The sequence below is a fragment of the Pholcus phalangioides genome, unplaced genomic scaffold, assembly GCF_987345545.1.
Source record: "Pholcus phalangioides strain wild (caught in Gottingen) unplaced genomic scaffold, Ppha-v1.0 ptg000015l_1, whole genome shotgun sequence".
Taxonomy (NCBI): domain Eukaryota; kingdom Metazoa; phylum Arthropoda; class Arachnida; order Araneae; family Pholcidae; genus Pholcus; species Pholcus phalangioides.
Window position 1 is genome coordinate 103,711,273 of NW_028301608.1, and position 144,179 is coordinate 103,855,451.

Here is a 144,179-nt window from a genome sequence, read left to right on the forward strand (position 1 = left end):
ATCACTGATTTCGATCATGAATGAATGAATAAATATGATTTAGAGCAGTGTTCCCCAACCCTTTCTCGCCCATTGGACCACATTTTCCCAATCTCGTGTCCTTCCTCTGTCTTTTACAGGACTATACTTATTCAGAAATACGAGACCATTCTATTTATTGAATTAATACTTTAAGTAAATTTATGGTGGGCACATAAATTTTATAAATAAGGCAGTTCTCCGGACACCTGGGCGAACAGTTCTATGACCTGTTCAGTAAGTTTCTCTTTTGCCCTATGCAGGGTTGTCTCGAGGCTCCCAGGCGCAGTGATATTTTGGAAGCTCCTGTACTAGGCGGACAGTGACAGGTTATTATTACGCTAACGCACACCAACCTCGGTCAGATCTCTATACAACAATTTACTACCGATCTAGTTGGGTTGGAAATGAAGGCACCATCTATCGATAGTCAACTCCGGTTCGGTAAGAAAAAACATGTTATCTATCAATATATGTTATTTACATCCTTGCTACCGGAAATCATAGTACCATATATCATCGCGTAGGTTTCCCAGCAGACACGAGGCCCCCAGGTCATGCCCAAATGGGGCATATGTTTAGAATGCTCCTGGTTCTATGGACAGTTCTGCAGGATTCTCAAACTGTTCCCACTTTTCCCCACCATATTTGCCTTAAATGCATTATTCTCAGATGTCTGTGTGGTCCCTCTTTTATTCCCGGCCATGACTCCTCTTAAGAATCATCCAGGGCTTCATATGAAACTCATCCCACTTGAGAACCACTTCTTTCCTCCATATTTGTATTTGTAAATTTTTTTCACAGCCTTTTTATAATTTGTGTAAATTGCATTTTTGATTGGGTTGCTGTATTTCTGAAATATATCACATCCATATTTTTATGGGCATCTTTTTATCAGCCACCTCGTTGGGCATTTTGCCTGTTGTGGCGTTGTATTTGTATTTGCATATTTGTATTTTTTGGCTCCTTATACAACTTAATATAGCTGCCCTTTAACTTGATTTTCACTTGTGGCCCCTCTGAACCATAGAGGGGTATTTACCACAATCTATTAGCATAATGGGGCTAACTCGATTGGCCCCAATCGACAAACACTGATTCGGAGCTCTCCAGGTTTCACACACACATTTGCTTCCATTATTTCCAGATTTAGACTCACGATTAAAAGAAATAAAACAGGAAATATCCAACTCCAAAAATGCCGTCCTAAGAATTTGAAATGTATTATTCAGTATAAAAATAATTCCAATTTTTTTTGAAAAATGAATTAAACATTTAAATTCGATAAAATGATAATTTTTTAAAACTTCAAGACGTTATTCTCATCATTCAAGAGATATATGACATCTTTCCTTAGAATTTCTTACTCGTTTTAATGAAGAAATATGACTAACCTTAATCCCTCGAAAGTAACCAATTTTAAGGTGCAGCGTTATATTTTCTCCCCGGTTAATACACTTACGGTCCAGCACCTTTTAATACTCCTGGATAAATTGTGTGTATTCCTTTCTCCTATTTTTTGAACCATAGGGATGCTAAACGCGAATGCACCTTCTTTTTTTAAAAAAAAACCTGTTACCAAATCCCGAAAATGAAACCGACGGGGTGGAAATCTCATTAAACGAAATCGCTTCGAGTTAACTACATTACTTTCTCGTGATTTGGTGACTTATATATTGTATAAGTGTGTATATATATTGTGTGTGTTTTTTTAAGCGAACCTTATTTTATTTATTTCGATAGCGATTTCATATATAAAGGGCAAAAATATTCGTAAAATGATTGATCAATTGCTCTGATAGAGTAAAGCATATTGGAAAAATAGCAATCAAGAGTTTGATAAGTATCAGACCGTAATCCCGATTAAAGTCATGTTGTTGTAGGTACACGCGGGTGATAAATATTTTTTTTATTCAGAAAGTATTGAAATCCCGTATGGAGTTCTGTATAATTGCCAGGCCGAAATATCACATTATTCAGAAAGCATCTGCTTAAGGGGGAGTCTCATATCTTTTAGCTGGTTTGCAAATACTGATAAATAATAATGTGATTGAGCCGTAAACAGCATTACTTAATATCAACTTGAATATTTTAAATTTTTGGTATACATATAACTTAAGTGTATTATCCTCTTATAATAATGGATTTTTTTAGAAAACCATTTTTCTAATGATTATTTCAATTTTGGTATTAAATTTCACGTTTTTCACACAAATAAAAAAAATTCTGGCGTTTTGATTGTCATTAGTCCATTAAATTTCATGTAAATATGTGAGATAGTTTCTGAGTTATTCTGTGCGAAGTACATACAACGCAATGAACGCCAGGGCTCTGCTACCGGACTTACCGGTTGCCGAGATCTCTTCCAGCCCAGCTTAGCAATATACACAATTGCGAAATTATGTACCAAAATTGAAATAAATATTAAAATTACTTTTTCTAAAAAAAACCATTATTATACAGAGTAATTCAGAAAAGATGGGAAAAACAAAAAAAAAAATGTTGCCTCTGTGGTACAAGTGCGCCATTATCCCGTACGTTACATCTGTTAGAACGCGGTTGCACGCTGGAATAACTTCACAGGGCTGGGGTCCGCACCTTTTATTCACTGTGACGCAGATTTACATACGATTTCTTCTTCCCCAAGCTACATTTACAGGCATGTGGTGTTCTTTTTCTCTCGATAAATTTCAACAGGAATGTCGTTTTAACGTTTACGTCGCGGCCGTTTCGAAACGCGCTGCCGCATTTGCGTTTCACGTTAGACCATGCATTCTTTGATGACAATTGCTTGTTTTGGTGTGTACTATCACCTCTTAAATTTTTTCTCATCTTTTCTGAATTACCCTGTATAATTAAGAAAGTGCAGGTAAAATACTGAATCACATACATGAAAAAGTTTTGAGTATATAGGGTGATATTACGTATAATTATCTTCAGCTCAATCTAATTATTGTTGATCAGCATTTACAGAACTGCTATTCTCCTAAATGAGACCCTTTCATCTGTCTGTCTGGGTGTGTGATCTAGAGTGATAAACTAGTCCTCTTCGTTTGAATTATTTCATGCTCTGCTCTATTCACTTGAGCTGTCAAATTGTGATTTGCTAGTCAGAGAGTCATGGTGGCTAAAAATTACATCACAGCTCAATTTGCCGTTGAATTCAAAAATATATTCGTCCGCATTATTTTTTTGCAGCCAAAATCACATTTCGTTTTCCCATGGACTAGTAATTGATATCAGCGAATGTTCCAAAAAGTTTATCCACTCGAAGAGATTTCAAATTCGTAGCAAATTAACGTGTTTATCTAAACTTTTTTCGCATAATAACAAAGGAATCAGACATCTCAAGAGAATTAATTAGTATTTGACAATAAGAAAATAATAATGGAAGAATGGGGAAAAAATAATATTAGTAACAAAACTATATACAGAATACAGAAGAAGTCATTAATATTTATTTATTTTTTTCAACATATTCATGGCATTATACAAGAAAATGAGCATCCAACAACTTATGTGGATGTAATTCAATAGTTTCCCCTCAATAAATCACTTTTTTTTTGCAAGCAAAAACTGGGGAAATATGCTATTATTATTCATAACGTGTTTTTCATGCTTCTCATTTAAATGAAGTCATTATATATGAATCGTCAGTAATAGAAGCATCACTAATAAATTATTGTACACATAATTTATTGCTCTTTGTTTTAATTTCTTTTTCCTGGTGTACCCATGGAAACAGCCGCATCTTATGAAATGACATGTGAATCCATTAATATATAATTTTGAATGCCGCATCACGTGTAACCAATGATAATTACTTTTCTTCACGAAAAGAAGTGCATTGTTTCTGGGTGAAGAAGAAACAGAAACTTGGATAAATATTTAGTAAATTGTGCTTGAAATATTGAAAAATAATTACCACCACTAATTGAGCAAATGTATCAGAAAGTGAGTTTATTCTACGTATTCCGTTGTCAAGAATATATGGTTTATTATTGTCGTTATTTTTTTTTTTATCAAATCAGGGAAGTTTCCATGCTTAGGAAATATTTAGGAAACAAATATTTTTGTCTGTAACTTCATAACGTCTTTGTCTAAAAACTGAAATTTCCCGTAAAATATAATTGCATCTCTTGGGTCAAAATTTACAACATATTTTTTGTAATTATTCACATCCCTCGCATTTTGTTTGCGTACGATAATGAGGTGATATTATTATTGAATGCATTTTTATGTGAAACTCGAAGGTTTATTTGAAATATTACGATGTTTGGTATGTCAGATACCAAATATTGATTGTTCGATTTAGCCTCTACCAAACTTGAGTTTATTGACACAAAAACGAAACTTTCAGCTAATCATCACCCAAGTGTTTTCACACTTGCACAATTATGGAGATCTAGAGTAATTAGACTCATATCCTTTTCCTAACCAGTCATGCTTTGTTTCCCTTGGAATGCATACGGGACTTTAATACCTCCTTTGTACAATGTTTTTAGTTTATTCGCATAGTACAATACATTCACCATCGTTTGCATTTTTTTTCTTCATTTCACTTTCTCTTTTGCCGTTTGAAATTATTTTTCGTAAAATATTAAACGGTTATCAGCAACGCCCGAATGTTGTCGACCTAAAAAACCCAGAAAATTCACTCGAAGAAACGCCCAAAAAATGCTACTACAATAACAGAACGTATTTCTTTAAGAACCGATTATGTTCGGAAGTCGAAGGGAAAAACGTTTTTATAAAACTGAAAATTACCTTCATTTTTTTTCAAGAATATGCTAACAGTCATTTAGCGATTTTCTAAATTAAAGCTTAAAACAATTTTATGTAACTGCAATAAAGAAAATAACTACTGTCAGATCACTACAGTTACAACTATCAAAGTAACACAGCTTTCTACACTCATGTCCATAAATTAAGGATAATGCCAGCTCCGGCAAATAAAGGTTCAGAAACAAAACAAACGTTACTTATTCATAAAGCCCATTTATTAAACAAAATATAAAGAACAAAAACGATGGTGTATGTATGATACCATTCATAAAAACTACGATTTTTGCTCCCTGGAGCAATTGTAAAAAATATCTCCTTTACAAAAACCACAAGGTGGATGTCAGTTGATCGCTGAATGCGTTCGTGTATCCGCTCACCATATCTAACGTAAGCAGCATCGCGAAACGCATGTGCTGCGGTAGGATCACGCGCTGTGAACGACGTAAATTAGCGCTATTACGGTAGTAAGCACGTGTAGCAGTTAGTTGTCTGTTTCAATGATTATCGTGATGGCTTACTACACGAACGAGTAATACGCTGATATACATCTAATTAAACGGTCGAGCAGATGGCAATGGGCGCTTAGGACAGCGGATGTACCAACAGCAATAGCCAACAGCCGATGAGGCGTTGTCCGTACCATACTACCTTCACCACGATCGATCGACTACTACGGGACAAGTTGCTTGGCCTCCACGTTCGCCGGATCATTTTTCTGTGTCACTTTTTTCCCATGGAGTCACCTTAAATCACTCGTTTATGCGACGCCTATGGACAGATCTCACTTTTTACGGTGAATATGCATAATACCCACACAAGCTACGTAGGTAAATTTCTTAAATACTAAAAAATATCACTTTTACCGGAGATTATGTATAATACCCAAGCGTCGCGTCGTTGGTAAATTTGATAAATACTGAAAACATTATCACTTTTATCGGCGATTATGCATAATTAATCCAGTGTTTTAGGGGAACTTGATAAATATGAAGAAAACGAATCCAAATGAGTTTTATATGCGTGATAAATATAATCAGACCCGTTTTGAAAATAAGGATACCAAATTTTAATCATGCCTCGATATAATGATACAATACATGCATCAATTACCATGTATAGTGTAAGTAGCCTATATCATATCCTACGAGATTTATCATGCTTACCAACAACGTGACGTTTGGGTATTATGCATAATCGCTGATAAAAATAATTTTTTAGTACTTATTAAATTTACCAACGACGCTTGGGTTCTTTGGATAAGCACTTGCAGTGGAAGTTTCAAGTGCACATATAAGTGATTAATTTATGGAGACTTATAAAATTTACCAACGACGCTTGGGCAGCACCATCTATAGCAGAAAGTCTTCGCGCGAAGCTCGTGGCGTCACCGAAGAAGTTATTTCGCCCGTGGCCATTGGATATAGCAGGCCGACGTACACACCCATGCGATATCTTTACTCTTTTTGAAGTATATCCAATATGACTGTGGGTGAAATAACTTCTTCAGTGACGTCACGAGCTTCGCGCGGAGACCTTCTGCTATAGATGGTGTTGGCTTGGGTATTATGCATGATTGCTGGTAAAAATGAAGCTGGTAATTAATTTTTTGTTAAATTTGCAAAACTTACCGAAATTCGATTATGAATAATAACTGGATTTAGCACATTTACCGTAACATATCGATTATAACAAATATCGGATATTGCGTATATTTTTGTCGTTCCCGCGCGACTTCGATATATCCGTGCTCAACTTTAATGCAAAAACACCCTTCTAACGGAGAAATCTGAGCGTTTAATTCAATAATATTATATGGTATTCTTTCCTTCTATTGAAAAGCCAAAGGCCGAAAGAAAAGAAATAGGAAAATATAATAATCTGTTTTTTCCCCTGTAAGTGAGTGGAAATTTTCTTTTACTTCGGACGCGGATTTCGCTTCGTATCTTACGAAACTGAAAATTGAAAAATTCAGAGCCTGAAATGAAACTGTTATTTGCGGATTATCTAAACCCCCGCGGGATCCTTGACGAAAAGCGTTTATATATATAAAGAAGAGACAAAATTCTCTATTGGAAATACACCATATCTACTAAAGTTGAATACAGACGCCCTATCGGTATACTTTTTGATAAATATATATATATTTTTGATACATCAGTAGCTGTGTGTGTGTGTAAGTATACGTATACATTCTCTGAGAATCCATTGAAAACACGTATTTTTGAAAAACTTGCACTAGAATAATCTACAAAAAAAAAATGAAAGAAGAAAAAGGGGTTGGGAAATACATCCAAGCAACTGAAATACCGTAAGTATTGACTAAATCGCTTGATATTTATTAGAAAATCTTCATTTTTTAAGAAGAATTGATTCGTTTTATACTCTGAAAATAAGAATATTATCATTGGATTATGGAGAAATTCCAATTTCTTCGCAAACTTTAAGCTTTTTCAGATTTAGATTTGAGTAGATATTTCGATGCATTAACGCAGTGTTTCTCAATCTATGGCCCACGGACCAGAGGTGGTTCGCAGGTCGACTTGATAACATTGTTACACGCTGTAATTGATATTAGTAATATCTCCATATGGGTTCAAATAATATTATACCTTCATATTTAGGTTCACCATACATCATAGAGGAGAATGCAGGAAATTGCTGTCCTATATACGGGATATAACAAAATTTTATATTTGGCGAGATATCTCGCCAAACTTGATCTACTTTATTTCGGTCACCCTGAAATATCTCGAGTTCTTAACACACTTTTATTTCCTATGTGGCAGTTATAATGCGGATCAAGAAAATTTTAAAAACCACCTAAAGAGTTAAATGTAACTTGTTAATTTTTGCTAAAATTGCTTGAAGGTGCGATAATAAAGGACTGCTGCAAATCTCGCAAAAGCAAAAAATGCATTTCACGAGAAAAATATATTTAGATGATCTGATAAGACCGTAATACGCTGAGAAACGTAAAATTCGGTTAACAATCCGTAAGATACAGGACATCGCCGATTGTCATCAGAAACATTGTACTTCTGACAATTTTATTTTTCTCAGCGTATTATGGTCCCAAAAAAAGAGAAGAAAAAACGTTTTACCTAACAAATATATGTGAGATGGAATACTTATGCTTTTTTGCCATAATTATCGTATTATAATTTATATTATGAGAACGCTGTGTGTATTCACGACTTTAATAAATGTTACAAATTCAAATATGTATCGTTGAAAAAAAAAACGGGACAAATGCATAAAGCAAATACAATAATGCGAAAATTACAGGAATGTCCCGTAACACGGGACACAATTTGGCCGTCAAATTGTTTTGGAGATTTTACTGGTCCTCGTCTAAGGTCGGTATTACACTATGAAAGTTTGATAAATGTTCTTTCATAAAAGGTGAAAAATTCAACCAATAAGAGCATTGGTAACATTCTAGCAAATGCAATCGATCACCTTATTGGTTGCATTTTTCAAATTTTATAGATGAACTTTTATGAAACTTTTATAGTGTAATCCCGGCCTTAAAAAGGTTGAGAAACACTGCATTAACAGAATTTGCGTCTTTAGTAATGCAGTAAACGCCACTTATTAGAATCACGGATAATGTTATCATCTGGGTATTGTTATCACTTTCACACGCAACTACGGAACCGACCAATATCATAACATGAGGGAAAAATTGGTTTGTAGTAATTGGGACTTCGGTTAATGTTATAAATTTTTCTCGTCCAAAATTTTTCCTTCTTGCATACTTTGAAACTAAAGTTGAATCAGACTCATGTTTTCCCTATATAAGTTATTGTTATCAATCTACAAAAGTACAAGACTATGTCAGAGGTCAGATGGATCCTCTTGTTAGTAAAAATTTGCATACCCAATTTACAATATTATAATCAGGCTGAAATAACCACTATGATCCATGTCGGAAGACTTTCACAAGGGAATTATAGAACGTACCGTACATTATAAATAAGAAACGCAATTTAAAACGCAATGCAAATTTTCGCGCGGCGTGATATACAATTAGTTTCATTGTAACTCCTCACAAATTTTGAATTAAGAAAACGATTTTTATTTAACTTAATCTATAATTACCTTAAAATTAAAAAATTCTGTTTTTTCACAAAATATGAAAATAATAACAATAATGAAAAACGGCATGATTTAACATTTTGAAACCAGTATTATGGGAAAGAAAAAACGGAATCGTCCCGTTTCCTTACATTTTTTTAGACTATTGGTACACAGCCCCCTTTTCAGTCCACGGGCCAGATATGATGCTTCTCGCGGGCCAGAAACTTGTGGGTGACATACGACATGTAGGGTGACCATATGACAATTGAATTTTTGAAATAAATAATTAAGATTATTTTCATGATTTTTACAAAATCTCAATTGTATCATGATAATTATGACTCCATCACAATTAATTGTACAGTCATATAAATACTGTATATTCATCTTACATACTTGTCAAAAATATGTTTTCTTTTTGTGAATTACATATTTACCTGTGGTAGTACCGCTGCTTACTTGTGGTAGCTTTCTAATTTTCATCATTGACAATTTCTCCGCAACTTTTGGCGATAATTGACTCCTTAAATATTTAGCAAAATATTTTTTTTTTGCTACAATTGGCAACATTTTTTTTTGACTGTGATTAGCGACTTGATTTGCATTTGAATTTTTTTTTTGGCTGTAATTGACACTTTACTGCTTTTGGCTATTTTTTCGGCTCTAATTAGTTACTTTACTTTCGTTTGATAATTTTTTGGTGATAATTGGAGATACCCAATATATGGATCACGGTATCTCGAATTTTTATGAAGGAAATTTTTTTTGAGACGAGGTATTTATCGTATTTTGTGTATTCACGGCTTCCCACCAGAACACCTTTCGGGAATGGAACCCCTTGGCTGGCAGCACAGCTGGCCGGACGTTGTACATCCCTGATTTAGTCTAAAAGGGACATATGACAGTCGTACTTACTAATGGGATTCTTTCTCGGATATAGTTATATATTAATCGGTTATTGTTATTAGAAACCCCGAGTCCTGATGTGATAACATTAAGCAGCGTACTTTTCATTTCTAACTCTAGTGGAAAGTATTTTTCTTCTCTAGGAGTCGGAAATTTATTTATTGCGCGCGGAAAATGTAGGAAAATCTACGTTGGAATCGTAAAGTGCCGAAGAAGAATCCCAACATCGTCATAATTTATATCTTTTGGAACGTTACTTGCTATACGAGCAACAGGAATGCATTTGATCTGCTCTAGGGAAATAAGCAATTTCCGTTGTTTCCAGGAAATGACGTAAACGCCCTTTTCGGTCCCGCAAATATAATTCACTTTTAGGGCGTTGTCCTCTCTCTCTCTCTGTTTTTTTTTGGTTCATTCGATACACTGTCGCGGAATCTTCGGTTTCGTAAAGTAAAACATGGCACCAACTACACATTTTATTCTTATTCTCATACTTGCCAACTACTACGGAATTTCTGTAGTTTCTACGGATTTCTATCATAAAATACGGCGAAACTACGGTGAATCGCGAAAAACTGCAAAACTACGGAATTCTGTTTTTTTTTCTTTTTCAGAAGCTCCATTTCTTCAAGGATTTCTTTGAATTCCATCAACCTATCGAGTACAAAATGACGTCACGAACAGACCGCATCTCCGAGGAATAACAAATCAACCATTTGACGTAAAAAGGTTTGCAATAAGACAACTTATCATGGCCTAGAGTTATTTTTGATAAATAAAATACAGTTTCATTCACAGATGACACTGTAAAACGAAAAACTCGACATCCGTGTGATTGTGTGTGTGTGCGCGTGCGCGTGCGAATTTCAGTGTATATATTCTCGACGCAAATCTACAACTTTTCAAATCAAATCAAATTTATTCATTTACACACATACACAAACATTTAACTTTAACTTTTGTAAAACATATATTCAACATTCAGAGGTTATGATGACTGTACGGATGATTGAAAACTTGCATGATAATTAAGGAATTAAAATATATATATATATATATACAACTTATATACAATGAAACCTCGTTAGTGCCTCACCCGGTTAACACGTCACTCCGCTTACCGAGTTTTTTTTTGGAAGTCCCAATCTTCCTCCGGCAGGAATTGGCACAGCTATGGCTTACTCCGTTTAACGAGTCTCACTCCGCTTACTAAATCATATTTTTGCTCTCCCAAGAGTGACTCATTAACGAGGTTTGACTGTATATAAATTACGGCATGAACATAAACAATAAATATACACATGCAAATAAACAATAAATATACACATGCAAAACATAAACGAGACTAAATTATCGTCAAATAAAAAACGTAATGATAAAAATAAACAACAGAAAAACATACACAACTCAAAAAAAGACCAAATTCTTAATTCATGACGAGAAAATACACAAAACAAAAAAATAAAAAATACACGGGGAAAAATGAAACTCGAACATACAATAGACAACACAAACAAGAGCAAAATGTTTATTAAATTAAAGAAATCTACATAATTAAAGTGGCAAAGCTAAAGCGCGTAATTATTAATGCTGTTCCCAAAGGTCAAAATAATGTCTCCATCGTCTATTGAAATTAATAATTTTAACAATTATTTTTTAAATGCCGCGTGCGTATGTATATTCTGCATTTGTAGTGGCAATGAGTATTCGGAGCTAAATAATAAAAATGTTTACGAAATTTCCATACCATTATTTGACAAATTTTGAATGTGTACCAAAACAGGCCTGGGCTTAAACGATAGGCTATTTTAGAAGTTCGTCAGAGTTAGGAAAATGCCCGACATGGTCAAAAAACTATCGGGCAACAATGACTTTTGGAATGTCTACTTTTGTTACCATAGTTCCCAAGCAAATGCTTGTCAATTTTTTATTGATGCTCCCGGCATATGGAGAAAACCCGAGCAGTGCTAGGTATTATTGCTAGTCCGATATAGAATATCAGATTCACAATTTTTTTCTAAATTGAATAAAATTGATTTTTGAATTAAAAAGAAATAGCCGTGAGAGAAACATTTTTAGAATGCATACGAAAACTAAAAGCTGTAAAAATATACCGGTTGATTACACAGCTTTTGTATATGTCACGCGGTAGGAAATGAAAATATTTAAAAGCATTAATTAATTGTGAATAACATTTTCGGAACATGTGGGCTCTATGATTATAAGAACTTATAACCAACTACTAATTGCCATGAATAGATGAAAACTAATTGACGATATTAATATTTAGGACTACTACACACTACTTAGCCGGATATGAACTTCGTTCGCATTCCTCTACGGAATTTCTAACTAATCGCACATGCTGGAATGTGTGTTCTGAGTGTATGTGTGACCTTAACCTATTCATGTTGTCGAGTTTCGTGTTCGTGCTGCCATCTGTCTTCCGTATTCCGAAGTAAAGATGGAAATGCTTGAATTTTAGGTTACGCCAGTATCGTGTTGTTAAGTGTGTTTGCCCTCTGCTAAGCGACCTTTTCAAATTGGATACCGGCTCGCATTCGCGCCTCGAAGCTGGAAAACCTAAAAAAAACCAACTTCAGCCGACTACCACTGTGCCGTCGACGGGGTCAGGACGAGAGTCAGCAAGACTGCACAGTGGCAACATTTAGGACTAGTGATTGATTAATAACAGATTTGTAAAAACTTGTGCTGGTTCAAGCAGTAGTACAAAGTGGCTTTACTAGCGATCGATTTAGTGAAAGCCGAGAATAAGAGTCTTCTTGAGAATATTTCGGACTTAGATTTCTTGAATGCAGCACTGTATCATCTAGGAATCTACTGAGAATACATCAATAAATATAAATCGCAACTTCCATAATTGAGTTACTTTAATGTAAGTTTCTTTATAAAACTTAGTATTTATTCTAATACATCTTGTATTTTGAATTATTAGAATTTAAAAAAAAAAATTTACATACATTTGTTTGAATGCATTCTTTATTTGTATCTATGGGAAATAAAGGGACAGAAACATAAAATATTCAGTTCATATCGTGTTCCTAAACAGAACATGTTTTCTAACAAAACTTTTTGGCTATTTTATTTTCCCATCGAAACAAAAATTATCATGAAACTATCCAATGTTTATGCATGCGTAAAGAATTTGTTCCTTCGTTATGTATAAAAAAAAGCCGAAAAATTACATGGAAACGTGTAATCGAAGGAAAAAGGAAAGAGAAAATTTGATTCTATGTCCCTTGTTAACAAAGTTTTCTTTCTTGCATTAATATATACACGGAGGAAGTCTCCTGATTCTAACGACATATTCAGTAAGTTTCCGCTACAAAGACAGTGTTTGTACGTATTAATGTACCCGTCACGGACGAATAACAGAAAATTCTTTTCACATCGAATAAGCCTTTCAACTACTACGGTCGAGAATACTTGAGCTCTATGTATTGTTTAGTTTGTTATGATATAATTACCTATTATATTCAGAAGGAATAGCGATTTATTATAGAAGAGATGTCTCAATATAAAGAGACTCTTCACCAAAGAAAGTTTCTATACCAGTCTTACGATTGGACTAAAGCTGACATTGATGTTTCCCATCCGATAACAAAAAGGGAGGAAAAACGGGTAAAGATAATTATAATCGAGAATTCCTATCTGTACCACTTTTATTCCATCTTATTGATAGGGTAGAATATTATTTACTTTTCCACATGAAATAATATAGAACACATAAACCTAGAATTACATGTAACGCCGTGGTTTACTAAAGGTACTTCGCAAAAAGTGGCAAAAGCTCTACGGGATGTGTTTCAGAACAATGCCGAAATCAAACTATTCCCTTACAGGAGCGAGTCTAGGCCTAGACTAGATGGAAAAAATTACTTTCAAGCTCTCTTTCCCTTTTACGAGACGCTTCATTGGAACACTGTAAAAAAATAAATTTCATTCCCCTTATTCTCAGCATTATCATTTTTTCTATTCTCCCTCACTACGGTTTGAGAAATAATAATAACATTATTATTATACGTAATAGAGAATGAATGGGTAGCTTGGAATGAAAAATCTGCTCACTTTTATTTCTCCTTCATTTCTTTCCTCATACATCCGTTTTTGAGATTTTTCGCTGATACTTCAACTGTTCATCGTCCAAATTTTTTGCCAAGCGCCTGTGCATAAAGGGCTTGAAGGAAATTCTAGGAATCTGTTTATCTGATTATACACTGTTATCGAAAATGACATGACAAATATGTTTACCTCTATGGAATTTACCCTATAAGCGTATTTATATATGCTTATTAGAAATATCACAGTTTAGGTAACACATTTGGCTCTCTCTCTCTCATCAAAAATGGACTAATCTACATTTCTACCGATCCTTGAGGAAAACTTGCACTTTCCTTTTGTACAGAAAAATCTAATTTTTCAGTTAGGCGAATTTGTAAGTTATATAAGGATGAGTACAATACACTGTTTCCACAAAAGAAGTAGTCAATTCAAATATTTCATATGAAAATACACATCAGCATATATGCGCCAATTTCTGACATGAATATATTAATTATATGAGTCCCACCACACACACACACAGGCAGATATTAATGAAATAATGCAGTTCTTGACAGTCGCAATGGAACCTATTCTTATGAATTCTTGCCACTACTGCGATGTTGTGTTTCATCTCAGTTAAATTTCAACTACAAAAATGAGGTAAGTCTCAAAACTTGTTGAAACAGTCTCAATACGAAAAAGTTGCTGTACGACAGATATTCGGACTTCTTGGTAACCAACTTGTCATTTGAGTGACCTACCGACTGTTTAGACTGCTGGCACCCGAGCATTGTCGAATTCCCGTATGCCAGTCCCCCATAATACTCAGATAAAAATGAAGTAGGTGCTGCCTTTGTTTATAAGAGTCACTCTCAGCTGTACTCGCTCTCAAGATTAGTAGATACTGTTTCCTCCTAGAAATACTATTCTCATACTTCCCTTGACATGAAACAGCACAAAAAACGTAGACTTTTAGTGGAATGTTTTTATTAAACACTAAAATTCATGTATCTGTCATTTAAGCATCAAAATAGGAAGACAGACAGCAACACCCCTAGAACATGAAAAATGCACAACGCCGAAAACATAAATGCGTAAAGACCACACGTCCTGGCAGCTACCAATTTACCAGAAAATCCCTAGAGGAATATTTATGAGCTCCATGTTCGGTAAAATAGCAGTTCACACACGTTGGCTTTCTTGATTTACTCAAAAAACATGGGAATACATAAAAACTTACGTGATTATAATTTTGGCAATATAATATTCATTTTCTTATATGAAATGTTGTATGTTAATATTTTATTGCGGCTCACAAGAATCAAAGCAATTGGGGGAAAAAATTATAGAGGAGTTAATAATCCTTTGCCTGATATTAATCATAAAACACAAGCAAGGAAAAAGGTCAAATACACCGAAAAATACAAAATCCCTATTGCATTTCGACTTACTATGAGTGTCGTCTTCACTCAAGATCAAACCGATTCTCAAAAACTTTTACCAGAGAATAAACAATAGGGCATCTATCATATTCCATGTGGTGATTGCCCTCTAATTTATATAGGATAGAAAAGGCGGCCCATGACAACAAGATTAAATGAGCACGCTCGTTGTGTTAAGAATCCAGAATGTGAGAAATCGACCATCGTTTCGCACTGTTGGTCAGAGTTTTTCACAAAGTCAAGTCCGCGGCTGATTCAGACTTCTACGAAGGTACATATATTCGTGTCTTCAAAAATACATTAGTAAACGACAATGAATCAACACCACCGTCACCGTCAGCTGTTGTGTCGGAGCGCCGGGCCTTCAAGGGGACCGCATCTCCTTAATCATTGGGATCAGAATAATCTTCACAAGTAGGCGTTGTCTCGCCCCCTTCCTTTTTTTTATTATTAGAAGAACATGTCGATATCTATATTTTTATATTATTAAATAAATAGTTTTCTCTCAAATTTTTGTTTTTTTTCTCCCTTCGCATGGTGCTAATCCAATAGAGCTTCTATATAGAACATGTATCACTCGTTGGCGATGAAAAAATGGATTTGGCTAATACCGAACAGTTTTACATTGAACATTGAAGGACCGGCCACTTTACATGTCTCAGAGAGATATCGAAGTGTTCCCGGGGGATGCATGTGTCCGGATATTTTATTAACTAACAAGTAACATAGAGCTTCTCCGACAAAGGCAACAAAAGAAAATTGATAAGTTTCTTCCCCAATCATACATATAACAGTATCATGGACAGTCTTACGTCAGCTCATCGAACGTTGACCAGGGAAATCTCCGGCCAGTGCCATTGTGGTGGCCGCTGTGGTGGTCGAGTGGTTATAGTGACGGACTCGCGATGCGAAGATCCGGGTTCGAACCCCACAGTGGTGGTCGGTTGAAGTTGGTTTTCTGTGGTTCCCAACTTCAAGGCGCAATGCGAGCAACAGTCCTACAACGATAAATCATTCAATCATAACACTTCGCTCATAGTTAGAAAAACTGGTGGCAGATGGCAGCACTACACATAACAAGCATTACAGAGAAACAAAAATCTTCACGTCAGGTTTCACTACGCGTACACGCACATTCCCGCATGTACCGATTCGTTGGGAGGTTCCGCGGGGGGGTGTGTGGGTGGGGTGCATGAGTGGTGTAGCAGTAGTAGGTAGGGCCTCCAAAAAAAATGGCTCGGGGATCCATGATGTTCTTAAGTCAGCCACCTCGTTGGGCAATTTGCTTGTTGTGGCGTTGTATATGTATTTGTATATGTATGTATGTATTTCTGAAGATCGGACTCCGGAGAAACTCCTCGGTCACTTTGCAATTGGCGGTACTTCAGGCGCGCTTCAGCAGTAACGTATACACCACCGATCGCAGCGCTCATGGCTTAGGTTCATTACGAGCGGGAATTATAATCCCAAATTCAAATAGCTCCATTTTTATCAAGCAACCAATCGTAACGTTGCATTAGACTTCCACGCACACAGGCGCTCGGCTTCATTTCGACCAAACGTTTGACTTTTACAGACGTATATTTTTCCGATGAGGAACCGATTCAAGATTTGGCATCCAACCTAAGTGGGATCCCTCAAATTAGCGTGCACAGTGCTTATATTTATCCTTTGAAGATGTATCCAGAGTGTGCCGAAATGCATTAGAGATTTCGTATTTTTCTTTGTATTTGACTTTTTTCGTTCTTGTGTTCTGAGAAAAATAATTGGAAAGAGAATATCACTTGGCAAAAATCGATACAAAGAGTAAACTTTCTGCTTTTACACAAAAGCAAGTAATAAATAAGCCTTAAATTCAGCTTTAAAAAGGTTTTCCGAAACCAAAATATTCTGTACAAAATGCCTTTTTCTACACAGCCAACGAGACTCTATTGAAGAAATAAATCCTTTCTAATTTATTCTACTCAAACTTTAATGAAGATACTTGAAAAAACTGTCTTCTTTTTTTTGAATGTTTAAAATTTTCGTTTGGATATTCAAAAGTATAACATGACACACGGTAGTTCGAATCGATTCGTTTTGCTTTCTCAGGTTTTCCTAGAAAAAGATAAATGTGCCTCTGAGCTGTATTCTTCTTGCGCTTCGAGAAGCTCCTCTATTTCATTACCATAACAGAATATTTATTAAAGAAACGCCTAATGTACACACTGGGTCAGTTTTCTTACCGGTAAGTAACTATTACCATTGAGTAGTACTGCATAAAAGAATTCTGAATCTGAATCTCGATGCTATATTCAAAAAGTATGTGATTATATGAAAAGTTTTATTGAGATGTAAATAGATGGTGGTACGTGTATTCAACATTGTTGTTTATGGAAACAAATGCATGCTTGAAATATTTATTAGAGGTGAGGATATTTTTACGAGTTGGGAATATTTTTTTCTATTAGAGCCTCGATTACTTTTGTTAGAATCTAGAGTCTAGAACGTTTAGTTAAATATCTAGAATACTTTTATTAGAGTCTAGAACATTTATTAAGTGTTAAGAATATTTTTATTACAGTATAGAAAATTTTTTTAGATTAATATTTCTGGAACTAGAAAATTCTTTTTAGAAATAACGATTATTCTTATTAGAAAAAACAGAATATTCTTAATAAAAAATTCAAATATTTAAAATGGGATCAAGGATATTTTTATTATTAGTCTAGAATATTTTTTTTACAAGATAAATAGAATGATTTTATTATTACAATCTATGTAGCCGCTGTGGTGGTCGAGTGGTTATAGTGCCGGACTCGTGATGCGAGGATCCGGGTTCGAACCCCACAGTGGTGGTCGGCTGAAGTTGGTTTTCTGTGGTTCCCAACTTCAAGGCGCAAATGCGAGCCGATCTCCCCGTTAAAAAGTCTCGCCACAGAGAGCAACAGTCCTACAACGGTAAATCATTCAACCATAACACTTCACTCATAGTTAGTAAAACTGGGGGCAGATGGCAGCACTACACATAACAAGCATTACACAGAAACAAACTTTACGTCAGGTTGCACTACACGTACACGCACATTCCCGCATGTACCGATTCGTTGGGGGGGGGAGAGGGGGGTTCCGCGCGGGGGGGGTGCATGTGTGGTGTAGCAGTAGTAGGTAGGGGCTCGGGGATCCATGATGTTCTTAAGTCAGCCGCCTCGTTGGGCAATTTGCCTGTTGTGGCGTTGTATTTGTATTTGTATTTGTACTTATCAGTATCATTAGTGAGTCTAGAATATTTATTAAATGTCTAGTTTCCTTTAATACAGTCTAAAATATCCTCTTACAATATCAATGCTTTATCACAGTCTACATACTTACAGGGTGGTCAAAAAATCCATAGAAACTAAAAATTCATAAAAACCGAAAAAATAACCGAAATAAAAAAAGGTTTGCAGGGTTAGCATCGCTAGGTGAAGGGAATTTTTTTGACAGAAAAAAAAAACAGCCGATAGGTGGGGCTGACGTGTACAAGTCAAAGAAAAGATACACAAATAACGAACAGAATGCCTCCAAATCGTTTATTACAGCAGGATGTGTTCCACATGAACACCACTACCATATGGGATAACACAGGCGAGTCACAAATCCAGCAATGGCAGAGTGCAGCAGGTCCGGATGTATACATGACACCTCTCGGTGGATCGCATCTTTCAGTTCCGATAGATTGTGAAGGACACGGGGGATCCGGGTTCGAACCCCACCGTTGCCATACTGGTGGTCGGCAGAAGTTGCTTTTCTGTGGTTCCCAACTTCGAGGCGTAGATACGAGCCGATCTCTGCGTTAAAATGTCTCGCCACAGAGAGCACAACAGGCCTACAACAATACAATTATTCAATCATTACACTTCACTCATAGTTAGAAAAGATGATGGCAGATGGAAGCACTACACACAACAAGCAATACACAGAAACAAACTTCCCGTCAGGTTCACTACACACACACATATATTTGAAAACATGCACCAATTCTTTAGAAATTCCGCAGAGGAATATGGACGAGGTGAATGTGTAGTTTAGTAGTAGTAGCTCCGACAGATTAGATGAACCGGATCGATGCACTCGGTATCGATACCCAGTACTACCTATCGGCTGTTTTTGAGGTTTTTTACCTGTCTTAAAATTCCCGTGACCTTAGCGATGCTAACCCTGCAAACCGTTTTTTATTTCTGTTATTTTCCCGGTTTTTATGAATTTTTAAAGTTTCTACGGACTTTTTGCCCACCCTGTACATCTTTTATTAGAGTCTGGATTATTTTTTATGTGCTGGAATATCTCTATTAGAATCAGGAACATTTTTATTCAAGCTAACTACTGAACACTTACTAAAATTCTAGAATACTTTTATTACAATCTAGAAATTTATTAAATGTCTAGAATATTTTTATTCGTGTTAGCTGATTTATGTCAAAAACATTTATTTTATATTATATCAAAGCAATTATATTACGTCAAAACAATTATTTTAAATGTTAGTTACGTGTAATATGTCTTCTAAACTTCATGCAAATATTCCGTAAAATTTTTATTCATTCATCAGTGAAATTTTTAAGAATTTCTGCATCAGTGAAAAACAAAAGATTTGGTTTTTCTTTTCACTGAGATATCTATCGGCAATTAATCCAATAATATTCATATTCATGAAAAAATGAAACCAGCTTCATCTCAGAAAAAAAATAAATCTAATTAGTGATGACGAAAGAGATGATAAATAAAATGATCCGATAAATATATTTTTTATAGACTTGATAATCAAATAAATTTTTGTAATTAAGTCATTCCTAAAGTAAAAGACTAGAAAAAGAAAATATTTTTGGGAACAAAGAACATACTGATGAAATACGAACTACTGAAATAAAAACGGAAAAAGGAATCACATCGAAAAACAATATTTCCACTATAAAAATACCTATAAATTTCAAACATTATTAAATTTATGGGTAACATTTGATGTGAGGAAATGAAAGAAACGAAGATAAATAATAACTTAATTTTTGATAAGATTTTCAATTTTTTCCCTCTTCGAGACAGCGACTTTTTCCTCTTCTGTTAGAAAGAAATTACATAATAATTAAAATAATTAGCATTTAATTTTTCAAATTAAAAACTAGATGAAATTTCTAGTATAAGGTATAATTATTTTAAATTATTAAGGTATTATTTTGATTAGTTTTTCATTTTCTGCATAATAATTTTGTGTTCTTTATAGAATAATTACATAATGAGCTTCTTATATTGTCAAATCTCGATAAGTCAGCTGTGCAGCGGTGCCGACGAAGAACAGTTATCGTTAGTTCGAAAAGATTTATTAAAATAACACTGTTTACAATATCGTATTAGTAAAATATGTCAAACTTCTGGAGATGAAGAGATCCGAATGGATAACTTATCCTAATTCAATCATATTTACTTATTGGATGAGAATATTCAGAAATATACTAGAAGTTTCCATACTGTGCTAAGGAAAAGGACGTACACATGACACTCGTGGAAATGAATTATAAAGGAAACTAAATACACGATTATTTTCTTTTCAAAAATGCAGTGATTTTTTGCTGTGTGGGTATGACTCCTCTCTTTTTTTTATCCTAATTTCGTGAGAAAGTCATTCACTTTTTGCTAGCAGACAAATGTATCTGCTAACTTCTATTGCTAGATGTTAAATACTAATGCTAAATGCAAAAATATTTGGTTAAATGCCAAATTATGTTGCCAAATTTAGAGTACTGCAGAATTATAAATTTTATTGTCGCACACAAATGCTAAATTCTACATTTTCTTTTTTTTTCTTTCAAACCGAGCACGACTCAGGTCTATCACCATTTATGGGCGATTTACTACCTAGTGAGTTGTGCCGGTGTGTACCTAACAGTCCGAGTGCATATGTAGTATTGTGTTTGGTTTTTCAGTGCTGCCACCCATATTTCAGAAGTGAATGGTGAGTTAGGATTGAATTTGTGCTGTTTGTAGGTCTGTTGCTCTCTGTGGCAAGACTTTTTAACGGGGAGATCGGTTCGCATTCGTGCCTTGAAGTTGGGAACCACAGAAAACAAACTTCAGCCGACCATCACTATGACGACCACCACTCGCTCAATTGCTAAATTAATTTTTACTAAATTCAGTTGCTAAATTAATTTGCTGAATTCAGTTGCTAAATTAATTTACTGAATTCAGTTGCTAAATTAATTTACTAAATTCGAAACCGGGTCCTCGCGATGCGAGTCCGTCAGTATGACCACTCGACCAACATAGCGGCCACTAAATTCTACTCCTGAATGTTAAATTCAATTGCTAAATTCCATTGCCAAATTCTATTGCTAAACACTCAATTGAATAACTATAACCGATTGTTAAATCCATTTGTTAAATTCAATTGCCGTATTCAATTGCTAAATTAATTTACTAAATTCAATTGTTAAATTAATTTACTAAATTCAATTGTTAAATTAATTTACTAAATTCAATTGTTAAATTAATTTACTAAATTCAATTGTTAAATTAATTTACTAAATTCAATTGTTAAATTAATTTACTAAATTCAATTGTTAAATTAATTTACTAAATTCAATTGTTAAATTAATTTACTAAATTCAATTGCTAAATTCTATCGCTAAATGCTAAATTCAATTACTGTATTCAATTGCTGAATTCAGTTACTAAATTCAGTTTTTAAATTCTATTGCTAAACGCTCAATGCAATTATTAAACCAATTGCTAAATCCATATGTTAAATTCAATTGCTAAATTCTATCGTCATTTTAGTTCGAATTAATGACCAAAAAAATGATATAATTTTTAAAACAATTAGTTTAAAACAAATTCTCTAACCTGGTACTTTAAAGTACCGTCAGGATACAAAGGATTAAATTTGGGAAAAATAGAATAGAAGCTGCGTATTGATATTTATTCGTATGTTATTGACATGTAGGTCGGTCTGGACATTGAGTTAGTAATTTCAGTCTCTTTACTCACAGTGAGAGAGACAGAGACAAAGAGTGAGTGAATAGTATACGTGTGTGTGTGTGTGTGTCCCTCTTGTTTTATTTCTGTTTGACACGCAGTTTGCCGAAAGCGGTAACCAAGGTAACCAGATCGTTCACCCTCATCAGCGCCACGATGCGGCGAATCTCAATAGTTTTCTCTCACGCGGGTTGACAGCTCTAGGAAAATGATTCACTTGGCAGTTCTCTTCATAAGCACGCGGACGCACGTTTCTTGTGCCGGGACACGAACCAAGTCTGTGCTGTCTTTAGAGCTATTTTGTTTTTTTTTTTTGTTTCTCGCTCGGTCAAACAGTAATCCAATCGGATAAGAACGAATCACGGCAATAAAACTTCTCTTCAGCATATATTTTTGTTTTTTCTGATGATAATGGATACAACAAAAAAGTTTTACGTAGGATAAATTACCATCTTAATATTGATTGGAATCAGCACAAAATAAATCATTGTGTGAATTATTAATTGGGATATTTCTGGAGACATCAAAAAATACTGAATTTCAAAACTTTTACGAAAGTTATTCTTTTGGGTCTTCCTCATTGGCCGTATTAAAAATTAAATTTTTAGATAACACTATATATCGAATTTATCTCAGCAATGTACAGCATGAGATAGAAAACAGTGTCCATTTGATTCGTTTCAGCTGATTTGGAAAGTTTCAATTGTACAGTGGAAAAGATGGATATTCCGATTAGTGTGGTCTGCTCATATAAAACCGTGCTTTCTCAGTGTTACTACCAGTTGTAGTTGTGACTTCATTGTCAAAAAACAAATGCAGCAGTTTTCGAGAAACACTGCGAGAGGGATGTGCAATAACACTTTCTCCAGCGGTGCTAAAAAGAGCTCTTTCTACAAGTTTTTATTAACTCTGACTATCCTGGTATTAAATACCGGGAAAATTATGTGTTATTTTTTGCCATGCATAAATTGCAAGGAACTTAATGTTGAACTTCACTTTAACAGTAGTGTGGGAAAATCGGTAAGTATCAATGGTTTCTATTCTGCTTGTTGATGGGTTTTTTTTTTACATTTTGGAAATAAGTTGTGTGGGATGGACATACAATAGGAAATCCTATATCAAAAATAATAAAAATATTTTTTTTACACGCGCATATTCAAAGGTACGTTCGTGCTGTCAGCCCAGTGTCTTCCCGGTGTTTTATGACAGTGCTTGGATATCATGGGATATTTAGAGAATGTTTTTCAATCACACATTCGTTCCAGCAGTGGGACTATTTTAAAGTGTTTAATGTTTTCCCATCTTAATTATGCAGCCTATAAGCTGAATAGTTAAACTTAACTTGCGATTTTTTTTAAATTCGAAAAATTGTCAAGAAAAGCCATATTGATGATGACAACGATACTGCAAGACTGGAAGATAGTGACACATTTACGAAGTTTTCCCTACCTAATGTTATAAGTTTTGTGAACGCACTAGAACAAGCCATTTCATACTTTAAAAGCACCTTATTTCAGCGTTTCTACTGCTCTACGGAAATAGGTACTATGAACTTTTTCTGATTCGGAATAGGTTCACCCTCTTTATTTCAGATTTCTAATTTGAAACTAAAATTATACGCCTTTCTTGACCCACAAGAAGCAAAAGAACAATACCAGGGAAGACCAACGAAAGTTGACCCAAAATTGCGATGCAATTTGCAATTTTGGGTCGACATACGTTGGTCTTTCCTGGTATTATCTAACCCAAAAGGAAATTGCATTTCTACAAAAGAAGAATTCGCTTCTAATTATAACTTTTTGAGATTTTTCCACAAGTTTTTATCTCAATGCCTCTACTTTATTTTATTTCGAAACATTACTGTTCTCAGTGAAAATATGTACCATACATGTTATATTTTTAAGAAAGATACAGTCTCATTGAAGTTAAATATTTCTATGGTATTCTATACTAAAATTATGAGTCATTCTTGAACAACTGATTGTAATTTTTTAGCACTTTTTTCCATTTGAAACAATCTTTGGAATTCTCGTTAATTCATTTTCAATCAAATGAAATATTTTCATACTCATTTTATTAATGCATTTGAATATGAAATGCTATCAGAATTCACAGCAATTGGTTTCCTGGAACATCTTAGTATCCTATTCAGAATACGTTCTAAATTTGACCGAAATGCTACAGAACGGATAACGAGTATTGAATTTGCTGACCAAAAGGGAGATTTATTCCGAACTCAATCAACTTGTAGCTGCCTCGTTCATGGCAGTGACAGCCGTGATTGTTGGACAAATTTTAGATTAGTGATGTTGATTAATGAGAGAAGCTGTCTGAAACACTCGGAGCTCTCATATGAAGGATCAGGAAAGTTTGCGTGATGACTCCTGCATAGAAATGATTGATCAGAATGCCAAAGAAGTTTTTAAGGAAGACGATACAGTGAAATTCATAAACCATTACGCAAAGTCATATTTTAAAACGTCAGTAAACATTTACAAGTTGAGACTGACTGCCTGAAAAGCAAAAGAATGAAACATTTATCCAATATCTTACCTGAAATGAATTAAATGTATTTCATTCGGAAAACAATTTTATTCTAATCAATTCTCAGAAATTTTCAAGCTTTTGCCATTAGATACCGGATAAGAAGATAAACATTTTGATTGGATTATTCTTCAGTCTTGTTCCGTTTATATAAATAATCCTGAGAGAAATCGTATGAGGGGATAGCATTCCTGTTCTTTTGGATGAATGCTTATTTTAGTCCGAAATCTTTGTGCAAAACGTAATTATGCTTCCATAAGAGGATACTGAATTTTTCTATCCATTTTCTTGTCCATCTGCTTTTTTAAAAACAATAAATAAATGAATGTTTATAAAATTGTTGCATAAATTCGCAACTGAGAAAGAAGAAAAGGAAAAAAAAATCTGACACAAAAATCTTTACACATTTTTAAATGGGTGTTTAATAAGTTTATAACACATATTATATAATTATATTATGTAATTATATATACGCAAACAAAACAAATTATAATTATGAAGAGATTTCATGGTATTTTAAATAAATAAGTGAATAAACCACTTAAGTGGATGTTTTCTTTTTTGTTGTAATGGTATATATCTGTTTTAAGAGTTTCAGCTGCACCATAGTTTTAAGCTTTATGTATTTTAATGCTGTGAAAAACGTGAGAAAATTTTGAGATAAACAATTTTGAATTAGAATAATTTTCTTAAAGATATTCCATAACTTTCTCTGCACTGATATACACGGTGATTCTTATAGAACTAGCTCAATGATTTCGTTAATAATTCTGTTGTCGATTCATGTAACCATTAAACATTAGGACATACAGTCGAATCCCGTTATAACGAATGCCAAGAGACCGGAGAAATCACTTCGTTAAAACGGAATTTCGTTATAAAGGAATTACAGGTTACCTAGCATTGTTCCAATGTAAACTTATTTGGGGTATTAGGAAACTGTTCGTTAAAGCGAGATTTTTGCTATAACGGTATTCGTTAAAACGGGATTCGACTGTATTAATCTTTCGGCTTTTTAGAGTGGAATAGTTGAAAAATTTGTGAATAGCGCAAACAGGTGGAAGCAACAACGGTGCTAAATTAAGCCCCCAAGATCCTCGCATCTCAAATAGGCCTAAATTTGTTTTTGTGGAGGGTTTTCTGAAAAATAGAGTGTACACGTTGAACATTGAAGCACCGGACACACATTGCGCCACATCTGAGACAGGTAGCGAAGCGTTCCTGAAGGATGGCTATATATATATAGTCCAGAATGTATACACAAGCAAACACTTCATGCTCACACATTACGAAATTTGAAGAACAGCATTCCTGCAGCGATCCGGAAACTCGCCAAAGGAACACTGCAACACATCACTGAGAATATGAAATATCTAGTGGCAGCGTCCCTTCAAGAAAATGGCATTCGCTTTCAACACCTGCTCTCATCACAATGAACGACACTCGAATGCACGACACACAATCCAAGGTCAGTTGTACATCGCGCATATACTTATATGTATGGCATCTTTTGTGATGTACCTCATTTTGTGGGATCGATTCTATATGAATCACCCTGTATTACAGTAGCACTGCCCTCTCTAAATTACCATATTCATTTCAAAATATGGAGGCCAGGTGACAGCACTAGTATAACACGGAAAATAATGCATAATTTTAACAACACAAATACGTTGGGGGACACACATGCACTAAAAACACACATTCCGGTATGTACTGATTCGTTAGAAATCTCTTCTAATGAATTCTCTTAAAAAAATATTGAGCACACACACACACACACAAACAAACAAACTGGCATCTATGAGGCTCCGTGAGGCCTTAGTCCTCCCAGGAAGCATAGAAGGTTGTGATATCTTCTGTGTTTACACAAGAAACGTACTTTTGAAATATTATCATTCGTTCCAGCAGATATTTCTACTTGTCTTTAATGAATCAATAGAATCGAGCATTTTCTTTTCTTTGTTACCATTTGGCAATCCACGGGTTAGCTGACTTCTTAGCTTCGGTAAAAGATTATTAACCCGTACAGCGGCAATGACCAGATATCTTGCCTATATTGATGCATTTTATTTCAGCAATCACGAAATATCTGGCGTCCTCAAAACCTTCTTATTTCGGCAATAACGAGCCCAGCTACTGCATTTTAGCTTGTTTTAATTTTTAGTCAAACATTTTTTCCTATTCCCCCCCCCCCCCCCAGGGGAGTTTTTACGCGTTTTTTTCCTGCAAAATAATGTAAACTTGACTCAATAGGGATGGGGGAAGGACGTTAGCGCTTGCGTATGCCAATGGGCACGATAGTTATAACTGTAATAGGGAAAGAAGAGCACTAGGAAGTAAATTCAAATGGCAAGAAACTAAAGAGAAAAGCTACGTATGATTCACTAAAATTTCATCAAGGGCTTATCGCTATTCACTGGCCTGTGAAAGAATAGAGATGTGAGGATTTACTGTCCTTCGCGGCGGATCAGAAATGATCTCTCGATTCATATAATATCCGAGGAGTCGCGAGTTTAATGTTCGCTTTAGCACACATGTATGGCGATAGGTGTATCCGGGAATATTTGATGCATTAATTCATTTGCAACAACAGAAACACTGACAGAGTCCGTATCATTCGAACCACATCAATTCATCTGCCGTAACCCCAAGAACTCGGACGACGTAGATCCGCTCGAGTAACGCGTATATCCTCGTGACAGTCATCATTTACCAATGAATGGAGTAGTACAGTTACGGTTTTGTGATTAGACTAACGGCCTGTTACCGATAAGGAAATACCGATAACACCATCGGTATTGAATCGTTGCTCTCCCGCGGTTTGATATGGACACAAAAGACGAATCGGATTATTTCTCGAGATTCCTACATTCAATTGCAGGCTCATAACTCACAAAAGGACCCCGAGACACGTCCGCGTGAACGTATAATGCGCATAAACGATGAACCAAACACGCCAAAACAGACCTTAATGTCATCTGTATGGAAACGTACTGCTATGTTATGCGTCGTTATGGCTAATAACTTGCTCTCAATGTTATGATGGTCTAGGAATATGCATGCAATCGCATTGTCGAGCCATGGTGCAACGTCTCAAGCTAGAATTAGATTAGAATTGCATTGGCAATGCGCCAGTATCATTGTATCTGAACTAGCATGGTCCAATCTCTTCACGTAGTGAGCACTTATAATGTATGTGTATAAGAATCTGCTATATATGCAGTTGAATTATCCAATTAATCTTACCTGGATCTCTAAAATTATTACAAGTTGCAACTTAATCATCAACATGCACATAGGATAATAATTATCAATTATTAAACTTTCACCAGTTGTGAAACTGTTTCCCAAATTTTAATTTATAATTATAACAATTGATTTTAGATGTTACATTTTCCAACTGTTCTAGATTCAGCGTCATTGCAGAATTTCTGCACTATGTTCAAAGCCTGATTTACGAAAACAGTTCGTGATCACCCGTTACGAAACTGATTCCCAAATTTTGCTTATCATTCACGTGCTATTAATTTCGAAAATATACGAAAAAGTATCGAAATATACTTTTATTAGAGTATTACAATGAACTTTGCTCGATACTTTCCGTACTTTTAATGACGACAATGAGATTCAGATTTTGAATGTTACACCTTCGTTCTATAGGGTGAAACGCATAATATCGGTATTATGTTTTACGTAGGGCTGGGAATCAATTAAAAATTTTCCAATGGTTAAAAAATTTCAATCGATTAAATATTTCTTGTGACCATATAATATTAATAGAGATACTTTAAAAATATATTACATTCATTTCGCTCACCTCTTCGGTACATGTAAACAAATATAGGAATAGGTTAAGGAATTGAGTCTGCTCGCTTCAAGCAATTTAATATGTTGAACATAATAATTGCCAAAACCTGTAATTTCTTCTTTTGGATCTTGTCGGTTTTTTTTAATCAGTCATTTTTAATTGTTATTCACTGATTTCGAAACTACTTTCCATTATACTGTTGTTTGTTTTCCTAGAAAACATTGCTAAGCTGCATGGATATTTCAAAGTAAACAACAATGACGTTAGAGAGACATGAATATGTAACACATTTTACTAGTCAAGTGACTGGTATTTCATCAGTCCAGCTATTAAAGATTCCGTCTGTGCAAAGATCATCTCTCTCACGCACACACACACTTTCGTATTTCCCGAGTAGTGGCATTTGCAACAGCTCTTGGCAGGTGTTAATGAAGTTATTCAAAAACCAGTAAAACACCGACTGCCCACGAAAAGACCGATGGAACTAGTAACGAAAGCATTGCTTTTCCTACTTTTTTACTTAGAGCCACAACAAAAGAAAGTCGGGGTTTTTTTTATTGTAATTTTTTTTAATGTTGGCTAACATGTTATATTCTGGAAAAGATCAGTAAACCACAGAACAAGGGAAAGAATAAAATTTTGCCAGAAATTCTGAGAAAATAGACATTTTGCGAATGACGCATTAAACTTCGAATTTTCCAAAACACGAGGGAAAAAGATCGAATAAAAAATAGGCAATTTTATCATTAAATGGAATAGAAATCCCAAGGGAAATTCGTGAAATTCGAATTAGCCAAGTTTACCTATATTATCAACTTATCACGGTGATCAAAAAATAGAATTTAGAAATGTTTTAACTGAATGAGTAACAATTCAATGGTACAAGGTATATCAATATCCTTTTGAATAGTACTTGTGAGGAGACGAACTATTGCTTCCAAGAATACAAAAATTAATATTCCCAGTGGAGACAATGAATTTTGGCCGTGTTCTAAATCTCCCATCAAACTCAATTCGAAACTGAAATCATCAGCCCCCTTTGAATCTAATTTGATCAAAATATTGATTCAAATATTTTTAAATATGGTCACATCCAAAATGGTCAGTACAGAACATAATTTATAAGACATCTAATGGGTTTTTCCAAAAAAATCAAGTCAATTCATAAACTTCTAATAAAACTTGCAATCGAATTGATCGAATCAATTAATTCAACTAAAATTTTTAACTGCGATTAACAATTGATCGGTTTACCGACCCGATTAATCGATTAATCGGACCAGCCTTAGTTTTAAGTGGTGCAAAGAGCCTTCATGCTCTCCATCTGAACAATGTCAACCATTTAAGCGGTTTCTAAAATTTTCCTTATCCGCATTATAACTGCCACATATGAAATTGATTGCGAGCTGATAACTGCTTTCCCCCTCCCCCCAACAAGAAAATTTACTCCCCACATCGCTTTCACTGCGGTACAAAAACACCTGCTATGACGTGTGTGGCTTTCTATATATAGGAACAGAATTTTTTTTTTGGGTTAAAAATATCTTTTTACTATTATTTTTATACTAAGTGTATATTTCTTTACTGTGCTGAAAGAAACGGAGAAAAATACCACACACAATATCTTATTTGTTCAGTATTTTTCTCTTATTTAACTTTGGACAAATGGTGACTCCGCCCACCGGCAGTTGATTGGTTGGTGGGGGGGGGGGAAGGAGTTGGAAAACGTGTTTCACAGTAAAAGTAACTTCAACGCGTTTTTATGAAACTAAATATTTCGGTGTGGCTGAAATAAAGTAGATTCAGTTAAAACATTTCTAAATTCTATTTTTTGATCACCGTGATGAATTGATAATATAGGTAAACTTGGCTAATTCGAATTTCACGAATTTCCCTTGAGTTTTCTATTCCATTTAATGATAAAATTGCCTATTTTTAATTCGATCTTTTTCCCTCGTGTTTTGGGAAATTCGAAGTTTAATGTGTCATTCGCAAAATGTCTATTTTCTCAGAATTTCTGGCAAAATTTTATTCTTTCCTTTGATCTGTGGTTTACTGATCTTTTCCAGAATATAACATGTTAGCCAACATTAAAAAAAATTACAATAAAAAAAAACCCCGACTTTCTTTTGTTGTGGCTCTAAGTAAAAAAGTAGGAAAAGCAATGCTTTCGTTACTAGTTCCATCGGTCTTTTCGTGGGCAGTCGGTGTTTTACTGGTTTTTGAATAACTTCATTAACACCTGCCAAGAGCTGTTGCAAATGTCACTACTCGGGAAATACGAAAGTGTGTGTGTGTGCGTGAGAGAGATGATCTCTACACAGACGGACTGTTTAATAGTTGGACTGATGAAATACCAGTCACTTGTCTGGTAAAATGTGTTACATATTCATGTCTCTCTAACGTCATTGTTGTTTACTTTGAAATATCCATATAGATTAGCAACGTTTTCGCTTTCGTCATGCTTCAACCAAGGTTCATACGATTGTTCAACTCTAGCAAAACACTGTGGTTGCCTAACAACCTGTGGACATTTATGAAGTAGATAATAGCGTCATATTGAATCCTCTCATGAATAGGTCGAAGACGAATATAAGAAAGTGATAGGAGGTCCCTACTGCAAAACTTGCTGCACCTACTGGCATGCTAGAAAAATAACGCTGTTGAAAAATCCCATCTTTCATTCTTTAAAGCAACTTGAAAATTTTGTGCAACGTTGAAGAGTATCCAAAAAAAAAGGAAATAAAATTATGTTTACAAACGAAATAGTTTTCGTTGTCGATTACGTTTTAAACAGGAATAATAAATAATGATATTCAATACATTTTCATAATTATTGAGTTTTTTTCTTTTGTGAAAGTATAGTTATCCTATACTGATGAATTAAATGATTCGAATTTTGGATAATTCGAACTTTTTTGCCTTGAGCTTCGAATTGTAAGTTCGACTCTACTATTACTGTAGCACTAGAACGCCATGCTTCTCAGAAAACATTTCTGTGTGAAGAATTTCTAACGAATAGTTGCATGCCGAAAAGTGATGGATTCTGCCATCTAATTTCCATACTGCAAGTAAAAATGACAGATTCTTGAATATTTGTATTTTTGAGTATCGTGTTCGGGTCTGTCTGTTGTCTGTAGTCCTTCCTCAACTGTAGTTTGCATGAAAATTTACATTGGAGTATAAAAGGAAAGACTCATGACAGAGAGAGAGAGAGAGAGAGAGAGAGAATGCAGTACACATATAATATGATTATGCATCATCACAAGTTTTTTTCTAAGGGACAGAGTTAGAGCTAACGGGACTCAAATACCTAACGAGACGAAATATAAATGACACCTCTGCAAAATTCGTTACGTTTAGTAAAAGTACAGAATGTAGTCATTCTGGTACCGTAACTACGATTTTTGGTTTTGACTGGTTAACTTGGTTATGCATCGCTCCATCTCGCCGCCACTGTAATACTCCATTAGTTCCAAAACAATATTTTTTCCATTAGGTTTTGATGTAAAACTTTTTTTTTTCTTTTATTAAAACCTCATTTTGCAGTCTTTGACAGTTGCCCTGTCCTTAGTTTCTGCCTTTAGCTGAGTAGAGGACAACGTTTAAGCAACTGTGGGATATCATGGATGTGTACAAGACATCAATTAACCTAATTTCCACGAAATGATGATGGTTTGACCCTTTAACTACTGATTAGTGCTTTAAAATGCCGATTTCTTTTTAACCCCCGTAACATCCCTCACACACGTAGCTGGGTGTTTGTATTTTGATGTATAAAGGCTATACAACTTCTTTACGATTAGCAGATGACAGTGCAACAGTGGAATACCTGGTTTTTCTTAAATATGTTGAGTAATATATCAATGATATTTCGCCCCTGTTAAAAAGTACACTTCAACATACTTCCGTGAAATGCAGTAAAACACCGCAACCCGACAAAATGTTCTCAAACAAATGTATAAGACAAATTATATTTTTCTATCTTTGTGGCAAAATAAATATAAATGTTCATTATTATTTATTATTTTACATATTTGAATTGACATGTTTAATTTTTATTGTAAACTTTTAGTGCCGAGGAAACTTCAAGGTACCTGGTGAATTCATTCATTATATACAGATTTTTTTTATTTTTAAGCGTTAACCCTTACAACGGAAATCCCGAGATATCTCGGGTTCTTAAGGCCCCTCTTAAAAACGGCAACCTCCGAGTCCACATGCAGGTATAAGTTTTCTTCTCCTGATGGAATGTTTTACGTTCTCTCCCCCGCCCTGTCAATCATCCTGATGGATGTTTTCATTTCCCTTCGAATTTCTATACGATTATGCTTACAGCATAAATGACAGGAAACGATAGTTTATATTATTATTATTATTATTGTTTTTTGTGTTCGGGGGTGGGAGAGGGTGAATGAATTTGAATGGAGAACTAGTGTTACTCTTAACCCTTTAATTGGCATTGGTGAGATATCTTGCTATAGATTTTTAGAAATCATGTTTCAAACTCAAGTAAAATGTCAAAAGTAGCATTCTTCGAAAAACGCGTTTTAAGTTTTCATTCATAGATTACTTTTATGTAAAAACGCAGCACTAAAGTGGACGCAACTTTGGTTCTGTGCGTTATACAAAGAAAACAAAACCTGTTTTAGAATCACAACAAACAGCTCTTTCATAAAAAATACAAAAATGAAAATCAATATTTTCTTCCAAAATGGCATTTCCAACGTAGTCAGATATCTTAAATGCGCATTTTTTTTTCTTCTTCTCTTGATGTTTTTCTCCCCTTCTCCCATTCTTTCACCCATGCACAAATCATTCGCGATTGCAATGCCTCACCCACCTCTTTCCCATAGTAATTCCTAGGAGCACAACGTCTCTCTGATGTGCCGACAGCGATTCGATCCACACAAGTTGGAAATTCCTCTGGTGGGCGCTGCTTGACTCGCGCATGAAATGAAATATTTCATGATTACTCATCTATACCACCCATACACATTGTTGGAGAATTTGAGCAAGCCACTCAAGGATCACTCATAGAACGTGGATGTAAGACGAGTTTTTAGGACTAAAGGGCCCTCAAAGAGTTTGTAGGTTGAATACCCCTAGCGAAGAAGTAGTCATTCACCAAATACAAGAGTAATATTTGATTCGCTTGAAAAATACTCATTTTCATAAGACGCTAAGTACAAATTTTCCCTTGTAAACAGGTGTGACAGGCAAAATAAATTTAGGAACTCTGCTTAGAAATCGTGGTCCATAACGTGGTCTATCGATGGACATCTAGGTTTCAGTGTGACTGAGCAGCTCAAGCTTCAACTTGCCGCTCTTTTTGTAAACTGATTTGATCACAGAAATATCATGGTTAGCACGAGAAACTTATCCTGAATATATTGCTACCTCTAATCGAATAGTCCCGAATCTCCCACTGACATTCACTTCCATTTCGTTGCATTCATTCAATTTCGTTGTCATTCGGTTGCCAGACATTTTTACTAGACTCTAGCAAAAATGACTGTTTCACATTCTTTTACAAATTTAATGGATTGAAGTACATATGAGAACGCCATACTTCATACTGAAATTACTACACCATTAGTAGTAATAATTGCATCCTTTTAATTCAGTGACTACCGACACAAGTTAAGGCTAAAACTGAAAATAAAACAAGACTGATTCAGTGTACTTTTTCTTCCATTCTCTCGTTCATTCTTTAGATCTTGTTCCCAGACTAATCATTGGACAGATTCGTTCACTACGTCTTCTCCCTCTTCTTGAAACTCCATTTACTTCGTTTATGTGCTTGCATTTAGCATTCTTAGGTGGGTCCAGCTCTTCCCCGAGCCAATGTATCTTTATCAAGAGGACATGGTGGAAGATAGAGAGAACTGCTACATTTCGACGACTCGGGCACACAAACATGCTCTCCACTCTCCACTCCAGTAATCATTACGGGAGGAAATCTCGCCCCGAAATGTTTCTTACTAATTGGTACTTATAGCCTAGATGGATAACTCGGGTTATAGCAAGAATGGTTATGTCGTAGCTGCTCCAGTTCTGGAGTCATCGATGTCGTATTCCAATGTCTCTCCCCCCCCCCTCATTGTGGTATATATATATTGCTCCATCCTACTCCTGAAAGATGCTTTCTAATCTGTGATCATCATTTATACCGCAGTCTAAATTATTTTCGGTAGTCCTTCGCCTGTGATCTTTCTCTCGGAAAACCGTTCAACTTGCTAAGTTTGACTGAATGCTGAAATGAATTCGTAGAATTTATCAGAGCACTCTAGAGATTCCATTACATTTGTCTCTAACTGGATCTCATCATTCAATTGGTTTTACGCATGGAATTGACTTCGTTTTTCATGAACATGTGAGTTTTTATTCATCTATTCATGCATCAAGCATGGTGCAGTCGTATCACCGGGAACTTTCTACTGTAGAAGTTTTGAATTTAGAATAACTTTAGACTTATTATAATCATTAATAATATTTTTATAATTTTCATGAAATTGCGACGCTCATTAATCGAAGAGAAGCTTTAAAATGAGGAGCTTGTTTTGAAAATAGAATATATTTCCACTCTTTTTCGAAATTCACTTTTCAACGGGTTTTGAATCTTTGGGAAAAGTTGTGTCGGATTATGAAACAGGATTTTGTTTGAAACTGGAATATTTCTGATAGAAATTACAATGCAAAGAGTTAATGGTTTCTATCAAAAAGGAATATATCTACCTTATTCACTTACGTTCGGTTCTTTTCATTCAAAAGTGAACATAACAATGGAGCTTTTCTATTTTCGTTAAAGGATTTTTTTCAAAACGACGCATTTTCCATTAGTGCTTTCAAAGATATATTTTAAAGTAGAACCTCTCGATAACGGTCATACATGCGATCGAAAATTTTTTCCGCTGACGCGGCGTGTCCGTTAATGGATAGTAAAATACATTGGTTCAAACCCCACCGTCGCCACAGAGGTGGTCGGCTGAAGTTGGTTTTCTGTGGTTCCTAACTTCGAGCCGCAAATGCGAGTTGATCTCCCCTTCAGAAAGTCTCCCCACAGAGAGCAACATTCCTACAAACAGTACAAGTATTCAGACATTACACTTCACTTCTGAAATATAAATGGCAGCACTGAAAAATCATGCACTACACAAGATACGCAATCAGACTGTTGGGTACACACACTTACACTTCCGGCACAGCTCACTAGGTAGTAAATTGCCCATGGCGATATACCTGACTTGTGCGCGGTTTGAAAAAAAAAGTAAAATGCATTGAGTCCTGTCGACGTAATTCAAAAGAAATGTCCGTTAGTGGAGGGGGGGGGGGATGGTGCGCATTATGGAAGGTTATACCGTACCATAATCGCGTTTCTTATGTTACTGACGAGAGAATTGTAATGATACCTACCCCGGCTAGGTGAAATCTTCTGGAATCAACAGGCGGTGTATAAATTTTAAATTTTTCACATTTCAGCAGCTGCAATTAGTCACTACCATGAATTCAAACACACGCTGTTTTCAAACTCAACATTTAATTCTAATGAAAGGTGAATTATGCATTTTGCATATGCAGGGGGAATTACGAGACAAACTCCCACATTCAGTGTTATCAACATACACTAATTTTCTCCCGGGAGAAACATAATACTAGTAAAAATACACAAGAAAAGAAAAGCGAAAGTTGACATCATCTCCATCTTGTGTCAAGAGCAAGAGATAAAAAGGTTAGGCGTTTCCACCAATTTTGATCAAAAGGTAGCAAGGATTTCCACTAATTTTCTTTCAAAAACGGAACATTTCCAAACTTTAATTGTAGACCTTGAAGAGTGATCAAGAAACATAATATTTTAAATATTTTTATAACACTCTCATATATTAACTTATTCCCGTATTTTACGCTTTTGTAAAACAGCCCCATTCCCGAGAAAAAACGTTTTTTACTCTTACTGTAAATTTAGTAACAGTGGAAATGTTTCCTTTTGAAAATAAGCTCCTTAAAAATATTAAATTCGTAATTGCATTATGTGTATATGAAATAGAGTAGTTTCTATTGATATTGAAATTTATATGAAGTATTTTGAAACGAAACTTGGAAGAATTGAATGTATGGTGATAGTTTTATCTCTTCGATTCACCGACCTGATAACGATAATCCTACGAGATATGCACTGCTTTATGTTTCAACAGAGACTACTGATATAATCGGATAAATGTCCGCAATGTTTCAACCGATGTGAATAGCATTTCAGCAGAGTCGAATTGCTCTTTATTTAGAAGAAAAGGGAATCGAGGCTAAGATTAATCCGAAAAAAAAATGCATTTATTTGACAAAGTACTCATTGGTATTCAATGGTTATCGATCGAACGGTTCCTAACGACGATATTGAAAAGTTTTTGTTTCAGATACAATGAGACCAATTCAAAGCGGAATCAATCGAAGGGATTGGCATGGGCCTGAATTCTTCCTGACAGGAAGAAGAAAATTGTATAGGTATCTGATATTTGTATAGGATGTAGAAATGATATGTATATATATATATATATATATATATATATATATATATATATATATATATATATATATACAAAGCTGACAAGAACTAAAATATTGTGACCAAGAGGTGGCAGCAATGTAAGTTTTATTACTTGTAGCAACAGCGGAGAATATGATCAGCCAGAAACATGCGTCAGCTGAGTAGGAGAGATTGAGCAAAAATTGATAATGCATGGACGCATACCTTGGCGCAGAAGGTGCTTCAGAAATGGAAATAATTCTTCAAACGCAAGAAATATATGGTGATATTTTTAAAACCACGCACAGTGTTGTGTTCAAGTGGTGCACAGAGCACCGCTATACGGTCGTTTGAGCATCGTCGAGAAATCAGGTTCGAATCAACTGACGGCATAATGGTGGTCGGCCAAAGTTGGTTTTCTGTGGGAAAAACACAGAAAACCAACTTCGTATATCGCTGTTTGTTATTTTTACATAAATTAATAAATTTCCGGATGATAATAAAATGATAATAAAATGTCGGATGAGCTCTATCTGACGAATCAGTGATAAATATGGTGAGCATGTCCTAACTAAACCCCACGTCAGAAAAAGGAAAAAAAAATAGAAGAGAAAAGAAAGATAAAAAACAAATACAAGAACAAAACAGCATAATAGATAAGACTAGATAGGGAGTAGGTTACAAAATAGATTTCCACTTTCACCCTACCTGTTCTCTTTCACTCTTATATGTATATAGTAGAAAGATACATCATACGTGGGGAAAAAGTTACTATCAAGATATAGAAAAAACGGAGAGGAAAAAAATTAGGGTTACAACAAACAGCTATGTGATGATGAGGTGAGAGGAAAGAAAACAAATAGAACGTGTTTGAATTCGCTCCACTGGCGTTTGGACGCAATATCACGTCCTTGATTGTAAAGTGGTTAATGAGTAAACAGGTCGTACTCAAGCGTCGACTACTGTAGAAGGTTTTAATGTAAGCACTGTGACGGTCTCGAGAAATAGATTGAAGACATCGGGGAAAAGAAACCCTAAAACATAAGAAAATCTGTATGAATAGATTATGAAAGATTCCATAGAACTTGTTCCCAGATTGGAACCAACTGGCAGCAATTTTACATGATAAAGAAATAAGAAAGCTTCCATTCAGTTAATCATAGTCTATGACAGTGATTCCCAACGTGGGCGTTAACTTTTTAAACTTCCACGGGGTGGTAGAAGCTACAAGTATAACATAGGATCCTATGGGTTAGATTGCGTTGGGGGACGATGGGAGAAAAAATGTCTGAAGAAGGGGGAGATGGGACAAAAACTGTTTTGAAAATATGGTCTATGACATAGTTTCCCAAACATTTTGTTCCATCGCTCCTTTCTTCAGAGAAATTTTTCTCTCATCGCCCCCCAACTCAAGCAAACCCATAGGATCCTATGTTATATCCGCTGCTTCTATCACCCCCTTGGACCTTTCTATCGCCCACCAGGGCGATACTGCCCACTTTGGGAAACACTGGTCTATGATATAACTTCCACGTTCTGGCTACTCACGAATATGCCAACAACCGTGAAGATGAAATTCAAGTTTGGCACGTGCCATATTAAAAGTTTATATATATTTTTTGGAATTACTCATATCTAGCTTTTTTACCACGCAAACATCAAATAAGAATTTTAGTCGTTTAAATTGTGCGATATTGTGCAATGTGCCCCACAGAAAAAAAAGTATGTTGCCACGATTCTTTAGAGGGTCTACATTAATTAAAATTATCTGGTGTTCCTTTAGTTATTTATTTATCAATTCTGTTTTATTTCCCGGAAAGGAATTCGCTCTCATCACCTGCCATCACACGTTTTACTTCATCACTAAGGTACATGGATGTGCGTGCGGAGCGGAAATTAAAGAAGATAGGAATAAATCCATTAAACGAAATAGAACTATCACATCCATTATTTAGAAGAATACAGCTGTGAGTTTTGTGGATGGCGACGGCGGCGGCGGCGTTGGTTCCCATTTCGTAGATTAAGGCAGACTCTGAAAGTTTGTGCCCGTAGTGCGTAGTACGACTCTGTATGTTCTCTTCCAAAACTGAAATCGATTTAGACGCCAAAACCAATTGTTTCAGTCGTTTCTTTGCCGGAAGGAATCGGGGCTTTGCCATAAATTGAAACAATGCTCACTTCAGATCCATCTATAACCACTGCATGATACGTGAATTAAGCAAACACCATGTTGTTCGATACCAATTATAACATTTGGTTTGAGTTACATCTAATAACCAAAATGACAAATTGTCGGAAAAATCAATTTTACTGCATCGATGATTTTACCGAATTATTCAAATCGCAATCAATGCGAAATGCGTCGTTTTTAAACATAATTGAAACATTTTGAAGATACGCTGTCGGGGTTAAGAAATACCCAAACTTAATTCAGTGTATCTCAAATTATGAGCCCCCCCCCCCCTCCCCGTTGGGATGTTGCCAAACGTCGTCGAGACAATTATTTTTATGTGTGGATTTGCGGAACCACTGTATATCCGACTTATATGAATGTCTTTGCAATTAAGTTGTCATGTGTACAAGATAATTGGAGCAAGGAAGCATGACTTACAGTTTTCATCAATCTATCTGATTCATCATGGCTTTCTGCACTCAACTTTTTGAATGGCAGAGCAGTAATTTTCTGCTAAGCAACGGATCATTATGAGATAATATATGCATGGATAATTTTTGTTTTGGAGACAAATATTTATCTCCCCTATTTTAAATATTCATATATTTATGTCTTAAAATTATGTGAAAATACTCTTTAAAGGATAGTCACATCATTTGATTGTATATAATGATGGCTGGAGATGGAACCTCTCCACCGAAGACGCATTCCAGGGAAGGAGGACGTCGACAGCTCGTATTACCAAATGAGGCCAGGAACATCATTGACACCACTGAGGTTGTTCTACCAGTACTACACGACCGGCTCCTTAAGTCATAATAATAGTCTCCTACACAGACGAAACGAACACATGCTCAATACAACGACAATGAAATTAAAAATCTTTGACAACTCCTTGGCCTCATCAAAAAGCTCTAACACTAGAAAGACGGACGGACGGTGGTCCTGTGTGAGCCTGTGCGCTCTTTCTGCTCCAATATTTCAAGTACTAATGAACCGATTGTTGTAAATCACAGAGCTTTTTAAATTTCCTTTCTTAACAACGGAGATATGAACCAATATACCTGGAAAGACGGAACGGGGGGGGGGGGGAAGGGAAGGGTTTCACACTAACCCTCCCATGTATTTTAGAAACACATTCACCTTAAAATGCTACTAATATTGTCACAATTGAAGAGATGTCATTTTTTCGGCTTGAAATATACTGAGAAAATGAATTTTCTGGATGTTATGCCGAAACTGATATTTGGAAAGAAAAGTGATTTGCCTCCTCCGGGAATCAAACCCGGGTCCCCTTGCATACCGGGTAAGTGCGCTAACCAATACACCAAAGACACACTTTTCACTTCCTTATAACACGCATCAGTAGCGTGAAGCGCTGAGTGGAGTCATAACAGCCTCCCTTATTGCTGTAATTAACGGAGGCTACTACTACTACTACTACTACTAAACCACACATGAACCTCGTCCATATTCCTATGCGGAATTTCTAACGAATTGGTACATGCGGGAATGTACGTGTAGTGAAACCTGACGTGAAGTTTGTTTCTGTATAATGCTTGTTATGTGTAGTGCTGCCATCTGCCACCAGTTTTTCTAACTATGAGTGAAGTGTAATGATTGAATAATTAATCGTTGTAGGCCTGTTGCTGTGTGTGGCGAGACTTTTTAATGGGGAGATCGGCTCGCATTTGCTCCTCGAAGTTGGGAACCACCGGAAACCAACTTCAGCCGACCACCACTATGGCGACGGTGGGGTTCGAACCCGGATCCTCGAGTCCGTCATTATGACCACTCGACCACTACAGCGGCAGTTAAGGGAGGCTACTTCCACTCAGCGCTTCATGCTACTAATGCGTGTTATAAGGAAAAGTGTGTCTCTGGTGTATTGGTTAGCGCACTTGCCCGATATGAAAAGGGATCCGGGTGCGATTCCCGGAGGAGACAAATCACTTTTCTTTCTAAATATCAGTCTCGGCATTAACATCCAGAAAATTCAATTTCTCAGTATTGTCGCAATTGGTTTTTGTTTTAATTCAAAATTCTTCCTATTTAGTCTGTGTTCGTTCATCTAATACGATGTAATCCCCCATTCTGAGACTTTTTTTACATTCATTCTTATCTGTGGATGTCGGGCAGCAGGAGTCTCAGCTTTTGTTGCCAAGTACTTTTGTAATTTTTTCCGTTAAATTGTTTGTTGCAAAGTAGATATATCTAAGTACTTATGATTGCTGTAATTTGCAAGCAAGAAGACACAGATTCGCGAAAAAGGGAATTTTTCAGAAGTTGCCGATATTGTGTGAGAAAAACCCAGAAGCAGTGGTAAAGAGGAGAATGAGAACTACCCGAGGCATAGGATTTGAGACGCAACCAACAATATTGATGATGGAAGTGTGAATCACACAGAATGAAATTATGCCTTCAACAGTGCTTCAGCTTATGTAGAATAAAATGTCGTTGGAAATAATAAAAACAAACCACATAGAATCCACAAAAAGAGCCCAGGTCTACAACTACACCCTACCGTCAACTGATTTCCATAAATATTAGAAACGTCAATAATATCCTGTCTATCGGTTACAAAGAAACTGCTGCAGATGGAAGTGTCTGAAATATTCTTGGGGCCTTCCTCGTCAATAGCAGGTCAAAGTACTCCAAAATATTTTACGAGAAACACATTGATTGCAGATACTTATTCCACGTAATTTCTAACGAAGCGGTAAATGCTGGAATGTATTTTTTGAGTGCATGCATGGACCCCTAACGTTTTAATGTTGCCAGAGTTGTGCTTGTTTCGCTGGTGCTGCCATCTGCCTTCCAGAATTTTAAGATGCACATATTACACAACACCTATCTCAGCCTGTGAGGTCTGAACAGCATTTCGACAGTGATTATATTGAGAGAGTATAGCATATTTTTGTAAAGGAACCTCACGAGAGAAGAGATTCGCATTGCGCTATATAATACATTGGTTTGTAATCAAAATAAAAATAACTTTATAATTTTTCTGTAAAAGTTACCTAAAAATAATTATTACATGATGATGTTTACATTATGCAAAACGTTTTTAAATACTGTCTTTTGAGCTCGATAATTTTAATCTACAAAATGCGATTACCGTGATTTTCGTTTTGTCATAATTTTTGTTTTTTCAATTATGAAAGAAAATATTTTCACAAGAATTGTTACATTCACTACAACGATTAAAGGGAATATACCACTCTATCGCACTGTTGTGCCGAAATTAAAAAAAAATGTCTTTAGAATAATAGACAGCTCGATGCCTTTCATACTATCGGAATATCTTCATGATTCCTCAAATATTTCCACACCTTTCAAATCGATTTTGTTCGAAATATAACTCTTTCAAACACATTGAACTATTGAAATCCATATCCATATTACGCACTGTTAAATTCTATTCAGGCGAATACTTTTTTTGCAGTTATCTGCGAACTTATAATCGCGTGAGTAAAAATGCTACAAAATGTAAAAAATATAAGAAATAAATGAAACAACCTTTCTTCACATGAAAAGAAAAATCCCAAAGGGGGGAAAAAAAATCGATGATATAAAACAGGATCGGGGAAGAGAAAACTTAACACATTTTCCCAAAGATTGCGCAAGTTATTATTACTTTATTTTTACGGAATGGGAGAGAAAAATGCGATGGCATATTGAATTACATCGTGTTCGTTGAACCACACCCAGATTTACCACGTTATATGGACGCTTTCAGAGAAATAAAAAAAAGAATAATATATGTGGGGGGGGGGGGAATAGAACTTTTTCTCTCATGGGAAGAATAAAACGCATATTTTGAAATAAATTCGAAACATCGCACGCATCGCCGAATAATAGCGTTGTTCAAACGAAAGAATAACCAAGACAATATATTTTCTTACTAGAAAAAAAATATATATAAATCCCTTTTTTTTCCCCTACATTTATTCACAGATGAATAAACCACGATTGCAGTTTTCAAATCATAAAAATCTGCTTTCAATTTTTCTTTCTCTGTTTTCAAGAAATAGGAATTGAAATTATGAAGAGAAGAGGAAATAAATAGCTTTTTTGTCTTTTGAGATATCCCATGAAGGAATTCCTTGTAAAAATGATTTTTTAACACCGAAGGTATAGAATTCATGAAATATGGATATAGTTAAGAGTATATGAAAAAATATATAGATGTGGTGAGCTTGGAATCTTTTTGGTGAATTTACGACACTTTGGTGAAACTATGGGTCGCCGAAAGTTGATAAAGCGGTCTTACGAGTTTCTTAGTGACTATTTTGATTTGGTTTTCTAGATTAGTTACAGTAGTGATTGAGCTGATCGGTAGGTGGCTTAACTGTTTTCGAGATTAGAGTTCAGATATTCAAATTTGCTATCCGAAATAGCCAATTGGGGACAGTTCTCCCTGTTTTTTACCTCTTTTCTGATCACCGCAGAACTTCATTGTAACCCTATCAACGGAAGCAGTTTTTTTTCCTTTTTGTTCTTTCCATGTCCCTGTTTAGTGATTTTCCCCCGTATATAATGTATCTTTCTACAACATATTTATGACAGAGAGAGAGAAAAATAGAACAAATAGGGCAGAGTGAGAAAAAGAAGTTGAAGGCGAAAATGAAATCAACTGCAACAATATTTTGCTCCTTTATTTTTAACATGTGAACTAGGAAACCAGCTTTTTTAGTTTTATCGCCGGTATCTCAAATGCAGATCATCCAAAGTTGTTGCCAAAAGCCTGTACGTGAAGGGATTAATAGTATTTATATACCAAGGGGGAAAAAATGTCGTGGGCAGAAAGTAAGGTACGACTATAGTATATAGCATTCTATCACGAAGTTTGTATTTTGCGTGTTTGTTGAATGTGAAAAAGTTTATTGAAATTCATATCTTTTCCGGTAGGATTGTAGAAATGTTTGTGGTTTAATTCCGAGTCCTCGAAACTAATTTTTCCGACCATCCTTTTTCAGGGAGGAAACCCCTTCCTAACAATCCTAAACCAATCGATAAAATTATTTGTGTAAGTTATAGTGAGTGTATCTGTAATTTCTACCACCACTCCTGGTAAATTTCAGAATCTCCTACACGGTTGGTATCGCTCAATTTGGGAATTACTGATTTAATGGTCGGTCAATAAAGTTGGTTTCACGGTTGCCACGATAGTGATACGGAGATTCGACGATGACGATCTTTAGCTGCAATTTGTTGGCTTGAACGCAAACCATCCCAAGATGGTGTTTCTGGGCGGTCAAGTCTGTCTGTCTGCATTCCTCAGAAAGCATACACTTATCTCGTCACTTGGCGAAGTAAGAACACTCATTGTATAAGATGACTGAATGACCCCGAGAGTACTTTTGGAAGTGGCAAGCTTTCAATGTGTTTTATATGCTACAGACTCTGGCCCCAGAGATGCCCCCCCCCCCTCTGGCCTATGAATAAATACTCGCTTTAAGACGAGCTCGTGCCCAACGCCCCCTGCCAGATTTCTATGTAAAATGTATCGGATTTTTCTGGAAAACAAAATACAAATTTATAATACGCTTGACATAAATACAGCAAATACATATATGAAATTTTTCTACATCACTGAAAAAAAGTTTCGGGCGCAAAGGGGTTAAAATCGGTTAGGCCATCCAGTCAGCCCTCGAATGGTGCGCTACCGATTGATTGCTGGCTAGAATCTGAACCGAAGGTGATTTCCTGCTGTGATACTTGTCAATTATGTTAGAGGTTGATGCCAGTTTTCCAACTCACCTTTGACGTTAGATCTAAGGGTTAAACTTTTCTGTGAGAATTAAAATCCTCAAAGTTCAAGTACTTTTAACAAACTGCTACAACAGGGAGTCTCCAAACCGAATGGTTATAGCACCGACCTCTCGGCGAGAAAAGAAAAACCCTACTGTTCGGAATAGGCGATGAATTGTAGTTCTTGGTAAAATTAACCCTCGTGTGCAGAAAACAGTCGTGATGCGACAAACAGGATATGATGACACTCAGATTATATTAAGCGTTCAAAGAAGAAAAATTAAGGTTATGTGTGGGAAACAGAATTCTCTGAAAAAAAATTCTGTGAATATAAACATGACGGAATATAACGAGCGTTATTAGTTCTCAAACCTTAAAACGAGCAATTATGTTCTCGCGTTAACTGAGACAAATAACTAGAAGATTATGTGATGAATGGTCTTATGCTGGCATTATGGTAACGTGATGTTTGATAAAAATTACAAGAAAGAGCAAGGAAATTAGTGTGTGGAGTTGCGATACCATCCATTAGTTAAACAAATAACGTTTATGGCAGTTGATTTTGGGCGAAAAAGATATTTGCACCACGAGAAATTTACGCACCTGCTTTCAGCATTAAGTTGTTAAGAAGATTGGCTTTAGGAATTCTAATGAAAAACTCATTACTGCATTTTCGCGTTGACACCTGCGCTAATTGGAATTCTTCTTTCTGTATTTCTTTATATACGCTCACACACACGTACATGCACATCAGTTTCCACGTGACACCTAATTAGTTAAGTCTATGTGTTACAGAAGGAGAGGGGGTGAAGTACTTTGCACGGGCATCAAAAGAAAATGCATCACTTTAAAGGCGACGGTAATTAAAGAAGCAGTCATGTTCGCTCTTCTTCTTCTGCACGTAAAAGAAATTTAAAGAAATCATTACTTCAAACTAAACTTCTGCTTAATTTTTGACTAATACGTCATAATATTGCTTAAGAAATGGCAAAAAAAAACAACTCATTGAAAAGTCTCAAGATCTTCCTCGTTTGTAGCTTCTGGAGAATTGATTTTCCTCAACCGCAGTCAATGGTTATTTAGAAAGTCTTAACGCGCGACATGAGGGTTTGTATGCACATCGTTTTTTCTCGTTAATTTGTATGGTGATCCCATATAACGAAAACAACCTGATTGGTATCAACTCATCACGTCACTGGACATTTTCACTCCAAAAACGAAATTCAAAATTTTCACAATATCATTAGAACGATGTCAGGGGAATCAAAATGTCATTTTCAATGGCTTTGAAGGGAATTACGTGGATATACTGCGATAAATTCCTCTGTGTTCATGACTCTAAGACGTTGGCGAAAATTTCTTCAAATAATGTTTATATACAAAAATGTTTATCGACATTTTTAGGATGTTCAAGTAATTCTATCATATTTTTTAGTTTATCCAACTGATATGAAATACTGATCTACACTTTAAGACTTTTTTAATGACTTCGACTCCGAAAACTGAACCCAATTGCGACATAATTCTAAATAGCCATCTCTGCCGTACTGGTTGGGATGGGGATTTATTAAATCAAAATAATAACATATATAAAACACAAATATACATAACCAAAAACATACACATACATATGAAAAAGGTTTTTATATCACGACACATTTCGTTACATAACACCATTGCTCAAAATCTCTAATTATATCCGTGTCTCTACACTGGTATTCTGATTCTCAGTCTGAGGAATTTGTCAACGCAAATGAAGTTGTTAGTTCCCCCCGAGTGTTGCTTATCTAAAATTTTTCCTAAGAATTCAACAAGGATCACCGAACTTTTTGCTGCATTCTTTTCTGAGACCAAGTTTCTCCTCCAAAGCTGTAAATTATTTGCACTTTCATTACAGAAATGGAGCTTTTTGATGTACTTGCACGATGTTGCGTAATGATAGGGATCTCCTATCATTCCGTATTTGCATAGTTGATTATCTGAGATCTTAAATCTATGCGCAAGTTTGTTGGGAACGGCCCGTGTTCTCAAGGAAACAGATATTTTCTTGATATTATTAGCCGAGAAAGAAGCCATCTATTTCTCTCGGCCAGTGTTCTGTTAGGAGTAGGACATGTCCCGACATTTTACTTATGTTCTCTTTCGGAAGAATTTGGTATATTTTCTACTTTGTTTTTCCCCATTTCATTCCAGTCTTCTTAGCACTTAGTTTCTAGATAAGTTTTTTCCTGTTCTTCCAGATAAGTTTTTTTCTTGTAGGGAAAAAAATGTTAATTCGGTTATTTTTATGTCACTGGAAATTGCCTATTTTCCCAAAAATTCACCCCTTTTGTTTCCTTTGGTTCTTGCATGTCTTTCAGTCCATATTAACATGATATTAGGTTCCTCAAGCATCTTTTATCTAAATGATCTTATCAGTCCATGCTGTTTAGTAGGATCTTGTAAGGCAAGCAGAATTGATTGACTGCCAGTGTAACTGTGTAAATCTTTGTTTATTCATCATAGTTGTTTTGCTGCTTTGATAGCTCCAAAAAGGGCAAATGGAAATTCATCTTGGAAAATAGAATTTTCAGTTTGCAGCTTTGTAGACCATGAAGTCATCTCACGTTCCGCAATGTATATTGCATATGCTGGTCCCGGACCACTGTATTCGTGAAAATCGTTGCACGGGGTGATTTCTAAATTCATAGGACAAACTTTAAGAGGTAATGTAAGACCAACAAGCATTTTGGTCATAGAATGTGCGGTCGAATCCCAATAGCAAAGGCGGAAGAGGGGGTTTTATAGAGTGCACAAAAGCACTTCACCAGCAAATATCATATTTCTCTTACGGATTTGCTGGAATAGGCATAATAAACCATTAGAGGGTGCAGGGTATTGCAATATGGTAGGACTTCCCATGGTGCAACCTGGTAACGCAAATTCTGACACAAATCTTTACATCGCTTGATCATTGTTTGGCGCTGCATAATCTTGATAGTCTTTGCACCAAAATCCAATTCGAATGGTTGATAACAAATATCGCAACAAATCCGTCGGAAAAATACGATATATAGTTTTTGGTGGCGGTTTTTTTTAGCACTCTCTAAACACACCCTGTACTGACTTTGCTATTGCGATTCGACAGTACATTCTATGTATAATCAAAAATGTTTGTTTAGGAGTCTTATATCACCTTTTAAATTGGGTCCCATGAATTTAGAATCACCCTTTATTCGACTTTGTTTTGGTGTCGCAAGTAATATTCACTCGTTTCTATTGAAGACCGTATACAGAATATGTTAACCAAGCGTGTAGTTTCTTCCACTAAAAAGTTTCCACTAAACTTTTTAGCGGAGATCGCTTCATTATCAACAATTACATTTGTTTCATGTCCAGTTTAGTAAATGGAGCGCCCGAGTAGAGCAGTAGTAAGATGCTCGTCTTCCACCATGAAGGCTACCGTAAGGGTCGAGTCCACGGGTTTGAATCCGGGGAAGTACATCGAAAACAAATTCTTCCCATACTGAGCTTGGGGTGACCAACGATAGATAGCCCCTTCATTTCCCACCCAACTCCACTGGTTGGAAATTTCCGTATGGAAATGTGACCGGAGTGAGTGTGCGGTAAATTAGTCTAGTAAGGCCAATTTGAGGAGAAAATGTATGAGTCCAAATTGGCCTCAGAGCCAATTTGGACTCGCATTATACCTGCAAGTTTATAGGTGGAATCCCAACAATAATCTGCATCGCGTTTGTGGCTGTTGTGCAACAATGCAAGGATAAATATTGTGTATTCTCATTCGAAGAAGTTTAAAACTCTGATCTCATCATGATGACTTTGGTAATTGAAAACAGTCAGAATAACAAATCTGTAATAAATGTAAATTCTCTGTAAGTTTGTGACATCCATAGCATTGTCTAGAGATAATCAAATATCCATTAAACCATTCGAATTTCCGATAGTTAAAAGTTTAACTATAGTGTGTAAGAGTTTGAGGATAATTAAGAATGAATAAGTTACCTGTATGCTCTTCTGCGATCGATGAGATTAGCTGGACCTTTGGTCCAAAATACACTAATTTACAAAAGTGGCCTTTACGTTAGAGAGAAAAATAGTTTTAGGCCGGCATTACACTATAAAAGTTCGATAAAAGTTCGTTTATAAAACTTGAAAAATGCAACCAATAGGAGAACCAGTTAAGTTCGCTTGAATGTAACAGATGTGCTTATTGGTTACACTTTTCAAGTTTTATAAAATGACTTTTATCAAACTTTTATAGTGTAATACCAGTCTGACGGAGAAATGCAGTGTGTGTGTGTGTGTGTTTGATAATAGCTATGGAATAATCTCAGAAACAGGGGGGTTCGAGACAAAAATCTCTATGACTTATTTTCGGTATCCATTGCCCACACCTCATAATAAACTGAAGAGCCAAAAAAACTGGTTAGGCATGCGTATGCAAATAAAGAGATATGGAACCAATCAGAGTACGGCGCTGCGGTCGGCAATGTCTATATAACACAACAAGTGTCTGGCATAATTGTTAGATCGGTTACTGCTGCTACAATGGCAGGTTTTCGAGATTTAAGTGAGTTTGAATGTGGTGTTATAGTCGGCGCACTAGAGATGGGACATAGCATCTCCGAGGTAGCGATGAAATTTGGATTTTCACGTACGACCATTTCACGAGTGTACCGTGAATATCGGGAATCCGGTAAAAAATTAAATCTACGACATCGCTGCGTCCGGAAAAAGATCATGCAAGAACGGGACCAAAGACGACTGACGAGAATCATTAAACGTGACAGACGTGCAACCCTTCCGTAAATTGCTGCAGATTTCAATGCTGGGCAAGTGTCAGCGTGCGAACCATTCAACGAAACATCATCGATATGGGCTTTCGACTCGTGTACCCTTGATGACTGAATGACACAAAGCTTTACGCCTCGCCTGGCCCCGACAACACCGACATTGGACTGTTGAGGACTGGAAAAACGTTGCCTGGTCTGACGAGTCTCGGTTCCAATTGCTTCGAGCTGAACGGGTATGGAGACAACCTCATGAATCCATGGACCCTACATGTCAACAGGGGACTGCTCAAGCTGGTGGAGGCTCTGTGATGGTATGGGGCGTGTGCAGTTGGCGTGATATGGGACCCCTGATATGCCTAGATACGACTCTGACAGGTGACAGGTACGTAAGCATCCTGTCTGATCAGCCGCACCCATTCATGTCCATTGTGCGGACATGAATGGACCTGGATCCCGCATTCCGACGGACTTGGACAATTTCAGCAGGACAATGCGACACCCCACACGTCCAGAATTGCTACAAAGTGGCTCCAGGAACACTCTTCTGACTTTAGACACTTCCGCTGGCCACCTAAATCCCCAGACATGAACATTATTGAACATATCTGGGATGCCTTACAACGTGCTGTTCAGAAGAGATCTCCAACCCCTCTTACTCCTACGGATTTATTGTTAGCCCTGCAGGATTCATGGTGTCAATTACCTCCAGCACTACTTCAGATATTAGTCGAGTCCATGGCACGTCGTGTTGTGGCACTTCTGCGGGCTCGCGGGTGCCCTACACGATATTAGGCAGGTGTACGAGTTTTTTTTGGCTGTTCAGTGTATATTCCCCTGAAGAATATTAACAAAAAATCGTTTTATTTTTAAATATTTTTAATTTTAATTTAATTAGTTCTTCAATTTTTTTTCGCTTTTTCACCTTGGATTTGGCACCTCTTCCCAGAGAGTAGAGGAAATTATTTTCCTTATCTGCCTTTCGCCGATGCAAGTTCTTTTTGTCTAATTACTTCCGTTTTGGCGTCCCTTCCAGAGTGGTACTCCGTGTGTTCTCACGGGTCGCACGGCCCAAGACTCCCCCCCGCCCACCTTCCTACTTAGAAAATTCAGTAATGTCTCGCTGAAATATAGAGATAGAGAACGGTTTAAATGAGGTTTGGTTTCTAATATCAATAGCAATCCCCCAGTGATTTCGAAATGTGTTCTTATGGTGTTCATAGTGTTTAAAGGTGTTGACGGTTTTTAAAGGTGTTGATGGTTTTTAAAGGTGCTAATGGTTTTTAAAGGTGTTTGAAGTTTTTCAAGATGTTTGTAGACAACATTTGAAGAGTCGTTCAATATATTTATGGTTTACTAAGATGTTTATGATGTTGGAATATAACATTTGAAAGTGTTTAAGATGTTTGAAAGCGTTCTAAAGTGCCCATGATGTTTGAAGGTGTTCAAAAGTGTTCATGGTGTTCGAAAATTTTCAAGTGTCCATGGTGTTCGAAAATTTTCAAAAGTGTCCATGGTGTTTCCAGGTGTTCCAAAGTATTTAAGGTGTTCGAAGGTATCTGACGTTTAAAGGTGATTATAGTATTCAATAGTGTTAATGGCATGCTATCTCATGGTAAATCTGTACCATGGCCTCGATCAAGCGTTGTGCTAAATATTGAATATATATACTGTATATATATATATTCCTATAGGACTGTACTTTAAGGTGCCTAAAAATCTGGCAGGGGGTTGCAATAAATATCTAGAATAATTCCAATCTAAATTTCTACAATTCTCTTATTGTTTAAGGTGTTCCTTGGTATCCTTGTTTTAGCACATACTGCGATAATGCATTAGCACGTTCACGCTATGCCTTAAGAATAGGGAACACAAGAGCCGTCTGTAAGACTGTCATTTGGTTGGAAGTCAGAGAATTTGTTGTTTGCGTGCTGTAGTGTCATTGGGTTGACACGAGACCATGATGTTTCAATATCTGAACGTAAAAACTGTGTTTGTTTTTTGTTTCTTGGGGAAGAATTTCCTAAATTCCGTGATAAACATAATTTCATTTCAGTTTTGAGCTTCACGTATAAGCCACATTTTACATATGTGCTACGGTAAATAGGATAAATTGGTTGTTATACATGATACCTGGTTATTATGCATACTTGCCAATCGTCTTGATAAATTTGATAAATACTAAAAAAAGGTATCGGAGATTATGCATAATACCCAAACCGGTAAATTTGATAATGACTTGAAATTTATCGCCTTTAACTGTGATTATGCACAATGCCCTATTGTAATTGGTGAATTTGATAAATATAAAAAAAAAATCAAAATGAGTGTAGTATGTGCGATGATTATAGTTGGACCCCGATATCATGATAACACATTTTACGATCGTATTTCGATATAACAGCACAATATATGTATGAATTATCATGTATGTAGTATATCGTATAGTACTATTTATGTTTACCAACGGTACGACGTTTGGGTGTTATGCATAATCACCAGTAAATGAGGTAATTTTTAGTACGCATTAAGTTTACCAACGACGCTTGGGTGTTCGCTTTTAAAAGTGATAAATTTAAGGAAATTTATAAAACTTATCAAAATGCCTGGTGATTATACATAATAACCGGATTTATCACATTTACCGTGATATATGCATAACGTGCAAGGAGTTACATTATTTGGGGGAAAAATTAAATGAAAATATGGAAAGACCAAATGAACATTTAGTATACAATGTATATTGTAAATTTAGTACATAATATTATTAATTTAGAACAGTCAAATTCCGATAAGTCGAATGTGCAGCGGCCGGCAAAAAATTTCGAGTTATCGTCAGTTCGACTTAGTTCTATTGCTAAATGCCAAGTTCTTTTGTTCAATGCCAAGTTATTTTGTTAAATGCCAAGTTCTTTTGTTCAATGCCAAGTTATTTTGTTAAATGCCAAGTTCTTTTGTTAAATGCCAAGTTCTTTTGTTAAAGCTAAATTATATTGATAAATACTAAATTATATTGATAAATACTAAATTATATTGATAAATACTAAATTATATTGATAAATACTAAATTATATTGATAAATACTAAATTATATTGATAAATACTAAATTATATTGATAAATACTAAATTATATTGATAAATACTAAATTATATTGCTAAATGCTAAGTTTTATAGCTAAATGGTAAAAAAAAATTGTATTGCTAAATGCTATCTTTTAAATTTCTCTCATCCCAGATAACTTTGGCTTAAAGGACGGAAACTTCGGGTTAAGGAAAAATTTTAACACTAAGGGCAAGGTAAAATTTCTGCGGCTGAGTGAAAACTTCGACTTAAACAGACATTCGAGTTATCGGAGTTTGACTTATCGCGAATGGACTGTAATTAACTTCTGCCATATTCAATGATGTACGGTAGAGGCCGCCTATTAGAATCACGAATAATGTTACGGACAAAAATTTTTTTCAAAGATAACAAGTTCCTATTTAAAAAAAAAATTGTCAAAGGCAAGTAAAATTGTACAATTACAGCAGAAAAATTGTAAGACGCAAGTGAAGTTGCCAATCATAGTCAAAAGTTTCTTCAAAGGTCAGTAATAAAGTTGCCAATTATACCCTAGAAATTTCTGCAAATTCACCAATGACGGAAAAATAGTTACTACTGAAATTTGGAATGGATAAAAATATAACCTCCCCTCCCCCACAAAAAAAAAAGTATATGACAATTATGTGGCATGGATATATTTATATAATAATTAGAGTCAAAATTATCATGATATGATTTAAGTCTTGAAACTAATCTCAACTCTTGATTTCAGTGAAGACTAAAAATTCAAGCAAATCTTGAAATATTGAAAATACGATGAAAAACGAGACATTTCATGAAAAAAAATCGAGACGGCAAAAATTAGGAGGGGGGGGGGGGGAAATGTCCCATAAAATACGGGTCATATGGTCATCCTGTATATACCAGTTTCAGGTCCGCTGACTGAAAATGCATTCCTGATTAAGGCACTATTATGACTTTCGCTGAATACGGAACGGAGCAATATCATAACATGGGAAAAATATTTTATCGATTTTTCAAGACTGGCTTATGTTATTAATTTTTTGACGCCGAAACTTCTTTCTTTTTGCATATTTTAAAGCTAAGAGTGAACCAGACTCATTTTCCCCCTGTAAGTTATCGTCATCAATCTTCAAGACTTTGTAGAAGGTCAGAAGGCTCCCTTGTTGACAAAAATCTCCGCACACTCAATTCACAATATCCTAATCGGGCCGTAATAGCCGCTATGATCTATTTACATGCAACGCTTCCTTTACAATATCTCTTCTATAGTGAAGGTATGGGTAAGTAAACAAAATAAGTAGGTTCGTCATTTCGGGGGTCGGGGCAACGCTTTTGAAAATACACTATAACTGGTGTATATATGTATATATATATATATGCATACCTTGAGTACATGTTCTTCGCCCCCCCCCCCCAGAAAAGTTCCCCGGCCAGAAGACTTTCTCAAGGGATCTATGGTATGTTGTTACCCTATGTAAACACTATCATAATTCGTAATAAACATAATGCAGTTCTATTCTAACTCCCGACAATTTCTGAATTTGAAAAGTTTGTAGCTTAGAAAGGAAGGGCCCGAAGTTGTCGTCTTCACAAAAACTTTAAAAAAAAATTCACTGATTCTAATCATTTGAATATGCACAAAAATGTATAAAAAAAATCCAGTGGAATTATGATGGGTCACTCAAAAAAGTTTCAATATTTTGAACGCCAATACAGGCCAAGAATGACAATAAACATCCAGTAACCCTAGTCTTTTAGAGTGACGTCATTCAAACAACGAATGATCAAGTACAGCACACACAGACAAAGAAAGAGAGAGAGAGAGAAAAAACAAGAAATAAGGGGTCATTCAAGTATTACGTCAACATCAGGGGGGGGGGGCGGAGGGTTTTTGGAGTTGCTGACTTTTGATGACAGGGGGGGGGGAGTGGGTTTGAAGGTTGCTTACGTCATCAACCACCCCTTTTTGAAGATATGAAATATTCTGAGCTGCTGACGAAATTTTGCTGACAGTGGGGAAGTGGGGGGGGGGGGTCAGTGTTTTGCTGACTTTTGCTGACATAGAGAAGGGAGGGGGGTCAAAAATGGCTGAAAATCTGCTTACGTAATACTTGAATGGCCCCTAACTGGTTTCCTAGAACAGAAAAGCCGGAGGAAAGAATGGAAAAGAAAGTGAAAATACGGTTTTTTTTTATAGATATTACCAAAAGATAAGTGTGAAAGGGCGATAACTATCCGACAGTTACCATTTTCAATAATTTTTTGCGGCTTTAATAATAAATTGCATTCCACCGTTAATTTTTTTTTCTTACGTGTTTCTGGGTGAGATGAATATTATACTTACATTTTTTTTCATAATTTTGGAGGACGAGAACTTAGGACGGTTTTCTTGTTAGAACGGGGAAAAATGCTGTTTTAGAACAAATGGGGAAAAAAAAATACAATTTAGCATTTCGAAACCTGTTATAGTTGGCAAGAGAAACGAAGTCGCCTTACTTCGATATGTTCCGTTTGGTCAAACGGCACACCTGATCATCGTTCTTAAAACCGGGATTTTTGGATATAGTTATCAATAGTTTATTCTTATCATAAACCACCAGTTTCAATGTGATCGCATTAAGCGGTGTGCACACAAATTGAGGAATGCGTAGAATTGTGCAAACCCCTCTCCCCCACTCAAAGCATTTCCCATAGAATTTTCCAAATCGCACTACTTTGATACGTAAACGAAACAGAATTACATTCCAGCGTTGTTTATGTTCATAGGTTTCCCTGACTATCGATTCTTTAACATAATTTACCAGAAAGTCTCTAAAATTTCCTAAACAAATCACGCATGAAAAAGACGCAATTACCCATTGGTAATCCGATAAGCAAATTAATTAGAAATAGAGGGTCATATATATAGGCCTACTAGTACGCAAGTCGGACTCAAATCTGATCATCTTTGCAATTTTACCTTTTATATATTAGAATGGCGGAAAATAGATATAATGATCCTGAACTCATTATATCGGATCGGATGCGGTAATGAACAGCGCAACGAATATTTGAAGATATCCTACTCCGGTTATTAACAAAATCCTGAAAGTTATCATTAGTTAGAATGTTCGTATAGCAAGTAATAATACGTACACAGAACGAGGGGGGGGGGAGGATAAATACATTGCTTTTTCTATCTCCGAGATAATGATTACTACGCATATATGCAATTTCATATTCGGCTCCAAATGTTTCATGTTGGAGTAACGCTGCATGTCGGATTCATTCTACAGGTTAACTATCATTTCTTATGCACAGGAATTTGTGGTTTTTTGATACTTTATGATTGGCAAAATAGTAATTATTACATGCATTGGCTGGTGGTCAATAATTGATTGTCTATATTATGCATTATGTACTGTAAGTCCTGTTTTGGCCTTTATCTCATTAACCATTCACAGTAGAGGTATGATTCTTATTTTTAAACAAATGCTTAAAATATTATCAAAAACCGACCTTTACCAGTTTTGTTTGTGGAAATACAGTGTGTGTCACAAAATAAAGAACCTGAAATTCTATATGGTCCCCCTGTCTTGTAACTTCCAATTTGAAAGTTTTTGTCCTTTTTTGTCTGAGCCAGCAAAAGAAATCTCATGTTCTCAAGCGCAATATTCGCTGAGATATTGGAATTCAAAAATCAGAGAAAAAGCAGCGTATAAACTAACGGACAACGTTTCTTCCTTCATTTACGCTGTTGTTTCCAAACTTTTCTCTGATTTTTATTTTCAAATATTTCAGCAAATATTACAGTTAGAGGAATGTAATTTCTTTTTGTTGCCTCAGAAAAGACAGGAAAACAATTCTCTATCTGAAAAATAGATTGCGGAGGTAGGTCATGTAAAAATTTAGATTTTTTTATTTTGTGATATTTTATTTTCGCTTTCAAAATTAGTACAGGGTGATTTAGGAACACATTTTGAGCACGGTTTAAATTGAAACCCTTCCTCTACAACGTACGGTTGATGAGATAAACGCCGAATTCGGACTTACAGGACTCCTTGTGTAATCATGATTCTTACCATATTATGCAAAAATATCCGACCGCAGTAATATGCACAATTTATAATTAAAAAATTGCTCAACTTGCCATCATTCATGTAGTGAAGTTTATTTTTTTTGGAACATGAAGAATTTCCATTCCAAAATTAATGGATTACACATGGTCAAAATATTTGGCGCGAACTTTCTCAAAGAAATAGATTTTGGCGAATGTAATGCAATGTTTTTCAATTGAAAACCGATTTCTGGCAGCTGTAAATTCATCAAAATTTGTTGATTTCGAAATGCTGGCTTAAATTAATCTCGAATGTTTGGTATGCCCGAGATCTTGATCTTGTATTATGCACGATGGATCTAACAGACATCAACTACTCTATGTGAAGTAGACTCGCCTTCTCAAACCACGCACTTTAACTCCTTCATTCGTCCAGTAGCTAATTTTAGAAATTATTATTGTTACGTAGTGCTGATAGGAAAATCGTGTCATTCTGATCATAATTCTTTTGCTTATAAAGCAGGGATTACACTATAAAAGTTTTTAGAAAATTTCTTTCATAAAACTTGAAAAATACAACCTATAAACATATCGGTTACATTCGAGCGAATGTAATCAATATGCTTATTGGGTTGTTTTTTTTTCAAGTTTTTTGAAAGACCATTTATCATAATTTTATAGTGTAATCCCGGGCTAAGGAAAAGAGTTTGTGTTTAGAAACCCACACACACAAAGCAAGTTTTTTCGTGATTTTCAAATTTAGTCTCGAGTACTTGGCTTATAACCAGTTAGTTACTTGTCCCTGTGAAGTCGAAATTCGGCGGTGAGAAGACATTTTGGCTGCAGAAAATGATTCATACGAAGAAATTGTCGAAAGCGCGCGCGCGCGCACGCACACACACACAACGACAAAATAAGTGAAGAAGTGATTTTCAATGATCATGACACTGACTCGCAATTTGCAATGTGGCGGAACAGGTGAAGAAAGTGAAGAACGCAATTTAAGCGTAGAAACTCTGTATAAGCGTGAGTCGTTTTGTACAAGTTTTAACGCGCTCATACTGCCGGAACCCATTTTTGACTGCACGCCGCGTTCCTCCAATTCATATTCAAATTACACAATTTCTTTTAAGTATGATAACTTCTTACTTCAATAACATATTTGAGAACTTTCAAAGAATTGGAAATAAATTTAGCTTGTTTAATTTTTGTAATTAATGTAAATTTCCGATTAATTAACTTTTTAGTTAATGTAAATTAATTAACTTAATTAAAATAAATAGTTAAAGTTTAAGAAAGTTAAAGAAAATTTAAAGTTAAAGAAGAACTATTTTTGCTATTTTTAAAAAATTTATTTCCTTTCATGGTCATGGATTCCAGATTGAAAATCAGGTGAAAATTTCCAAAAATTTCAGTTTTGAAAAGTCACAAAAAATTGAAATTTTTTTTTGTAAGAGGTTTTTAAAAAGTACTGTGGCACTCATTAAACCTTTCAATTTTCAGGAATTTTAATTTCCTACAAAAATTTGTCTCGAAATTAATTAGGAAAAAATTTAAAGCACAGTTGCGCAAATGCAGCGTCAGGCGAAAATGGTTTTAATAATCAAGATTTTCAAGATATTCTACTTATATATTCGAATGAACTCGTCTTGCTTCGTTAAGTAAGACTTATTTTTGATGCAGCTCTCCCTTCTATTCAAGAATACATCTACATCAAAGATAAGCATTTAAGACGTTCATCTATTCCAATCCCATTATCGTTAAACATCACTTGAAGACCATATATTTATGTTAAGAGAACATTAACATGAATATTCACATACTAAATAAGTACACAAGGCTGCATCGTTAAGAGCAGAGGGAGGAAATTAAAATTAGTAGTTTAAGATTCATGCTTATTTTTCTATTTTCGAAGGCAAGAACTTCTGGTGCTGCAGCAAAATCTAAGAAAGTTAACTTCAAGGCCGAGAACGTTAAATTCCGAAGCATTTAAATGTTAGAAAAGTTATTTCAAAATGCTTCAAAATTTTAATTTTTTTGGTTATTTCCCTCAAATAGGGGTACTCAAAATAAAAATTGTTTTTATGTATTATTGAATTTGTGTATGTTTAAAATACCCTCTGATCATTTCTATTTGAAGCTCTGTATAAATAACTTTGAAAGTTAAGTTCAAAAATGTAAGCTCATTTTTCATGCTAAATTTCCTCGAGGAGCTCATCTTTGAGCTCATCGTAGTTGTTATTTCTTAAGAGTGAATTTATCATTCAAAGAAAATAACTAAGATAAATTTTAATGTTGGCTTTTAAACTAATTAATGCATGAAAGGTTATTTAAGGAATACCACTCGTTATTTTTAAAGATTCATCGCCATGAAAAGAAAGTTCAGTGCTTAAAAAAAATGAAAGTTTCATTTGAACGTGAATTTGTGTTGTTATCACACCGTTTATGACAATAAATCTGACTCAATTTTTAGTGGTCGTGTTTTTTTGCACTATCTGTTGAGCATCGTTTTGAATCGAATTGTGAGAAATAACATTTAGGCACCAACGAAATTTGCCTTGTTTTGTTCGAATTCTGTGATAAGTTATTGCCGTTTATTCTTCTTAAGTTTTTTATCTTATATTTTGTTAACATCGGAGTAAAGAAAGAGAAAATCCCACAATCAAGTCTTGTTTCAAAATGGGAAATTCCGGATTTAAAGTTTATGAGTTGATGACTGTGTTTGACTTACATAGCAACATAATTAAACTTCCGTAAGCTTCCGTAACGCGGAAGAATGACGTTAGGAGAATGCGAAGATACTTTTTTAAGAGTGAACCGAGCGTTCTATTCAAAAAAATGGAATAGAATACTTGGTTTTATTGTTAAAAAGGTCTCTTCGCGTTCTCCTAAAGCCTCATCCACTTTTCCGATTCTTAGTTCGTCCTGGACTGGAATCATACCACAAGGTTTTGGAAACCATATCTGCAGACGGCCATAGACTTGGTTTAGGGGCGGGGGAGTGCAGAGAAGAGTTATGCGTGCTTTTGTTGGCACACAAGGCTATGAAGAAAGGCTATTTTCTTAATAGATCTTATTTTATGTGTTTACATTGGTGTCGGGGGAAGGGAAGGGGAAATGCGATCGAAGTGTGTTAATGGGATGGACCAAGAGCTATTAATATACCGACAATTAACTGCTTCGACAAGGGTAACACTGGTATCATTTAGCAAGGGACAACTCCGGGTTGTGGTGTCAGCCGCTGGGTGGTCGAGTCCGTTATACTGACGGACTCACATCGCGAGGAACTGGATCCGAACCAGACCGCTGTCCAGTGGTGGTCGCCCGATGTTCGATTTCCGTGGTTCCCAACTTCGAGGCGCGAATGCGAGCCGTCCGTTAAAAACTCTCGCCCCGTTAAAAAGTCCGGCCAAAAAAGAGCAACAGGTCCACAACGATACAATTATTCAATCATTACACTTCACTCGTAGTTAGAAAAATTGATGGTAGATGGAATAGTACACTATACAAACATTACACAGAAACAATCTTCGCATTAGGTTCACAGCACTTTTTCCCAGCTTGTTCTTCGACCACACCACTTGCTTCGTTGAGACAGGGCGGTGTGCCATGACCTGGTTACTAGGAAGTTGTGGTGTCGCAGGGAATTTTTTTTCCAAAAAGGTTGTGGATAAATGAAACAACTTCCGGGAATAGTATTCTAACACAATTCACAAGTTCAAAAAGAAGCACAATAAACATATCGGGATAAATCGAGAAGCTATCCATACTTAGATAAGACAACCATAATCATTTTTATGGGCAGTGTACTATGTACTTGTTTATTAGTTTTTCTTTCTTGATACATGCTCTTATATTGGGTTGCTGCATTGTAGTTATATTTGACATCCATATTTTTTATGGGCATCTTTTTTCTCAGCCACCTCGTAGAACAATTTCCATGTTTGTAGCCTTTGTATTTGTAAACGCATGAATGTTCGATCTAAATATTCGATTCTCAAGACCGAATTTTTGGAAACTTTCTCTTGCTCTTTCTTTGCTCCACTTGGATTAAATAAACTAGCGAGATGAAAAATCTCAAGATCACACTAGAATTTACGGAGTAGGGGGAGAGTGTGGTAATGCTGAACTCTTAAGGGGAATCTCTAATTACTCTCATTATGTTAATGAACTATTACAAGTAATAGTTCATTAACATATTTAATATTCAGACACCCTGTTTCATCTCCTACTAAAAAAACCTAGTCAAAACATTTGACCTTTAATAGTTCAAGTTTATAGATTTGTTTTTGTAAGAGCTTATACTGTTCGGAATTTCCCCGGGGGTTCGGGCAATACCGAACGGGGTCAGCTAAGTAAGGAATGTATGATGAATTACTTAGTTTTTTTATGAAGTTAATTAATTTAATTACTTAAATAACATATCAAACTCTAGAATTAACTGTTCCTGCGTAAATATACAACTAAGGTGAAATTAAAGCTAGTAGCTATGGATATAAATCGATATGAATACTTTTATAATTTTAAAAAATCAGGTGAAATTTGCATTTATGTTCTTGAAAATTTGCAAAAATAACATCAACAGCAGAGTTGGAACTGGCTTTGCACCATACACTGCCTACAAAAATCACAAATACAATTTTCTGCAGTCTCTGAACCACTGCAATCTGAGTGCACACATCCACCGAGAACACAAACTCGTAGAAAGTTTTCGAAATGATCCCTAGTATAAAAGTAGTATTAATTAAGACTATAATATAAGTAATCCATATTTCAGCGATGATAAAACAGTAATATTTATTTACTGTTTTCCCATAAAACACCATTAAGGACAATACCGAACACCAGATTGGCGAATTTCCCCAAACGGTACATCGTGGCGCAATTTCTGAATCTAACCTCAAAATATCCACAGCAACCAAACTTTCTTCCTATTTTATATGTAGCTAAAGAAACATAGAATCTAATGATAGCAGGCTCATTACTCTTAACGTGAAAGTATTTTACTTACCTCTTATCCAAGTCAACACCAATTCACGAGCAAGAGCTCTGAAGAAAGTGATTTCCACTCACAGTAACATAGCTAGAAAAAGTACTCACCGACACTCAATGAGTTTATGACTGACGCCGCCAGAATGAAAAACTAATCAGACCGCTCTGGATTCAAGCAGTGACCGATAACAACGGTGTTCGGAATTCCCCGGTGTTGAATATAAACCCGCTCTCCCAACGCCATCTATAGCAGTAAGCCTACTCACGAAGTTCGTGCGACACCCCTTTTTTTTAAACAGAGCACAACTCGGGTCTATCACCATCTTTGGGCGATTTACTACCTAGTGAGTTGTGCCGGAAGTGTAACTGTGTGTGTACCTAACAGTCTGAGTGCGTATGTAGTGTTGTGTTTGATTTTTCAGTGCCGCCATCTATATTTCAGAAGTTAAGTGAGTGATATGTTATGATGGAATTGCATTCGTACTGTTTGTAGGTCTGTTGCTCTCTGCGGCGAGACTTTTAAGGGGACATCGGCTCGCATTCGAGCCTTAAAGGTGGTAACCACAGAAAACCAACTTCAGCCGACCACCACTGTGGGGTTCGAACGCGGAACCTCGTGACGCGAGTCCGTCACTATGACCACTCGACCACCACAGCGGCTCGTGACATCACTGAAGAAGTCCATTTCACCAATAGTCATTGGATATACTGAAAGAAGGGTAAAGACATCTCCATGCCTCGGCCTGCTACATCCAATGGCTACAGGCGAAATGGACCTCTTTTAGTGTCGTTAAAGCTTCGCGGGGAAGCCTTCTGCTATCGATGGTGTTGGCTCCCCTCCCTCTACTGAATATAAACAAGAAATATCTAGTTTGATTAGATTAGAATCGCATGATATTTAGTATCATCGATGTTTAGTAGACTGATCAAACAAACAATACCACCAAAAATTTATATTTAAATTATTAATTAATTTTACGCTTAGAACAGATGGGGTACTCAAAGAAATTTTCAGTTCATTCCGAAAGAGACCAGTGAGAGCTGTGAACTGCAGGCAGCCGGGCATTTGTTTACAGATACTCTGAAGAACACTCTCCAGAAGAGTGTTTTGCGGAGCGTCATTTAATGGTTGTACTGTCAACGTCATGTGTGTGTGTGTGGGTTTCGGGTTCTATCAAATTTTATCCGCGCTCTCTTCTTCTACGAGTCTCAGGTGATTTGATATTGGAGGTGCATTCGTGAGGCATGTGAATCATTCAAATCTTACTGCTGCTACGGAACAAACTCTGGTCTACCTTCCAACATACTGCTCATATCTCAGCAGTTGCTAAATATAAATATATAAATATATATATATATATATATATATATATATATATAAGCAAATATATATTTGTGTTTCTACCTAGTGTCGCCTATACCTTGGAAGTGACGATCGACTGACATTATTGATCATCAATCCCGTTGCTTTACTCTGCAATGCGCGTTGCGTTTCCTCCGAGCAGCAGTGTATTAATTTGTACTCAAATGGATACCCACACGTCTCTGGTGGGCATCGTGCTGAATTCTTATCGTGAGAATCCAGGTTCGTACCCCGTTGTGAGAAAATGGTGGTCCCAGCCGGAGTTGATTTTATGCGGTTTCCCTAAATCGAAGCTCGCATTGTGTGAGTCTATCTCTCATTTGAAGAATTCCCTCCGCAGGAGCAGGCAGATCTCCAACATGATACTTACATATCATGGAAATTCACGCACTTGCCGTTTTCATATCAAAATATTGAAGACTAGTTTCAGCGCTAGTATAGCACGAAAGATACATAACTCTGACAACATAAACACGTTGGGATTACTCATACACTCAGAACCAGTGTTATCGGAAAATAATTTTGAAGTATAATTTCACTCCTCTCCAAAAATTTTAAGGGATATTTTCATAAAGAAGGGGGGGGGGTATTTTTTTTTATTAGTGAATTGTAACTCTAATAAAAAATTACCTAAAATTTGAAAGATTATATTCACTCCTCAACGGAATTTTGAAGAGTAAAATTGAACTTTGATGCGTGAATCAAGCATCCAGATGTGCGCACTGACGAACACTGCTCAGAACACATTACACTGCATGTGCCAATTTGTTAGAAATTAATCAGAGGACTGTTTACGAGGTACGTGTATGGTCAAGTAATGGTATATAAGTTGTTTGAGTAAGGCAACTTTTTTCAGAAGAAAACTCACGTTTATATATCCTTTGAAAATAATGCTGTAACAGTCGAAGATCATCGATCACAAACAATTAAAAATTACATGTAAAGCTATTCGTAAGGCAAATACGGGTAAAGTGCTGTTTTATTATACCACAACTCGCAGCAGGGGATTCTCGAAGCAGAAGCTATCCAAATGAAATCATTGAAGATTCCCTGAATGAAAATCACAATACATTCGGTATTATGGTTATACGGCTAGCGAGTCATTCTGTAGCTGTGTGTTGCACAGTGTGTCAAAGAATTTTTAAGACTGCCGTCAGGTCTCAGTCTACAGTGGCGCCATTAGCGTAATCGCACATGCGTGATAAACCTCGACTGTCAAATGTTCCGCGCATTTGTTAAACTAACTCCAACTATACGGACGTGCATTAGAGAAATAAAATTTGTTCGTGTTGAATTAATAAGATGGAACAAAGAGCTTGGTACAAAAAGTTGTGTAAATTTAATAAAAACTTACCAATGGATGAAACAAATTTACGGTGAGTTTTGTTTAAATAGATTGAATGGTTTACTGTTGGGCCAATATTCTGTTTTTAGACAGAAGAGATATGCTAGAGAAGATAAAAATCATATCGAAAGATCAAGTTTATCTAATGAGACCTTAGGTTCTAAGACACCTGAGATTATTGCAAAAGTGTGTGATTCTTTGCCAAAAAATCACTGTTCGTCACTCAGAATGATGGAAGAGTATTTGAATATCAACAAAGAAACGACTCGAGTCATCATGCATGAAGATTTGGGCAAAACAAAAGCCTGTGCTAAATTAGTTCTACACACTTAGACTAATGAACAAAAATCAATGAGACGTGCCCATTTGAAAGGCCATTTGAGATCGCTGCAGGTGATGAAGCATAGTGTTTTCAATATGATCCTGAAAAAAAGCGACAAAGTGTGAAATGGAAGTCAAAAAACCTACCACCAGTGAAAAAAACAAAACCAAACAAAATTCGACCCGTGCTTTGAAGGTGATTCCGTAAAGTTTTACACCAACAGTCATTTGAATCATTATTAAATCGATGTAACAAGTGCATTGAAGTCGGTGGGGTTTATTTTGAATAAACAACCAAAACAAATAACAATTTCCTGTTCAAATCATTTTTGAATTTGAAACTATCGTCGTATTCATGTTTCTCACCAAATAAGGTGCTAAGCGAAATGGTACGGGTGATCCCTAATTGTATATATATCCCCCCCCCCCCACACAATATTTCTATTTTTGTAAATTTTCATCAAATCCATTGGAACGAGTGAACTCAACCCAATAAAACTGATGCTGGCTTCTAGTCCGCAAGTTATCAAACCCATTTGCTCATCAATAACGTATTAAGCGAGATGATTTGCTCCGATGGATATTTTATATTTCACAATAAGATTCTCATTTCATTTGTTGTTGTTTTTTTTTCCTATTCTGTGTATATAATATGGCAAGTGTAAGATAGCAGAGGAGATGGCATGGGCCACCCTCCCATTTTGCTTTTAAAATATACCCTTCATCCTAATATACGTACATTCATCTATCTTAACGAAACCCAGAAACTTTTCTTCAACTCCCAACTCCATCTCGTCTGTAATCACCTTAAAATTTGTAAATCGGCACAGTACCCAATTGTCCGCGGAAAATATGTAGTGAAAAATTTGTATGTTTTTTCCTTCTTTTTTTTTTCTTTTATTTTCTGACACAAAATAAAGTGTTCTGGACTCTGCCACGAAGCTGGGCTGGAAGAGATCTCGGCAACGCGATAAGTCCAGTGGCAAAAACTCCTGGCGTTCATTCATTCATTGTTCAAATCATTTTACATACCCAGTCTCACAACTTCTTTGAAGCACTGTGTGTTTTTTTCTACACGTGTCCATTTCTCGAGTGCGCCCATTTCTCTCCAAGCAATTCAATATAAACAATCATTCCTGCAAATTCTCATCCAGAAACGATGACTGACAGGGATATGGGGGAAAAAAATAGCCTCAAGTAACTAAGAACTATCTCAGTGTAACAGCCTCATTTCAAATTCATAAATTCCTGACTATTCATATACTTACAAATCGACGTATAATATGTCACTATCATTCCGAAAGAGGAATTCTCACCCTTTCCGAAGTCCTTCAAGGATGAAGTATCACTGAATAAAACGAAATGCTACTCTAATGTTTAAAACATATTCCCCGGTTTAAAACTGAAGATGAAATTCATTTATTCTAGTCTGTCCGGATCTTCTTATAGTCCCTATATTTATATCGAATATTTCTTTCAAATAAAAATTCATTTTATAAGAGCATTACATATAAAAAATGAAATTAAGTTTTTATTCTTTGGAAGTGCATAACATGATTCTGGGTATACAAGTTAAGAAGATGGATCATTTTCGGTTCCACGAATATGGGTGGTGTGTATAAGCGATCGTTTTTTTAACCGATCCCCTCCTGACCGTATCGACGTAGCCTTTCTGCAATATAACAACAACGGGAAGCCCCTTCGAGATAAATGGTTCTAAACTTCGGAGCATGTCCAATTCTTCAAGAACACAATCTACCCTTTTATTCCCTTGACGTTTTTACCGATAATATGATGGATGAACTTATTCCGATACATTCATATAGTCATAAGAACCAAAAAGAAAAGAAAAAAAGGGAGAAAAGAATGAATTGAAGTCGACGGAAATGCCTTTTAAATCGATTTTGAGGAGAAAAGTTCTCCATCCCTTCCTTTATATATACGAGTATATATTCATTTTCACATTTGAGAATCATTTTCTTGTTCTTTTTTTCCCCATCAGGTGATGGAAGGCGAAAGATCCGTCTGCCTGAAGCCTTGCAAATGTCCCACAGTATTTCCCAAGTGCCAGGATGGAGTACCAGCTGTGATGGATGGATGCGGTTGCTGTCTCGTATGTGCGAGGCAGCAGGGCGATCTATGCAACAAGGTACAGATATGCGATAGCACGAGGAAGCTTCAGTGCACGTATTCGGATCCGGAATCTGATTCCGGAATCTGTCGAGGTAAGGGAGGTAAAAACTTTTCAAAACGCTATTAATTTTCGTCCGGTCCAACGGTTCTGCTTGAAAGTGCAAACAGATATGACAAATCCTCCATCTTTCTTGTTGGAGGGATACTGCTTCGGAGAAGTTGTCATGACCGTTGTTCCATTAATTTCTGAAAATTTAACGGCATATGTCGACATTGCAATATATTTCCAATAAACGCGGTGTGTACTTAATATAAGGAATGTTTTCAAATTAAGGACTTCATTTATTTCTTCGGTTCTATATATCTTTTCAGCTACTTTTCCACATAGAAATAACCCGTTGTTGTTGTGATATTTGTCGTATCGTAAAACTAGTTTTTATGTATGGGACTTAATAAAATTCCGGTCTGTCAAAACATTTGATTACAGATTGCATTATGTGGTCTTCGCATTGTCGAGCAGTAACAAAACACAGCCGAACATAGTAAATTCCAGCACACGTTGACACCACTGCCGTTTGGCGTTTCAATAGCACTAAAAATTTCGTTCAAAGTCTGACAATATACAGTATTCTTCACAGTTACTCTTTTCGCCTCTAACTAAACACATGAAAAGTTTCTCTTCGGTAACGCTTCCAAAATGAAGGAAAATGTGAAGGAAGTGGTCATCCTATTGTCGAACATGAGTCTATACATGCGGATCGTAAACATTCCTCTGAGGAACGTCTGGTCTCCTAGTAGACTTTTCTTTCCGAGTTCACCCCTCTCGGCATAATTTCCAGAAAGAAATCTTTCCTTCGTATATTGAGTTAAATAAAAATCATCTCACTCTCGCTACTGCCGCCACCCGGGGGGCCATTTGCTGATGTTGTGGGGGGGACTTCTATGCCGAAGAGCTTCTATATTGAAGAGCGTCACGCTACAGAGCGAAACGAAGGAAGGAATGATCATGTCTCCTGAGGTGTATATGGAAAGTGCACTTGCTCGGATAGCAAGAGGACTGGTAAAACTAACTATATTGTAATATCTACTAGTAACTATCGGGAAGCATGTTTCATTATCCCCTTTCTTTAAGAATTAAGGTATAATGGACTGGAAAGAGTGCCATTTTTATAAATCTCTTCATTCTATTCATTGGTGTTTATAAACAGGGTACATCAGCACCTCCTAATAGATAGGGGGACCACATGCTGTATCATATCTTCTTGTTTATCTTAGTAGCAGGTGGAAAAAAATAAAACATTTTATCTGTAGGTACGTTTTGGTTGGACTGGTCCTGGGAAAGTCCTTCACCCCCCCCCACCCCTCTCTCCTTTCTTGGATTCTTCCAAAACTGGACACAGGGCACACAAACAAGTCATAATCATTTTTTTTCTATCGTCAGTAGATTTTTCACTGTGATCTTGCAGCTTTTGTTTACGTCAGAATTGCATGAGTGAAATAGTCTCAGATTTTTTTTAGCATTTCATTTTTTTTTGATATAGAAAGAGAAAGGAAAAGTTTAGCAAAAATGAAAACAAATATTCAGATTTTATTCGAAAGTGAAGAAAATAATGAAACAAAAAATGAAATCGCGAAGAAATTCGGGCTTCCATCGCAGACACACATTTTCTATTACACAATCAACATTGTGCATTAATAAGCAATTAACTCTAAATGCATATTTCATCAAAAGTAGTTCAAAATAAAGAGGGGGGGAAAAAGGTACATTAATCTAGTTTGCTGTTTTTCTCCCCATTTATATGTTACTACAATCCATTATAACAACAATCTTCCCTCTTATTGCTAACTATCGTTATAACCGAATTTTATTGTTCTCTGTTATGAAAATTTAGAGTGAAATTGATTCTGCTGGAAATGTTTGATACCCAGCCGTGAAGCTTGAGCAATTTCGTCTCACATTTCCAAAAGAAAACAAAAAAACATATGCACAAAAATTCGTATAGAAAATTGTCTTTGTTAAGACACTCCCAAAGTTTCATAGCTTCCGGATGAACAGTTACTGCTGCAGACAGCTCAGGCAACACCATCTATAGCAGAAGGCCACCGCGCGAAGCTCGTGACGTCACTGAAGTAGGCCATTTCACCCGTAGCTATTGGATATAGCAGGCCGACGCATGCGATATGTTTACTTTTCTTTGCAGTATATATATTCAATGACTGTAGGTGAAATAACTTCTTCAGTGACGTCAAAAGCTTCCCGCGGAGGCTCAGGACAGGGAAACTTTAGTAACTACTGAGACGTACGTACGCCTCTTTTGTGTAATCTGAGAGTTAAAAAAAAAGCACCCGAAGTTTCATTCAATTCATTTTTTTATCTCAAAACGGTCCTTAATTTTGAAAACAGCCACAGTTATTATACGATAACATACGATACCGAATTATCCATATGATATAACGTTCTCGGTTCATTTCTATGGGCGTTAATCCGAGGAAATTGAGACCAAACTCGACTAAGATTATTCGAACGCGGACTAAATCGAATATCAATAGCCAACACCGAACAGAGATAATTAATCGTGAACAATATTAACCCGATTCTGATATGTACGAAGAGATTTCAATGACAAATGGCACATACAGTAGCCACCGCTTATAAGAAGAATCGCGTGTTGTTCAGATATTTTGATTCTTATAAGCGCTTGGTTCTTGTATCCGGAATTTTCGAGTGGGTCATAGTGACGGACGCGCATGGCGAGGTCCCGTTGGGATTTCTGTGATTCTCAACTTTGACGCGTAAATGCGAGCCGATGTCCCTGTTAAAAGTCTGGCCGCAGTAAGCAACATGCCTACATACAATACAAATATTCAGTCATTACATTTCGCTCATTTCACTTATGAAATATAGATGGCAGCACTGAAAAATCATACACAACACTATATACGCACTCGGACTATTAGGTACACACACTTCCACTTCCGGTACATCTCGCTAAGTAGTAAAATGCCAATAGATGGCGGTAGACCTGAGTTTTGCCAATACCGTCTAGATAGCTTAGTAATTATCTAGGAGGTATTCGTTGTGCTCGGAAAAGAAAAGCGACATTATGATGTTTTTAAAGCAAAAACAGATAAATTTCTAAAATTTTAAATTATTTTAAGCATCTGTAGCATATCGTTGTCCTTAGACATCCTTCGTTGTCAATATACACAGAATAAAATATTACACTGTAATCCTACCACTTTTGTTCTATTGCCATGACTTTCCACAAGGGTTGGGCTGACAGGGAACCAGCCGGGATGATTCACATCATTTTTTTTCACGATATAAACTGACTATAGAGGGGTTCTTGAAAAGTCTGGCCAGGAGACCCACCAAAGATTACAGTCCCTCTCTAGGAGCTGTGCTCAAGAATATGGGGCCATGACTATTGTCCGAATGCATAACTCTAGATCAGAGGATCCCAAATTTTTTGCCCCCCCCCCTTTATTCATAATAAGTTTTCATTCCTTTTCTCATCGCCCCTCCGAACTCAAGACAACCCATAGGATGCCATGTCCCGTAGCCTCTACCACCTCCCGAGCCTTTCTATCACCCCGAGGGGGCGATATTGCCCACATTGGGAAACACTGCTCTAGACAGATTCGCTTATTAGTAATTCCTTTGACAAAAAAAAACAGTTTTTATATACCATCAATCCCTCTAGCGGATAAGTTCTATCCTTTCTCATTGAAGGAAGCTCCGTCTACTATAAAGCTGTAATCCTTACTGTTTGGAGAGGGAGGAAAGACAAAGTTAATCTATCTATCTATATATATAAAATTGATTTTCTGTGTGTGTGTGTGTATGTTCTCTATACAAATCTACAATTTTAGATCGATCGTCGCCAAATTTTGCATATATACCAAATGTAACCCGACTTGAACGATAGGCTACTTTAAAATTTCATCAGACCAGGGCAAATGCCCCAAATGGGCAAAAAACTGTCCGGCAACAATGGTTTTTGGGCCTCAACAATCACTTTCCGAACGTTTACTTTGGTTACCGTGGTTCCCTAGCGATGAGTTTCAGACGTGTTTATGCCTTTACAATGGCTTGCAACTTCTTCAACGCTGTCAATATATGTATAATATTTATGCCTTTATAATGGTTTGCCACATTTTCAATTCTCCCAGTAATGAGGTTTTTTGAATGACGTCATAATCATTATCAGCATTGTTTGAGGGTCAGGAAAAGGGTGATCCTCATAGAAATCAGTGCTAAAATTGTCGATTTTACTGTAGAAATTCGGAAATTAGTGCGATTTTCCGCCCCATCAATAATTTTAAAAATTGTATTGAATTCTCGATTTTTGAAATATTCAGTTCGCTTAGAGATATACGAAGCCCAGGAGATTAAATATGAAGTAATTAGCCAAACCTATACTTTTGAGTTGGATATTCGAGCAATATCATTGATTTCATTTATATCTTCTCAAGTATGAAAATTAATGTCTCCATATTGTCTCTTTTGATATTTATTTGCATAAATTCATGTGGGTTAGGATATTTTGAAATTAGTTATGAGCCCGTGAAAAGTGCATCGAAAAAATTCCACAGCTTTAACTAAGGATTTTTTGAATCTGGAACAGACAGATGGATAACAGTTCAGGGAGGAGGGGGGGGGGTGGGATCGAAATACCTAGCGCTCCTTAAAAAAAGAAAAATATATATTCATTTCTACGTTTCTGTGTAAATCTAGATTTGTTTATTTCATGAATCGCGCAGGTCGCCATATTAGTTAACTTTGACACGGTTTGTATGTCCCTCAAGAAAAAGAGAGGGAGATATCACGTGATCCAAAAAAGCCTCATTGAAGAAAACCCGGGCAGCGCCGGGTATTATAGCTAGTATGGGATGATTTTATTACAGAGGTAAAATTGACAATAAGTGGTCCTCAAAATAACACTGTGAACAATCAAAAATATTCCGTACAAGTTCCGTATGCGGTGGCTATTGTATATATACAACAACATGTAATTGACACCAAATACTCCCAAATTTCTACTTAAAAAATACCATAACAATTAAATATCTATTAAAAATACTGTGTATAAGTTATATGAGTTATATATAAGAGTCCTACATTTCTTCTCATATCAAATATACACAACAGAAAAGATTTCCCCCTCAAGATCAAGGACGGATAATCAAGAAAGCACAACATATACCACTTTCTTGCAAAGACATTTCTCACTAAGAATGATGGTGGAAAAGGAGCCTTGTTTAAATGAAAGCTACGAGGTTATTCCCAGTTGATAAATTAAGGAAAGTCCAGGAGCTTTTGCTTAAACGATTTCTCCCCTGAGAACACGGTAATTTGCTCTTTTGTTTCTGTTCCAAGGAATATAAATTCTGTCGATCTATTATATACATATATAAAGGTTTAGATGTCGTTGCTACATCTTCCGAGTTTAATGATGAAAACAGAGACGTTTTTCCTCTCTTCTCTCTTCTCAGAATTCGACAAATTTATCTTGATCAAATCCTTTTATGAAGAAGAGTAAAAAGGATCTCTTTTTCTTTTGTTCGATTTTAAAATACTAGTAGTGCTATTTATCATGTTGTAGACAAAGTAAAATAAAGTGAATTCATGTCGGTAGCAGAACGTGGACATAAAGCGTGTTCGCGTCATTAAAAACCATGTTTAACTGCTTTCAAAATGTTAATTTCAATCATGATTGGCTTTTTGTTGAAATTATTTTTAATATTACGCTAGAGATGGGAGCAAAAAATGTTTTGAAACTCCATAGGAGAATGTTGCATACTTTATCTGCGTACGAAGGAATGAAAATTCTGCGGATGATTTTTAAATTATTATTTTTATAAAGATAAAGGGAAATATTATAAATAAATAAATAAATAAAATATATATATATATATACACTTATATATACTTTTATATATATACTAGCTATAATACCCGGTGTTGCCCGGAGTTTCTTCAATGAAGCTTTTTGGATCACGTGCTATCTCCTTCTTTCTTTGAGGGGCATGCAAACCGTGTCTAAGTTAACCAATATGGCGACTTCCTGCGCGACTCATGAAATAAACAAATCTAGATTTAAGGAAACGTAGAAATCAATATATTTTTTTCCCCTTCTTTAAGGGTGCTAGGTATTTCGATTCCCCCTCCCCCTGACCTTCAAGTTATCTATTTCTGCCTGTTTCAGCTTCCAAAAATGCTTAGTTAAAGCTGTGGAATTTTTTAAATGTACTCTACGGGCCCATAATTAATTTTAAAATATCCCAACCCACATGAATTTATGCAATTTAATATTAAAATACAATACGGGGGCATTAATTTTCATGCTTGAGAAGATGTAAATAAAAAGTTGAAATCAATGTTATTGCCCGGATATCCAACTCGAAAGTAGGTCCGGCTAATTACTTCATGTTTAATCTCCTGGGCTTCGTATATCTATCTCTAAGCGACCTCAATATTTCAAAAATCGAGATTTCAATACAATTTTTAAAATTATTGATGTGACAGAAAACCCCACTAAATTTCCGCATTTATATAGTAGAATCGGCAATTATAACACTGATTTCTAGGAGGATCACCCTTTTCCTGACCCTCAAAGCGATGCTGGTGATGATTATGACGTCTATTCCAAAAGCCTCATTACTGAGAGTATTGAAAATGTGGCAAACCATTATAAAGGCATAAACTATTATACATAACTGGCAGCATTAAAGAAGTGACAAACCATTGTAAAGGCATATGGATGTCTGAAACGCATTGCTAGGGAACCACGGTAACCAAAGTAAACGTTCGGAAAGTGATTGTTGAGGTCCAAAAACCATTGTTGCCCGACAGTTTTTTGCCCATTTGGGGAACTTGCCCTGCTCTGACGAAATTTTAAACTAGCCTATCGTTCAAGTCGGGTCCCATTTGGTATATATGCAAAATTTGGCGACGATCGATCTAAAATTGTAGATTTGTATAAAGAACATACACACACACAGACACACACATAGAAAATCAATTTTATATATATAGATATAAGCAAAAAAGAAGAAAAATTCATCAAAGGTAGTTTTACTTTCGTAAGAATGATAATTCAGGAAATCCAAGACACACAATAAAAACATTGAACTTTTTTATACAGTTTTTACAAGCATTATAAAAAAAATTTCAATCAATAAAATTCTAACCATCTGAATTGTATTGAAATCCACAATGAAGAAACGTGCAAGTTCTTTTTTTTTCAACTTTTTTTTTATTGAGAAAGGCAGTATAAATGATTTTATAATTTGTATATATTAATAATAACGTCTAAATATTCTTCAAAATATTTATTTCAAGAAGACGTTTTAGCCCAGGATTACACTGTAAAAATTTGATAAAATATCTTTTAAAACATGGAAAAAACTACCAGTAATACTGATGGTTACGCGAATGTAACCGATACGCTTATTGGTTATATACGCTAGCATTTTTATAGTTTTTTAAAAGATATATTGTCAAACTTTTATAGTTTTATCTCGGACTTAGATAAATTTAATTATTTTCTGCATATATATATCACTTTGATTTTATAACCTACCATAGAATTTTAATTTCATTCTCTGACGTTTTTCCATGTTCTATTTTTCCACTTCTATTGCCCCATTGTATAGTTTCATTGTCCCCTTTGGAACACACTGATTTAACCCTTTCGGAGATTTTTTTAAATTTTCAAGATTCACATTATAACTGCCACATTGGAAATAAAAGCGTGTTAATAACCCGAGATTTTTCGAGATGACCGAAATAAAGAAGATCAAGTTTAACGAGATGTCTCGAGATTGCCACTGTAAGGGTTAAACCCCTCCATTGGAGCTTTCTCATTCATAGGAATTATTATTTTTTTCAATTATTATAGTTATATATATGACGGGGTGGGGGATAGGATTTTAGAGCTTAGGTGAGACATGCCTAATAAAAATTAAAAAACTGGGCTAGGGCAGTGGGTCTCGCAGCTGCTTTTACATATGCAAGAAGCCCCGTTTACATATGCAAGATTAGGGGTCGCTTTGGTGATTATTACCTGCATGGCAACTTTTTTTCCTCATGGGAAAAAATAGGAGGGACGAAGATCCGTCAAAAAATAGTCCCATCTTAGCTACGGAATAATGGTGGGTGACTCCGACCTCCTCTCCCATAATCCTTTGTGCCGCGAAAGCTACTGTAAGCTCCTTCGTGAGCCATCTTGAACCAACCACTTCCGTTGAACTCACGTAACCAGTGATGACTTCCGGAAAGAAGAGGGGGAATACCGGCATAAACTAAACGCCATGGAAACAGGTTGTAGTGAAAATCCCTGTTACGGGTAATTTCCCAGGATATTTTATTGCATAAATGTAAACGGCGCTTCAAAGTACCCCTTCCAAGCATAAAATAAAGACACAAATCGATATCTCCAGCTCATCGCGACGACTCAAACAAAGGTTGGCACGTAAGAACCGTGATGCACACATTGAGAAACCACTGGTCTAACGTTCCTCTGGAGCGTAGGAATGGTTTCGAGGTCTCCGCAAAAGTAAAAAAAAAACTTTAATAATGCTGATCTGAATAAATTTGAAAAGAACATGTGATCATATCATATTGATACATCGATAGCTGTCTGATTCGCAAGGTGGACAGTTATAACTTAATCTAAGACTAAAAGATACAGTGATTATACAGGGTGAATCCGTAATTCCTCATTGCAGCATTTTACTGATGAACCGTGGATTCTACAGGCAAACTTCTAATTATAAAATGTATTTAACGTTTAGACCTCAGATACGTTATTCATATTGCAATGGATTGTGTAGTTATTGAACTGAAAGAATTAGCTTTTCATGGGACACGACACCCCGTCTTAAAAATCCCAATCAAAAAGTTGTTGCTATCGTTTCTTCTGAGGCCATCAAAGTTCATTCATGTTTTTAGTGCAATACTCACTGAGATGTTTGAATTCAGAATCCGCAGAAAAGTTTAAAAAAAGGACAGCGTAAACTAACAGATAACGCTCCTTTCCCTCATTTATATTATTATTGTTTCCCAACCTTTTTCCGAATTTTTTTCATTCAAATATCTCAGCGAATGTTGCACTTAAAAATGTAGAATACAGACAGGGTGCCCGTATAAAAAAGTGTTTTATTTGTTTTATTTTAATAACTATGCAACCCCTTACAACATGAATGGCTAATTTACTTTTTCTAACTGAGGAACTTATTTTTAAAAGGGAACATTTCCATTCTTGTGGAAGTCATTTTTCACATTTCGAAATTCATTTTTTTAATCAATTTTCATTTTTTGACATAGTATTCAAACATTCTTATATGCGAACTGCTGGGCTATTTCTACTTCTGTAAAGCAGTTTGTTCTAGAAAAATACGTTTTTCACTTCTACTCTAAATTTAATAAATGTGGAAAAACGTTCCCTTTTGAAAATAAGATCCTCGAAAGTATGCCTCTCTAGGATCAATGGTTCGCCAGTAAAATGAGGCGAGAGGAATTTTGGAATCACCTTGTATATTAAATAAATGTATATAATATAAGCAATATACAAACTCGTATGAAACATTTTCCGTATAAGAATGTAACACAGTATTTATTTTTCTATGGAATTTTGAGACAACCGAATTTTCTCTTGTGTCTACCTTGTACAGTAAAACCTTTCTTTTGCGGACACCGGCCGGACAAAAACATTCGTCCGTAAAAGAGGGTAGACCGTTTATCAGGGTATTTGAAGGCATACTTTTATTATACAGGATGAAATTATAATTTGGCCATAAAAGGGGGGGGTGACCACATCTGAGCGGGTGTCCGTTCAGGGGGGGGTTTTACTGTACTGTTAGGCTGCTTATAATAATTATTCATGTATTCGATATTACATGGGTTTGTAGAATTGTTTCGTTCCGCAGTGCGCCGAGGTCAAGGCTGCAAAGTGGGTGACATACTGTACAGGGACGGAGAGACGTTCAAACTGGATTGCCGCACTCTCTGTACCTGCCAGAACGGGACGTACGGTTGCGTGTCGCTGTGCCCCCACGAGAAGTTCAAACCATCATCGAGCTGTCGACACCCGCAGTTGGTCGAGATACAGCACGACGATGACAACAGCTCCTGTTGCAAGGAATGGCTTTGCGAGTCGACGTTGCGAGACGGTGAGTTGCGAAATACATTAGAATGTACTTAATTGTATGAGTTCAATCCTATTGTACGCGTCCCTTTGAAAGAGGCGCGTGATAATCATCGTTATCCTTGATTCAATATGAATTGGATGAATCACGGAGAACTGATGATTATCTCGCTAATGAATGATAGCTTGAAAGCAAATGAATGATTATCTGGCATGATTATATTATTAAAGTGAATACAGATAGATTAAAGGTGCATTAGTCGTTCGTGTATGTACATAATTGATAAAAAAAGTTTCGATATGTTTTGTGCGCATATATAGTTTATTATAGTTTCGTATGTACAGGGTGTTTTAAAACTGAATGCACGGACTTGATGGTTAAATGTAAGTAGAAAATAACAAATCCGTGTACAACGCATACTCGGAACTGAACAGGTTCAGCGCTAGAGTGAGATTCTCCAAGTCCATATGCCTCGTTTTCTGGACGAATATTCATACGCATCATGTCTTTATGAAAGAGGTGATGCCGAAACTGACGAACCCTGTTCCAGCTAGCATCAGTCGGCGCATGCAGTTCCAACATCATGGAGTCTTAGCCCATTAGAATATAGTTATGCGTAATGCTTTGGATGGAATATATCCGGGACGATGGGTTGTTCGTCCGATCGAAAATAACGTAAATGCCTCGGCCATGTTGCCGATGCATTTACCCGATCTCGCATGTCTGAACTTTTCCCTCTGGGGAAATGTGCAGCGCCATATCGGCGACGGCAGTCTCGTCGATTCCGGTACATACGATGTTGCCAAGATTTCCGTAGCTGTTTTCACCATGCGAGATATCCCTAGTGTTTTCTGTCGATTTACTTCGTTCCATACATCAACGGTGGGAAGCATATGCCAAGATGTTGTTTGCCGCTCTTTTCAGCGGTCACTTTTCACTAATACCATAGGCGTGAGGAGGATTTTCTCAGGGTAGGGGAGAGGGTCAAACATTTTTTTTGTGAAGGGGGGGGGGGGGAGTTGACTTTTTTCCTGCGAAATAACTCGGCTCAAGGGTGTGAGGAGGACCCCCCCCCCCATTCTTTGCGTGCACCAATGACTACTACTATTTAACCACACATTCACCTTGTTTACATTTCTTTGAACTGTCGTTCTAATGAACTGGTATATGCCAGAATGTGTGTGTGTGTGGTAATAACGTATTTATATTGTACGAATTGCGCTTCTTTCATGTTCCCTCTGGTGCTACTATCTGTCCTACATATTTTGAAGATGGTAAAGATGGTAATTGTTAGAATTTTCATGTTATGTCAATATCGTGTTGTAGGTCAGACAGTGCTATCGGCGAAAATACTTTTTTAAACCGTAGACCGGCTCCCATTCACGTCTCGAAATTGAAAAAACGCAGAAAACCAACTTCAACCAACCATCACTGTGGATCAATGGGGATTCGAACATAGATACTCAGGTTGTTGTGCATAGCAAGTATCGCCCTCTACCGCTTCCGTCCCGACGGACAATTCGCATTCATGTACCGGAGCGTATCTCTTTAAATCAAGAGCGCTCAGCCTGTAGGGGAAAGCGGGTCGCTTTGTTGATTTGATTACATGTCGCGGGCCACTTCAGTAATCTGTTAATGTGCCGCGGATCACTCAAGCCATGTGGAAAAGTGCCGTGGGCCACTTGTGTAATCTAAAACTATGCCACGGGGAGCAAACTTGAGTGATGTGGAACTGCACTGCGGGCCGCTTAAGTGCTCTGAAAGTGAAGCCACACGTCACTAAAGTTCATCGGTCATTTAAGTGATCTTTAAAGGGCCGCGTTTCACTTGAGTGATCTTTGAATGAGTCGTGTTTCATTTGAGTGATGTGGAAATGTACAACGAGCGACTTAAGTGATGTGTAAATGTGGCGAGGGTCACTTCTGGAACTGCACCGTGGGTCGCTGTAAATGTGCGAGTGTATTTTAAGGGCTCTGTGAATGTGCCACGACTGCCTCAAGTAATTTATAATTCTACCATGGGCCGTTTAAGGGCTCTGGAACTGTGTGACGTGTTACATGAAAGATCTGTAAATGTGTAGCTTTTTTCATTTAGATTTGAGGTAGCGGACCACATCAGATAACTGGAGGGTCTTATTTGGCCCCGGTTGAGGCCATGGGTTGAGAATATATGTTCTAAATAGTACGTTTCGTCGCAAGATAAAATTGATACTCGTTAAAAAGACCATTCGTTGCGACCGTGAACCGTTTAATATTAACGACCAGTACGATATATCTTGAATTTTATCCCATGTCATTTTTTTAAGCTGATATACTGATCTATGACATACATAGAGCCATTCAATCTAACACAACGTCCGGCTTCTCCTCTGCATCCCTTTTTTTTCGCAAATAAATATACAAAATCCACGTTTTCTGTTAGCCAAAAATATATTCAGCCTTCCTTCAGTAATGCACATGTTTTTAGAATTTAATTTAATTTAGTGGAGTGTTGTGCATTGTGAGATCTTCTAATCAGAAATCTTGGGAGAAAAATCCTTACGTTCGTATAACCTTAACTCAAATATACTGTATTACAAACGTTTTCTACAATTACAGCGTCCTAATTTCGCAGTTTGACAAGTGCAATTAATTATTCACGGAATGAAACAAATGGGTATTTATACCTACAGATGTTTCACGTCCAAAGTACGACTCCCCTTCAAATCAATACAATATGGATGAACACGTGTTATTCCTAAATTTGACAGTCAGAAGCTCGTTAAAATTTGTTTCCTGAACCAGCATTAATACATTTTTCCAAGCATAATTGAAAACAATCACAAGTATATATCACAAATGTTTCAGCATCTTCGGAGAGGATTGATTTTGAGTCGGACAACACCAACTATTCTCTTTTTATCATACTTGCACTATAATCCATGTATCCCATCGTTAAACAAAACCAGCAGGAAATCAATTTTCATACCGTGAAGAATATCAAATAATTGGTCCCCCGGGGGAAAAAGCACTGAATCTGAAGAGTTTCAAGCTCTGTCTGACATCGTCATCGATCATAACATCATTAACTCTTACGTACGAGGGAGGGGGAATGGTACTCAAAAATAACCTTAACTACTTTCTTTTTATTTTAATTGAACTTTATCCATGTTTTAATTCAATTCGAAATAAGTCATTGTCAGTGCAACTTAGTTAACGAGAAACATCATTATAAAGTATGGAAGACAGGATACCAAGCAGAGATATAAAGATGAAAAAATTATATGCCTCCTCGGGGAATCGAACCAACAACCACTCGCAGTCTAGGCGAGTACTCTACAATTAAGCTACTGAGAACTGGCATTTTCTTCCATTAGAGCAGGGGTTCTCAAACTGGGTGCCAATCAAAAGTAAAGTTTTCCGGATTTTTTTTTTTTTGGTCCAGTTTTATCAATTCCCCTGATGATGCCAACCACTAGTGTTGGGGAAATGTTGAGAACTATCTCAAACGGACGACGGTCTTCGAACTCGAACAGACACTTTTCATCAAATGCGGAAACCTCTCTCTCTTATCAAATACTAACAGACAATATCTCCCGGAAACATTAAGTTATCATCCTACATTGCATAGTTCTCATGTATGAAGCTTGATAGGAGTATCTTACACAGAAACATCAACTGTCTTGAATTATATTTTGTGGCCAGATAGTGTTGCAAACGGAGATTTTTAGGGCTTTGATTCTAAGATTTTTAATGATTCATATTCATGAAACCAGACTTTGCCCTGGTATCCCGTTTTTGCATTTTATTTGCATTTCTTTTTCCACTTCTGATGGAGCCAAAAACTATGGGATACCTCTTAATATCGCTGCACTTCGCGACGTAAAAGGAGGTCCTACACGATATTAAGAGTTATTCTATGACTTTTGGCCCTTCAGCACTGTAGTCATGGGATACCTGTTAATATCGTGTGGGACCTCTTTTTACCCGGCGAAGTGCAGCAATATTAAGAGGTATCCCATTACTTTTAACACTTCAGTGTGTAGATAACAAAATTGCAACAGATAGTTTCGTTTTCATATGATAGGTGGGAACAGAGGTATCATATTTTTGTGATACTTATTTTTACAGATATTTTTGGTAGAAGAGATTTGCGCATGAATATTTTCTACAAAATTTCAAACTTTTATCCCTATTTTAGACATTTCATATACTGCATAATACGACCGTTACAGTTCTTTTTTTGGAAAAACATATTTTACGTTTTCACTCAAATTAAGAAGTGTTCTCTTTCCATGAATGAATGACTTCCATGAATACTATCAGGATATAATATCAGGTTGGAAATGGTATATAATTCTATTTTGAGTCCAGTTGCAGTATTATATAAGGGCTCATGACCGCACCGGGCTACTATATATTAGGACCGTGAAAATTAATCAAAATACGTTGACCACGAATTTGCATCATGGCTACCAAAAAAAAGTAATTTCTGTGAAATTTCACTCATATGTATAGGAATACATCGTCGGTGTTCATGAAAGATATCGGATGTAAAAAATTGCTCTTCTCAGGAAACAAAAAAAAACCAAAACCAAAAACAGCAGTAATAGATAGCTGTTTGAATAACACAGGAAAGTTTGCGATAATGTCATAGCTGGCGTACTATTGGTCAGAAGCATATGACATTTTTAGTGAAAGTGGAAACATGCGTGAAGAAGCTTTTTTGTGGCATGAAAAAAAAAAATCAAGAATTTTGACGTATGACATTTTGCACGAACACCGACGATATGCGTCATCGTGGACAAAAATATTAGAAAAACGGAAGTGTTTAAAGTTTTTATTAATATATACCGTAGTTGAACGTGTATAAGGAACCTCCCTTTTTTGCCAAAAAATCGGGTTTCAAAAATTTCCTGTACATGGATAGCATTATATAGATACATATATATCTTTTTTTCCAAATTTTAAACCCAAAAAATCAGGTTGTTACTTATGCACGTCAAAATACGGTATATACCCGCGTTGGGCATATGGTCCAGAAAAATATATGCCCTGTCGAAATTTTTACATGCCCCCCAGCATGTCCGTTAATAGATTTTTTCAGGACCGTCATTTTGACTTTTTCCGGTGGAGGAACTTTTTCCAGGGGGGGGGGGGGGCGGCGGCAAAGCGCATATATGTATATATATATATATATATATATATATACGAGTGTATCAATGTATGTATGTGTGTGTATATATATACAGGGTGATTATAAAAAAACTATCCCGACATATGGGCCCCTAACTATCATACCATTCACAGAAACTGAATGAAATTTTGGCATAAGGTATTTTGAGGTATGCGCTCAAGAATGATATGGAAAACAAGTGTCACTCTAACAGTGAGTTGCCGTTCGAACGCTATTTAGGGTTTTTCACAATGGAGATCACATTCCAATACAAAAAACTTGGTGTTGCCATTTGATATTTTCGAAATTTTCTCACTGTAACCGTAACTGTTAGAGTGACACTGTTGTTTTCCATATCATTCTTGAGCGCATACATCAAAATACCTTATGCCAAAATTTCATTCAGTTTCTGTGAATGGTATGATAATTAGGGGCCCATATGCCGGGATAGTTTTTTTATAATCACCCTGTATATATATATATATATATATACTGTATATATATATATATATACTGTATATATATATATATATATATATATATACATACAGTATATACCATTTTTAGTCTATTTTCAAAAGCCAGGGGCGGGGCAACGGTCCCCCTGACTCCCTCAAATGAAGGGCCTGGATTTTTTCCACCCGTGAAGGTACCCCCACATTTCTAGCGCAACTCACTCTTTAAAAATTTCTCACAACGGTGATAGACCATTGCTGTGCTCGTTTGAGAAAAAAAAAAGGACAATGCTCAACATCATTATTTATAATTATAATACGCCTTTAGTGAAATGATGATGTCGCCATTACGTCCCTATGTTGCCATTACTATCTATTTAATCTAACTTGCTTGGATATTCAGATTTTCTCTTTCAAATATTCATTTTCCATAACAATTTCCTTTACACTTTAATCCAGTTTAATGTTTTCCTAGACCATTCAATATGGATAATTTAAGAAAAAAAAACCAATTTCCTATTACCGATTAATATTGGTAATGACGGTAAAAATCAATAAATTTTTAACCAATTTTTTTTCCAAATAATTGTAGAGAAGAAATAAAATTTTAATATGAAATGAAATAGATTTCGCGAACAAACAAATCCCAATGAAAGAGTTTGTCCACTTATTCTTAATTTAGAAATTCCACGAGAAGAATTATTAAAGTAGCATTATATAGTCTTGAAAGTAAGATCTGTGCCAATAACCATTCAATTATTTTTCATTGATAAATTTTTAGTTAATACTCCTACCTAATTTCGGGATTTTGTTTTAAGACTTGTGCGAGATCCAAACTGATCCCTCGTATCGATTGCTCGATTTAATTTCCTAAAACAATATCTGTTTCGGATTCTGGAAAGAATTTCAATTAAGCATCATATTCTAGTGATTAGGATAATATTATACAATTAGGTGATTAGGCTTTTGAGAATTGAAAGTTCGGATTCTTATTGAATTAAGGATAATGATCTTCATTATTCTTTTTGGAATTATATACAGATCCGAGCTTTACGGAAATACGTGTATATGTAAATTACTTAAGATTATTGATTTTTATCTAGGACATTTAGTAAATGAAAGTTTTCTCAAGTATGGAATTGGAGATCGAAAATTCAGTATATTAACTATTTTAAGTTATCTTAAGAATTACAGGATATGAGAATTTTATTATGCTTAAAATATTATTAACAGTGAATTATCGGAAATCTAGTACTCTTAAGTATTAACATGGTTGATTGTTATGCAATAATGGAAATAAATATACAGGGTGCATAGGTAACGGGGCATTTTTCCGGAGAACCGTTTGAGCTTAAAGGCATGTTTCATATTTTTCTGGTTAGAAAAATATCCAATTAACGTGTAGCCCTCAGATACTACTCATGTCATTCATGTTCAAAAGGGTTGTATATTCATTAAAGTAAAACTGTTAAATTTTTTACACTAAAAAAGAATTCCACGTTTTTAAGAGCAATATTCACTAAGATATTGGAATTCGAAAAACGGAGGGTAGTTTGGAAAAAACAGCATTAAATGCAAAAAAACCGTTTTACCCGCGTTCAATGCTGCTTTTTTTCCAAACTTTCCTCCATTATTTTATTATCTATATAGCCCCTTGCAACAAGAATGACATGTCTGAGTACAACACGTGATTGTGATTATTTTCTCTAATTGGAAGTATGTCTCTAGGATTAAAGATTCACCAGTAAAATACCATGTTACTAAAATACCTGCTACCCATGCACCCTGTACAATGATAAATAAGGATTATTTTGAATCAACTTGAGATTTTTTTCACTAAATATGTAGTTGATACGAATAAAAATCTATTTGATTTAATTAAGTGTTAGTTTAATATAATGACACACAAGTTGTTTGTCGGAAAGTAATAGTTCTTGAGAGATTCTGTTTCTAATTAATATCTGAGAAATATATTTCTAAATAATTAGCGCTGTAATTTCTTTCAAGTCTCAAAGGAATACAGAAATTGTATTAAAAATTGACAAAAATTACGAATTGCAACCACCGATATTTCTCGTTTCTATTTGTGAATGTAAAAGTGTATTTTTCTATGATTAAAAAAGGCGTAAATTTAAATAATTGATATTTTTAATTAGAAGTATATGTCGTCGTGCATAATTATTTTTAAGAAAGTTACATCTATACAACAGAGAAATCCTATTCATATTCTTATACAGCGTGTTCTGGAAAGTACTTATACATCTCTTTTTCTTCTTAACCGATAGTTATAGAGACATACTTTCAATTAGGATGAAGTATCCAAATGACATGCCCGCATTTTATATACATAAAAATGTCATTTAATACAAATACAAATACAAATACAACACCACAACAGGCAAAATGCCCAACGAGGTGGCTGATAAAAAGATGCCCATAAAAATATGGTTGTCATATGTTTCAAAAATACAGCAACCCAATTAAAAATGCAATTAACACAAATTACAAACAATATATACACATGATAAAATATTATACAATGCCCATAAAGAATACTTATGGTTGTCTTATTCTAAGAATGGATAGCTTCCCGATTTACCCCAACATGTTTATCGTATTTCTTTTTAAACGTGTCAATTGTGTTACAATTTACTACCTCCGGGGGTAAGCTATTCCATTTATTAACAACCCTATTGGAGAAAAATTCCCTGCGACACCATAACCTTGCATTGTCCCTCACCAATCGATGCAAGGTTATGGTGTCGCAGGGAATTTTTCTCCAATAGGGTTGTTAATAAATGGAATAGCTTACCCCCGGAGGTAGTAAATTGTAACACAATTGACACGTTTAAAAAGAATTTCTTTTACTAGGGCATTTATGTAAGGCTAAGTTACATTATTTTTTGATACAGTCCCCCTGTCTTTTTTGACTTCCAATTAGAAAGTTGTTCCCCGGTCTTTACTGAACGTCCCCCACCCGAAAAAAATTTCGTGTTCCCAACAGCGATATTCACCGAAATGTTTGAATTTGAAAATTACTAAACATAAGGAAAGGGAAAGCATATGTCAAGTTAAAAACTTCAGAAAAATAGCACGAAAATTTCCAGGATACTTAAAAGTTGCAGTTTATTAATTTATTATTATTATTATTTTTTAAATTCTAAGATTCTTTCTTTCGAACTTTGAATGAGCAGGGAAAGTTGAGAAGAAAATTCTCCCGAATATTGTACTTGGAAACGTGAATTTTTTTTGGATCAATTATGCCATTATTTCACTTATTTTCCAGCGCTTTTTGAATCCAAATATCTCGGCAAATACTTCTCTTTATTTAATATTGTTATTGTTTAATAATAATAATTTTGGGCTCAGATAAGGCAATAACTTTCTAATTTGAAGTTTTTGTTTTTTTTTTGAAACCGAGCAAAACTTGGGCCTATCGCCATGAGCAATTTATTCTCTGTGGCGAAACTTTTTAAAGGGGCGATCAGCTCGCATTCGTGCCTCCAAGTTGGAAACCACAGGAAACGAACTTCAGCCGACCACCACTGTGGCGACAGTGGGGTTCGATCCCGGGAACTCGCAATGCGAGTCCATCACTGTGACCACTCGGCCACCACAGCGACCCAATTAAAAGTTAGAAGGTCACTGAGTAAAATATCATTTTTTTATTTCGTCAGATACCCGGCTTCTAGTAAAATAAGTGGCACATCATTTGAATACTTTTTCCAATTTAAAGCATGTTTCTATAACCAACGGTTGAGGAGGGCCAAGGCTCGGGGAAGGGCTTTCAGCGTAAGCTGTATAATACTGTATAGCCCTGGAAACAGCCTCCTTATATTTTATTATATTGATTGCAATCGAAACAAACCCAAGCATTAATCTCTATATGTAATTGAGTTTCCATGATTCACTTTCTGTGAATAGAGAACGTGCACAAGTAGTGTTAAGATGTAATGGAAAATACGGTCATCTACTCCATCCACTCTGGGAAAGCACCACAGAGAATAATACTAGCGTATGCTTCATTATTCCTCGGGATTCGTCTTTCATTGCATTAAATTTCATTACTAACCATATTCTGAAGCATACTGAGCGTATTACATAGAATAAGGACGTATCTTTACCCGCATAATGTTTACGCTTCTTATCTGGTATATATTCAATTTTAAAAGAAATTTTATATAATATGTTTCAGTAAAAATGAAAGGAAATGATCTTTAAGATAGGTGAGGTTAGTGTAGACAGGATTAAAAATGACGTATTTTGCTGTGTTAGAAGACACTCCATATGTACAAAATTACAAACATATGCTTTTTTAAACTATCAGTTGGCACTTTCTCAGTGAATGTTCCATATTTCTAAATAAGTACAACATATCGGAAACTACACTCGTTATAACAACCATGCGTTATTGCGGGAGTTTCAGTATAACGAACGGTACGATAAAAATCCGAAATGCTCTTCAATTCATACTATGCTATTTTTCAACCATTAGAATAACCTTAGTCTAATACAGCGTCTGAAGTCGTCTCTGAAATAAATAATTTCTTTAATTTAATATCAATTTTTATTTATCATTGTATCATTTCTTTTACATATTAGATACGGATTTTTTTACTGAAGTTATTTCTTTCAAAATTTCTGAAAAAAATTTTTTTTCTTCTTTTTATTACCCTTTTTTGCAAAATGATGATTAACTATGATCTTTGATATTGGTAAATGCACTATAGTCTGTTTGCAAGGGCTAGAGACACAACAGATGTTTAATGGCTGTGTGTGACTGCTGCATTGACCCATCATCTCTTTTCTCATGTTCAGAGGGTCCTTCGAATTCCCGATTGAGGAGAAAGGGCATGAAAAGTTTCGCCGACGACATCAAATAAACATTCATAACAAATCACTTTTCTTATAAATGTAATACTAATTGATAAATTTAAATTCCAATTTAATCTTTATTTTCTAACCTGATACATTTTCATCGTAACAGCTTACATAATATGATGAATATAGTAATTTTTTTATTCCCTCCAAATATGGAATTCTCTTCAGATCTTTATTTTTCGATGTCCGTTTTCTGCTGAACGATGAAAGTCGTTATAAGTAGAGTCGACTCAATTAATTCATCAAACGGAATTGATGTAGCTTATGCGAATACATACACGAGTAACAAATAACGCTTGAAGATGACAACGGGGAAGTACAAAAAATATATATATCTATTCTAGAGGGCTGTCATCTGCTGGACACAGATAAACACAATCAGTACTGACGAAAATAATAAGATATATTTCGGAAAATCCCGTGTATATACGTTCAGAATCGAACACATACACACACACACATCAAAGTACCAATTGTAGGAGTCAGTACCTACCATCTGCGCGGAACGTTACAGAAGGGTTCATCTCGATTTGTTACATTGGCTTTGACTCTCTCCCTCTTTTCTCCGGGCGTAAGATTTATCACATTCCGCTTCGGAAAAGACCGAACATATTCCTAGCTCTAGCTACGTTTATTCATTCTCTAGAGCACAGGAAAAAAAATATATAAATATCATCCAGATATTTCCCAAGTGTCATCTTACTTTCAGCTTGCTCCCTCCTTCAATAAGGATCGAGAGAAAGTATGTGTAGTGTATTAATATATATATTTCTTTTTTTCCCCTCCCTCCATCTTGTCCCGGATTTCCTAGTTCTGGTAATAAACCACATGGTATCTTCTCCTCCCTCCTTATTATTATTTTTGGTCCGTTTCTTTCAATGTCCTAAGGATAAATAAGAAAACAGGAAAAAAAAATGGTTATAGAAAAAAAGGAATCGCTTCTCATTCAATCAAATGAAACCGCACAAACTGAGGTTGAAAGGAAGCTTAGTTCGGCCAAGAGATCACAGGCGGTTTTTATTTCTACCTTTGAACACGTATCCATACTGACTGGACTGCGAATAAAGTCCCCCTTTTCTGCCTTGATGTTCACGATAGAAGATATAAAAAGAGAGGTATAGGGGTCTTACAAACCCCAATGTTTCACTGATGAGGAATCAATAACATCGTAAAAGGAGAAGTAAAAAGAAAAAGGAGCGTAGAGCGAAAAGAGATAAAAATCCTTTATATTGGCCCTTTCGGATTTATTGCGGTTACGTAGAATGGGTCGCTACGTTTTCAATGTTACCTACCTATCTACCCAAAAAAAGCTTGGTTCCCAGTAGATGAGCTCCATCGTGAATGTACGAGTATTGTGGATATCTCGCTTGGATGTTGTTCATTCGGTTTGATGGATATTTCACTTGTATATTATTCTTCGTAAATATCATGTTCTTCTGCTTTCGAAATACTGAATAATATAGGGCTTTTCAATCTTCAGACATTGCGGGTCAAATTAAAGCCTTCCACGAACCCGCTGGCCCACAAGTTATATTGTAGTAATCATGAGATAGTATCCACAGCACAAGATCTCGATGTAATGCACAATAAATCTTAACGGGTAGACCCACGGGCATTGAGTTAAATATGGGCTCCAAATGATTGAAAACTGTGATTCATTCCGAGATTTTCATTTCATGAGAAGAATTTTCATTACCTTTGAGAAATCAAGTCTTGTGTTTAATATATATATATCAATTTCCATTTATTATTCAACAATTTCTTTCTTTAAATACTATTTTTAATTCATTATTAAATCAAGACTTTCATTAAACATCAATTTTCATTTATTACTGAATTATTTCTTTCATAAAATATTAATGTTCATTTATTATTAAACCCAGTTTTTCATTTAATATTAATTATTATCAAATCGTTTCTTTCATTAAATACACTGCTGCCAGAAAAGAAAACCAAGTTGACTAAAAAATTCTAACGCCTTTAGGGTATATTAGGGCTGCTGATTTTAAAGCTAGTGTTTATTTTGCTAAATTAGATCCAGTTTATGAGATAATGCATACTCTCAACATTTCAATGTGGTCTGCAGTCACTAATTTTTGCGTTGAATTTTGACTATTTTATTATTTTATTTATTTTCCTATACTTCATTTATTATATTATTACATTTATACCATCATCAGACATCAGTGATCTTATATGTATTAATTGTAAATCTATTATTAATTTACATTTCGCACACAGTTCCAGTGTGATTTGAATGCTGCTTATATGTATCACTATTGAAATTTAATTTTGACTTTATCTCAAAAACTACAGCTAATCTGACCAATGCCAGATTGGCAATCATCACCCAAAAGTCACTTCAAAATCAACGAAATAAATTCGGCAATAAAATTAGTGTCGAATAGTGATATCAATGATCATTTATTATTTAAGCATATCTTTCATTTAATATAATTTTTCATTCATTATTAAAACTAATTTCTTTCACGTGACATAAATTTTCATTTATTATTAAGTAATTTCTTTGATTAGAAATAAATTTGTTTTCTCTCTCTCTCTCTCTCTCACACACACACACACACACACACACACAGGGCCTGTGAAATTATTAATTTTTTAAAAACAATTGTGAAACTACTTTCAATATATCTGAAATTAGCTATGGCTTTTCGTTAATTCTGAAGTAATTTCTCTGAGTAATTCTGAAAATTCATTCTTGAAGCCGATATTTGGAAATAATGTTTTCCAACACATCTGAAATCTTGTTTTTGCAACTGACTCTGATATTACTTTTTTTAATGGTTCTGAAAATGAAAAAAAATAATCTCTCTAAATGACTTCAGTAATTTCTTTCAATAGTTGGGGACATTGAATATTGAAACCGGTTCGTTTGATTTTCACAGTATTTCTACAAATTCTGCGATTATATGTCTTTTTTGGAATCGAACAACATTTATTGCACATCTCGTACATATTAAGCAAATATTTCTTAGTAAGAATGGAACGAGTAGCATGTTTTAATGTTTGGAATATGTTTGGCACGTTTTGCAGAAAGAGCGGAGCACTGTCAGCACTACACTAGCGAATGGACGCACTGTTCCAAGACCTGCGGAGTGGGTATATCTACGAGGATATCCAACGACAACCCCGAATGTCAACTCAAAAACGAATCCAGGTTGTGTCTTCTCAGACCGTGCACAGGTGACTGGGAGCATGCTCATCCTGCTCATGGGCATCATGTAAGAGTATGTTCAACCTTAATTCATTCCTCGCCGGTGTCCTTTATTTTTTTTATTTCCAATACCAGAAATTTTCACATCGCTATAACACATCCCATATTTATAATGGCTAAATCTCATATAACGCTATCCCATCATTAATTCCTGAGGGATATTTAATTCTTTGCTAATTTATTTACGCAGATTCACGTAAATATTTAATTAAGTTTTCTTCTCCCTCATCTTATAAGGGTAAAAAAGAACATTAATTTTATATATTAAGTCCATTTGTTCACGAGAAATGAAGAAATCGAGAGAAAAGAAAGGGTGAAAGAGAATCAACATTTTAATTTAAAATTCTCATCTGAAAGAGAATTTACTCTCGGCTTTATTTATTTACAATAAATTGATTCTCAAGTTTTGAGGAGAATCGAGTAAAACCGAGGTTTTTCGTGGATTTCGATTCCCCTGCTTTCCTTTTTTTATTTGAATGTTTTCTAATTATTTCCTTGCATAGACCAGTTTCACTTTTATGGTTTCATACGGGAGAAAAAGTTTCAATTTTTTTTGGCATTAAGGAGCTAATGTTTATAATTGATCAAATATGTAATTATATTATATGAGTTATTCAGATTTAGCATAGACAAAGCTGAGAACCACTCAAATATTAGACGGGGTGTCTAAGAGATAGCTGTTTCACTTGGGTTAGAATTTGCATTAACAACACAGAATGGTGTCTGTGTAAAACAAGGGTGCTAAACCTTTAATAGAGTGTGGGGTCACTTAATTAGTTTGAAGACATGTCGATGACCACTTAAGTGATCTGGAACAGCAGGTCATTCACGTAATCTAGAAATGGAAAGGAAGGTTTTAACAACTGACTGTTGTGCGAAAATGAATTTTTTGGAGAGAAAATTCAACTGCCTTTTTTGCGGGGAATCGTACCCCCGTTCCTACGAAGTTTTTTTTTTTTGTATGGTAGCGGAGAGTGACGTCATCCTTGTATAAGTCGCCATCTGGTGGCAACGTCAGCGTTGTGAGCTTTTCCTGAGTCTGGTCCGACCGTCCATGTACGGCTCCGTTCAGTGCACACGAGCTCCAAGGAAAGATTGAGAGATTCGTTGTCTTTGTAGTCTAGTGGTCTAGGGCGTGGGTTCGATTCCTCACAAAGACAGTTGAATTTTTTTTCTTTCCAAAATAAAAAATCATCTTCGCAACATCCAGTTGTTAAAAACCTTCGTATGATAACGGAGAGTGACGTCATCCTCGCATCTAGAAATGTGGTGCCAAAGCTGCATTAAGGGAGCTACATTAACTTTCAAATAGCTTTGATGTATCGTGGATCACTTAAATCATCTGGAAATAAACCGCGGGCGGCCTGAGTGATGTTGAACTGCACCGAGCGTGACTCACCGCTCAAATCCTCTGAAACTGTGCCGCAGATCAATTAAGTGATCAGTAAATGTACTGAAGTTTACCTAAGTGATGTGTAACTGTGTCGGCAGCTGCTTGAGGAATCTGGAACTATGCCGCAAGTGAGATAAATGATCTATGAATATACCGCTCCTCCCTTAAGTGATCTATGAATATACTGCTGGTCCCTTAAGTGATCTCGAAATGTGGCAAGGACCACTTTAGAGATGTGAAACTGCACCACTGGTGACTTAACTCATCTATTAGTGTGCCGCTTAGTTCATTTTTACAAAATTAGGTTTGAGGTCACGCCGCATTAGATGATGTTCCCAAGGGTCACATTTGGCCCATTTGCTATGGGTTGAGCATGTATGGTATGAAACGTATCGACTATCCACACACATCGGAATGGGGTCCATCGGACTCCGTTCCCACGCTGCTGGGTCGAATGTTTTTTTTTTATCCAGCTTGACCACGTTGAATACTGCTAATACAAATATAAAACCATTGATTCCTTCGTCTAATGTTTAAGTTGTTGCCAGCTCAGTCTATGCTTTATTTTAATAATGATAGAAAATGCGTCAGTGATTTTCACACAGGGCTTCTCCTTTTTTTCTCGCATTCTCTTGCATAGAAAAACCACATGTGTCGAGCAACAATACGCAGCACATCACCTATACGGCTCTCAGACGGCGCGAACTGCACCAGCGTGGACCAGTACCAACCGAAATACTGCGGCTTGTGCACTTCACGTCACTGCTGTGTACCAAAGGTCACAACAACAAAGAAGGTACCTTTCTACTGCTTAGACGACGAAGGGCCCAATGTGATAGAGAAAGACTTCTTATGGATTGTCAAATGTGATTGTTCCAACGAGTGCTAGTCTTCTCTTCCCCCCCCCCCGATTTGACACTTCACAGGTGACACTAGGAGTGAATCATTTTCGCAACACGTGGATGAGAAATAATTGCATCACTTACGATAGCTGTGATTAAACGGGCATTCGAGTTAGAAGCCCGTCATAGTCGGACTATGTGAGAAATCAAATGTATTGAGAGAAAACATGGATATTAGCTTTTCCCCTCGTTACACGAAAGGCCTAAACGGCCCAGTCATGGTGACGAATGATATGAAACCCATCATCGTTTTATTTTCGCTTTTGTAAATAATCTGTGGGGAAAATGAAATAATTTCACGTATTTTGAATCGGGGAATACACGCAGATAATGCTAATTATCGAAAAATTCGACTAATGATGAGTTAAATTTGATGTTCATGCTTTATGTATAGAAATTTCACACAGGAAAAATGTTTGATATCTTAATGTGATATTCATGTTTATAGTATAAATGTTACGGTAAATGTTATATATCCGGTTCTTATACATAATAACCAGTTATTATTCATAATCACCGAGCAATTTGGTAGTTTGATAAATTTCTCTAAATTTATCGCAACCCGCGATTATGCATAGTACCTGAGCGTCGTTGATAAATTTAGTAAGTATTAAACAAATTTTCACGTTTACCAACAATTATGATAAATACTAAAGCGTCGCGTCACTGGTGTAAACATGATAAATCGATTATATAACATACTATAGATTATAATTCATACATATATTCTATCATTATATCAAGATATGATCGTAAAATTTGTTATTATTATATCGGGGTCTGGCAATATTCATCACACATTTGGAATTTTTTTCCCATATTTATCAAATTCACTAATTACACTAGGGTATGATAAAGTTCCAATATTTATCAAATTTTCCAACGACGCCTTGGTATTATGCATAATCTCCGGTAAAAAGTGATCACTTTTTAGTATTTATCAAATTTACCAAAGGCGCTTGGGTATTTTGCATATTCTCCGGTAAAAAAGTGATAAATTCATCAAACTTACCAAGACGCTTGGCAAGTATGCATAATATGCGATTTATCGCATTCACCGTAACATAAATAAGACGATGCATTTCTATCCCGATGTAGAATGTTTTCGAGAATAACAATGTAATTCTGGGCCATATGGATGTTTTTATAGATATAACTAAGCATTTTTTTTCAGGCCGCCATTACAAAACTGCTAAATCATTATAAATGTGATGTTGTGTGAAACGTGACTGGGTTTGGAAATTCGATGTAATCATGATATATTTTCATGCACTTGATGTATTTTTAAGATGGATGTCACCGACACTGTTATGTGCGAGCAAGTTCGGCATATCACATGAAATTATCACGCATGACATATCTTCGTTTTTAAAGGTATTAGTTACAAATTTACAGCAATATTCATGTCGACATTAACTGTTGTATAGGCATATCAAGTAAAATCGATTAATTACAAAGAGAAAGTAAAAATCAAAAATTGCATTCAAATTCAAAATCATTAATTGTATTACGTTGCATATAATAGCCTTCTATGTTTTTAAAATTTAATGTTCAAAAATTTATGAATATGCATTGTATTATGACACGTAACGGCAATATATTTTTCACATGAGCTTGAAGAGTTAGTCTTTACTGAAAGTATGATGCGTAAGAACCTTGGCAGAAACAGTTCTTATTACAACAGGAATTTGTGCAGAGGGACCACAAAATGCAGTTTTAAGTAAAAATACGGTGTCCTCAATGTATTTCTGATACCCATTAATTTGACCGGTTGTAAGGAAAACTGCACATATCATCATACATATAATACATGCAACAAACGTATCATACATAGACGACTTTATAAGAGCTGTAACAATTGCCGAGCATGAACTGTTCACGTCGAAAAAAAACAAGTTGTATCATTTGTACGCATTATTTAGAATACTGTATTTGTCAACACAATATTTCAGAAATAAACATTGCAGTTGCATTTTGAAGAGTCTTGTGTTATTGTGTATGGAAACGATTCTCTCGAAGTGGGTATCTTTTTACCTAATATCCACGAAACTAGGCAGGGAGGACTGTTTTTGTAGATTATATTATAATGTGCGTTACGATGTGAGCGACTACTAGTTGTCTTGGTCATATGTCATTAATTTTAAATGTATTCTTAAAAATCACCTTCGACCCCGCTTAATCGCATAGCGACGATTCCAGTGCACAACATCCAATTATGAGGGGAACAAATCAATTGCCATTTTACAACTAGCATAGTTTGTGTATCGAAAACTGATGAAGGATCAATATTAATGAAGCTTCTCAAACAAATCAAACACCAAAAATGAAATGAAAGTTATATTTTAATTATAATGCTCACATACCGAAAATTTTTACTTTTCATTAGGAAAGTTAGCTCCCTCTATTGGCTCAGCAGACAATAAAAATAAAATAATTAAATGCATGCATTGAAGACAACTTGAATGTTAGGCCAGTAGCTATTCTCAAATGTATTTTTTCTTCTCAAATCTTAACTTAGCAATGTATTTCACACTAATTCCAAGTGTTCCATTTTCATTCTACGAAAACATCATACCTATAGCGGTTGATTCATATTAACAGTTGACGAGTGAAGCGCAATATTCGATTACGACTTAAGGAAAAGTCGTAAAAATTACCACATTAAGAGGAAAACTTTAACCCTTTAAGCGGCAATTAAAAATCACTAAACCTTTCTTCAAAATGCTATATCTTTTTTTAATAAAGTAGGCTTTCTCCCGACTTTCAGCAGTTGCAAACTAACTGGGGTATAGGGGAAAATTTCAAATTGAGAAATCATTTTTGCAAAATATCTTGGCCTGTCAATACCAGAATAAAAGGTTTTTATGGAAACGAGGTATCGCATCATTGCGCTTAAAGGGTTAACATTGTCTCTACGAGAGAAATTTTGGTTCCAGAGGATTTTATTCATTTAAGCAAAGCAAATGTTTATCCATCATCCGATTAAGTGGGGACGACTGTATAATTAGCTTTTCCCTAATATTTTCAAGTACCGATGTAGGGAAGATTGAAAAAAAGTGCTGTTCAAATTAGATGAAAAGCAAAAAGAAGTTGAAAGTAAAAAGATTTTTCTTATATTCAATAAATGAGAGAGAGATTTTCTGTGTGATTTACCTTTGAAGATCTTTATCTCGAATGTTTGAATTATAATGATTAAAATCTAATTAGAATCTGATTAAAATCTAAATTTTTAAGAATATTTACAATAGCATCAATATACGGGGTGTTTCATAATCAAAAATAGTTTAAAATACACAAGAATTGAAGGAATTGGAATACTCTTGAATGCGGTTTTGCGAAATAGTTATTCTCAGGAAAGGGGATTTTTTTTCAGTTTAGAAGCAAAAATTTATTTCACTTTTTTTTTCGATAGAAGACACAATATGCAAATCAGAGTCCACTAAAATGAAGGAGAATTAACAGTTTATTTTCATATTTTCTTGTTACTAGCGCTTATATACGTTTTTCATTATGATGTTGACATGATCGATAAAGCATTATTTGTGAAGCTGCGGATCTTAGCCGCGGATCAGTAGTTGAAGCTTTACAAACGTTTCGGACGCCGAAAAAATTGAAGAAAGGTTCAGGTCAAAATTTAATGGCTTTGCTTCTGTGCGGCACCCTCCATCGGCAAAAATGTAAACTATTTTTTGTATCGAAAAATCCCCCTCCTTCCTCCGTGAGAATAACTATTTCACAGACCGCGTTAAAGTTCACTACTTCCTTTAATTTTTAGGAATTTTTAAATTATTCACGAAATTATGGGACACCCTTTGTTTTTTTTCAAATTTTGAATTTTAAGGGATAAGAATTCAGTTTAAAAAATTGAACGACATACTTAAATGAAAAATTAAGATTAAATAACTGAATAAAACTTAAATTTTTTACTATTCCTTTTCAAGATTCTGTTTAAATTTTGAATACAGTTATATGAGTGTTTTTTTAATTTGTATCAATTTATAAAGTAAAAATCAACAAAAAACTTTTTTTTTCAAAATTTTTACTTTTAAAGTTTGAAACGCTTTCTAAAAATAATAGGACAAAAAAAGTTATTTAAACCAACCTTGAATCAATATCCAAATCCCCTGGGGGCAAAACAGCTTCCAGGTGCGTGTGTGGAAAGTCAATATACCCTCACGGCCTTTCAACATACATTTAGTTCCAGAGACATTAGCTCAATCCATACAACACCCACACATAATACACAAACTTCTTCGAAAGATCACCTCCCACGCATTCCGACACACAACCATCCGCAAAAATAAGTCAATATACATTATCCATTCCATATTCATACCAAACAAATGCCAAAAAGTAATGAAAAAAAAAAACAATGAACTTATCCTGTGCCCTCTGACAATGAATATGACTTACTTAACATATTTATTTCCTCCATTACTTTCTGTCGCATCCTTGGGACATTATTCTGGCAAATTTAGAAAGGAAAGAAATAAAATAAATGGCGAGGAAAAACTAGAGAGATAGAGTCTGTGTTTCGTATTTCCATATATTTTAGATACAAAACTGATCTTGAATACAAATGAAAACGGAGGAGTAGTTGGAACATCATTCCTCTCTCTCTCTCTCTCTCTCTGGGAGATGGAGATGCTTCGTCATGTAGTTCTGTATTAAGTATTCAAAAGCTTCTCCTTTCTCTGTTGATACTTCCATCAACTAGTAAAAAAAAATAAAAATTCCATCTGAGCTTTAAAGTTGAGGGCAATGTGTATGGACTGCCATTCTTCTTTCTTGCGTGTGACTGCAGTTGAATGACTTGATCCATAATCGAAAACGGGGGAGGGAGGGGGGGCGATAGGGTAAATGATCCAGATTTCCATACTCATATTATCATAACACTCGCATAAAATTCCAATTTAAGACGAAAGAAAACAAAGGATCGAGTTTCTTTATACTTAAGTATATATATTGGGTGCTTTAGTTTACTCACTCGCCCTCTGAATTTACTATGGGATACTGAGTGCTTAAATAAACAGAAATTCGAAAATTCTCTTTGTTCGTCTCACTGTTGGAGAAGAAATTGGAGAATATTTTTGGTTCGATGGCTAAAAATTATAATATTCGAAAGATTTCTTTGCTGAATTGCTAGATTTTTTGGAGAGGGAATGTTTCTAAGCAATGATGATGATAGCATATTCGAATTACTGTATAGTGAAGTACGTACTATGTGGGATGTAGAAGTGAAAAATAGACAATAACTAAATTTCAAAAATTGTTTTTTGTTTCTGTGAAAACTTTTTGCTAGTGTTAACGCGCTCACGTTTTTATTGTATATCGAGTGTGACCCTACTGCAACATTGATTCTAATCATCCCACTAATGTAAACATCCCAAAATGCCGTGATCGAATTTTATTCATAATCTTACGAATTTTGTGCTCCATAGATATTCATTGCGCAGTGAATCTAAGTCAATAACCACAGGCCCGTGTAAATGACAAGTCCAAGGAAACAAAGATAAAACAGTTAATTAATCTTTAATTATTAGGCTACTATAAATAAGGGCATTAAATATACGATTTACAAATAGAAGCTAGGATAGTGCAATTACATAATTTCAATTTACATGGAGAGTGATAAATGGTTCGTAAAGTCGGAAGTGTGACTTACCCCAAATCCGGTGAAGATCAACTTCACTACGGCGTAGCTGCCCATCTCACACTTATCTTGTGGACCTCCACAACCTCTCTCTATCTCACTCACTCAGTCTCTCTCAATCTCTCTTTTAGTCTCCCTCTGTGTCCCTCAAACTTCATATATATATTTTTCTTTGGCTATCCGCCTACTCCTACCTATATTCCATAAACTTCATTTCATTCGCTAATTCCGATTTTCTTTTCTAAATTTTCTTTACCGAACTTCTCTTCACTTTACATTATTGGATAACATTTTCCTATGGACATGCGTTTCATTGGCTACTGCTATCCCTTTGGTTCGGTTGACGTTCCTGTGGGAACTATTCCCGGAATTCGCAAATCTCCTTTCACCTAATACCATCTGCTCTAACCCTGGACTTTCTCACGCTTTTACATGTATACAAAATTCTGACCAGCTGCAAATATCATTGAAATATGAGCGCGGCCGCTGAATTTTATTACCATATTCTTCTTATACAACTTATACCGATTTCTTTCATAGTGTCCTGCACCCTTTATACGATTCATTTCAGTCCCCATATTTATAGATCTGTTTATCGCTACTTTTTATACTACTTCTTCGATTCTGTATTCCTTACGTGCTACGCGCAAAATTTATAGGTTTCTTTCATGATCCATATTCTTTGGGACTCTAACTCCTAACACCTGGATAACACCTGGCTGGTATGGCTTTGAAATACATAATTTCAAAGTCCATCCTTTCATACCTTTATTCCTCGAACGATACTATTATTTAACTTTGCTAATTCCTTTACAGTATAACATTCCTCCCCCTGACGCTAAAATTTGCTTACAGCAAATTTTAAAGAATTTAATTTTACAATCAACTTATGAGAATATGGGGTTGTGAAGAGGACTATAGTTACTCACTGTACTACACTATTACTTGGGTTCTGCCAAAAACTGTTGGGGTAAGTCACCACTTCTTTTACAATATATTGAAACACGAAGAAATATGAATAGTTATTGAACATAAACAGTGTATAAACATTTCCGATATATAATAAACATGAACTCAAGCAATGATATCAATTTCACCATCAACTTAATAAAAGATGAGGTATGGTACATGGCATAAAATCTTCTATGCATTAGAGCCACTCTATGACAGTCCAACCGCAAACACTATACTTATTCAGCTGCAAAGAGAACTTTTGGACTTTGTAGAAAATAGACAATCTCACATAAATAAAATTATCAAAAAATATTTCTCCATCACCTGCATAAAATAGGATTATAGGGACATATTGACATTTTTTTTTTTTTTTTTTCATCCTCTGAAAGTCATTTGGTGAACATATCTGCATTCTCCTGAAATATATAAATATAAAATATAGCACGTGTTTGTTTCCATGAGTATAACCATATCATCGTTTACAAAATGATAACATAGTGGAACAAGTGAATACAAATAGGAAGATAGTTAACATAATGAGTAATAGGAATCGCATCCCTTGCGATATAAAAGATGCAGTAATATTTGTCCATGGTGCAAACCAATGACTCGGCGATACATGGTTCGCATAAAAGGCCAAAGTTGATAAGTTCGGGTGGAGAATTTCGAGGTTGGGATTTTCCAAACAGAAAGTTAGGGGTTGACATGTATGAATTGTCCTTCCATATAAACACAGTTTATCCGATATGCACCTGGTTTCTGCCTTGAACTGTACCACTTGTTTTTCTGGCGTAGTTCCCAAATGTAGAGTACTTGTCGCCACCGTGATGCGTTGAAAACTCACTGACACTGTCCCTTCGGCACACGAACTATAGGCGACAAAGGTCAATCGTGCTAAAGGGTTGCACGAGTAACAACCTTCTGCTGTAATTTCTTCCGTATGGAATTTCGGGCACACTGTACGCCGTTCCATCACGATGTGGTAATCTTCGAATGACAGATGCACATTGACAGGTTTGCTGAACAACAATTCAGACATTAGCTGTTCATTTTCGTCAATATAAAAATAGTGGTAACCGATAGTTCGTGGTAATGCTGAGACTTTATTCTCGATCATTCTGTGGAGAGCCGACGTCACCATGTGACAATGTAGCACTTCTTCATAAGCGCTACACTGTATACTGTTCTCATCGAAGATGAAAGAATTCGTTAGCGAACTGTTAGCTTGAATTTGTCCAATAGCGTTGCCTTGAGGTACTCCTGCTGGAGCTGCATGTTCGATATACGCCTCCCTTTGTTTTCCTACTCGCATTATGAGTGAATTTTGCATTAACTGGGTTGGTTGATCGTACGCGCCAAGAATATGAATTTTAACACCTTTTGTCGTGGACATGACATGATTTGTGACCGTCGCTTGAGATGACGCGTTCATGCTCTCTGTAATTTCCAAATCATAAAAACACGAGTATCCCGTGACGGCTCGTACTTCATAAGTCCTTAAATGATCAGGGACTAGGAAGGCTCTATAAAACAAACAACCTTGGGAGTCAATGATTGTGCATGTTGAGGAACCCGAGTCCATCGCTATACATCTATTTATTCCTGGGTATTGTTTAGACTCAGTCGTTTCCGCAACAAAACTTTTAGCTGGAACACAATGCTCGCCCCATCCACACATAGTGTTTTGAGGACACGCTACTTGGGCGACGGTTTTCAGTTCGGTAGGAAACGTGAAGTATTGTCTCTGGGTATTCCAATTACACCTGACCTTGTTCAATTTTATACTTAGAGAAAATATATTATTTTTGTTTTCATCTTGGAACCACAAACACTGAGTGAATTTCAAATTCTCAAGGGTAATCGTGGCGTGTGTGGTAAGTTTACAAGTGTCTTTGTCATGCACATTTTCACCTTCGGTAATCGTTGAAGTCACTATTAAATGGTTATTGCATGTGGTGTCTAGCGAGCATACTACCGATAATAAAGCAAACAGCACCAACAGGGTCACGGTTTGGTTAGGCATTCCAATCCCGTTTAAAAATTGTTGCGTTTGATCAACGGAGTGACGCAACCGGCGACCGACATGGACCCCTCCAATCATTGTTAATCTCGCTGTACCTCTAATTATGCGATAGGTGTGGTACACCACGCTGAAAACCGATTTGATAATTGTGAGAACAGTCGTCAAAGCTGTTTTGAGATATATGACCATAATAGAAGTCATTAGTATACACAATGCATACACAGTATATTGTATGGTCGGTGGCAAACATCGTAAATGTTCAAAGGCCGCTACACAGAAAAGACATGGCAATTTCCGGCAAATGGTTCTACCATTGATGCGTAATTCTTCTCTCATCGTTAATCCGCCCTGTTCAGCCACAAATAAATTGAAGGAGTCCCGGAAATCTGAGGAAATTCTCGGGCACCACTGCTTGCTTAACGGAATTATTGAAGTGAACAATTTCTTCTAGTCCTTCCTTCCTTACTATTAAAACACCCGATGTAGAAACTCTGACTACAGGGTCATGAAATTCGATAAATTGTCCGTTATGATTAAAAATGGCTTCTTCTTGATCTAACAAAGCGCGGCGATGGCGCTTGTGCACACTATCATGATCTACGCGTTGATCACAAAAGGTTAAGGAAATTATACGCGGATCTTCGATAACATTGAATCCATCTATGTGAAAAATAGTGGATTTGCCGTGTTTGATTTCACAAAAACACGTCGCTGGGCTTTTACACGTCATTTCTTGGCAATATTCGGCCGCCCCATTGCATGGTGTGCTAGTGGAGCATCCGCATGGGAAACCGTCTCTTGTACACTCGAAAATTTTAGTAGTTCCCGGAACCGTAAGATTCTGCTTCATTACGAATTGACGGGGTTGTATTAGTTTTTGTGCTGTGCGCGGAGACCATATATAGCTTTTCCACACACGTTCACAATTTTGACATCGTTTGGTCACTGCACAACTAGTCGCAGGCAAGTGCGCATGCTGTGCCTTGGATAACACGTGTGAGCATCTTTGGATGGCATCCTTCATTTCACATATCTCAACATTGTGTCTCGCCATTGCGCTGCTGCTGGTGAAAACTAGGAATATAATCTAGAAAGAGAAAAGTTGCGGTGTTTTTTTTTTTTTTTTGTACTGATTCTTAGTGATTAAGGAAAGTCACCTTCCTATATACAAACCAGATTATATTAGATATCTCTCTCCATGAATATATTAAAGTTAAAATGGCAACAAAATGTTACCATTTACTATTTGCTTATTAATTAATAGTAATGACATTCAATAGTTTCTGAGCTAGCGAATCTGCGATTCGGTCCAGAACAGTCTTTTCGGATTCTTGGTAATCACTTGGTTGTGATATCCAAGACATGAATTTTTCAGCCATGGTTGCATCATTTTCTACATGACTGTTACCGCTATTGGACGCATTAGAATTTTCTACGGAATTACTGTCCGCCCTTTGATCAATAATATTTAACTTCTGTACTCGACCATATTCATCCCGCGGTCGAAGATTATAATGGGACTCTTCTCTTATAGTTCCGGAACTTTCCCTTTCAATGGATTCTTGCTCACCCCCCCATTTCATTTTCGTCTATAAAAGGAAGGTCATCCCAAGCAATAGAAAAATTCTGCGGGGTGACATTCGGTTCGGCGTCTGTGTTGCCCCCCTGGTCATCTGTAACTGGTATTGTGTTATTTTTTGGGTATTGGTATGAATAGAGAAACTCGGGGAGATCCAAAAAGGCATTGTCGTCATTGTTGCTTTCTGTAGCTTGCGGTATTTCCGTATTTTCGTCCTCAGTCGTTTCTTGTCCTTCGTCTGCGGAATTCTCATCATCTATTATTTCCGGGTAAGGTTCATAGGGTCTTTCTAATTGAATTTTCGTTAATCTGTCACTATGTACACATTGACTAGGTTTCTCTGGTCTATAAATATGTTTTATACAAAATAGTACTGGTGATTTTTGTTCAACAATACGGTAAGGACCTGAAGATAATCTGCATAATTTACGATTAACTCCTTTCTTAAGTAAACCCGGATTATATAAATAAACCATATCACCTAATTTCAACTTTTTATCGAATGCGGTTTTCTCCCGATATTGCTCTTGCTGCTCAGCCGCTGCAAGCATACTTGTTCGCACAAATTCGTGCGCTTTTTGCAACTTCGGTAGCAATTGAAGAACATAATCTTCATGCGTATAGTAATTAAAAGTTTGGGGTTCTTTCAATAACTCCTCCGCTGTATTCATGTCTTTCCCAAAAAGGACAAAATATGGACTTTCTTTCAGTACCGCATGTACAGCGCTCCGGTAGGACATGAGAACATGGGGTAAAAGATCATCCCATTCATTTGATTCGTCTAAAAGGCATGACAAGGTATGCGTTAAGGTAGCGTGACACCTCTCATTAGAACTATTTGTTTGCGGATGTAACGCGGATGTTGAAAGTGGTTTTATTTTAAGCTTTTCCAGCATTGCTCGGAAAACTGACTTATGTAAGTTGGATCCCCTATCAGTGAGACAAAATTGCGGTCGGCCATAACGCGCAATTATTTCCGAATAAAATGTCCGTGCTAAGGTCTCGGACTTGATGTCAGGTAACGCTACTGCTTCAATAAATTTACTAAAATTATCCATCATCACCAATATGTATCTATTACCATGCGAAGTTATGTGAAAAGGACCCATTATATCAACCGATACTAACTGAAATGGCTCCGTAGGGATAAAATTACGTTGTAATGAAGCCTTTTTACGTGGGTCATGACTACGCCTTTCTAAACAAATACGACAAGTATTGACATGGATTTGACAGTCTCTGTAATAGCCGGGCCAAAAATACTGACTCCTCAGGCGCTGAAAAGTTTTGTCAAATCCCATGTGACTGCTTAAATTGTCGTGTATTTCCGTTAATATTTCGTTACGCAAAACTAGGGGTATTACAACCTGTTCAATATAATCATCCCTGATGGGACGGATATCTTTAGACGCATAGTGACATAACAGACCATTTTTCATGAAATAAGCGTCACCCATCTTTTTAACTGGTTCCGCGTTTTGCCCAGTTAACATGTCAATAATAGGTTTTAATTGAGCATCGCGTCTTTGCTGTTCACGGATTCGTTGTTCTAATGATGAATGGTCGGTCGTTACAGTATTTATAGCACGGCTCAGACAATCTGGTGCTTGATTCGACTGTCCAGCAACGTGCTCGACTTGAAAATCATATTCGGCTAAATTCAAACACCACCTGGTTAGCCGAGGGTTTTTTGTCTTAAGCGAAATTAGGTATTGGAGTGGTCGATGATCGCTCTTTACCCGAAATCGTCTCCCAATTAAATAGGGCCTAAAATAGTTTATCCCCTCCATGATAGCAAGTAATTCTTGCTCCACTGCTGGATAATTTTGTTCCGCGGGTTTAAATTTACGGGACATGTACGCTATGGGGTGATTACCTCCATCATACTCTTGATACAAACAACACCCAATTCCTATTTTGCTGGCATCCGCGGACATAATAAATTCCTTGGTAAAGTCGGGAAATGCCAGTACAGGTGGGTTTCGTAGCGCTTGCTGAAGATATTTAAAAGCTTCTTGCTGCCTTTGGCCCCATATAAAATTTACATTTTTCTTAGTTAATTCAGTAAGGGGTTTGGCAATGTCAGAGTAAAATGGTATGAACTTCTTAAAAAAATTACACATGCCCAGGAAACGTCGAACTTCCTTTACCGTCCGTGGTTGCGGAAATTCGTCGATAGCTTTAACATTATCCGTGTGGGGACGAATTCCATTTTGCGAAATTATATGACCTAAATATTTAATCTCGGTTTGAAAGAATTTACATTTCTTCGGTGCAAGCTTTAAATTGTACTTCTCGAGTAATTTAAATACTCTGACCAATTTCTGTAAATGTGACTCAAGATCCGGACTAGCTATTAATATATCGTCAATGAAACAATGTATATAATCATCATTTAATTCTGATAGAAGACTATTAGCCAATTTTTGGAAAGCCACAGCACTATTCTTCATCCCCATCGGCAAACAATTGAATTGGAAACAGCCCTCCTCATTACGGAAGGAAACTAGGGGTCTATCCTCTTCGGCGAGTTCAAGCTGATAATATGCACTACAAAGATCCAGGCTGCTAAAATATTTGGCTCCCTTTAGTTGTGCCAAAATGTCCTGGATTAAAGGTAATGCATACTCATCCGATTTGATTGCCTCATTTGTCCGTCTAAGATCGACAACCATGCGATACGTATTTTGTTCTCGTTTTCTCACCATGATTGTCGGTGCGGGGTGAGAACTGACACAAGGCTCAATTATTTTACTCTGCAACATGTCGTTAATTTGTTTCCTCATCTCTCCTCGTAAGTGATAAGGTGTCCGATATATCGGCGACTTTTTTATTTCCTGATCCGACCACGAGATTTTATATTTTCCAAGAGACGTGCGCCCAATTTCACTGATATCGCGGGCGAAAACATGGGCATAGCTCAAAAGCAAAGGGGTTAGTTTCCTTTTGATCCCTGGTGGCAAGTCACCTAAGTCAAAGTCCTGTTCTGATAATTTATTTAATTTCTTATTCTCCAATGGTATTGGAGGTTCACCTATTTCGTCACAATCGATTACTGAAACTCTTCCCAGCTTCGTACCTTTACTTACATGTTTATGATGTTGTGATACATTGGCAATTAACACATTAATTTTCCCATGCTCATCGACCTTTCCCACTGAATGGGCCACCCATACCGAATTTGTCATATTTCTATTCCTTGGTGAAACTTCTACCTCATTTCCACATTGAAGTTGTGGAACCTTCACTGATATAATTTTAGACGATCGCGCCGGTAACCATAGTTTTTCGCTCAATGTGATATTTACACTACTACTGCCATTAGGAGTCGCACTTGGTGTACCTACTAATAAGGGGATATTCGTAGACTGATTACGCAAACATCCACTTCCTACATCCAAAATAAACTTTCCCGATTTTATAAAGTCAAAACCTAAAATGACCTTATACTCTTTACTGAGCTCATAGTCGGAAACATATACTTTCTGATTAATTGTAAAAGATTCAACTTCTATAGGTACACTAAAACATGAATTATGGGGCAGTGTTTGTCCCGTGACACCACGAATTTCAATCTTATCATTTAGTATCTCTTGACATTGCGCATTATTTACAATTCTTTGCATGAGAATGGGGTCAATGACACTTATACAAGCCCCGGAATCCACTAGAGCGGGGAATTCGAGTGAACCCACTCGTACTATTATAATAGGTAGGTTATGGCCTAAAATTCCCGGTTGGTTAAGGAAGGATACGCAATTTTTGTGTAGTTGGCCTCCCCTACCCAAAAATTGTCACTGCCTCTCCCTTTGCTGACCGTTCCTGCTCTGACTTCTATAATTCCCTCTTCGGGAGGAAAAGTTTGCTCTATTCATTGGAGTAGGCCTCCTCGGAAAAACGCTGACATTCGGACAATGTCGAATGAAGTGTGCGCTTGATCCACATTGAAAACAGGCGCGGTTGCCTTGTTGGGGCGCTCTAGCTAAAGGCCGTGGTGGGTTATTGTATCGTTGGGGAAAGTTACGAGTGTGGGATTGTTGATTATGAATGGGAGCGAAACTGCTCCTATTGTGAGACCCTTTTACCTCTCTCATCTCCTTGGAGAGTTCCTCAAGTTTAGTACGCTGTTGTACCGACTCATTCATAATTTCGGCCATCATTGATTGCAAAGATGCGAAATCGAAATTTGACTGCGGCTGTTGACTCGAGGCTACATTAACTGTCCCGAATGAACGGCAAAGACCTTCATTGTTTTCTATTAACGTGGCGATTTTAATCGCCGTTGCTAGATCTTGGGGATCCTGGTTTAACACACTTTTTGAATTCGGGGATTAAGTCCCGCTAGAAATTGGGATAATTTTGTGCGGTCGGCGAGACGCTCCACTTCCGGGCTAGAAAAATTTGCCCCTTCAAGGAAACCGAAAGCCGCATTCTTGATTCGTGAAGCGAATTCTTTGACGTTCTCATTTGCCTTTTGTTTACAACCCGTGAAATTTTGCAAATGATATGTTAAGGGAAATTCGTTGTGGAAAAACTTCAAAAATTCAGTTTTGAAACGTTCATAATTTGTTTCCGATCTCAGTTCCGGACTGGTGGCAACAAATTCGGCAGCGCGTCCTTTCAATTTTGATTTCAGGACAATTAATTTTTCATTATCCTGCCAGTCTGCTAATTTTGCGGTATCCTCTAGGGATTCAATGAAATATTCGGCCGAAAACGACGGTTCTGCACCAGAAAAATTTGCGATTAGCCCTAAATAGCCAGTGATTGTGTTAACCTTTACTTGGGGTGCTTCACCCGATGAATGCACCACACTACTACCACCGTGATTAGGCATTGTAATATACCGCTTACGAAAAGTTATTGAATATTAATATGAAATTACGTTATATATTAATGCAACCTTGGACTCACATTGACACGGTACTGGTCTGAGGCACCATTGTTAACGCGCTCACGTTTTTATTGTATATCGAGTGTGACCCTACTGCAACATTGATTCTAATCATCCCACTAATGTAAACATCCCAAAATGCCGTGATCGAATTTTATTCATAATCTTACGAATTTTGTGCTCCATAGATATTCATTGCGCAGTGAATCTAAGTCAATAACCACAGGCCCGTGTAAATGACAAGTCCAAGGAAACAAAGATAAAACAGTTAATTAATCTTTAATTATTAGGCTACTATAAATAAGGGCATTAAATATACGATTTACAAATAGAAGCTAGGATAGTGCAATTACATAATTTCAATTTACATGGAGAGTGATAAATGGTTCGTAAAGTCGGAAGTGTGACTTACCCCAAATCCGGTGAAGATCAACTTCACTACGGCGTAGCTGCCCATCTCACACTTATCTTGTGGACCTCCACAACCTCTCTCTATCTCACTCACTCAGTCTCTCTCAATCTCTCTTTTAGTCTCCCTCTGTGTCCCTCAAACTTCATATATATATTTTTCTTTGGCTATCCGCCTACTCCTACCTATATTCCATAAACTTCATTTCATTCGCTAATTCCGATTTTCTTTTCTAAATTTTCTTTACCGAACTTCTCTTCACTTTACATTATTGGATAACATTTTCCTATGGACATGCGTTTCATTGGCTACTGCTATCCCTTTGGTTCGGTTGACGTTCCTGTGGGAACTATTCCCGGAATTCGCAAATCTCCTTTCACCTAATACCATCTGCTCTAACCCTGGACTTTCTCACGCTTTTACATGTATACAAAATTCTGACCAGCTGCAAATATCATTGAAATATGAGCGCGGCCGCTGAATTTTATTACCATATTCTTCTTATACAACTTATACCGATTTCTTTCATAGTGTCCTGCACCCTTTATACGATTCATTTCAGTCCCCATATTTATAGATCTGTTTATCGCTACTTTTTATACTACTTCTTCGATTCTGTATTCCTTACGTGCTACGCGCAAAATTTATAGGTTTCTTTCATGATCCATATTCTTTGGGACTCTAACTCCTAACACCTGGATAACACCTGGCTGGTATGGCTTTGAAATACATAATTTCAAAGTCCATCCTTTCATACCTTTATTCCTCGAACGATACTATTATTTAACTTTGCTAATTCCTTTACAGTATAACACTAGTAGTTGATACCGAATGCAGATCAGATGTTTGGAACTAGTAATTAGAGCGATTAGTCTAATGTTTTGTATCTTCCAATGAGGTAACTGCACTTGTCTTCAGAAGCTGGGATTTAGTAGGAATTAGCTGGAATTCTCCAACTTTTTCCACGGAAGAGAAGTAAAAATTTTAATATTTTTAAATACATGGATACCTCGAATAACCAAGATGATTCGTTCCGGAACTAAGTTTGTAAGCCGAAACGTGATTTCCCATACGTTTCTATGGAAAATCATTTAGTTCATTCCAGGCACTGCCGAAAATTTAAAGATAAGTATTTTTAAAACACTAAGAGAAGGCAAAAAACGGACCTTTGAAGACCGGGCAAACCCCGCTTCCCAAAAAATGGACTGAAAGCTATAACGAACGGCTTCAGAATTCGATAAATGCGAATTCACGGGAAGATGAAGGTACTCAAGACATTTTTATTTTGCACTATGTCAACAACCGACATCAGCCTCAGTCTACTAAACCTGGTGTTGACACAACTCAGTCGATTTCTTATAGTTGTCCCCATCTATTTGTGATTTGGTCAACTCATTTTTGTGTCTGATACATGTAGATGGAAGAAAAGTTCCTATAATTTCCAGACTGTCCAGTTTGAAGCTAAGAGTCTTACACTGAAAGAACACGTGCTCTGTGAACATAGGCTCCTTTATGTTATTTCAATGAATTTTCTATTAGCTGAATCTTTCATTTTACATGGAATGGTTCAAAAAGCTTTAGAAAGAGAAAGTGGAGGCATATCTGGAAAAAGATTCCAAGGTTGACATCAGTTAATCGGACTCGAGTGACATTAATTCTGATGTCGATTGAAAATTCGGCTAACCACGCGGATGTTTCATGTTAACGCGTGTGTAGATATCAACAGAAATCTTCGTTAGCCGAATCTGTATTTGTTACTCGAGGCAGAAAAATAACGAAAATAAATATTCGTTAGCTGAAAAATTCGTAAGCAGATGTTTCAGTATAAACTTTTCCGGCATAATTAAACTTAAATTCCAGATTTCTCATGGATGGCAGACACAAAGGGTGAAGATCGATAAGGATATCGGGATCAGATCATTTTTACAGCACTAATTCTGGCAGCTGAAGTTGGTTCTTCGTCATTTGAAATGGTATTTCTGCATAATAGTATTCAACGCACTACTCAAATAACACGAATATTTAGGCAGCTTTCATTTTCACTCCGGAACATAGATGTAAATGGCTGCACCAGTAGAAACAGGCTTAACTGTAACAACATGAATGCGTTACGATCACAGACATGCTCAGAACACATTCAGAAATTCCGGTAAGTACCAATTCATTAAAAATTCCACACGAGAATGTCTATGGTTAAATGCTGTAATGGTAGTAATTCTGGTCCGTTTCAGACATTATTAAATTGTCTTGAGATTTAAATACGAAATGAAAGACCGCTTGAGGGACTCAAAAACTAAATAAAAAGGGCTCAAACATCAGTCACAAAAAAAAAAAAATTCTGATGGCACTGGAACGGTATCATTTGAAAGCAAAATGCGTTCGTATAAGTAATTCAGATTTTTAGGTAACTTAAAAAATTTTACTCATTAATTCAATCAGTTAATACTAAATCTTTAAAGTTTATTAATGAAGTAGTACCCTGCACTAGAGAGAACGTGATATTCGAAAAGTACTGAAACGTTGAGAAACACTGAATTCACAGTATATCAAATCCATTTCCAGGCCCGGTGAAACAACATCCTCTACATCTGCTTCAACCTAGGCTAAATGCTAGATAATGCTCTTTTAATATCTAAAAAAACATATTTTTCATTCTTTTCTGCAAACAAAAAATTACCGTATAATATCATGGCACGACAATTTTCGAAATTTTCGTGATAATATGGCGGATTTTATTACGAAAAAAATTATAAAATAGTAAAAAATAATCACTCATAATACATTGTGCATGATAAATATATATACATTTCAATTTGATGACAACATTTCTGGCTATTAAATTGATTGAAGTCCTAGAAAAATTATTCTGCAATCCCTTTGAGCTCCACGGTGGTGTATATCTATAGTTATTTATAGGACTACATAACACATCTATCGTTCTACTAATATTGTACAGTTTTATCTTAGTAATAATTTTACTAGCAAAAAAGTCTCTCACTTTATGAGATTTACGTTCATTTTTCAATATTGATGATTTTATACATTTTAGATCCATGTAAGCTAAATTTTACACCATGTTATAGAGGCCATTCAATTATTACGGCAGCAGGTTTTTAGCCTTTTTCCAACCCCCCCCCCGCCCCCCGCACCAGAAAAGTCAATAAAACTTTGAACCTGCTCCCGCTTGTCAGAAAACTTTCGTCAGCTCTGCCTTTTACTTCCTAACGCATATTGGGATCAGAGACGTACGCAAGGCGGACGGGGCACGAGCCTACTACGCCTCCACAGATATTTTTGATGCAAAAAATGTATTCCTTTGAAAATAAAATGCCGGAAGAAAACACCGTTATTTGTTTTTTTAATCTATTTCTGTCAATTCCAATGCTGTTTAAAGGCTAAGAATTCAAAATTTCTTTTTAAGAAATTCATTGCGACCCCCCTCCCCATCCAAGCCTATTGTACCTCCTCGATCGAACGATACTTCTGCGTACGCTACTGAGGATTGCCCTTCGAGAATATACATAGGGTGGCAGTGTGAAAGTAGACAACACCCCCCCCCCGATCATCATGCTCACTCTCGGTGAATCCCCCCCTCCCGCCCTCAAACAGCAGGTATTCGCTTAATAAACGGGAGTCCGCAAATTACTCAAAGACAACGCACGTGACGCAGTGAGTGGATACAAAACCATTTAGCCGACCCCCACCGACATGGGACGGGGGTGTCTGTTGAGGTCTGAGAGATCTTCTAGGTCTTTTGAGGACTTGCATTTCGCATTCCCCTGGTAAAGATGCCATTAAGAATATTTCGTATTTTTTCTAAAGAATGGTTGATTACGTTAGCATCATTCAAACCTCCCGCCACCATCAAAAGTCAACAAATCCGAACCCCCCCCCCCCCCATCGATGCTGACGTAATACTGGAATATGGCAGTATATAAATAAAACAAATTCTATTAAGAAGAATCTTATCTAAACGATAAGTCCTAATCTAGTATATAAATAACTAAAAATTCCTCGTGTTTCATTTATTCAAAGCATTGACCTCAGAGGAGATACTGGACCTCATAAATGATTCCTTTAAGATCGATCTTATCTTCTTATCTACTTTTTTACTCTGGAAATGAAGATTTCGGTGAATTTGCTGGGATTTTTTTTTTTGTTGGCGCAAAACAAAGATAAGCTTGAATAAATCTCATTTTTCCGAAAAACAACTGCACCATCTCTATGATTAAAGGTATTTCTCCTTTTTATTCTGTGTTTATTCGAATTATGTTAAGTTCAAAATAAAAATATTACCTGAATCTGTTCGAATAGAAACATAATAATGGAAAATTCTTACACCTATCCTAATATTTGTTGATGTAAATAAAAGCAAAATGAGTTAGTCGTGGAAATGAATCTCGAATAACCGTAGAATTATGCGTGAAACAAGATAATGTCTTGAGAATAATGAAAAATACAAACGATAATTATGCGGGAGCATATTGTTTTGTTTTCCTGGAATTAACATAATATTTCTGAAAAAAATTCAGATCTTAAAATAATATGAAACTTTTTAGTTTTTTGTTTTTTCACTGTGTTAACATTAAAAAGAAAAGAACTTATAGCTGTTAGTACGTATGTATTACTAAATTTACGCAAAAGTATATCACAAAAGTTATAAAATGCGTGGAATTTATGGCCTCGTTGAATTTTACGGCGGTCGTATTTCGAAGAAGGTGGCACATTTGACCACCTGAAATTCAAATAATATATTTTTAACACTGGTAAGAAGAGTGTAATTGCCTTTCATGAGTAAAACAAAATTTAAACATTATATTTATGATTACTGGGACAGCTATAATTTCCAGTGATAACTAAAGTTCCAGTGATAGCTTTACCTAGAGACAACGAATCACTCTGCTTTGAGTTTTGTTATGCACAAAAAACATTTGAACTTACGACCGCGAATAAAATCAAATTAATTGTTATTGGCTTCTCCTAGGAAGAGTTTTACATGAAACATATTTTTCGTTAATTTGCCTTTGGACGTTCACGAAATCGTTACGAATAATTTTCTCATTTTGAAAGAGCTGTCGTCCATGACTATTGCATGTCGTGGAATTTTTGCCGTTGCAGAAATTTCAGAAAATTGCAAATAAATTATTACTTTTTCAAAACATAACTTCAGAGCTTCTGCAAAGTTTTATAATGGGAAAACGCAAGGAAGCAGGTATTTCGTGTTTTTGCTAAAATAATAGCGAAGCGTCGTATTGCACAGGTTAAAAAATGAAGCCCTTCTACACCCTTTCAACTTCTGGGCCATTCACTCACAACATAAACATACACTTCAAGTAAGTGAATGTTTTCTAACAATATATGTAACTCTCGCAAGGAAGTTTTTTTCTTCATAGGTTTGTTTTTGTAGGTATTTAAATACAAATTTTTTTTTTATGGGCTCACTCAACAAAATTTATAATCAGAAACTTGCACTCGAGTTGGAAAAGTTTCATGTACCTCTGCAAGAAATTTCGAAGGGGTATTTCAATATAAAAACCGGAATTTTCATCATTTTCATTATATATATATTTTTTTCGAGCACAAGCTATGAGATAAACAACGTTGAATAATGATCCCATTCATTTGATATCTAAAGGAATTTGAGACACTGAAATGAATAATGTTCAGGGGTTAAAGCGTAGTCTTCATACATCCACAAAAGAGACAAATACAGGGTGTCCCTGAACTCATATGCCAAACTTTAAAGGAAGGTAAATTGCATAAAGAAGTATTTTTTGTATAGCAATGTGAAGTAGTAAAGGAAAAGTGTTGGCGGGAAAAACACGAAATGCTGAAGAAATTAATTTTTTTGTTATTTACATTAATAATTACAGTAATCGCTCAAATGTGTCACCACCAGCATCGATACAGGACTGTCAGGTCTTAATGGTCAGACGTTTCAGCATTTAATTGTAATCGTTCTTAGCAAGACTTTCACACGGTGGCAAAAAAAATTTTTTTTTTTTGAATTTCCGTAACATTTCGTGTTTTTCTGACAACACTTTTCATTTCCGACCCCACTTTGCTGTACAAAAAATGTTTCTCTTTACGTTTATTTTACCTTTTCCTCAAAGTTTGGACCATGAGTTCAGCGACACCTTGTAGATGCAGTTATGATCAAAGTGTATCAGTGAAAATGTAGCATCAAACTCTTTTCCCTTCTGCGAGAGATACGTCCTTACATAATAGTATTAAACATTTTAAAAAATATATGGGATTTCTTTAAATATTTCAATAATGTAATATTTTATAGAGTGGGAAAAAAGATTAGTTTTTTTTCGTTTTGCTCATTGGATGTAGGGCAAAAGATATAGATTGAAGAAGGATAAAAAAATCGTCGTTTTGATTCAAGTACATTTACCGACCCTAGTAAATGAATGACTTATCTAAAATTTTTCTAATTGAAAGTATGTTTTTTTAAAAGCAACTTTCTTGAAGTTGAAGGATGTATAAGGACCTAAGCGTTCACCTTGTGTATACAGAACGTATTTGTTAGAATGCTCTTTTAGCAAATAGTCAAATATATGCATGTAAGCAACTTTTCAACCAAGTATTTGAAATCCTCACATTTTCCGAAAACAATAAAATCAGGAATGATCGCTGCTCCCTTAGGTTATAGTCGTCCTCTACCAAACATCAAAGGTCGAAAACTGTCATGAACAGGTAATATATTATATTGTGTATCAAGAATATATTTTAAATGTTCTAAACCACATATCATGAACACGTCTCGCAAAACATCAATAATTCTCACCAGAAAAGAAGAACGGGCAATGAAGTGACATTTGAATTTCAGAAATTAATGGTGGTTTGTTATGTTTGGAACTTGGAATTTATTTTGTAAAGGGTGTGGTGGTTACATTGAAAATAAAATGTTTTTCTTCAACTGCGACGTTTATTCCAAGAAATACAGAAAGTACATACATTAAAATAATTTTGAGATAATTATTTTTCAATGGTTAGAATATAACTGGAAATGTACTTTTCAAGTATTTGTTTTTCTCTCTAAAAATGTAAATGAATCCTGGGATTAAAAATCACATAAGAAACAAAAGCGCAAACAAATAAAAACCCAATGATAAAACATCCCTTATTTCCAATCGATAAAAACATTTCTCTCCATAAAAATTCAGATATATTTCATTTTCTTTTCATAAAATGTCATTCATAACCGATATTCAAATATCCCTCAGTAAATAACGAAAATTCTCATAAAAAAAAAAATCAAATAAATAAACACAATATCAATAAGAAACGAAGATAAACTTCCGAAACCAAACTTATGATGTTTCTTATTAATTTATTTTTCCCTCATTCCGGACAAAATCGATTCCAATAATATCTAAAATATAGAAAAAAAAAAAATAAAATAAATAAATACGCCATCATTTATTTACCTCGTTCTTCAAAGCCACATTATCGCAGCTGGTACCAGAATTTAAATTACAATATTTTTGGTTTCCCGTTCTTTTTTTTTTTTTTACTTTATGAGAAAACATGAAACTTTGTAACGAAAGAGAATTTAAGAAGAATGATACAAATATCAATAAAAACGGATTACTTTGAAGTTTCAAGACACAGATGTTTCCAGAAGAAAAGAAGAAAGAAATAAGAATACACTCGAATGCTTGGGAACAAAATGCCCGAGTCCAATATATATACAACCTCTAATGTTCTTAAATGAAACAAATAAACGTATTTTTAGAAAATATATGTATGCATTTATTAAAAAAAAGAATAAATATAACATGCCACGTGGATATATATATTATTATTTAATTTTTTTTTGGTTCATTATCTCCATTATTAATTTGGAAAATGAGATTTTTGAAATCACATTTTCCTATTACCTTTTATTCTCATCAAAATTTCGTTTTCCCTTTGCTTCTGAAAATCTCATTAGAACATTCCTGTTTCCCGCTCCATGAAATGAATGTAATAAATACGTATATTTGTTTTTATTAATTTTTCCTAGAAAATTTTGCGTTGTTTATTCCATTATAAAATATTATATATCTTAGGAGGGGGAAAAAATGGAAATTAAAATTGATATGCTCCATGAATAACAAGGATTTTGGAAAAGAAATTGGATAATATGCATTTTCTTAGAATTAAGAGGTTTCTAGGAAATGAATATCCTAATTAGTATTATGTCCCTGATTTATAATTCGTTTTTTTGTAGAAAAAACTTTACAGAAATGCTTGATCTGCAAAATAAATTACATTAACAGTCGAATGTTTTCAGAGATGGCTGTAGCAGCACATCTCTGTTGTTTATCTTATGTTGATAAGGAGTTAGTTTGGTTTATAAAATAAACGTTTGGAAGTTCCTGGATTTCAGAACCTACTTAGTCCCGGTCAAAATATTTCCTGTTACTGTGATAGTGTTTCTTTTTGGGAGAGAAATGACGCAAAGATGACAGGGAGTTGATGCACAATATGCATGAGAGACATGGAATGTAGAGCTACTTGGACTCGGCTATAAATTGAGTATCTCTTCTAATTTACACTGGTTTGTACCGACATTTTATTTCTTGAAATCGAGCACAACTACCGTCTATCGCCATAGACATTTTACTACTGCGTCAGTTTAGTCGTACGTTTGTGTACGTTTAGTCGTACGTTTGTGTAAATGCAGTCTGACTGCATTTCTAGTGGTGTGTGTGTGCGTGTGTGATGCCGGTGCTGCCATCTATATTTCAAATTTTGGGCGAAGTGTCATGATTGATTATTTGTACTATTGTAGGCCTGTTGATCTTTGTGGTGCGATGTTTTAAAGGAGAGATCGGTATTATTCGGTCATTCGGTCACAGAATTACACAATTTGGTGCAAACAGCATAACAACAACACAATTTGGTACAGCAGCATAAATTTGGTGGCACTTGATGATAATGCTACTTCTCAATATACCGATAGCCCCTTTACAACGATTTTTTTTCTTGGGCAACAGGTATCGTTATATCGACTGTATATATTTATTCACTGTATTTATCATTTATATTCACTGTATAAAGTAAGGGGTGTGGAGGAAAAGTGTTTTATTGAAAGTGAAACTTTACGAAATATCTGGTCTTATCAATTCTAAAAAAGGAAGATTTTAAGGAATTGAGATATCTCTTAAATGCCACTTACAGAGTTAACTAACATAGATGATAATGAACGCTATTGAAATACATTAAGTATTCAAGTTTAGCGCCGCGTTATTATTCCGTGGTAAAGTAATAAACGCTTAGTCTTCTTGAGAATTTTTTGATAAAATTAGAAGCTAATCTAATTGTAAATAAATTAAGAGCAATTGCAGAAATTGATGTTTAAATTAAAAACCATTATCTCGTAAAAACGTTTGAAAGAAGTGTTTTATGCATATTTGTTTCCACACATTTTACGTGGATAAACAATTTGGGACGGAAGAAGTTGGAAATATAAAAATTCTCTCTTTACTATAAATCATGTTTATGATTGTTTTCGACGCGATATTTTTCAAACTAATAACTTTTCACATAACAGTGTATCATCAAGCTAATTTTACGCAAGTCAAATTTTTTGTTATTCTTAAAGAGCATTTCCAGTTGAAAATAAACATAATTTAAATGCCAAAAATTACCCCCAGAAGCCGTTTATGCCAAAAACTGTTTCCTTAGAAAAATACGGAATTTGGCTTTTTATACGGTTGTAGTGTATGGTTATGGAATTGGCTATTGGACAACAATAAAAGTGGACACCCTATATATATAAATACAGCAGAACCTCTCCCCCCTAACGGACAGCTAATAAAGCTAATTAACCTCAACAGCTTTTAATAGCTAACTACTGTACTTTCATTGATAGTATGCAGCATTGTGAATATCAACCAACCTGTAGCATTACACCCCTATAAAAAATATTTGTTATAAAATGGACTTGTCATCATAACGGATAACCTTCCGCCTCCCCCCATTAGTCCGTAATAACGATGTTCTATTGTACGTATAAATTTCTGTTCAATATGATGTCAAATTCATCTCACATGGTCTTCTGATTTATGTATAATCTTCCTGTGGTAATAATTTAAGTGTAATGCGAACATGGAAAACTAATTTATAATTTCACGAATGAAGTTTCGAAATCCGTTTTGAATTAAACAGGAAGATAGAGTGCATTCCATTATATTTGAAATGGATTACTTACATTGAAGATGAGAGAGAACTCTTTATAAACTGTAAATATATACACGTGAGTCTATATATTTACTTTTTTACGATCGAAAATATTTAATTTATTTCCTAGCCATTATAAATATTGGAATACATTTTTTTTTAATATCTTGGTTTTTAGCTTCTTTCCAATTTCAAATCCAATTAATGAACAAAAGATGATTAATGAGCGAAATGAAAATGGAAAATATTTATTCGCATTAACTTCATTTTCTTTCAACTTTATTTTGTGAATGAAACTTCCGAAGTAAACTGATTGAAAAATGCAGGATTAAAATTTCGATAATACATTTTATTGAGGTTTTAAAATTTCTCATTCGGCAATTTCAGTCTTTTCATTTGTGTTTGGTTCAACTTCCTCGCAAAATATCGTAATTAAGCTGACACGACGAGGAGAAAGCTTCTCAGAAAAATCAGTAATTCAGTCACTTCATTTAATTGCTACAATAAATACCTTTCCAGATCACCAACGTGTATGGTCTTTCGTTATAAATGTAACTTTTGCTGTACATCCGAGGTCTAGTGATTCTGTTTTTGTTGGAGGATTTGTGAAATAACGTGTTTGTGTGTGTCTCATGTTCTTTGTGATAAGTATTCTGTTAGATCTATATTTCTGACTCCTGGTATATACATTCAACCCCGCTTGATCGCAAGATGGATAAAAGGATACCCCGCTTATATGGATAAAATCTCCCAACACCTAAGTTTCCCGCTAAAAATGATAATTTCCATGACTTTTCCCCCCTTAATCGAATATTACGGTTCACACTTTATAACTGTAAATAGACATCAACCCCTATACATAAAATGTTTTTATTGAATGAAGCATTTAAAATTTATGAAAAATATGTTACTAAATGAAGATAAATACATTTGAGAGTAGGTACTGGCCCCCAAGTATTCAAGTTGTCTTCAATACGTACATTTAATTATTTTATTTTGTTCTCTGTTGAGCCAATAGAGGAAGCTAATTTTTCTTACAAGATATACAGAAGACTGGATGTTGTGAAGATATTTATTATTTGAGATGTTAATTTTTTAAGGAAGGAAAAAACTCATCTCTGCCTCTACCGGGAGTCGAACCCGGGTCCCTCGATTGCCGGACGAGTGCTCTGACCACTAAGCTACAGAGGAGATAGAGATTTTCCTTCGCTAGAGCGTATATCATTTTTTTATGAAAAGTAAAAATCTCTTGAGTATTGTGATCCAGATCATTGTAATTAAATATAGTTTTCATTTCATTTTTGGAGTCGGATTTATTCGAGAAGCTATATTAATACTTATCTACATCAATTTCCAATATACAGTAAAATCCCCACTTAAGGGACACCCCTCACATGCGGTCACCCTTGTTCTACTGTCAAATAATAATCTCCCTCCCCCTTTGTATAATAAATATGCATTCCAAATCCCTGATCAACAGTCACCCATCTTTTACGGGCGAATTTCTTTGTTCCATCGGTGTTCGCAAAAGAAAGGTTTTACTGTAAAAACTAAATTAATATTGTAAAATGACAATTGAATTGTTCCGTGCATAATCGGATAGCCCGCTTAGTCGGATATTTTGCGCTTTAATCGTTGATATCCGATTGTACTATATCCAAATTTCAAATGCACAGTTATTAGTCCCCATAACTTGAGCTATACGCGGATCCGCAACTAGATGCTTGGTCACCCGGGGCAAGTGCGTACTTTGGCGCCATCTTGTAATGTTGAAGGTAAGATTTGAGAATAAATTTGCGCCCCCTTTGGTCCAGCGCCCGGGGCACGAGACCTGCCTGCTCCCCCCTAGTTGCGGCCCTAGCTATACGCATAAAAATACATTAAATGTGAGTGTTATTTTAAAAATCACATCCACCCAATTAATCAGAAACTCATTAAAATGGGAAATTTTATTAAATTGATATTTAAATGCAAAAGAAGAAAACAAATAGTTACTTTTTTACATTGTTTTAACTTTCATTTCCCTTTCAATTTTTCTCAATATTTCATGTATTCGTAATGTATTTTTTTTCCAGTGAAACAAACTAAGACTTTCAGGAACATCCTCCGGGCCACGCAATATTTTTTTCCTAATAATTTAACAAAGAGTACTAAACAGAATACTGATCATTATAAATCTTACATGAAAAGATTATTATTGGAAGATAATCATCCCAATGGTGTTCTTTTTTCTCTTTTTTAAAAAAAAAAAAAAAAAAAAAAAAAGCTTGTCGTTGATAATACAATATCGGAAACTTACATAAAACAATACAAAATCTTATTGACAACTTCCAACGTTGAAAACTGTGAATGTAGGGAAAAGAACAATATAGAAGAATAATAGTCCAGTGCCCTCTTTTAAAACTATATGTATAATTAGAAAATAGAAATAATATTTCTTTCATGAATGCACCGTATAAGAGTATATCGGAGAAAATACTGAAAAAAAAAATGTAAGAAAGCTGAAAAATACAAAAAAAATCCAATTGAATGCGAAATAGTTTTTTTTCCTTTTAATGATCACAAAACATCCAAATGAACTTAAAAAAAATTGTTTTTAATTAATTATTAATTTTTTTCTTTCATTTGTCGTTTTTTCAGCTAATACAATCGCTATTCACATGGTATAAGCCATTTGTATTTCTAATATTCAGTACGTATTTTAAGATATTTCTCCTGCTAAGGTAATTTTTCAGCTAGAAGGATATTTAAACCCATTTGTACTCACTGTACTCATTGGAGTACAGCGAGTATTTGGCTAGGCATATTTTAGCCTTGCAGCTAAATGTTGTATATTTTAGCACTTTTAGGTGTAACCCTGCTCAGAGGCTTGCATCGAAAACATTCTCGAAGTCATTTCTGGTTTAAGAAATGACCTTTTGAAGTTGATGTATGTTATTATCTCGTAGGTACTTTTGTTTCCCACCTTATATTATCAACATTATCTTGTTATTTTTATGCAAGTGATTCTTTTATATTTGATTATTTAGATTACAGTTCAATGTAAATATCTAGCACAATTCAATATCGTTTAACTTCAACTTTTCTTTCAAGTATGCCGTTATATTTCGCTGTCTTCAATCGATGACACTTGCTATCTCGTGCTATACTTCCTATTGATGTATTTAAAAATATATCTTGGAATATTCTGAACTAGTGCAATTTCAGCAAAATGTCCCTATATCGAAATTGTATACAAAGCACACCAAGGTGCGGGGATAAACAATGTGCTCTAGAAATCAAAGAAACTCATTCAAGTTTTCTTTCATTTCAAAAGTGATAATCTTCATGAAATTACACTAACAGGTACAAAACACTACAATCAATTACAAACAATTACAAAATTAATTACAATTTTTACTACAATTAGAAATAATTCTTATTTAGCATCTTTTAAATTAATTTCACATTTTCAAGCCATTGATCAATTTTATCTTAACAAAGGGTTTGGGATTTTCAGTAAGAAGATCGCTTTCCATATATTCATATCAATAAATATAGCATATCAGTAAAACATAGCAGCAAAACTAAAAGATAATTACCCAAGTACTTCTAAAAGTCCTAAAACACGTCGTTTTTCACCACTATTTTCAATCAAGAACTTCATGTAAGATTAAAAAGAAGAAGGTATATAATTCCGGAAGTGTCTCTCCTCATTCATTTCTTGAAATTATGATCCCATCCAGAATATCCTGCTCGTAATATAATGAAAAATAATGTGTTCGCGATAATCATCCCTAAGAAGTAGATTAGTACTTGTATATTCAAAGGTATCGAGAAAAAAAAAGATAGAAACAGGACATTATTTTCTTTCCAGACATTTTCCTAACCATAAATTTTAACAAGCATCTTCACTGGTTCGAATTTTCCATCCAATTCTTTTGATCGTATTTCATTCTGTACCATTTTTTTTCCTTCTCTCATTTTAATCCAAGATAGTTGCGAAGCATTTAAATTCTTTCTAGTATTTTTGTTCATTTTTTTTCTGTAGGAAACGCCATTCGAATTCTTTTCATTTCCCACGAAGGAGAATAACATTGATAAAAAAAAGGAAAGAGATGCAGAATGGAGAATGAAAATCGGGCTTCATTCTTCTCACATTTTACTCTTTATTGCGGATTTTAGTTATTTTTATACATTTTTTTTTTCTGTCTGCATATGAAAAAAAAAAAGGAGCAGCGGGAGCCTTTTCCAAATTTATTTACGCCACAGATGAAAAGGAGGCGCTTATCTCTCGAAGGATGAGGTTTTTCTTTGCTTTCCTTTCAACATTCGTCTAGATAAATTCTAATACCTGTCATGGGTTTTTGTGGAAGAAGAAGAAGAAAAAAGTAATAATAAAATAAAAGGTGAAAGAAAAAACCGTTCGTTTGTGAAAAGATCTCGAGAAAAATCTGCCGAGAATTTAATAAGTAGAAGGTTTTCGTGTAAGAAGTTTCATAAGCCACTCCTGTTTCCAGAGTCGTTTGTTTCGTGATGGAGGTGAGAGAAAGGTTTATAGAACTCTCTCTCGAGAGAGAAAGGTACTTCATTCTCATGCAAGTACTTGTTAATCATCAGTCACCTTGTCCAATTTTTCATTCTCGTGGGGTTGTTTATTTCCAAGTGTATGAGTTTTTTTTTTTTTTTTCGCATTGGTATCACTGCTGTTGATGGCGAACTATGCATGGGAAATACATTGATTTTTAGAGCAGTCTTTATATGCTCTGAGATTGTATTACATATTGATGTGAACTATTTGTGTTGAGCAATTTTCAAGAAGTTCTACAAGTCTAGCAAGAGCTAGAAAATATGTAGGTGGTATGTTGAAACTTTAATGAGAGCTCTAGAAACTTTCAAAATTTTCTCCATAAAGCACATAGACAAAACTTTTTTCCAACTATAAATACTGTCAGTATATGAAAGTTTTAATTTGTCTCGTACACAGACGAAATGCTTTTCAACTAGTGCCAGTTTATGAGAATTCTGATCAAGCTCTAGTTTGTATAGCGTGTTAAATTCTGTAAATAATTAATCATTTCACATTATTCGGAATTATATAGATTGTTTTCACCGGTTTTCCATATGCTTTGCTTATTGTCTAGAGTCCCATGAAGTCGTCATATCGAAAGAAAAGCATATATGATAGCCGTGCTATGAAAACATTTGGAACTTATGCTACTGATTATTGAATTGTCGTTATAACGTGGGGTCGTTATAAGGAGCGTCGACTGTAGTAAGAGAACAGTAAAATTGTAGATATATATTAGAATGTATATATGAGTATTTATATATTAGAAGTTTTTTGAAAACTCAATGTAAACGTGATTTTATCGTTTATACCAATGAATTTTAACAATTTTTTGCAACAATATTGGGATAAGAAAATTAGTTTTTCAATAAACCCTTGATAATCTTTGTCAATTATCAATTTGAGTTTCCTTTTAATGTAAACCTGTGACGATATGCCATGGATCTGATTGTGAAATACATTTTTTAAATATGCTTAAATCCTATTCAAAAATTTATCATAAGTATAATTGCTATCATAACTATGATGTGCATTTTGCCTTATATTTGTATTAATGATTAATAATCCTTGTTTTGCATTATACAGGGTGGTAACTATCGACCGCCCAATAATTACACACGTGATTCCTTGTGAAAACTAATATAGAAAAGTGTTTTTCCCATTTTTGGATCGGGCGAAAGTACAGTTCTCCACCAGCCGCGGGTTGTCACTTCTTGGAAAATTAACTGAAATATTCAATCCCATTAGAAGGCAAGTTCTGCCTTCTTCTTTCACGCTTGGCGTTTTTTCTCTCCATATATATATAGTGTGATATTATAACCTTGTTATTACGTATAATTTACGTATTAGCTTCGTCATGTATGTTGGCAAACTTATCACCAGATTTGTATAGTGTTAGTCAAATGAGATCAGTTCGAATTTATTTTTAGCCAAATCAACACTTCTTTGCCAAATGTGGCAATTTGTTTACCTTCAATACCAACTCAAAATTTTTGGGGGAAAGTGCATATAGTACGTACGTGTTTACTGTGTGAACGTTATTTTACGTTGTCGTTTTAATCAGATTAAAATGTGTTTTTTTTTTATTATCAATAGAACGGCAATATTTTTTTCTTTGGGGTTTTTTTTAACTTTCATCGAAACTGTTACGCGTAAAAGGTTTCAATGAAGGATGTAAAAAATTATACCTTGATGAATATGCGGCTGGTGGAAACAATAAAATAATAACAACGATTCAATCGGAAACTTTTAATCAAGCTTATTATGTTATGAATTGACCAATTCAAAATAATTTTTGGTTTCGGATTGTTTCTAATGATTACACCACTCAATACTGATTTTGTCCAAAAAAAGTTGTGATTTTGGGGTGCTTTAGAGGCACTGATGCCGAGTCTGACATTGGCTTTATCAGATTGGCTCTAGTTTTTGACATGAAGTGAAAGTTGAATTTCAATGGTATACCATAAGCCAGGTATCTATGGGGGATCTATGGTCGGTGTGATCACTCCCCCCCCCCCCCTCCCCAAGCAAAACATTCAAATTAATTCATGAAAAGATAATTCATGAAATTTTCGGAACTTTTATATGATAATATTGCATTTTTCAATCAATCAATCCATTGAAAATTACCTGTTTAAAAGTTTTTGATTAAATAACAAATTCAAGTAAGTTTTCACTAAATAGTAGGAAAAACTAGTATTTTTTTTTCAAAAAATTCAGGACGGAGAAAAAGCTGAAAAAATCGGAACTATTCCGGAAAATACGGGAAAAAGGAGGATGTATGATCACCCTATATATATTCACAGTGTATAACCCATTTTATTTATTTATTATTATTATTATTTTGTAAAATTTCCCCTCCCAACAACGAGCTCCGGATCCGCTCATGTCACAAGCAGCATACAAATCACATTGAACTGTGCGAAATGTAAGTCATTAATAAACTTAATATCAATACAAAAAAATCACTGATGTTTGGTAATGCAGTGTTGAATAAAATAGGAACGTAAATAAAAAATTGAAAGGAAAATTTCCACGCAAGAATTTGTGGCTGCAGACTATATTGAAATATTGATATCATGCATTATCTCAAAAACTAGAGCCGATTCGGCAAAATCAACACGAGTTTCGAAATCAACAGCTCCGCATCCAATGTACCCTAAAATCATTAAAATTTCCTTTTCGAACATGAAAATGTTTTTTTTTTTCGGGTCTAAAATTTGGCAATTTTAATCTACTCACAAACGTTTAGTTTTATGGTAGTTATTAAAGCCAGTGTATTATTCGAACAAATAATTTTGAAGAATAACTTCATCTCTCCAAATTTTTTTAAGGGTAATTCATCATACAATATTCTCGTATGCTGAATTGTTCTTGTATGTTGAATGCCATCAAATTAGAAATTATAACCAAAGATGAAAATAAAATTAAATAGACGCAGTACTTTCTGGAGAACAAAACAAAATGACTAACGCTTATCTATAACCTCTGTAAAGCTGGCGTTGTGAGATGCAAAGAACATATTCTGACTGACATAAAAAAGTTATTTTCTCTTTCCTGAAAAGTGTGTGATGGAAAAAAACTTTTTTTTATATTTCTTCCTTGTTCTGGATTGCTGTACGGAAGTTAATATATTTTTAGCATTTCCGAAATCGCCAAGTTATACGTTTGGATTACGATTGGTGAATTTGGCAGGATTTTGACGTAACGTCATCGATTTTTAGAACGTTATAACTCATTAATTATGGGTGAGATCAAGAAACTAAAATCACTTTCCCGTATTCGTTTTTCGCAAGGAATCATGTCTGTAATTATTGGGCGATCGATAGTTATCACCCTGTATAAATGGTTCCGCTTGCCTGTAGCACTATAATATATTTTGCAGCATTAATGGTTCTTATGGATGAGGCCAAGTACCACAAAATTTCATCAGGTACGCAATAGGTTTTGAATATATTCTAGCGTGATTTAAGAAATTGTTTGTTCAAAGCATATCTATGTTTTAAATGAATAATGCAAGTAAAAAACAATTTTTTTTTTTAACTGTACCGTTTTTCTGTCATAAAGATGGAAATAAATCGCTGTTGTCTGATGAACTGGAAATTGTTAAAATTGTTTGGAAATGAAAATCTAAGAAATTTATAATTAAATTTCCCAAAAACTGAGGCTTCAAGGAATATGAACTCTGGATTAATGAAAGAAAAAAAAAACTTTGTAACCAAAACTACACTTCAATCTTATAAAAGCCGAGAAGAGCAATAAACTCGGAGCTGTCGTAGTATTTTCTATGAATTCGAAGAAATAATATCGTTACATTAAATGATAACTATATCTTCTTGATTAATAATGAATAACGCCATTATCAAAAGCTGTTCGAAATTTCAATTATCAAATTCATATCGCCGAAAGCAAAACTCCTAATTATATCTATATATTTTTTTCGATTCTTAAATTAAACACATGGACTAAAAGGAACTAGATAAGGCATTAAAATAAATTATAAAAAGTTAATAAGTATTATTAGGATACATGTAATAATTTCTACATTAGTCGAAAATAGTAATTAAAGCACGGATGAGTAACCATTCAGCGAATTTTTAATTAAGTGGTTTTTTTTAATAAAGGCATTAGATTGAAATTGAAATTTTAATTTTAGTGTTTGAAATACTGTATATAGGAAAGAGATTTAAAAAATTATATCACATAATATTTCGTTGCAGTTTATGGGAACGTATTTGATTAAAATCTTCAATTCCATGTTTCGTTCAAAAAGGTATTAAAAATGTATTAATTGAATACATGATGATGGTAGATATTTAATTAGATATCAGTCCAAACATTTTATTTTACTTTTTTTCATTTTTCCATCCACATAGAAATCGCATGTATTGTACAAATTATTAGTCAATTATATACACACACACACACATATATTATGTATGTATACTTGATTTTCTGTCAGTTTGTGTGTATGTTCACACAGACAGAATTGTACAAATTTACACTTTTGGACTGATCGTCGCCAAATTTTGCATATATATACCAAACGGGACCTGATTTAAACGATAATGTAGGTACCTCAAAAGTTTGTCGGAACTGGAAAAATACCCGAAATGAGCGAAAAACTGTTGGCGAACAATGTTTTCTGGTCCTCAACAATCCTTTTCGGATTGCTTATTTTGGTTTTCGTGGTTCGCTAACAATGTGGTTCAGACGTAAATAAGATCCGGGAAGCGCCGGGTATTACAGCTAGAGTACATATACATGATATATTTTTAAATACGAATGTATACGGGGTCCTGCATATCTCATATTTTTAATTGAAACAGTACATCAACTCAACAATTAAATAATTTAAAATAAGTCAAAATGGTCAATTGAATGTGGCTTTGATGTGAGTTAAGACTGGCTGTCCATGTACGGCCCCGTTCAGCGTACACGAGCTCTAAGGAAAGAAGATACGTTAGCTTCGTAGGCCAGTGGCCGCTGTGGTGATTGAGTGGTCAAAGTGACTGACTCGCATAAGCTTCACACAGAAAACAAATTTCACGTTAGATTCACCACATGTACACGCACAATCCAGCATGATCAGTAAATACCGTAAAGGAATGCGTACGAGTTGCATGTACGGTTAAATAGTAGTAGTAGTCTAGTAGTCTAGGGCGCTCACCCGGCATCATCTTCGGATAAGGGTAAAATATACAGTTTTCTTTTATTTTACTCTTGTCACTAAATTGATAAAATCTTGCTCGGCAAAATAGAACAGTTATTTATTTTATTTTTACTTACAATTCCCCAAATTTTTGCTGTTTTATGCACCTCAGAACTTGTAAAATTTCAGTAGCTATCTAAAAATAACATTAACAAGGAATCACACAAGGTGTATCAACTCTTTTAGATTTAAAAAGCACAGTACTTGTATTGTACTTCTACAGCCGTATTTTGTATTGAAATAACACTAAAATATGTATGTGTGTATTTCTAAAATATCAGAACGAACGAGAAAATAAATTGGTATAACGTATTTCTTTTTACCATTTATTTGTTGTGTATTAAAATATACAACGGACCATACAGGGTTAAATTAATTTTTCGATGACATATAAATATGCATATTCTTCTCCACCATAACCATACTCAGTTTTCACGATAACAAGCAAAGAAATCATTTTTAGATTTCACGCAATGCAATTCTTAGCGTCGTATTCAGCACTGAAAGTTTGGTAAACATATTGGAATATAAAAAATGAAATATATAAAAACACACAAAAAAATGTAGAAAAATATACGCATGTCTTTTCACGAGGACGAACCTATCCGTATGTTTTTTTCCAGCTCTTTGAAAACGAATTGCTCTCTAAGATTTGTCGTATCGTTACAAATGTGCATCTGTTTGAAAAAAAAAAAAGGAGAAAGTATCGGGATAAACTGACGTGAGGATATACTGGAAATGCACAGGAGCAAAAAGAATATCCCCGAAGGATTTTCTACGTAATGCCAAGTTCTACTAGGGAACAAAAAAATAGAGAAATAAAAATAAAGTAACATACAAGGAATACGGATTGTGCTTTTCTCATAAATATGTATGATAGAGCTTTATTGTCACGTACGAGGAATCAGAACATAATACCAGTGGCCATAGGAGAAAAAATAACAACACACTAAAAACACGGAAACAAGGGGGTTGAAGGAAAATAGAGACAGATGCGAAAGTGATACCGCGATGTTGTCGTTTTCGACAGAAATGTCATCGGGAACATTTGACAGCAGGTGTGGAACATGAATCTCGGTATAAACGAGAGGAAACATGAAGACCCACGGAAAAAGACCAGCAAATCGCAATCTTATCGCATCCAGAAGTAAAGATACCGCTGATGCTTTTTTGAATTTTTCATCCGAAGTGCGTCATAGAGCGATTCCAACACAAATACGATAGTACAAAAGTTTTTTATTTTAATCAAATGTTTGATTTGCGATTTTACGGTGATTATCAAGATTTAAGATGAATGAAAATCCTTTTAATTTTTTTCCCGTTCATTTTTATGCTGATAATCACCATACAAAAAGACGATAATTATCGTAACTTTCAAATATATGGAACATTTTATTTTCTACAAAATTATATTGCGAAATAAATTCTTCAATTATTTTCGTTACGCGTGTTATAAAGTTTTTACAATTTTGTTGTTTGCATATATTTCAAGTTAAAAACCGATAAAGAACATTTTTAGTAAATTTACAGCAAAATGAGAACTTAAAGCCTCATATCTACCAACTGCGAAATGAGTCAAATTATTTTCCGAGATTATACGAGATTTAGAAGATGAAATTTTTCATTAGAATTGCAATTTATAAAGTTTCAAAATGTTTTGAAATTTGCACATATTTAAATCTGATACACTATATTTTCCATTAAAATTTACAGAAATTAAAAATCCTAATCTTAATTGAATTTAGGATCTACTAAGCTCATACCCAATGAGCCAAAGTATTTTCTAAACTTATAAGAGCTGATGAATTTGCGGGAGAATCTCCAGGCTAAATATTATCTGAGGAAAGACGTTTACGAGAATTCATTTTCCGGCTTACAAATATAACATTTTATATGATATTTTAACTGAATTTCTGCCTAGTGTAAAAGAAAATTTTTAATTTATAAGAATAGTTTATTCATAAAGAAAATAATTAATTAACATGTTTATGGTGCTTTGCATTTTAATGCTTACAGTTATGTTCCATGTATTTATTATTCAAGCGAAAGAAATTCTGAAATATGTATCTTTCAATTGAACGTTTAAAATTCATCTGAATCTTTAGACTTTAATAATTTATTGTCTCGAAGATATGTCTATATATATACTACAACAAATATCGATGCATGATTTCTTGAGTTTAATTTTGTATTTATTACTCTTGTTGCAAATACTGTATTGCAGGTGTGGACCAGCTCGAACGATTAAAATTAAAGACGTGTGCTCATCGTCCGCTTCTGCATAAATATGTAAAAATTCAAACAAATAACATAAATCTGAAGTAGAAAAAAATGAAACGAATTTTAATATTGTTAATTTACAATTTTTGTCGGTAACGTGTTCTAAAAAATCCCGTTTACCAATACTATCGACTTCCCAAGAGCCCACGTTAGACACTGTGGTCATCCAGGTGGCATCCAATACAAATATAAAATATTCAGTTTTATTTACGGGCCTGTCGAAGGCAGGCTAAAGGTTTAAAGCTCAATGAGAAGCATCGGAACTTTCCAGTAGGGATCGGTTGTAAAATGTTGATTCCGATGTTGTTGCTTCCGAAGTAGATTCTTCCAGTGTTGCTAGCAGAAAAGTTACACAGAAAGGCTGATTGAGGTGAGACGAAAAATGACATACTGTTTTTATTTATGCCTGACTTTAAAAATGCAATGTATGCATCTGTTATTTTGCTTTGCAGCGAAAAGGTACTGCCATCTAACTTGAAAAATGAAAGTCAGAAATATTTTAAAAAAATGTATTTTTTCGTGAAAGGTCTCTTACTGCTTGTGTCCAAAACGGATGATTGCGTCTCAAAGGTGAAAAGTCACACGAAATCAACTCCATTAAGCTGACCACCACGGCGCGGCCGCAAGAATTAAATCGGGGAAACATGAAAGCGTAATGGAAAATTATTCCATTCCTATTTAATTAGTCCTAAATTAAATTAATTATTGACATCGATTTATCACCAACTTAATATTATTGAATTGCTTTTATTCCATTTTTTAAATCACAAATTAAATGTTATCGAAAATTATAATATAAAAAGAGTGTTCCGTATACACTACCCGGGGTCACTACACTAAAGTACGGGTCATATGTCACCCTATATGTTTCTAACTACCAAGTTTCGGCAACGCATTCCATCACGCACCGGCAAAAAAGAGCCTTGGTATTTTGAAACATGAAGGGGTAGAGGGAAGATGGTTGTTACACATAAATTATTATGCATCTTCTGGCCATGCGGAAAAAAGCACCCATGAATACTGATTCTGCCATCTATCTTATATCTTTTAGGTCGATTCTATTTTTCAATTTAGAATATAACTGAATGTAAAAAATATAGTACATTAGAATTTGATACATAGCTTTTAAATTAGAATATATTGAAAGATGAGTATAAGTATTTTCACAAAATCAGTAATAAATAATTGCCCGTGATAACTGCTGAACCTAAATGAGGATTTTGAATGTTTTCCAAGATATCAGTTATAGGATCACTGCACAAATCATTTACGTTAATGTTGCATTGATAGAAAATAATTATTTTTAAATTGCATAGATATAGAGTTAATGTGAAAAATAATTAGATAAGAACTAGATTACCCGTATTCAGGGCCCGATTTTGACTTCAGTGCGCCTGTGGAGATGCTTAAGTAATAAGGGTCCTGATTAAATGTTCAAATTTTTGAGCCCCAAAATCATGAGGTCCACGGCAAATGCCTCGCTTGTCCATGTGGAAATCGGGCACTATCCTTATCGTAATGCAATGTGAAACGTTTTTGCGCCCCTCCCCTCAAGAATTTTTTTCTAACCAGCTGTTGCTATGCTATACCGACACAATCGTACAGCAGTTTTATTTGTCTAATATTATGTATTCCCATAGTTTGTTGATTCAACATCAACACTGAAAATAACACACTACAGAATATATCTTCTTCAATAATAGATTGTTTCCTAGAAGTGGCGGATGTGATAATAATAAATGAATAATTGAATAAATAACTCTGCTATTTTCCTTTGTCGAGACTTCAACGCAAGTTTGCAGATTAATTAAACAGACAACACTTCAAGTTTCTAAAATACGTGGCGTCTATACTTGTTGTCTCTTCCTTGACCATATCCACACATACACACAATCTCTCGTCGTCTAGGTAGGAGAAAAGCGTCAAGTAACCTCACTTTGGCTAATCACCGGTTCATGGATTTGCCCGTTCATTCGAGAGACCTAAAATTAATCCTGATGTTGGAAACAAACGCAATAGCGACGGGAGGATACAATGGCCAAAGTTGAGAGAGGGGTATTATTATTCCCCGCAAATTATGATTGACGTGTTCTGAAGGAAAGGCCGAAGGGCGGATAGAAATGGACATCGTAATTTTGAAAACGGTATATAACACACACTTACCACTGCGCATCTCCCCTTTTACTAATATTAATCCGAGTGGAAATTGTCAAACTCTCTGGTAAAAGGCCATCTCGCGAGCTACAGGCATGGAAAACATAATAGATGTGTCGCCATCGATGTCCGGAAAACCTTTGGTGACAGAATTGAATAGCTTCCCCCTCCTCTATGTTTATTCAACACCGTGTTCTGATCTGAGTCATTATTCTCTTTCGATCAAAGTCCGCGCGAAATGTTAATGAGATTAGCATCTCTCATACTATTTGCAGTCTTCGAGGAGAAATTATACACTGAACTGAAATCCTTGATTCAAATTTTAAATGTCTGCAGAATGTATATATTGTAAAACATCGGTCGTCTTCTCTCTTGCATATTTTCAGTTTGTGCTTTATCGAATCTTTAACAGATTTCAAGAGTTGAAATGTTTTGTCCACTCTCCGCTATTCATACGAATGTTTTTAACAGCTGGCTGATGCGAGGATGAATTCAGGAAAGTTCAACTGCCTCTATGGGAATCAAAGCCATGTCTTCTCACATACCGGGGGAGAGCGTTAGACCCATATTACAAAGGTAATGAATCTCTCTCCTATAAGAGATTGTATGCGTACCTAACTCGACCAAAAGTCAAAATTACTGACACTATCACCAGATGGCGAATTGTTTGTTGCACTACGCTTCGCTTGGAACAACATATACTAAAATTGGAACGATACAGAGATGGTGACTTATCTATAAAAGAGAGATCTCACTCTCCACTATTCCTATGGAGGTTTTAAACCTGACTGAGATGAATTCAGTCACCCGACATGTATTCGGATGAATAGCGTAGATTGATATCTCCTTCAGATAAGACGCCACCGGGTGGCAGTGTCAGTAATTGCGAGCTGTTGACTGACATACGTCCGACTGTTCATGCGCATACAAACTCTAAGGAAAGAGGATAGTTGCCTTTGTAGCGTAGTTTATTAGCGCGCTAATACGGCATACGAGAAGAAGTTGGTTCTATTCCCCAGTTCGAGTCAAATGAACTATCCTGAATTACTCTTCGCATCAGCCAGATGTTGAAAACGTTGAAACGTTTGAAACGTTTTGTTTCCATAAGAAATTTGTCCATTGTTGGTAATCATTTTTACAGATATATCAAACCTCTTAGCGGCATCGACGAGATAACTCACCTCCTTAAAAGCTTCTTAATTTAATATTGACGATATATATGTTGCGATGTTGATTTCTCAGGAATATATCTTCGCTACACTCCTTACTTTGCACCTGATGATAATCGGAAATAAGCCTGATTCATTAAAAAAAAAGATATGCCATTTTGAAAAGGGGTTTGGCGATTTCTTCTTAAAGGGTTAACGGGACTAGGAAGAACCCTTGAAGCGACAGTCTATTTTGGTGTCTGTGATGAAATAGACAAACTCTGAAGCAAATCTGACTTCAAAGAAGAAAAAAAAAGCTGCCCAGGAACAAAACTCTATTTCCCATCAACCAACACAAATTCACAGTACATTACAGCAATCATTTTTAACTACAGAAAACAGTATAATAATCAAGTATTACGTTATAAACCAGAAGATAGGATAAGGTCTACCGCAGTAGGAATATTTTCCAACTGTTTTTCTCCTGGAGATGAAATTTAGTAGAAGTGCAGTCTTTTTTTCTATGAAGGAAATCTTGCGATATTTTTAGAAAGTATGTTCATCACAAGCAGTAGTATTAAGCTCAAATCAAGTACCACGACACTAACTTTCTCAGTTGGCTGATTTCGAATAAATAATCCGCTGATTTCCTCTAGGGACCATTCTTAGTCGGGTCAGACGCCATCTATCTTCCACGAGGAGAACAATAAACTCTACGGAAAAAAACCTTCATAATCATCTACAACCAGTTTGGAAACTAAATTTGTAAGACGCTCTTGCTTTATTTATTAATAAAATAATGTGATAAATTAATGTGACTGAAACCACTAACGTGCTTGGAGATTTCAGCCGGAAAATAATAACTATTCGATTTGATATGACAATTTGTTTGCCATCAATATTCGATACGTACGCATTACTGACAATCTAGAATCCAGTATTTATCATACAGGCAATTTACGACCGTTTAACGCAGAAGATAAATAGAAAAATAGGTTTTGTCAAACTATGACTTCAAGGATGTACGTCGTGGCTGTTGTTCGGATGCTCCTGCCATCTATTTTCCGAGCTAGAAATTAGAAACTCAAAGTTTAATGCATATTTTCTTTGTGTTGTAATTTGACGTTATAGATCTGCTGAATATCTACACTACTGCTTTTACTTTTATTAAAACCCCATAAGAGGCCGTTCAAGTATTACGTAGCAAATTTTCAGCCATTTTTTACCCCCCCCCCTTGTCAGCAAAATTTCATCATCCGCTCTGCCCCTCTGAATCCAACTCATATTTTCATAAAGGGTGGTTGATGACGTAAGCATTATCCAAACCCCCCCCTTGTCATTAAAAGTCTGCAAATCGGAACCCCCCCCCCCATCGATGATGACGTAATACTTGAACGGCCCCTAAACATTTCTCTGAGAGATTTCTGACGAATTTGGGCGTTCCTAAAAGTGTGTGTGTAATACTTTAAACGTATTTATGATATCAGAAGTGTGAGTGGTTTTATATTCCGAAAAAGTTTTATTATTACTTCTACTACTACACCGTACATGCACCTCATGGACATTTGAGAACTATGGAATTTCTAAGAATTTTTAAAGAATCGGCATATCCTCCGGAGTTCCAAGGAAAGATTGAGATATTCGTTGCCTGTGTAGTCTAGTGGTCTAGGGCGCTCATCCGGAAAGCGAAAGGACGTGGGTTCGATTTCCCGCAGGGCAGTTGAATTTCCCCTCTCAAAATATATCTTCACATCAGGCAGCTGTTAAAAACCTTTGTATTGATAGCGGAGAGTGACATCATCCTCGGATAAGTCGCCATCTGGTGGCATTGTCAGCAATTGTGAGCTTTGCGTGAGTTCGGTCCGACCGTCCATGTACGGTCCCGTTCAGTGCACACGAGCTTCAAGGGAAAATTGAGATATTCGTTGCCTCTGTAGTCTAATGCGTTCACCCGGGAAGTGAAAGGAGGTGGGTTCGATTCCTCCGCAAGGGCAGTTGAATTTTCTCTTTTTAAAATATATTTTCGCATCAGCCAACTGTTAAAAACCTTTGAACCGGTACGTCATAACGAAATTCGAAAGTGCTGCCATCTGTCTTTTACTTTGGAAGTGAAAGTGGCAGATGACTGAATTGTTGTGTTGCTGTAAGTATCATGTTTTGAGGATCTATTACCTTATGTGGGGGAAGACTTTCTTAATTTGGGTATCTACACTGATAAATAGAACATTCACATTCGATCAAGTACCGATCGAATGCCCTTAATCAAGAGAACGCGTGTTTTTCAGCTCTTAAGGAAAAGTTTATAAATGTTCAACTTTTGAATACCTCAGCGAATTTATTTTTCGAATACTTTTCTACTCATTTTTGATTTTTCGCATTATTCTTCATCACTCGTCCGTTATTTAATAATATAATAAAAAAGGCCTAAATTAGTTACTTTTACAAGTGCGTCTTGAAAGATGAAAAGCATAATTTGTCTTTGAAGTGTAATTACTAGAGTTTCAAAGGAAGCAGTTTTTTTTATCTTCAATCTTCGTCTTTTTTCTACGGAAACTAACAAGCAAAAAATATTTCATTCACATTGAAATAGAAATAACTTAAATGGGGAAAAATTCACAGTAACTTAATTAGACACGAAATAAACTGATAAATATTTGAAAAAATCCAAACGATTTAGTAACATTTATAATGATAAGTATCTAAAAAAGCTGTTTAAAATTTCCTATATAAAAATTTTCTTTTTTTCGAACTGAATGAATTCGGTGCAAATATTCATATAAAATCATAAGCCATGTCCCAATGTAAAAAAAAAGATATGAATTGCAATTATTAAATACGCATGGGAAGATATAATCATCTAATAACACGTTGTGAATATTTCTATCAAATTAATTAGAGAAGGAAATAGATGTATCTCGAATGTGTGTTTCAAGCAATTTTGCCAAAATAATTCGAAAAGATTTTCGGAAAAAATGGAAATCCCTCTTTCTTTCTCTCTCATCAGGGATACGAATAAAGTAATTAGTGAGTCTGCATTTTCGCAAAAGATTAAATATATATGTATTTTAAAATTTTCATGCACAATAAGATATATAAATTTTTTGGAAATAAATGAATTAGTTTGCGTTTTCGTTCCATTATAATTATAACACACGATGTGTTTTTTCCCCCCATTGTTATGATACGAAAGATGACGAATGAATTTTTTACTTTAAATTTGTGAAAGGTTTTCTGTTTAAATTGAATTTATACTTTCACATTTGAGTTTTTCACTGCTTACAATAATTATTCTTTCTGCTTGACAAAATATATAAGGGTTTTTTTCCCCCAGGAAATTCCACGATTATTGAGAAATATATTTCAAATCAAATCACATTTATTCATTTCCAACATACAGAGATTTAGATTAGTTCAAAAAAAAACATATTTATCATCCAGAGGCTGTGATGCTTGTACGGATGATTGAAAATTTACATGATAATTAATGAATGAAATATATAAAGCATACGACATGAACAGAAACATAAAAAAAAGACACATATGCAACATAAAAAAGACAAAATTATCACTGTCAAATAAAAAAATACGTGAAGATAAAATATCAAGAACGGAAAAACATAAACAACACAAAAAAGACAAAGTTCTTAATACATGGCGAGAAATGTAAAATAAAACAAAACATTAGATAAAAAATATATGAAAAAAAATGAAACTCGCACATACATATAGACAAGTTTTTTTACATATAACAAGAACAATTTTTTTTAATTGAAAAAATATACATAATTAAAGTGGCAAAGCTAAATTGAATAAATTTTATTTCTCCTCCTAAAGGTCAAAATAAGAGTCTACATCGTCTATTGAAATTAATAATTTGAATAATGATTTTTTAAATGCCGCGTGTGTGGGTATATATTGTATTTCTAGTGGTAGTGAATTATATAATTTCGGAACTAAATAATAAAAATGTTTACGAAAAATTTATTTCCTAAATTTATCCTAAATCCTATTTTCGGAAATGTATTGTTATATTCTTAATAAACCATCTTAACTTAATCGAAATCTTAATTTTCTAGTTATGGTTTTGAAAGAAATCTGTTGTGCTATCCTTACAGTCATGGGTCATTTCATTAGTTTAGCACGTACAGTGCTAAACAGTTTTTGCTGTTTCGATTGGGTTGGTCCTGTTTGCAGAAAGTCACAAAAAATTAAACTTTTTGAGCCTAGGTATCAAACTTTTTACGTCGATGGAGACAATAGATAAAAAGTAATGGGAGAGAGAGAAAAGTTTTCTTCTGCTCGAGGAATTGTTGCATACCTTTTTCTGTATCATACCCGTAGTTTCCCCAATTCGTTCATGTTATGTATGAATGGTGAAAAAGTAATACGGATCTGTTTCTACAGGTCGAATCTAGAATGTTCAATTCGGAGGTCAAAGCATTATCTACAAGCCCGAATGTGTTTAGAATAAGTCTCAAACAATTCCATTAGTAAAACATGGTGCATTGTCTCGGCTGTACTGGACCGCAACACTTTTTCTATGAACTTCACAGTTCGTAAAGTTTTTCTTGCTTTGATTTCTACACGCACATCATTCGCATAGTATTTATCGAGAAATGGCTGCCAAATAGTTACGGTTTCATTTTACGTGACATCAAATTTTTTAGTACCGATATTAAATTTTTCTCAGCTTTACATTTCCGATTCGTAAGATATACGACAAAACCACTCGGATATATAACATGCATGATATACGCATATAATAATGAATTACTAACGTTTCACAAACATAATAAAGACATAGCCCGATCTTTGGAAGTAGGTCTATGATGGTAGTAAATTATATGGTTGGTCATTTTTCAATGGAGTAAATGTTTTGTATGTGAATCAGAGATTAACCATACAAGTATATCGAAGATCGATCTACTGTTTTTCTTGTTTTCGGAAATAGTTGTATTGTACCCACGTTGAGCAACTTCTAATGAGTACTAATTATCACAGATGAATTGGAATTATAACTTTGAGGTAGCCAACCACACACATGCATGACTCACGTAAGATTTCGGATTCTGTTGATCACAGATGTGCATTAAAAGCTGTAATTTTTACGCCAAAAAAACATATAGTTCCGACAGAGATCAGATCTTGTAATCCTCGTTTAGCACAACATAATCTCATTGTATACAGCAGGGCTGGACAAAACACAAAATAATCAAGACGCCGCCGAAACAATTTTTTGGGTGCCAAAAATTTTTTACCCGAACAGAAAGTTTTATAATAATGTTTCTTTTGATTTTTTCCGGGCATATAATGACGCTTTTTCATGTTGATAGATATGCTGCGATAAATTCCAAACATTTTGGGCTGCTCTCAGCCTTCAATTTACTAACTACGCAAACAAAATTTTAAGCGCCAATGGGAACATTTTAGTCGTCATGGTGACCTGGAGCTAGGATTTGTTACCCCTGGTATACAATATATGGTATACACCACTAGTTTTCAACCTCTTTACACCTGCGGACCAGTGAAAAAAGTTTCATAGATCTATAGAAATGGAAAAAATTATTTATGGACCGGCAAAAAGAAATAAATAAATAATAGAAATGCAGTAGTGTTCACAGAACTTCTGATGACTAAGATAAAAATAAAAAGCAATATAGAGACGATATTTCGTTCATCAAATATACAATTATAAACTTATCGCATGAGTTGGGCGAAATTTTCTGCAGACAGACAGGATATTCCCATCACTGGCCCACGGTTCAACGGCTGAAGAAGACTTGGAAAAACCAAACTATTATTTACTTAACATAACTGTAACAAACAAGTCTATATTTTAGTGTCGAGAAATATCTCATATACATATATATATATATATATATATATATACGGGGTGATTACAAAAAAACACTATCCCGACATATGGGCCCCTAACTATCATACCATTCACAGAAACTGAATGAAATTTTGGCATAAGGTATTTTGAGGTTGGAAAACAACAGTGTCACTCTAACAGTTACGGTTATACGGTTACAGTGAGAAAATTTCGAAAATATCAAATGGCAACACCAAGTTTTTTGTATTGGAATGCGATCTTTATACTGAAAAACACTAAATAGCGTTGGAATGGCACCTGTAGCACGAAAATCCCCGGAGCTAGGCAAGGAAAAAGTAAAAAGGACTTTGCCGTGCACCAGAGCATTAATGTTCGTTTCATTCGTCACACCGTTTCTTCGGCTGAGATCCCAGCCTGATTAGTCCTCCACAAGGTCATGTGGAAAATTTGTGAAACACAATAAAATGCTTTATTTTATGCTGCTTCTCTGTCCTTATTGGTTGTCCTCACTTTTAGCCTATCTACCGCCGGTGATTTTCATGCTAGTACAATTGCCGTTCGAACGCTATTTAGGGTTTTTCACAATGGAGATCACATTCCAATACAAAAAACTTGGTGTTGCCATTTGATATTTTCGAAATTTTCTCACTGTAACCGTAACTGTTAGAGTGACACTGTTGTTTTCCATATCATTCTTGAGCGCATACCTCAAAATACCTTATGCCAAAATTTCATTCAGTTTCTGTGAATGGTATTATAGTTAGGGGCCCATATGTCGGGATAGTTTTTTTATAATCACCCTGTATATATATATATATATATATATATATATATATATATATAAAGACATTTTACACTTGTGGACCGGTGTAAAAATTTCGTGGATCGGTGGAATTGGGTGAATAATTTAGGGAGTAGCAAAAGAGAAATATATAGGAGAAATATAATTCACTGAACTGCTAAGACAGAAATGAGAACTGATATAGAGACGGTATTTTACTTATGCTCTGCATCAGTCCGGGGTTGTGAGCGGTTCTATCTATCTATCTACTTATGAAATTCAAAATCAAGAACTCGCCTCATAAACTGGCCGAAATGTTTCACAGACCGGTGGTAAATCACCTATCCGCGAACCAACAATTGAAGAAATTGGTAATACTTTGAGTTTGGGTAAGAGCCTGTAGATTCAACGCCGCCATCTCCTGCTCAGTACATACTCGGACAGGGCGAGACGGAAATAAATCCCGAATCGAGTATCGGCGGAGTTGAAATTCGACGGAGGTGTCACCCTCTTAATGTCTGTCATCTAGTTTCTTGCTAAAGATACAGGTCTACAGTCTGGAACAGTGACTCCCAACGTGGGCGTTAACGCCCCCGGGGGGTGATTGAATGTTCCAGGGGGGCGGTAGAAACTACGGGTATGACATGGGATTCTATGGGTTAGATTGCGTTGGGGAGCGATTGGAGAAAAAAATTTCTGAAGAAGGGGGCGATGAGACAAAAAAGGTTGGGAAACTATGGTCTAGAACAAAGCACTACATAACGGCAGCGCCAGACTAGTTAACCCATCTAAACTAGATAGTATTTTCTACTCAAAATAACTATCACAGAAAGGTGTATATTTTTATATCCTAAACAGCCGATAATCATCAATATTATAATGAAACATTTGTAAAAAAATGTTTTATTTCCCTACGTAGTTGATGAAAATAAATTACTTTACTGGATGGTTGTAGGGTTTAGGTAAAAGATGATATTTTTATCTCTCTCTCTCTCTCCTCTTTTTTTCCCTTCAAAATAAGAAATGCATCGAAAAAACTTCGAGCAAGAAGGTCATCATCTGCCGAGGAATGAGAGATCATAACGACCCAATGGCCTCGGCATTCACTTACATACATCATTTTTTCGCGTGAAAGGTGCAGTTATTTCACGGGAAAAAGTAAATAAACGCAGCTATAAAAATTGTGGGAGGCAATGCCTATAAATATAGAATACATTCCACACATATCGAACTCCGGAACCGTGAAAAGATATAAGAAAAATGAGTTCGCACCGAGAGAAAACTTAAGAGCTTATCGCTTTCAGAAATTACTGGGACTTTGAGCGATTGGAATAAAATATTAAGAGGTTTCAAGTACCACTATGGATATTTTTTGTCTTCATAACACATTTTCTGCATCATTTTCATACACTAATCTTGTGCCGTATTTTTCGTGCTCAAGATAATTTATAGCGTGATTCCAAAATAACTGGTCGTACTTTAAAGGGTGATAAAAAATAGATTAGAATAAACATTTATGTTATATAATGTGTCTTACAAGGAAAGGGTCCAAAGATGACGCCTTCAAAAAAGTTTTGAAAAAAGTACAACTGCTTCTACTCATTTAAATATACACAAAGTGTAAAAAAATCTGACAGAATTATTATACGCCACTCAAAAAAAAGGAGTAAATATTGATATTTTGAACGCCAATTTATATGCCAAGAATGACTTGCAGACCCAAATTATATGTCAAGAATGACCCACAGCCCTAGAATGTTAGAGTGACGTCTTTCAAACAATGCATGGTTAAGAACAGCAAAGACAAAGGAATATAAAAAGAAAATAGAGAAGTACAGTATGTGCGTGTAACTAGTTTCTAGAACACTGAGAAGCTGGAGGAAAGAAAAGAAAAAGCAAAAAAGAATTTTTTAATAGATTTTCGCCAAGAAGCGCAAGAGGCGACGAGTAGCCAGCTGTTATCATTTTTAATTTTTTACGGCTTTAATAATTGAACTCATTGCTATTTTTTGTGTTTCTGGGTGACATGAATGCACTTAAATTTTTTCGTAATTTTTTGAGGATGACATCTTGGGATCCTTACCTTGTTAGCTGACTTTTATAAACATGTAACCACTTCCTTACAAGGACGAGATATCTTACCGTAGAGTAGCTGGAAGAAATAAATTTGAGCTTTCTCTCTTCTTTCCCTCTCATCATTGCGTTGATAACCCTATGAACAAAATTTGGGTTTTTTTTTTTATTTATCTTAATAATATTATTTTTTTTCGTACCTTTCCCGCTCCCTCCTTTAACGTTAGTAATTTTGCAAAACATTTCCTTTAATATAGTATTACATAAGCTTCCTAGATAGCAGAACGGATTCGTTATCCTCCCCCCCCCCCTTCCAGCAAAAAACTAGTTTTGTTTGCCTCTCCAAGCGACAGCTAATCGTTAAAAAAACCAGACTAGGAAGCAACAATTGCCTATAGCGATAATACTGGTGTTGCACTTTCGCTCAAAGATGGGGGGGGGGGATGAACCAGCCTAGGCTTTCAGCCGTTGTGGTAGTCGAGTGGTCATAGTGACGGAGGTCCCGGGTTCGAAACCCACCGTCGCAACAGTGGTGGTCGGCTGAAGTTGGTTCTCTGTGGTTTCCTACTTCGAGGCGCGAATGCGAGCCGATCTCCCCTTTAAAAAGTCTCGCCACAGAGAGCAACAGACTTACAAGCAGTACTAATGTAACTCAATCATAACACATCACTCACTTCACGTCTGAAATATAGATGGCAGCACTTCACTCATAGTTCGAAAAATATGTGTTGGATGGCAGTATTATACAGGCATTACACAGAAACCAGCTTCACAACAGAGTACCACTTCGCTAGACGTTTAGCAGAGGGATATGGACGAGATACAGTGCGTGGTTTAGTAGTAGCACTGAGAAAACAAACACAACACTACATACGCACTCACACTGTTAGGTACACACACATTTACACTTCCGGCACAACTCACTAAGGTAATAAATCGCTCATAGTTGGTGATAGACCTGAATTTTTTCTCGATTTTAAAGAAGGAAAGAAAGCCTAGGCTCTCAAGGAAACCTAGTATTACACATATATGGGGTTGGCGTATGTAGTTGAAAACGAAGGGAAAAACGGCAGTTGTCTGGTTAGCCCAATACAACTACAGAATAGTCAAACGCTTTGATGTGTTTACCGACACATACGTGACAGTACA

The 144,179-nt window shown here is 35.5% G+C and overlaps 1 protein-coding gene across 2 annotated transcripts; it reads left to right on the top strand.

The window, feature by feature from the left end:
• Positions 1 to 22,518: 22,518 nt before the first annotated feature.
• On the top strand, positions 22,519 to 95,281 carry Ccn (cellular communication network factor protein Ccn). Of its 2 annotated transcripts, none has more exons than XM_089244977.1 (5): positions 22,519 to 23,306; positions 67,007 to 67,229; positions 77,071 to 77,313; positions 90,834 to 91,027; positions 93,048 to 95,281. In XM_089244977.1, exons 1-5 carry the CDS (start codon positions 23,100 to 23,102, stop codon positions 93,294 to 93,296), a joined length of 1,116 nt encoding a protein of 371 aa, XP_089101103.1. In that variant the 5' UTR covers positions 22,519 to 23,099; the 3' UTR covers positions 93,297 to 95,281. The 2 variants fall into 2 exon arrangements, with proteins under 2 accessions (XP_089101103.1, XP_089101104.1); XM_089244978.1 differs by having other exon boundaries at positions 90,834 to 91,021.
• The last annotated feature ends 48,898 nt before the right edge of the window (positions 95,282 to 144,179 follow it).

Bases quoted from the DNA above. Each gene is read 5' to 3' on its own strand.
- Ccn (XM_089244977.1), top strand. From the start codon at position 23,100: ATGCAGCAGTTTTCGAGAAACACTGCGAGAGGGATGTGCAATAACACT. The intron at 67,230-77,070 runs GTAAGGGAGGTA...TTCGTTCCGCAG, and splicing joins TGATTCCGGAATCTGTCGAG to TGCGCCGAGGTCAAGGCTGC. The intron at 91,028-93,047 runs GTATGTTCAACC...TCTCTTGCATAG, and splicing joins CTCATGGGCATCATGTAAGA to AAAAACCACATGTGTCGAGC.